At 38.6% G+C, this 144179-nt stretch overlaps 4 protein-coding genes and 7 long non-coding RNA genes across 30 annotated transcripts in view; 5 read left to right on the top strand and 6 right to left on the bottom strand.

Moving 5' to 3' along the window:
- Positions 1 to 8906: 8906 nt before the first annotated feature.
- LOC127524695 (uncharacterized) lies at positions 8907 to 37826 on the bottom strand. 2 transcript variants are annotated; one of them, XR_007933146.1, is made up of 4 exons: positions 37073 to 37826; positions 30443 to 30560; positions 17163 to 17279; positions 8907 to 10547 (listed from the first exon to the last, which is right to left on the bottom strand). It is a non-coding gene; the product is annotated as an uncharacterized LOC127524695 (long non-coding RNA). The 2 variants fall into 2 exon arrangements; XR_007933145.1 differs by lacking the exon at positions 17163 to 17279.
- On the top strand, positions 10554 to 93599 carry LOC127524688 (uncharacterized). Of its 8 annotated transcripts, none has more exons than XR_007933132.1 (18): positions 10554 to 11014; positions 23201 to 23325; positions 24447 to 24545; positions 25582 to 25615; positions 27373 to 27568; positions 27669 to 27789; positions 27867 to 27923; positions 28041 to 28097; positions 29067 to 29105; positions 29210 to 29248; positions 29347 to 29403; positions 29500 to 29538; positions 29644 to 29685; positions 29784 to 29849; positions 30421 to 30587; positions 31344 to 31407; positions 33612 to 33712; positions 92747 to 93599. XR_007933132.1 is itself a non-coding variant. In XM_051916459.1 (18 exons), exons 6-18 carry the CDS (start codon positions 27678 to 27680, stop codon positions 92851 to 92853), a joined length of 948 nt encoding a protein of 315 aa, XP_051772419.1. In that variant the 5' UTR covers positions 10554 to 11014; positions 23201 to 23325; positions 24447 to 24545; positions 25582 to 25615; positions 27373 to 27568; positions 27669 to 27677; the 3' UTR covers positions 92854 to 93599. The 8 variants fall into 8 exon arrangements, 5 of the variants coding, with proteins under 5 accessions (XP_051772419.1, XP_051772415.1, XP_051772416.1 ...); XR_007933131.1 differs by lacking the exon at positions 33612 to 33712 and adding an exon at positions 92377 to 92477; XR_007933130.1 differs by lacking the exon at positions 92747 to 93599 and adding an exon at positions 34009 to 34401.
- Positions 35618 to 37066, bottom strand: LOC127524696 (uncharacterized). Its single transcript, XR_007933147.1, has 2 exons — positions 36361 to 37066; positions 35618 to 36197 (listed from the first exon to the last, which is right to left on the bottom strand). It is a non-coding gene; the product is annotated as an uncharacterized LOC127524696 (long non-coding RNA).
- On the top strand, positions 37993 to 40174 carry LOC127524697 (uncharacterized). Its single transcript, XR_007933148.1, has 3 exons — positions 37993 to 38044; positions 39077 to 39823; positions 39911 to 40174. It is a non-coding gene; the product is annotated as an uncharacterized LOC127524697 (long non-coding RNA).
- LOC127524691 (uncharacterized) lies at positions 44567 to 48284 on the bottom strand. Its single transcript, XR_007933141.1, has 10 exons — positions 48190 to 48284; positions 47984 to 48046; positions 47705 to 47898; positions 47480 to 47576; positions 47102 to 47226; positions 46394 to 46556; positions 46209 to 46312; positions 45632 to 45718; positions 45447 to 45549; positions 44567 to 45183 (listed from the first exon to the last, which is right to left on the bottom strand). It is a non-coding gene; the product is annotated as an uncharacterized LOC127524691 (long non-coding RNA).
- Positions 62129 to 69998, bottom strand: LOC127524698 (uncharacterized). The gene is made up of 4 exons (XR_007933149.1): positions 64737 to 69998; positions 63599 to 64647; positions 63192 to 63229; positions 62129 to 62664 (listed from the first exon to the last, which is right to left on the bottom strand). It is a non-coding gene; the product is annotated as an uncharacterized LOC127524698 (long non-coding RNA).
- Positions 78672 to 81845, top strand: LOC127524694 (uncharacterized). Its single transcript, XR_007933144.1, has 5 exons — positions 78672 to 78783; positions 78941 to 79061; positions 79183 to 79252; positions 79317 to 81251; positions 81713 to 81845. It is a non-coding gene; the product is annotated as an uncharacterized LOC127524694 (long non-coding RNA).
- LOC127524692 (uncharacterized) lies at positions 84274 to 87140 on the top strand. The gene is made up of 4 exons (XR_007933142.1): positions 84274 to 84405; positions 86241 to 86340; positions 86440 to 86499; positions 86740 to 87140. It is a non-coding gene; the product is annotated as an uncharacterized LOC127524692 (long non-coding RNA).
- Positions 93600 to 99400: 5801 nt separating the features above from the next.
- Positions 99401 to 116501, top strand: LOC127524594 (gastrula zinc finger protein XlCGF8.2DB-like). Of its 2 annotated transcripts, XM_051916245.1 has the most exons (4): positions 99412 to 99493; positions 99642 to 99696; positions 100127 to 100278; positions 114827 to 116501. In XM_051916245.1, the coding sequence occupies exons 3-4, from the start codon at positions 100194 to 100196 to the stop codon at positions 115753 to 115755; spliced, it is 1014 nt and encodes a 337-aa protein (XP_051772205.1). In that variant the 5' UTR covers positions 99412 to 99493; positions 99642 to 99696; positions 100127 to 100193; the 3' UTR covers positions 115756 to 116501. The 2 variants fall into 2 exon arrangements, with proteins under 2 accessions (XP_051772203.1, XP_051772205.1); XM_051916243.1 differs by lacking the exon at positions 99642 to 99696 and having other exon boundaries at positions 99401 to 99493.
- A 3649-nt stretch (positions 116502 to 120150) lies between these two features.
- Positions 120151 to 138224, bottom strand: LOC127524590 (von Willebrand factor A domain-containing protein 5A-like). 5 transcript variants are annotated; one of them, XM_051916234.1, is made up of 21 exons: positions 138057 to 138221; positions 137768 to 137819; positions 137437 to 137639; positions 129951 to 130173; positions 129100 to 129260; positions 128572 to 128686; positions 127881 to 128056; positions 127711 to 127799; positions 127476 to 127620; positions 127311 to 127390; positions 127110 to 127224; positions 126873 to 127031; positions 126541 to 126644; positions 123282 to 123499; positions 122527 to 122577; positions 122267 to 122323; positions 122069 to 122107; positions 121886 to 121972; positions 120821 to 120957; positions 120624 to 120747; positions 120151 to 120530 (listed from the first exon to the last, which is right to left on the bottom strand). In XM_051916234.1, exons 2-21 carry the CDS (start codon positions 137808 to 137810, stop codon positions 120451 to 120453), a joined length of 2406 nt encoding a protein of 801 aa, XP_051772194.1. In that variant the 5' UTR covers positions 137811 to 137819; positions 138057 to 138221; the 3' UTR covers positions 120151 to 120450. The 5 variants fall into 5 exon arrangements, with proteins under 5 accessions (XP_051772194.1, XP_051772195.1, XP_051772196.1 ...); XM_051916235.1 differs by lacking the exon at positions 122267 to 122323; XM_051916236.1 differs by lacking the exons at positions 122267 to 122323; positions 122527 to 122577.
- A 1435-nt stretch (positions 138225 to 139659) lies between these two features.
- gtf2a1l (general transcription factor IIA, 1-like) overlaps positions 139660 to 144179 on the bottom strand; it is a 20876-nt gene continuing 16356 nt past the window's right edge. For 3 of the 7 annotated variants that reach the window (XR_007933102.1, XR_007933099.1, XR_007933103.1), the window contains 6 exons: positions 143186 to 143289; positions 142166 to 142425; positions 141957 to 142078; positions 140830 to 141104; positions 140602 to 140638; positions 139660 to 140377 (listed from right to left, as the gene is read on the bottom strand). Coding sequence is in view for 2 of the 7 variants with exons in the window: in XM_051916241.1 (XP_051772201.1) it covers positions 142331 to 142391; positions 143186 to 143289 (165 nt within the window). In the remaining 5 variants the exon portion in view is untranslated. Of the gene's footprint in view, positions 140378 to 140601; positions 140639 to 140829; positions 141105 to 141956; positions 142079 to 142165; positions 142426 to 142481; positions 143290 to 144179 lie in introns of those variants that run through there. The other 4 variants (XR_007933100.1, XR_007933101.1, XM_051916241.1 and 1 more) reach the window with 4 other exon arrangements.

The following is a 144179-nucleotide window of genomic DNA, read 5'->3' on the forward strand; positions in this document are numbered from 1 at the left end:
GTTTTGTCGGGGCTGTACGGTGGCGCATTGCTGCCACATACATATTATTTTTTCCACTCAATTATGTCGTTTAAACGACATCTTTTCTCATTCAAACGACATATTGTGTCCTTCAAACGACATCTTTTCTCGTAAAAACAACATATCTCATTAAAACCACATATTTTGTACATGACGTGTACGAAAAATACCTTTATCTGATCTGTAATACAGCTTCTATAGCCTAGATCAGTTTATTAGTTCAATTCACATTTATTGTATAGCGCTTTTCACTGCAGTTTTAAAGCAGCTTTATAGGAAATGCATGTCAACATTACAATTTGGAGTAATCTGTTATTGTGCAAGTTATGTAATTTCAGAAATGTAGCCTATAGCTACATATGTAGGCCTAGTTAACTAACATATTAATTTAAACAATGGTAGAAACAATGAGCGATGTCCAGAAAAATGAAGACTATATTAAACGCTGTAGCCTACTAATAAAGCATACTACACAGAAAAATTTGTTTGTGCAGAATTTGATCTTTTAATAGCCTATCACTTAGTAGGCTACATTAAGCGATGTTAAGCTTTTTATAATGGTTTTCTATAAGAGAAAAAACACTTAACGTAGGTCAATTAAACGAATTTGGTAAATGGTTTAAATGATTAATAGTTTATTAAATGGTTTATTAGCATGATGTTTACTAAGCTTGGTCTTTTATGTCACTGTCTTAAGCTATACATTACACAAGCATTAAGCTATAACTATGTAGCCTATAGGCTATTTCCACAGCAAATCCTTATGGTATTCAATACAAAACAAGACTGAAAAATGTTATAAAAAATATAAAATAATCATAAACAAATTATAGTGGCATTCATTACAAACAATATTTATTCAAAAGCCTAAACAAATTTATTTAAATCGAAACTGTTGGGCTCTCATTCGGCACAAATCCAATTGTTTCTATTAGCACTTGGACGTTAAAATATATTTACGCCTATTATGTTGTTAAACAATGCTTTCATGTCCCAAAACAGCATCCTTCACATGCGCAAAAACATGTTTGGAACAGGGTCGATTATTTCAATAGGGGGGCTCAGCCCCAAATGAGGGATTTAAAAAATATAGGCTATAGCCTGATAGGCCTTTTTAATAAATGTTTGTGCATGAACAATACATAGGCCTATATCAAGTCAATCCCTATTGAATTAATTTCTAATCATTCTAAATAACCTGCTAATATTCATGAATATTCTTTAAGAATATCGACAAACTTTAGGATATTTTAGGCTGTATTTGTCTAGATTGGCAATATGTGGCTAACATTTAGGCTACTTTTTAATATTTTTTCCAATAAATGTAATCTTTTAAACATTATTATTATTTTTTTTAACTCTGCATTTGTGCAGTAAAATTAACTTGAATGAATATTATAACAAAATGTAGCAATTTTAGGCTGTTTTTTTTTTTTTTTTTTTTTTTTGTCTTAAAATATAGGTTAGCTAATGAATGGCAATATAATTTATGTTTATTTTATAATTATATTTTGTATAGAACAATTTAAAGGATTTGTTGTGGAAATAGCCTATACATGGAAATAGCCTAAAATACATGTTTAGCATATTTTTTTGTAAAAACTTCGTTTTTACCGGCAGGCCCGGCTCCAGGTTGGCATAGGGGCATTTTAATCCCATGGGGGGCACCAACGTAGGCTATTTTAGTTCCCGTCGCACTACAAATCTTTTCAATTTAATGGTATTCAGAAAAACAGAACAAGAATGAAAAATATAATATATAAACGTCAAGCCAAAACGAATTAATTTAAAGCTAAACTGAAATAGAAACCCATTTGGCATAAATCCAAATGTTTTCATATGCAATATGTATTTGGATGCTAAATAGCCTATAGCAAATTTATTTTTTATAGCAATAGTTTATTATTTAAACGCTCTGATTATACGCAGACTATTTAAAATGAGCAGTGTAACTTTTTCTATATTTGGTTGACTGTATTTCACTTTGACAATAAACAGGCTGCGATGTCAAGTAGCCTAGCTAAAACTGAGCTTTGTGTGTGCGTGAGGCGCCGGAGCGTTCACTTGAATTTTCTTATAAAAGCGGAAACAACTTAAAATACTCAGACATTTATAGTCATAAGAGTAACACCATTCGAATCTGTGAAGGTATAACTATTATTTTTGTACACTCACAATAACATTGCTTGAAAAATAAAGACAAGCAATTCCTTTCCGTAAACTTGTTTCTCAAAAATGAGTCGAAACTCATCATAGTTGGTCTACTTGTCGCAGTTTTTTTTTTTTTTTTTCTTTCATTTTCTTAATATGTTAATTATTTAAATTTAAAATATTTCGTGTATGCCTAGCTATATAGGAATAAGCTATTAATTCCTTTTATCTTGTTTTTTCTCCGTTCACATAAGCGCTGCATGTGATACAATGAATTCTCATGTTTTGTTGTTTCTTGTGCATATAGCTTAAGGCTAAAACTGTAACGAAGCGAGACTTAGGCAGGGATCCATTTGCAAGCTTTATTATAAGAGGACGTGGTCGTACAGGCAGGGTCAAACGGGAACAAACAGGAACAGGAAGGGACAGGCAGAATCGTAGTCAGGATACAGGCAATGGTCAGGACAGGCAGATATCACTCACAAAACAGAATACCAGGCAAGGATCAAAGGAAGGCAGCAACAGGTCGATCACGGGTAACAGGCAGTAACGGGAACAGACAGGCAGACAGAATAATAAACGCTCAGAAATGCAACAACAGTTAACAAGACTTCGCAATGAGGTGGTGTGTGTGTAAGTCTTTTATAGTCCAGGTAATGATCTACAGGTGTGTGTGGCAATTGATGATTGGTGTGGAGTGTGCATGTGATTGGCAGGGAGGATTATGGGAAATGGAGTCCAGGAACTGACAGGAACAAACGGTGATCGTGACAAAAACTAAACCCCGGGGATTTTTTTTTTCTTCACTCTAATTTCGTTTAGCCTAATGCTAATTTAACATAATCTTGTCGGTTAATGAAAGGATTGCATCGGTTGAAGGTCAGGGGGAAAAAAAGGAAATTATATTGAAAATATCATTTTCAACTAATATTTATATTTTCTTATATTTCAAGCTTATTTCGATTAGCATAAATATTTTAATAGTTTTGTTTTTTTAGTTAACTATAGGCTAATAACCTTGCCTAGGCAAAACATCCACAGAACTGCAGTACAGTCATTTTTCCAGCTGTTTAAGCCACGAATATTTACAAATATTCACAAATTATTAATGCCATCTGAGACACAATCTCTGACCGGGAGTCTCAGACTCATCGAGGCCAATAAACCTACAGCTGCAAACATAATTTACATTAGGCTACTTTTAAGAATAATGACACAAATGTTGGAAAAGTAATGTAGACCTTTTATGAGGTATTGTCTCCACTTTCATTTATCAGTTTTATTTTGATAAATAAGTCTATGACAATATAGCATTATTGTTGTAGCCTATCCGTAGCGCCAGGCCTGTTTACCGCTAGTCTATTTTAGCTACATTATTTTTGAATGTAGGCCTATAATAAAATGCGACTGAAACACCAATGAAAATTAGGCCTATCTGAGATTTTTTTTTTTCCTCTCAAAAACTTAATTCTGACTTGGTGCATGTGACAATCAGTTGCGAGTTATTTTCCAGAAAATAAGGAATGCTAAATGACAAAATTGTGCTTTATTAGGCTATTAGAAACTGCATATACGCCAATAAAACAATAATATTGTGTTCATTACTCCATGGGCACTGCCACCGATGCAGGCATCGAAAAGTATTTTACACTATATTTGCTTCTGCTTTTCGAGTGCGGAAGTGTGATAAAGGCACTGATCTAGGCTATATAAATTCTCTATTATAGATCAGATAAAGGTATTTTTCGTACACGTCACGTACAAAATATGTGGTTTTAATGAGATAATATGTTGTTTTAACGACAAAAGATGTCGTTTTAACGACATAAATATGTCGTTTTTACAAGAAAAGATGTCGTTTTAACGACATAATTGAGTGGAAAAAATAATATGTAAGTGGCAACAATGCGCCACCTTATGTTTTTGTTTCATGGCTGGTAAAAAATAGTTTTGGCCGGTAAATTTTTAAGTCACCGGCCATTGACAGGCGTGGCAAAAAGTTAGCACACAAGAGTTTATTCTAAGATGCATAGCACATCTTCCACAAAGGCAGCTCTCTCTGTAGGCTAAAGATTTGCCAATCATCGTCAAAGAGCTGTTTGCACTAGCCACAGACTGCAGAGTTTATAAAATATATTTTGTATATTTATACTGTGCAGTATTATATAAACAAATGTGCTGCAACTGGCTTGGCGTACACTAACATGTGACAATATAAACTCAACTGTCCCTTTTTTCTTTATGAAGTCAGCTACTATTGCTTATTGTAATGTTATGCTGATGAAAAAAGGATTAGTTAAAAACACAAACTGCCACTATGCTTCTTCTATCTGAAATTTACCTCAGTTAAGGTCTCTTTGGATCTTGCACATTCCATCTGGCCGCCGCCATGCTCAAAGGCAAGATTAAATCAACGGATGCTGCAAGAATCTATTTCACTATCTGCTGCACTGTTATTCCTTACAGCTCCTGTTGAGAGAAAAAGGTGCAAAAAACATCTCCAACCTCCCGACTAATAAGCTCCTGAGTCCTGATTGAAAGTTCTTCTGTAATGTAGATCAATTAAGGGATAAACAGGTATATCAATGATTTAAATATCATTTTAAATTGATCAGAATCAGATCACATTATCCTTCAGAAATCATTCTAATATGCTGATTTGGTGCTCATGTAACATTTCTGATTATTATCAATGCTGAAAACGGTTGTGCTTAACATTTTTGTGGAGATACTTTTTTCAGGATTCTTTGATGAATAGAAAGTTCAATGAACAGCATTTATTTGCATTTATTAAATTAAGTTTATAAAAGCATTTACTAAAAATAAATCTTTTGTTATGTCTTCTTTTAGCGTTGACTGTCACTTTTGATCGATTTAAAGCATCCTTGATGAATAAAAGTATTAATTTCTCTCTTTTTTTAATCTTATCACAATTGTTTGAATGGTATAATTGTTTCCACAAAATTATAAAGCAGCACAACTGTTTTGAACATTGATAATAATCATAAATGTTTCTTGAGCAGCAAATCATCATATCAGAATGATTTCTGAAGGATCATGTGACACTGAAGACTGGAGTAATGATGCTGAAAATTCAGCTTTGATCACAGAAATAAATTACATTTTACTATAGAATGTAATAATATTTTACAATATTACTGTTTTTACTGTATTTTTGATTAAATACAGTCTTGGTGAGCAGAAAAGACTAGTATCATTAGTTGACATGAATTAAGAATGAACTGCACTTCTACATCATTAATCTTTTTTTAATGTTAATTTCAACATTTACAAATACATTATTAAAATCGAATGTTGTAATTGTTAACAGTAAAAATTAAAGCAGTTAAAATTCGTCAATTACATATCATTACAATCCTCTGGATCGTCTGCGTGTTAGCATGCCCTCTGCTGACATAAGAGTTAGCTAACATTACGATTCAATACCAATCTAATAATAAGCAATAACTCCAAACCTTAAGTACACAATATAATTAATTCATTAATAGAACAGTTTGACCACACTGTGTGACTTACCTTGTGAAGTTTTTGAGGTAGGATACAGAGTGTGGCTGCCTCCTCTAAACTTCAGAGGAAAAAAAAATCGTGCGCTCGTTTCCACGGATACGGAGGCTCTTCGTAACTATTATGTAAGCGATCTTTCACAATCTCATGAATAATGCTGCGTTCCAGGCAGGTTTTTGAGCCCGTAAGTCACAACTTCAAATCACGACTCACGACATTGTAGCGTTCCAGGCAAGTCAAGCCAAACTGCCTGAGTATAAACAAACCAGCATGGCGGACCGTACGGGGCTTATGCTCCAAGAGAAGCTGTTATACTTTTTATTTTACGTTATTTTACCGTACACTTGCATAAACACCGCATCCATAGGGGCTGCCATTGTTATTCCGCGGGCTATGTGACGTCAGAACCCGTAACTGGGAGTACATCGATCTAGTATGAGTTCACGGGTGGGAAGTCACGGGTGTGACTGCTGTTCCAGTGCACTTTCACGGGTAGAAGGTTGGAAAAACACGGGTTACGGGTTGCCTGGAACGCGGCATAAGTACAATAAAATGAAGGTGCGCATCACCACATTAATAGTCATGAGAAGGGTTACAAACAGTTAAGACAGGCAGTGTCAACGTGACACAACACCTTTGTTTTATTTGATTTATTCATGATATAGTGACCCAAGCACTACGCTGAACTTACCTCATCAGTCATCATAAGCCAAAGACATTGACGGAAGGGTACCGCACACGGAAGAGCCACTTCTGCAGGAAACCGAATAGATAGATTTGGAGTGTAGGCTAATTGTTACGGAACTCAGACTCAGAGACGGAATAATAAGGTGAACAACTCAACGATGTTTTTAGCCTACACACAGGAACGACATGAAGACACAATGGTGAACAGATGCTCGAGAAAATCGCTGGAGAGGGAATGCATAGGCCTACTTGAGTTGTTTCCTATACATGCATGCTTATTCTGTCTTCTACTGCCTGTTTATTTTGTTGTAAAAAAAAATTATAATATATTTTTTGTTTTATCAGTATCTTTTTTAATATATATATTGAAATACATCTACACACCACAAGTTGTCGTGTATGTTTATTACAATTTCAAACAGTAGAACTGTCACAAAAGGAACAGATCTATAAGAACCACTTCTTTTCTTGTTTATATAAATATATATATATATATATATATATATTACAGTCCTTGAAAATAAAATACAGTGCTATTTATTGTGATTACGTTTGAAAAAGGTGTCACGTGTCTTGAGTGTGTCTGATTATAAGGCAGAGCCTAATGAATGCACTGAACTTTGAAAAACACTGCAGCATGGGCGAGCTCAGCACCCCTAAAACTTGGAGTAAGAAATGTTGTTATTCTAACATTTTTACAAGGTTAAATTTTTTTTTTTTCTTTTACAAGGTTAAATAATGTCCAAAACATACTCCGTAGTTTGTGGTTTAAAATGTATGTGTTAAGGATGAAAATGAAAACATCCCCCTTAGCAAATGGTGTCATCCTCTTCTCTTCTTCTACTTCTCCTCTGTACCTGCACCGCTCAGCACGACCGTCATCCAGTGCAAAACACACGCAGAGTGAGAACCCGTTATGTAGTGTTGTGAATCAACTAAGTTGCTCCAAAGCTGTGTCTCACACTTCTTTCCTTTTACCTAAAGTTTGTCCGATTCCGAAACCATATCGGTGAGTACTGGCGTCAGTATCCTGAATCACCATGGTACACCTATAATAAGTGTTTATTTTCGGACTATTTTAGTCCAGCGGGTCGCCACCGCTGTGGAGTAGCACAGGACCTGGGTGACTCGTCCATAGTCATAAACGGAGAGAAGTAGCGCCGGTTACAATGTTCTTCCGCAAGACGCATGCAGTTCTGTTTATTAACTGCTAGAGCGTGAAACAAAAACAGCAACGCGACAAATAAACTGTGTACCTGTGTAGTGCGTACGTGTGTCTCTGTTGTTAAAGTTTATCGTTAATTTGATACTCATTTTAACAATCGGGAGTCATGTAAACATGAAGCCCTGCCGTTTGGACCAGAGTGAAAACAAACGACATATCACTGTATACCACCAGTATGTGTGAAAACACTCACTGTGGCTTTTTAAATGAATTTTTATTCATTCCTAGATTTATATCTGTTATTTTTCAGTTGTGGCTGACTATCAAACTAGACAATAAAAGAAAGTTTAATGTTTTTCTTTTGCTGTATTTATTCATTCCTCACACACAGAGGATTTAACCTGAACCATGCTTAACTCCTGAACTCCTAGCATTACTCTCTCTCTCTCTCTCTCTCTCTCTGTGTGTGTTTGTGTGTGTGTGTGTGTGTGTGTGTGTGTGTGTGTGGCCTGCCAGTGAGCAATGGACATAAGACGTTCTTTAAAAGAAAAAAGACAGATTCAGGTGAGAGACTAGGGACAGTCCATAATGACCTCTGTCTTGTTTTTGTTTTTTTGTTCTTCTGAAAAGTGTTAAGCAAGCTAAAGTAACAGATAATGCAAACCAGCTGTTGTTGTATCAAATTACTTATCTAGGCAATGGTCCCCTGCTTTTATTTATTTTTTATTTATTTATTTCAAACCCACAATGGAGAATACAGCTTCTCTTGTGAAAGGAATTTGTCATTTAAAAAAGTTTCTAAGCCCAATAATAATAATAATAAATACATTCAAAATGACATGCCTCTGTGTGCCTTTTGATCATATCCTTAGAATCTGTAAATGGTCTCCATAACATTTTTGTGACATGACAAACTGACCTCAACTCTCCTGCCTACAATATATTTGTGTATGATTGTCAGTGCCAAGGGAAAGAGAGGGAGATGGAGAAGGAGAAAGGGAAAGGGAGAGCATGCAGGAAGAACCAGGTGAGGAAACAACAACAATACATTGACATATAGTGAATAGTGGCAAGGAAAACAATAACTACTCATACACCTATACTAACTTATTGGCATTAAGTAGCCTATATTACACTTACTTTTTGTAACATATTTTTTGTTTTTGTGTGAAAAGAGGGTGGGTGGTGGCAGTGGGGCTCATTGGGTGCTCAGCACCCCTAAAGCTCTGACCCTAGAATCGCCCCTGCACTGCAGAATAATACACAAAGCTATCTCAGATTGATAGTGCTTAAGGGTGATGTAAGGATAACAAATATTAGTGCATAGGGGTTGAGTTATAAAAACAGAATATTGATTTACTTTTTAATGTCAGTAAACAATTTAGGTTTTAGAAATATGCTACAGTGTAAGTGTACATGTAAATATTGTTTTATTTAATTATTTCACACAATTAATTATCCTTACACAATTTCTATTGTGATTGTGAAAATGGCCATGGCTTTCAGGGGTTGAACAGTTATAGTTAACCTCTAAATAAATAATCCCATTAAATATGGAAGGCCAAAAGGGCCAATAACACGTGAATTTTAACATGTCAACAACACGTTAAATGCGTCTATTTCACGCGTATTTCACACGTTAAATACGCGTGAAAAATCACGCTGTTTGTTCTGCTGTTTGCGCAAGCAAAAAAAAAAGAAAAAAAAAGATGAATGTGTTTGTATTGTTTGTCACAGACACTTGTCAATTTTATTTTTATTTAATCCCAATTTAACATTCAAATCTTATCAGTTAACGGTTAATGGTCGGTTAACGTGTGTCGGTCATGAAAATGAACCGAAATGAGCATTCAGCCATTAAAAAATGAAACCACGTTTTCTTTATGTTTAAATAGGCCTATTATAATGTTATTTTTTAATATTTGATTGTGAAAAATGAACTGCATGACTAAGATAAGATGCGCAATAGGCCTATCGGGAGACATGGAGTGGGTCAGACATGATTTTGACCACTTTATTAAGTTTTGTTTTGTAGAAAGCCTTTCTTTACAGTGAATTTCGTTTAGTAAAAATTGTATCTTAATTTTAATCAATGTTTCATCAACCAATTGCCTGGATTTAATAAATAAGAAGAAAATATAGCAGACAAAATCCTGACATGGAAGCACCGGCGCGTCTTATACAGGTGCTGGTCATATAATTAGAATATCATCAAAAAGTTTATTTATTTCACTAATTCCATTCAAAAAGTGAAACTTGTATATTATATTCATTCATTACACACAGACTGATATATTTTAAATGTTTATTTCTTTGAATTTTGATGATTATAACTGACAACTAAGGAAAATCCCAAATTCAGTATCTCAGAAAATTAGAATATTACTTAAGACCAATACAAAGAAAGGATTTTTAGAAATCTTGGCCAACTGAAAAGTATGAACATGAAAAGTATGAGCATGTACAGCACTCAATACTTAGTTGGGGCTCCTTTTGCCTGAATTACTGCAGCAATGCGGCGTGGCATGGATTCGATCAGTCTGTGGCACTGCTCAGGTGTTATAAGAGCCCAGGTTGCTCTGATAGTGGCCTTCAGCTCTTCTGCATTGTTGGGTCTGGCATATCGCATCTTCCTCTTCACAATACCCCATAGATTTTCTATGGGGTTAAGGTCAGGCGAGTTTGCTGGCCAATTAAGAACAGGGATACCATGGTCCTTAAACCATGTACTGGTAGCTTTGGCACTGTGTGCAGGTGCCAAGTCCTGTTGGAAAATGAAATCTGCATCTCCATAAAGTTGGTCAGCAGCAGGAAGCATGAAGTGCTCTAAAACTTCCTGGTATACGGCTGCGTTGACCTTGGACCTCAGAAAACATAGTGGACCAACACCAGCAGATGACATGGCACCCCAAACCATCACTGACTGTGGAAACTTTACACTGGACCTCAAGCAACGTGGATTGTGTGCCTCTCCTCTCTTCCTCCAGACTCTGGGACCCTGATTTCCAAAGGAAATGCAAAATTTACTTTCATCAGAGAACATAACTTTGGACCACTCAACAGCAGTCCAGTCCTTTTGGTCTTTAGCCCAGGCGAGACGCTTCTGAAGCTGTCTGACAGCTGAAACCCATGTCTTGCATACGTCTGTGCGTAGTGGTTCTTGAAGCACTGACTCTAGCTGCAGTCCACTCTTTGTGAATCTCCCCCACATTTTTGAATGGGTTTTGTTTCACAATCCTCTCCAGAATCCCCCTTAAAAAAAAGGCCACCCTTCGGAAATTGACTCTACCAAACTCCCCCACCTCTGTTCGTGACTTGGACTGTTCCAAACTTTCCGGGGAGTTGGAAAACAAGATGTTATGGAGAGAGGCTGCGTAGATGTGCTTGTTTATTGTAAATAAGTTAAATTTGTCAGAAGTATTGCAATCCAAAGATTGAGGATTATGTGTGTGCGTGCAACTAATTGTAAGTACATTTGCATATTTATAATACGTTGATGAGAGAGATTAAAGATCGCTATCGCGGCATTCCGCCTAAATGTTTACATTGTTAAATATGTTTGCACTTTATATTGTCGTGTAAATTTCACATGATCCTCCCGTGTTATTTATCTGGACAGTATTTAATGTTAGATCTGTATTAGATAGTGTAGGATTAAAACGTGTTTCAGTGAACATGTACAGGCATGTTTATCTAGTGAGTTAGACGCATGCGCTGTTGGCACTACATGCGCTGGGCACGCAGTACAGTATTATAATCATTTGTAGAGAGTTTGTATTTGTGTATATATATATAATTCACTTTGTCTAGTTTTCTAATGCCCTTTACCATGCTGATTATATTTATAACCAGCATTCAAGTACTGATTTATAGATCTAGTACTGTTTATAGATCTGAGATTGTACAATTGTTTATTTATATTTTGTATATTGTTTGTTTACAGAACCACACACACAACTACGTGAAATTTGCACAATAAATCATCTACAAGTACCCCTGGTGTGAGACGTAATGTTCTAACCGGACATCCTGTGGCCGTTCAATTACTCTGAACCAAAAAAGAGTGAACAGTAGTTTTTTCACTTTTTAAATAAAAACATCTAGAATCTCAGTATTAATCGGGTGACTATCTGTTTTAAACAGTTTATTGAACAGTTTGATCGCCTGATACGATGTTACACACACTGACACACTTGCGCACACACATACGAGGCGAGCTGAGCAGAGCCTCTTAAAGCAGCCGTGAGTTGAGCACCTCTTTTAAGCCTTTTTAAATAAAAACATATGGAATCTCAGTCTTGATCGGGTGACTATCTGTTTTAAACAGTTTATTGAACAGTTTGATCGGCTGATACGATGTTACACCAACGTGATCTCATGAGAAAACGTATGTATTTTTACGTAAATTGTGGTTCTACCACACGTACATTTACTTACGTTTTCATACACACAAAAACGTACAACATTGACGTATTTATAGCACTAAAACGTAAAAATACTTACGTATTAACAGCAAAAAAACGTAAATCATGTAACGTAAAGTGTGAATGTAAATGAATTCCCATGTATTAATATTAAAATCGTGGCTTTAATGATTTAACGATGTTTTTAGTCGAATTTATTGAAAGCAGTTTACTCATCTACCTAATATGAAATAACATTTCTGTTCGTGACTTGTGCTGCTCGTTTCGGAGGATTACATAATGTTAAACAAGACTACAGTTTGAAACTTTATGAATAAAATGTCTGTAATTGTTTAACCATTTTGTAATATTTATTTTGTTTGCTGTGAGACACAGAAGGCGTTTTCGCCTATGCAGCGACTGACAATACAACCATAAGATACACCAAAACACAACATAAATTCACAAATCACATCCATTTTATTTGTTCGATGTAGTCCATATCTTTAGAATCCACATGTTTGTAAGGAACAGATCCAAATTCAGCCCTTTATCCATCAATCTTCATCTTCATTCTCAGCAACAGCGACCGTCACAGTCAAAGCTCGCGCTTGTTATGATTCAAATTTGAAAGTAGCGCCACCCTCGAGAAGCGTTACGACATGGTTTACGGCACTGATATCGAACGCTCATTGGTTCTCACCTGCTTCGTCACAGATTGCGACATGCCGTGTTTCAGTGGATTGACATTTGAAATGAGTGTGCGCCTTCACGGAGAGTAGCCGGATTTATCATATTTTCGTGGATTAATAAATTAAATTATGCTCTGTACCTTATAAAAAAACTATTACTGCCAGAGAGGACTGTGACTGGACTCATCATCATTTGAACTACTTTTGGTACCACTTTTGACATTTTCGCAAAAAATAAATTCTTGTGATTACGCTTGTTTGTCTGTCATTCTTTTATTTATAACAGTAGGTAGTTTAAAGAAATGGTTATGGGTAAGTTTAGGGGTAGGTGTAGGATTAGTGGCTCAAAATATCGTTTAATTTTATATTTTTACTAAAATTGTCATTTTCCTACACATTTCTGTTCTTTATGTTTTATTTTTTTAACATTCTGTATAAAATGGTTAGGTTTAGGTTCGGGATGGGGATTAGGGATCTTACATTTATCTACAAAACGATAAAATGGAAATTATACATATATCTTTATGACATGAAAGATTCGTAAATATTTTACGTTTTTTCGCTGTAAAAACGTAAGTATTTTTACGTTTTAGTGCCATAATTACGTCAATATTGTACGTTTTAGCACCTTTCTAAACGTACAAAAATGTACGTTTTGTGTCTTTGAAAGTTACATATTAATACCTACGTATTAACAATGAGACCAGGCTGGTGTATTTAACTATTCAGGCGCAAGGAGAGAGAGAGTGAGAGCGCTTCTGTCGTGTGCCGTTCAGCGTGATTCCACCTGTCCCCCCTTCACTAACAGCAAGTTAATCGATAAAGAATTGTGATTGAATTGTAATTTTATGATACGATGAGCTTGGCTACCTTTCATTTGGCTGCAGGCTGAAATTATATTCAATCCGCCAAATTGGCTAGGGGGAGTGGCTGTCTTACCCGCCACAACTGAAATCTACCCGCATTTGGCGGGTGTTAATGTCAAGCCCTGATTGTTGCACAATCTCGCATTTATAGTCTAAAATGTAGATGAGTAGAGCTACTGAATGCTTTAGGGACAGAAGAAAACCTATAGTTTTTTTATATATAAATAAAAAACTTCTAGAATCTCAGTATTAATCGGGTGCCTATCTGTTTTAAACAGTTTATTGAACAGTTTGATCGCCTGATACGATGTTACACACACTGACACACTTGCGCACACACATACGAGGCGAGCTGAGCAGAGCCTCTTAAAGCAGCCGTGAGTTGAGCACCTCTTTTAAGCATTTTTAAATAAAAAACTTCTAGAATCTCAGTATTAATCGGGTGCCTATCTGTTTTAAACAGTTTATTGAACAGTTTGATCGCCTGATACGATGTTACACACACTGACACACTTGCGCACACACATACGAGGCGAGGCGAGGCGAGCCTCTTAAAGCAGCCGTGAGTTGAGCACCTCTTTTAAGCATTTTTAAATAAAAAACTTCTAGAATCTCAGTATTAATCGGGTGCCTATCTGTTTTAAACAGTTTATTGAACAGTTTGATGGCCTGATACGATGTAACACACACTGACACACTTGCGCACACACATACGAGGCGAGCTGAGCAGAGCCTCTTAAAGCAGCCGTGAGTTGAGCACCTCTTTTAAGCATTTTTAAATAAAAAACTTCTAGAATCTCAGTATTAATCGGGTGCCTATCTGTTTTAAACAGTTTATTGAACAGTTTGATGGCCTGATACGATGTAACACACACTGACACACTTGCGCACACACATACGAGGCGAGGCGAGGCGAGCCTCTTAAAGCAGCCGTGAGTTGAGCACCTCTTTTAAGCATTTTTAAATAAAAAACTTCTAGAATCTCAGTATTAATCGGGTGCCTATCTGTTTTAAACAGTTTATTGAACAGTTTGATGGCCTGATACGATGTAACACACACTGACACACTTGCGCACACACATACGAGGCGAGGCGAGGCGAGCCTCTTAAAGCAGCCGTGAGTTGAGCACCTCTTTTAAGCCTTTTTAACTAAAAACATGTAGAATCTCAGTATTAATCGGGTGACTATCTGTCTTAAACAGTTTATTGAACAGGTTGATCGTCTGAACCCAGATAGCACACATACATGTGGCCGATGTCGGCCGCAGAGCGGAACGTCGGGCTCATATCTATAACATCTAATAAGGATCGGCCAGGCATAGGCGCGTGTCTTCAGTCAGTGCTCTATTTCCAGCTCGTCGGCTTTGGGTCGGATCACGACTGCAGGCCGATGCCGCGCTTATCTGTTTGCGCGTGACCATTCATCTCTGCAACCGACGAGAGAAATGGCGACTCCGGCGACATCTGTGGTTTTCAGGTAAGTTTTCACTTTAAGTGAATTAGAAAAATCTTTTGTTAGTTCTGTGACACTTAAAAGTTACTAAGGCACTCGCTTTACTACAGGCAGTTTGTAATCACAATTTCTCGGAGCCGAAGGGCCAGATGAGCAGCGGAATGCTAGGTCAGCCCAGCTTGTTTAGCTCAGAAACGTTTTTGTAAGCAGCCAAATTATCTGAACATATCTCGTCCTCCGCAAAATAAACGGATCAGGTCATAAACCGGTAATGGTAGATGTTTATTTGTGTAAATGCTGCGTGACTTTGACGTGTTTTAATGGGTGCGCGCGTTTTGAACATTCAAACACTGGAGAAGTTACCATGGTAACGGGCGGCACAGCAGTAACGGACAAGCTGCAAAATCTCCGTCTGTCGCTGTTGTTTTCTCTGCTTTCGGGTGAGTTTAGTCCTCAAAATCACATAAATAATATAAAACTGTTCTGGATACGTTTCTTACCTGTAATTGACACGCTTCTGTCGAATGTTTACTTTACTGAAATAGTTTATTTTCTTCGAAAAAGTCCGTTAGCATAACCGTTTTCGGAACTGTTTGGCTAATGTACTGAGCTCTTATGAAAGTTTGCGTTTTTAATCACTTCTTTATGTTCAGAAGAGAGGCTTTGATAGTTTTGTTAAGGTTTTGTTGGTAATTTGTCAATGGGTAATTGGAAGTGAGCTAATTTATTTAAACTGCTGTACTGACATCCCTTACAGGAAGCGCGAAAGTCAAATGAAACGCAATGAAATGATCTTTCATGGTATTATAGATATTTTAGTTGAAATCCGATGGCTCCGTGAGGCCTTCATAGGGAGCAATGACATTTCCTCTCTCAAGATCTATAAAGGTACTAAAAACATATTTAAATCAGTTCATGTGAGTACAGTGGTTCAATATTAATATTATAAAGCGACAAGAATATTTTTGGTGCGCCAAAAAAATTTTAAAAAAATAATGACTTATTTAGCGATGGCCAATTTCAAAACACTGCTTCATGAAGCATTGGAGCACAGTGTATCGAATCTGCTGTTCGGAGCGTTATTTCAGCCGTTGGCAGTTTGACACGCGATCTGAATCATGATTCGATACGCTGATTCATAACGCTCCGATGCTTCATGAAGCAGTGTTTTGAAATGTGATTTTGAGGACTAAACTCACCCGAAAGCAGAGAAAACAACAGCGAGAGACGGAGATTTTGCAGCTTGTCCGTTACTGCTGTGCCGCCCGTTACCATGGTAACTACTCCAGCGTTTGAATGTTCAAAACGCGCGCGCCCATTAAAACACGTCAAAGTCACGCAGCATTTACATAAATAAATATCTACCATTACCGGTTTATGACCTGATCCGTTTATTTATCCGTTACTGCTCAGGAAATGTCATTGCTGGCTATCGGATTTCAACAAAAATATCTCAATTTGTGTTCCGAAGGTTAAGGAAGGTCTTACAGGTGTGGAACGGCATGAGGGTGAGTAATAAATGACATAATTCTCATTTTTGGGTGAACTAACCCTTTAACCCCTGGTTATTTCAGTCAGAGTGTCTGTGAAAAGCCTTTAGGGTAAAATAATCAGCGAAATGAGATTAGGTGACAAATGTTATATTGTTTGTATTTATGATAAACTATTATGATAACAGGATGTTATGGTCATTAATATATTTTCTCTAGGTCCTTTTTGAGTTATTTATGTATATGTATTTTTTACTGATACATTCTTAAATACGTTTTACTAAATATTTGGTAACACTTTACAAGAAGTTTCATTAGTTAAACATTAGTTAATTATTAACTAACATGAACTAACTATGAGCAATACATTTGTTGCTGTATTTACTAATCTTCGTTAATGTTAGTTAATGAAAATACAGTTGTTCATTGTTTGTTCAAGTTAGTTCACAGTGCATTAACTAATGTTAACAAAATTTTAATAATGTATTAGTATCTAAGTTTAACTAATGGACCTTATTGTAAAGTGTTACCAAATACTTAAATACTTTAAATGCTGACTGGTTCAGGGGGTCAAGAACTTTAGGCATTTAAGTTATTTTTCACATAAATCTGGTCAGCTTACACACTGCTCATACTCTTAGCCTCTAAAATGTATGAATTGAATCACCAATACATTATCAGGTGGTAAGGATGTCATTAGAGTTCTTACAATTATGGCTGTGCTCTTGTTACCAGATGAGATGTGATCCCCGGCGTTTGGCGCTGAGATTCTTCAGGACAAAGGCCTTGATGCCATGAAGATGGTGAGTTTCCCCAATAGCTGCCACTACCCAGATCAAGAGACTGTATTAGTCTATCTGTATTAGTCTATTTTGATAGGTATGTATGTTATGAGTCTTTTCTTTTTCATTACAGCTCATAACTGACAGGCTTTCCTGTGTAAACCATCATATTTATCCAAATGAGGTTTGTAAATGCATGAATTCTTAATATTTTATATTAATCATTAATTTTGAATAAAAATTACTTATAGAAGAAAATGTGACAAGGCCTCTCACAAAATGCCATATTAAAGGAATATTCAGAGTGCAAGTCAAAACTGTTTTGGGCAATATTATGCTACAAATATCGTCTATTGAGCTAAAGTTAAATTGAACCTGGAATGTTGATTTATGTTACCATGCGATACTTTGTAATGAGCATGTACAATGGATTTTGAACTCTACTATTTTTATTGCAGGGTCTCTGGGATCCCCAGCTGAAGGCATGAAGACATCAGATCTTGGCCTGGACAGATGTACCAACAGTACACCACACCGACCTCTGCTTTTGCATGGATGGCTGATTACTACCATGTTCTGAGAGGGTATTACTATAGCAAAACTGAGCACCTGTGACACTGGGATTTCTAGTTGTAAAGAATAATCACACAGTGTTTTTTAGAAGTTGCAAACTTTTCTCTCTCTTTCTCTCTTACAAACAACACAACAGTTAAACCTTTTCAAATTCTTTTCTGGTGGTGCACAAATCCTATTCTTCGAAACAGAAATTAAGATATTCATATGCTCACATTTAAGCTGCAGACACATTACTTTGAGCATGCAAAATTTCTTCAGACACTGTAACTGGCGTGATATGACGTCTGCGGAGTATTTTTAAAAACATGAATTCAACATTTAACAAATAGTATATTCAAAATATAAAAATATACAGTCTACTCGACTTTACTACATATTTTTTTTTTTTTTTTTTTATTTAGTCAAGAGGTCACACCTTCATGTAGCGATTTTGTACTCTTTACACATAGTCGTGTGATGTGAATTCACAGGTCAGAGTTCCAAACCAAACTTTTTGCATGAGCTTGCATTTCTAGTCTCCTGCATTTGTGTGCATATGAATGGAGGTCAATGGAATGAAAAGCGTAGTGTGACTGCACCTTTATTCTACAGTTGCAGCACACCTGTATCAAAAGTGTGAAGTCATGGACAGATTTTATTTGTGAACTGATATGCGAGATCTCACATATGACACATCAGTATGTGACAGCCCACTCAAACACGTGCTCTATCCAGTGATAAACATGTTCTTGTCGTTATTAATCAATCAGTAATCAACACAGCACCACCCCGAAATTGCCTTGCACTGTAGAATTATGGTTTTGGCAAGAGATGAAAAATAGCCAATTTATTATAAATGCTACTATTTTACAATTAATATTTAAGACTGTTAGAGAGGGATAGAAGCCATTTTTATGGATGATAGAATTTTTTCATTACAGGTCATTTATTTGAATGATCAGCAAAAATTTGAGCCTATGAGTTTAATAATTTGAATTCGTAGAATAAGATTAGTACAAATTTAACTGTTGTGTTTGTGAGAGAGAAAAGAAAACTACAATCCTAATACATTTTCTCAGTGACTACTGAAATATTCTGTACAAATTCCACTGTCACAGGTGCTCAGTTTTGCTACAATAATACTATATATTATACAAGCACATGCATAATTTGAGACAATATTCTGATTCTCATTTTACCAATGACAAACCACATCTATCTTATTAACAACTATTCATTTTGTGTATAATCAATATCTAAACAAGTGATATTTAGTTGTTAACGAGGGATTGGCTGGACTCTGCTGACCCAATCAGTATTTCTCGTCCAATGGTCATACTTTAATTTTCCGGTTTCTCTATTATTGCATCCTTCTCATGGGCATTTCATGACTTTTCAGTGTGGGTTAAACCTATTTTTTGGCCCATAATATGTTTTTTTTTTTTTTTTTTTAAGTAATTAAAAATAGTTTTGTCTATGCTATTGAAATTGTGGGTTACATCTTTGTCACCTTTTCACCCAAGGAGTTTACATTCCTGATAATACAAGAGCGAGGAACTTACATTTTAATTACAAAGGAAAACCAATTCATCTGCTATATTCTTCTGTTCTCCATTTTCAAGGGTAAGATTTCTTTATAAATCATCTACTCACCCATATGTCTTTATTTTTGTGGAACACAAAAGGAGAGAGTCACTTAGTCTCCGTCACCTTTAGAAAAGAAACTGATAGGGAATTGTGACTGAGGCTGTCAGTCTCTTGATGTTCTGTCTTACATCTCCTTTAGTGCTCCAATAAAAATAACATGTTTGGTACAAAAGAACATGACCAGTTTTGTTCATGAGTAAATATTGCTTTTAATTTTTTAACTTGAGACTGTTCAGCCTGTAATTTTCTGTATACCTCTGCGTGTATCTGAATGTAAATGCCTTCTCTATTAGTCATATTGACGGGTTGTATATAGGAGGATGTATGCCTTAAACATGCAGGCTATCTGTAACTGTATTTTGTAAATATTAAAACAATGTTAACTGAATGTGATGTGTGATTATTACATAAACATGCTCATTTATCTATTAGTATTAAGTATTTGAGATTTTCAAAAACGAAAATGTGTTAACCTGTGTAAAACTTCAGCCCAACTGAAATCAACATCGTTTCACTCAACTGAAATCAACATCGTTTCAGCAAAGTAAGCAAACGATCCGCGTTGATTTCCCGTTAGTTTTGAATGGCTTGTCTGACGTTGGTCTTTGATGTCGTGAGAAACATCGATTCTAGGTTGATTCTGTGCTATCTGGGTGTAGCCTGAAAGGTTCAGCCTAAATAAATAAAGGCCCTAGAAAGCCCCTGCACAGCGGCCAGTATTTACAGATTTGGATCGTCCACACATCGGCCGGACAGCGTTCGCGATCAGAGGCCGACGTCTCGGCGACATTTTCCCGATGAGCAAACGCTCCGTGAGCTACATCCCGGCGATGAAACTTTGTCCATCGAGACAACATCGGCCCGACGTATGTGTGTTATCTGGGAAACGATGTCTCACACACACACACACACAGAGATACGAGGCGAGGCGAGCCTCTTAAAGCAGCCGTGAGTTGAGCACCTCTTTTAAGCCTTTTTAAATGAAAAAACATCTAGAATCTCAGTATTAATCGGGTGACTATCTGTTTTAAACAGTTTATTGAACAGACTGATCGCCTGATACGATGTCAAACACACAAACACACACACGACCCACTGAGCAAGCGACGTCTGTGGACATCCAAAACAAGTTGATATCCCGTCTGCCGTCCAGGCCATGATCTGAACGTCCATTTACAGCCAGAATTAGTCGATTAATGACACTGAGAAATTATGTCCAATCTGGCCACAATATAAACGTCCACTGACAGCCAGAATATGTCGAGAATAGACGTTCATACTGGCTATAATCTGGACGTCTGTTGACATCCAGAATTAGTCAATAAATGACATAAAATATATTAAAGGCCATAATCAAAACATCAACCGGCATCCCCCAACAAATCAAGAAAAGTCGTTCACGATGGCTATACAACCAGAAATGACAGAAAAAAACAAAAACAAAGAAAATGGCAGTGGTGAAGAAACAGTATGGCTAAAGGCATATGTTTCTGCGTCAAATCGATGACATACTCCCGCAGACCCTGCGAACCCCCTCCAAGCCCCGCCGTAGATCGATGTGCGCACCTCCAAAAATGTGTAACTTCGCGTTAAAGTGACGCAGGCCGACCTGCATCGGTGTTAAGCAGCATGAGTAGCGTCACTTTGCAAATAAACTCAGATAACGTTATTCGTTTATATGTCAGTAACATTTTTAAATTAGCACTTCGCCAGCAAGCAGTGGCCAGTTTTTAAAGTTTGCTTGCTAAAATAAACTGGCTGGCAGACACCTTGCAAATCAGACTGTCACAACTCCGTAGGAGCGACGCTGCGTGGAGTTGACAGGTCCATGTATGCATCTTGGCTATTTTTTGTGTCAGTATCACAAGTGTATTGCATTCAACCTTCTCTACATAATTTAATTATTTTGGTCACCTTGCTCTTTTAAACTTTCACTTTAGGCAGTCAGCTGGGGAAAGCTTGAGGATTTTTATGAGCTCTGAATAGAGGACGCAGGCAGGTTGGCACAAATAGACAGATGACAGAATTCCTCAAACTCAAGGAGAGGAATAAACCAAACTGTCAATAAATAGATTTTGGCTATGTGAAACTGCAAGGCAGACGGTGACACTCATATTGGACTACATTTATTCTAAAGTTTTATATTTTTTTATTCGTCATTGTCTTTGTTTGAGGGTGATGGGTAACTATTTCCACTCATATATTGGCCTTAAGTGCGCTCTGAAGGCCTGGGGTTCCAAAGGCGTAGTACAAAATTCTGGGCCCTGTAGAAAGGCATTCTCTACGGGCCCCTCCCCACATCCACAGCTATTAATTGCATCTGTTGTGTTGTTTATTTTGATTCTCAGCTCCAGTGGGCTACACATGTGGATTATATTTGCTCAAAAATCAGTCAGCGCCTACACTTTTTACGAAGGCTGAGGATCCACGGTGTGGACAAAAACATAATGCTCATCTTTTATAGAGCCAGTATTGAATCTCTCCTCAGATATGGACTCACCTGGTTTGGTAATTTATCAATTAAACTTAAATCACAGATTCTGAACCTGATAAAAAGGGCGGGCAAAATAATGGGTGTGCTTCCTCCTTGCTCTCTACTGGACATTTTTGAAGAGACAGCACTTAAACTGGGTCGAAAGATTGCTAATGACTCGACCCACTTTCTCTTTGATCAGTGTGAGGTTATGCCCTCAGGCAGAAGGTACAGGGTTGCAAACTGTAGGCTGAATAGATACAAACATTCTCTGATTCCTTTGTCAATTGCACTTCTGAACCGTAATAAATCAATGTGACTGTTTAGATGAGCAGGCTATAGGGAGAGGGGCAATACTTTTTAGCACATTTTTAGGGGTTTTGTGCAATATATTTGAATCGTAATTAATGTGATTAACTTGACTTGTGTACTGTTGTGGATGTATTTGCTGTTTTGCGACTGGAATGTTGATGTTGTTGATGAATTGATTGACAATGGTGGTCCATGATTGTCCAAGACAAATTTCTTCACCTGAAGACAATAAAGGCTTATCTTAATCTTAATCTTTCTGGGCCCTCCTCACATGAGTGCCCTGGGTACTCAGTCCCCTTTCTACCCCCAGTCCGACACCCCTGCACTGTAAAATAAATTATTTAAATTAAATTAAACATTTGAGTTAATACAATGAAGGAAATTGGTTTAATAAATAGAAACTCAATATATTATTATATCTGAACCACATACATTTAAAAAATGTTGTGATAAATCATAAAAATAGCACAATGTGGCATGTTTCATAACAAATAAAACACACAATTACGCAATATGTTTACAAAATCTTTTAATTATATTTGAATAAAGGGTGATGTCGATTCTCAAAAATGTTCATTTAACTCATTTAATGAACTTAAAATTTTAAGGCAACCAGTTACCTTACTTTTTAAATATGTTTTTACAGTCTGGCAATAGATGGGACCAAGCCCAAATATGTGTGAAATCATTTCACATTTCACTGAAGTGTTTAAAATCAATTTCACCCTCCTCCAAATATCAGCCTTTTTGAATTTTTTTTTTTTTTTTTTTTGTGGAAAAGGCGGTTGGGTACTCTTTCCGGTTACAGCAAGTTGATTGTGATATCCCTCCCCTGTGAAAAACAGTTCTACCTTAATGGTGATAATAAAAAAATCGGGACTGTGTCAAGTAGACATTGTTTTGAATAAATTTTAAAACTTTTATAACATGGTACTGAGTTTTTTTTATTTTATTGATCAAACATGCTCGGAATACAAGTTTCTCCAGTTCTGTGGCGGACGGATATGTGACTGCAGTCCGCAGCAAGCTCCGCAGTCCGCACCTGGAACTTAGGCTGTTTCGCACTTTCCTGTGTTGCACTTGCCGTCCCCATCAAGGAGTTTGTAAGTATTTTTGTAATATTGGTAATACTAATAGTGAGTGATTCCCGAAATTTTATCATAAAGTATTTTTCGTTAGTCCCAGTTGGTCCATCTAAGCAAAGTCCCTTTAAGACAAGTCATTTCACTCGGCGGCCATCTTTGAAACGCCTCTCGGGCATCCTGGGCATCATGCAGCTCCTATCTCTTTGAATGGGGAAACATCAAATTCTCCAAAGCTGTTTGCCAAGCTTTCGATTAAATTTCATATTTGAAATCACCAATGAAATCTGACAACAACTGTCTCATAAATTTTTTTTCCAAATGCTCAAATCATGACAAAAACAAACAAACAAACAAACAAAAAAAAACAGTATTTAGGCTGGATCAAGCTAATGCACATGCGCAGACCTAAATGTGCGTCTCTCGTGCCTCATCTGACTGTTTCTATAGAAACCGGTGCTTCTATCGGCCGCTGCAGTGACGCGATGACTTTACAGGTCGGCGATTGGCTCTTATTTTGAAGGCGGGACTTATTCCGCCATATTGAGCGTTACACTTTCTCCCATTCAAAACGATACGAGTGACATGTCTTGTGTTATTCTATAGTCTTTGATCTAAGTCATCATTCAAATGTTTTTTCCTCCAAGTTGACATGTTTGCTAGCAAGGTAAAATGTTAACGTTAGCTAGCGAAGGACGGAAATGAGGCACATGTGTAAATACTAACGGCAATATCCTAGACCTAAAATAAAGCTAAAGCAAGCTAAAAAAATAATAATAATCACACAAATCAAGCTGGATGCGCAAAGAAGGTGAGAGTGTCCGACTTAGGATAATAGTACCTTAGCGCCAAAAGCTTGGGCGATGGCGCTCATTTTACGGCCATAGTAAAAAAAAATTCGGAAATTAATGATTTAAACTTCATATGTTTAGAAACGTAAGAAGTTACACTTTTATTTGATACCAGTTACCCCCCCCCCCATCTGAGTGCTGTCCCCCCCAAAAAATATAATTAATAACCACGCTAAGTATTGTAAATAAATTATATAAACTTAAAATAATTATGTAAGTAGTAAAGCAATACAAACGCAGACGGGAGTTTTATGTTTAGAAACATTGAGTCACCCCTCCCTTGCCTCACAGTGGACTGGTCCACCGCGCACGTGTGTGTAGATTCTGCAGAAGTCCGGCGGCGCCGGCGGGAGAGAGCAGCTCTGCAGACAGATGCTGAGAGGAGCTGCAGTAAGTCGGCTGTCAAGGCTGTTTTATTCAAAAACATCGGATGAAGTGATTATTTTCTCTTTAATGCTGACGGTGCTGAGTAATTAGTCATAACAACAACAAAAGATGATAACTGATGATTTTTTTCTGTGAGTCCGCTATTTTAGCGATTATGTTACCTAGCGTGTTTGCTAGCTTGTTTACCATAGCTTGTTGGATACTCAGTCACCCACAACAACAACAACTAACATTGTGATAAGAATATGTGAACTGTAATAAGGCTAATAGATTTACTGTTGTGTGTTGGGTTATGCTCAGTGTGTATTCATCGTATTTTGGTGACTTGGTTGTAAACAACTTAAAAAAAAAATAAAAAAAATTTTTTTTTATATATATATAAATTATAATTATATAATATAAATATATATATATATATATATATATATATATAAATTATAATTATATAATATATATATATATATATATATATAAATTATAATTATATAATATATATATATATATATATATATATATATATATATATATATAAGATTTTGAAGAAGAATATTTTGGCCAATTTAGTCAGTTTTTTTATTGAACCAAAGAGAAACAATGAGCATAATGGCAGTCTCCATGCTACACTAATAATAGTAGGTTTTCTTCTGTGTAATATAACATATATCCTTTTATAAGTAAAATTTTGGCTGTATTATTTGCGTCCCCTTCAAAAATTGCTCTTAAGAAATTTTATGTTTATTGTCCCCCCCTACTGTCAGATGAAATTTATGCCCCTGGTTAGATGTCTGAACACCAGAGACAAACGGTTTTATCACCCGTTAAAGACAAAAAAGTCATCGAATTTTAGCTAAAAGTGTCAGACTCACGTTAGCTGCTTGTATAGCATCCACGCTAACATGGTTCAAAGACCAAGATACTTGGTTCAAAGACCAAAATCAGGCTATGTTGTCGTATAAAATTAAATGAAGTAACTGAAATGTGACCTATGCTAATTAATTCCTCCCCTCCTTTCTCTCTTCTCTCTTTTATCTTTTATCAGAATCCCTCATTCATCAGAGCAGCTACCAAGAGAAGTGAGTATCCGTCCTCTGCCTCCTTTGTCTCAATGTTATTTCAACACAAAGTCTCCAAAGTACTTACATACATATGCAACTGATCTCAGCTGGTATTCTGTCTATAATGGAGTGGAAATTTCTAAGTGACCCCAGACTTTTGACTGGGACCTTGAATTTCACCTTGGGGATCAATAAAGTATCTATCATGTGATTGCAATAGACATACAATATATATATTAAAAAAAAAAAAAATTGATTTTTTGAATTCTATGAATCGATTTTGAATCTGTAGAGCTTAAATCTTGCGAGAGTGGAGTACAAGACACCAAATTACTAATAGGTCCCTAAATGAATTATTGCAAATGCTAAGGGATCATGGACGTGTACTCCCCAAAGATTCACGCACATTACTAGCCACTCCTCGAGTCATTGACAGCCATTCAAAATGCAATGGACAGTATGTATACAATGACTTGGAGGGGGGCATTTCCCGTATACTGTGTCAAAATGATGCTTTCAGGCGACAACACAGTACGGTCAGTTTGGATGTCAACATTGATGGACTACCAATCTTTAAAAGTAGCAAAATCCAGTTCTGGCCAATACTGGTGAAATTTAACAATTTCAATCCATTTATTGTGGCATTATACTGTGGGGAAAGCAAGCCTGAGCCCCTTGATGAGTATCTCCATGACTTTTTGGAGGAGTTCAATAATCTCCAACAGAATGGCCTGGTGATTCGTGACAAAAAGTATGCAGTAAATATTCATACCTTTGTTTGTGATGCACCAGCAAGAGCATATTTAAAATGCATTAAAGGTCATACTGCATATGACAGTTGTGAGAGGTGCCAAGTGAAAGGCCAGTATGTTGAAAGAAGAGTCGTCTTCAATCAGCTGACATCCACCTTGCGCACAGATGAAGCATTTAGTCAGATAGAGTATTCCCGCCATCAAAATGGGTCTAGCCCTTTAATAGGGACCCATAGTACTCAAAAATACTGTCTCCTCACAGCTGTATGCTCATTTTGTGACATTGACCGTGGCAGTATCCATCATGCTGGACTCAGATGACGGGACAAGAGCTGCCTATTTGGATTTTTCTTCTGAACTGATGAGGCACTTTGTGTCTAGCTGCCCTGCACTCTATGGAAAAACATTTTCTGTGTACAATGTGCATGCCCTGTTACACATCCATGAAGATGTCTCTCGTTTCAGATGCTCTTTAAATGACATATGTTGCTTTCCATATGAGAATTATTTGCAGCAGATCAAAAGATTGGTCAGGACTGGCCAAAATCCATTAGCGCAGGTGTCCAAACGACTGGTCGAAATCGAACATGCCCAGGGGAATTCCAGTGCACAGTGTAAGGCGAAGCCCAAAATGTACATTTCAACAAAAAGGAGAGACGGCTGCTTCCTTTTGAAAGATGAGAGGTTTGCTTTTGTTCAAGAGAGGAGGGGAGATGGGACGGTTGTTTGCGATGTGATAAAACAGAGACACACTGTCGACCTGTTTGACAAACCATGTCTGTCAAAGCTCTTGAACATTGCTTACATAGGGAATAGCCGTAGATTCAAAAGAAAAGAACTCAAGGAAGAAGACCACAGTCGAAAAGTAGCCTGTCTACCTTACAACAATGGCTCTGTCATGATTCCTCTGCGGCATGGCATTGAACATTCATGTTGAAGATTGGCAAGTCAAAAAGTATGTTGGAAATATACTGGTGTGTGTATAAAAACATTCATTTTTTAATATATTCATTTTTGTTGCAGGTTATGCTTTTTGTCAGAGCCGTTTGGAATGAAAATGGGAAGGAAATGGAGGGGACCATCCCTGATGCCTGGGTTAAAGTAGCTGAGAAAACCCTTCGGTGGCCAAAGACAAGGGCAAAATATTGTTTTGAAAACCATGTGGCCCCTAAGGACGACTGGGATACGTTCCCATTGTTGAAAGTGAAATTTACCGCAGGTAACCTCTTATATTTTGATACAACGGTAAAACAAATGTGAGAAGTTATGTGGACAAGACATTGATATAAGCTTTGATGACATGCATGCTGTCTTTGCAGAAAGTCTCCATGAGTGTGAGGAATATGATCAAACCAGCCATGCTGAACAAAGATGAAGACGAAGAGGTTATAGTGAGAAAGAGGATGAAAAAAACTAAAACTTTTGAAGATTATGTTGAAGGTATGTCCCTATCATTGGCTGAATAGTGAAAACATGCATACTCGCGTTACAATTGGAACGTGTTTTAATATTCAAAGGATCTGACCTGTCTGAGGCGACTGCTGAGGGGGAGGATAAAGAAGAGAGGAAAGGAGGTACAGAAATGTTTCTTGTGGCATTAATTGAATGTGTATTGAAACGTTGCCTGCGCTCAGTACAAAATTAAGTAAACTGTATATTAATTTTTTTAATACCCCTTATTTACTGATCAGATGCCAGTCCCGAAATTCCAGTCTTTCCCACCCCACCAATCAAAATGTCAAAGAATTGTGAGTTGTTGCTAAGTTGACCATGCACATTTTAACCAGATTTAAATTTTAAGTTAAGTATTTGTAATTTTATTAAACTTTGTCTGTCTTTGTTGTCATTGGGTTGCGTCAGATCAAATAGTGGCGAGTAGAGCTGTCAATCTTCCAATTTAATACCATTCAAATTTCATTTTTCTTTTAATATTCGAATATTTAATGCTCAAATGCAGCCCGTACTTTACTATTGTGCATTGTCAACCTTGTACTGAAACATTATCTAACAAGTGTATTGAAGCGCCTCTCTTGTAAAGGCTAACGGTGCTCGGTTAGCACAATTACAGCATGTTCGAAACGATTTCATAAACTAACAAAACCGATGGCTGCTGTGGAAAAAATTCAACGATCACTAAATAAGAGACAAACCTTTTCCAGTTGTCTTTATAAAGATTTATTTTCTTGCAAGAAAAGAGTCAACAGTCAAACAGTGAGTGGCTGCAGACTGGGCCGCCAACCATAACAATCCTTTGGTTTTTATACCTACCTCTTACTCGAGGCTAACGCCACTCTTCTCCTGTAATCACTACTGTGATCACACGATATTAGTAAAATATCTAATTGAAATTACTTTGACTGACATTGCAGTTGTGATATGATATTGGAGGGAATGATCATTTTTGTATCATTATTCTCATCGTAAAATATTTAAAAAAAGATTGAAGTGTTTTTTTTTTTTTTTTTTTTGGGCGAGAATCTGTACCAAACAAAAGATTTTCTCTTTAGTCTTGATTTGTAGGCTGGGATGTCTCTGCAGCACCACAATACTTTATTTTAGAATGGTATGACATTTTGCCTTTAACAAAAATTGCACCCCCGCTGCGATTTGGATATTGCACTAGTTCATATTGCGATTTGGATAAAATTGTGATTAATTGCGCAGCCCTACCTACTACTGATCATGACTGACTGACATTTCCGATTTGGTTTGTTTAGGTTCACCCAGGTCTGTGGGCCAGGACAAGTCAACTAGTCGTGAGTATATTCTTTCATTGCTGAATATTGCAGGCAGGTCACTAGGACTATTGTTCATGACTGACTGATGTTTGTGACTGATGTTTCTGCTCTCCATGGCTTAGGTACATCCAGGACTGTGGACCGCGACAGTTCAACTAGTGGTGAGTTTAACTTTTCATTTTTAGAATATCAAATCAGCATGCAGATCAGTAGCACTATTGATCATGAAAAACTGATGTTTCAGTATTGGGTTGCACAGGTTCATCAAGGTCCAGGTCCAGGTCCAGGTCCGTGGGCCGGGACAGTTCAAGTAGTTGTAAGTATAGCCAGTCGCAGTTGGCTTGTCTTATTGCATATCAAATCAGCATAGGTCATCAGCACTATTGATAATGGCTAAATCTGGGCTGCACAGGTTCCTCCAGGTCCGTGGGCCGGGACAGTTCAAGTAGTCGTGAGTATTGCCAGTTACATTTGGCTTCTCTTATTGAATGTCAAATTAGCATGAAAAATACTATTGCTACTGGACTGACTAATGTTGGTGGTTTGGGTTTATCAGGTGTACCCAGGTCTCAGGCTGTGGAGAGCAGGTCCATAGATGGTGAATGCCATTGGTTGTATCACTCAATGAGGCACATTGTACATATGTTCTAAATATATTGATCGCTTCACACACTTTTTTTTTTCTTTCCTGCTTAGGTCTTTCACATGCAAGGTCCATTTCCAATAGGGATGTGCCAACCACATTCCCGCTGTCAGAAGCAAGTAAGTTCAATAATATTTTCATGTGACACCCAGACTAATAACTTGTGTATTATAACATTGCATTCCCTTTGTAACTGTTTGGTAAATCAGACTTCAGGTTTTCATCTTGTTGCTTTGGCATTTATGACACTTAGTTTAGAACCATCTCTTAATAAATTTTTTTTTTTAATGAAAAACGGTTAAGGTTTCCCTGTTGAATAAAGTGTTAACTAATTAATTGAATAGTTATTAATTTTTCTGGGATTGCTAGAGAGCGAGTCAAGTCACCTTTATTTATATAGCGCTTTTTACAATGCAGATTGTTACAAAGCAGCTTCACAGTGTTAAACAGGACAATAATGCAACAGAATTTGATCAGGCTGTACAGCTGCTCTGGAGAAAACAGTGATGCCATCAGCTCAATTATCATACAGTGACAATGCGGACAGATCAGTAATATAGTTGAAAATTAAGTGCCCCCGACTGAGCAAGCCAAGCACTCTTTCACTGAAAGGCTGAAATGCTTGCTTTTATCAGAGAACCATGATTATAGTGAGTAATTAATTTTTTCTTAATTTCTCATTATTGCCAGAGTTCCAGAAAATCGTACTTACAAAGCTGGTGACTCTCACTGATGAAGTCAGAAAACTGCAGAGGAGCGGACCTCAATCTGGAATTGAAATAAAGAAGATGGACACCTTGGAAGAGTTCCAGAGGGCGGAGGCTTCTCTTCTGAAACCACGCAAATTTGAAACCTTGGTAAGATGTTTTCAACCTCTAATGCCAAATGGGGTTATGTGGAACGCTGAGTGTTTGAACCGGAAAACAGGTCTAATCATTTCCGCTTTTCACTTCAGTACACATCTGCAGCGGTAGGTGATCTCTTAGGTAACTGATAAGTTTAGCTTATTATAATAAAATTCTTATTTCTGATCAAACTTTAGTCTATTTCTTTTAATTAAAATGTTGGATTGTTAAAATATCAGGAACGGTAACATCCGAGCAGCAGTTTTTGTTGTGTGCCGAGCTGCGAGTATTTTTAAAACACTAAGAAGGCTGGAAACAACATGAAACTTTGCTCCAATTATCACCAGGGGCTCTACACATGAACTCCAGCATTGAGAACACTGTTTGTGTACACAGTTTACTAAAAGGTTTTAAACAACTCCCTTTAGCAATTAGAATAATCATGTATTTTATTAATACTGTATTAATAGTGACAAACTAATAACTGATTTTCCAACATTTTCTTTTTCATTTTGGTTTGTCTTAAGGGATAAGGCGATCTTTTGGGCAAATCTGCATTTTTATATTTTACCTACTGATACAATTTGTTGGAAAATATGTGATATTAAACAAAGCTTTCAATTTTCTCAAGACTAGACCAGATGCATATAATTGTTAAAATTGACAGTTTTTCAGGGCAGCAAACAACTTTGTTTTTTTCTATCCATACAATGTTATCACCTTTTTACCCTTAATATTTTTGCATGTTTTTTTTTTTTTTAATTATAGGTTTGTCAGCTGGCAAGAGTGGGGGGAGAGATGTTAAGGACTGCACGCACAAAGTGATGGACAGGTATTTATTTACACATTTACTTAACAGACAGGTCTTTAGACATTTGACCAGAACAATTGATCATGTTAGTTCAGCTCTGCTTTGGTTTTCTTGTGTCCCCAATTTGTTTTCATTTGGTGGTTGACAGAGTTTAGTTGATGGTTTAAGTAAGGAGCAGGACTACGCTTGGCGATATGGATAAAAAAATCATATCTTGGTGTTTTTTGGCTCAATGGTGATAAAAGATAAAACTGTCTATCGTTTTTTTTATTATGAAAATGGATAAATATGTAGTTGTAAGTCAAAGCCACGTGTGAGATATCATACTGTTATGTCCAAGGACGTATGTTTTGTTTTTTGTTTTTCCCTTTCTCTCTGTTTTTTTTCTCTCTCACTACTTCCATAAGCAGGAAGTGATGGCTGCCACCTGACTCCAATAATTGGTGTTCTGACTTGATTGGAGGAGGGGAGAAAGCTGTGGAGATTTAAGCAGCACCATTGCACAGAGCAGGGTGTGTGTGTGTGGAGGCTGCGTTGTGAGGCTTCTTTTCCCAACCCAGAAAGACTTATTTGTTATTTTGACTTATACCTTGTTGATTAATTTCTTTATTGTGTTGACACTTTTGTTGTACTTGGTGCTACCAGAAAACCCTTTTGTTTTTGTAAGTTATCATCTCTTTTGTACATACTTTTGTTATTGTTTCTTTCTTTACCAAGTTTATATTAAATATTTGGGGAAGGGTTAGTAGAGAGGTGGGTGCCATTTTCTTTATATCTTGTTTTCTCTTGTTTAAGCTAGTTAGGGAGTTAGTTTATTATTGTACTTTGTTTTCTTTTCTTTTGTAGTTTAGTTAGTTTCTTTCTAACAGTTAGAGGGTTTATGTTTGTTATTTTGGCCTTGCCCCCTCTTGAAGCCTTGAAACCCTCCCACATTAGTAAATAAAAGAACTTGTTTTTTTGATATTGAGTTGTTTTTGGTCTTTGTTACAGCTCTGGGGTTGGGAATTGCACCTTTGCTGCCTCCACACATCTCACCATTTTTATTCTGTTACCTGTTCCTTACCCTAGACTAGCTGGGGACGTAACACATACGCACTATGAAATCCCGATATGGATTTTTTTGAGCCGATGCCGATTTAAAGGGACTCGATTAATCGGCCGATGTTTACTTTTTTATTCATAAAGAAGTGTGTAAATGTTGTTCATATGCAGGATGCACAATTAATGCATAAAAGGGCTGTACTCTGTTTTTAAACCATAATAATAGCCATTTATTTTGTACAGGTTGACAACAAGGCGCTGGCCTTTAGGTTTACATTCCCCTCGCTATTTTCTTGATATCAAGTCAACCCCAAAACACTTTAAACTTTAAAACAAAACTTATTTATTTCAAAATACAAGTAAATACTACATAAGCAATAGATCAAAACACCATTCTTGTACGTTGGTAATTGTGAAAAAGCTAGTCTCCTCGTGTGGTGTAGAGATTAATGACAATAAAGTTGTTAGCAAAGTGTGCTAAATTATCAAAGAGTCCTAACTTTAGTTCTTACAGACATCTAGAAATCTACTAGGCACAATTACACGCATTTATAGGATTGAAGAAGGAAACGTAATGTTTAACAGTTTATTTCTCATTCACTGTATAACTTGCCATCAACCAAACCTAAATCATCTGCGTAGCAAGTTAGCAACAGAGCATCACCGTGTTCTCACTGACAGATCTCTGCCAGATAGTCAGATCAGTCGTTTTCAGGCGATTTGATGAAGGTAAAAATAGCATGGCTGTGCATAATGCAGGGTTTTTTTTTTTTTTTTTTTGTCATTGATTTTGAAGAGACAATTCAACTTATTGGAGAAATGCAATCTGCGGTCACCATGCATGGACAATCATGTTACGTGTGTGTGTGTGTGTGTGTGTGTGTGTGTGTGTGTGTGTGTGTATAGGTGTGCGTGTTTTTGTGACATCAGGACACAAATGTGTATTATGACATTGGTATTACAAAAAGAGGGTGACTTATGAGGACATTACTCCATGTCCCCACTTTTCAAAAGGCTTATATGGGTAGGTTTAGGGGTAGGGGTAGTGTAGGGGATAGAAAATACAGTTTGTACAGTATAAAAACCATTACGCCTATGAAATGTCCCCACAATTCACAAAAACGAACGTGTGTGTGTGTGTGTGTGTAATAATTACATATTATTTTTGTCTTGGATTGGATTAGGCTCTTCACCAATCAACTAATGACCCGATTCAACATGAAGGGGAAGAGCAAAAAAGACAAAATACGATTTGAAGACGAGACATTGTTTTCAGCAATAAAAGGTTAGCTTCATATTATGGTCATTAAAAAAAAAAATATATATATATATATATATTATATATATTGTATATATGTGTGTATATGTGTGTATATGTATATATGTGTGTATATGTGTGTGGAATGCTTAATATCAGGCTTGATGTAGTTTTACTTGATTTGTGATTTAATAACCATTTCATTTAATTGATTCGAGTACTTGATTTTCAACTATGTATACCATCTCTGCTGCAAGCTAAACCACAACAGTGGCGTTTGTATTTATTTATTTTACATGTGGATTTTTTTGCTTTGATTGTAGCTGCTGTCATGAAATGGGACGCCGCTGCAACAGAGACCCAAATAAAGTCTGCTGCAGCCGATCACCTGAAACATGCCCCTGGGAGACTCGGGGGTGGTGGCTATTAATCTTGACTTTAGGAGCCACATTTTGTTAATTGTTATGTTATACTGTTTTAACAACATTTTATAGATTCTTTAACTGTGTTAATTTATAATTTACTGTTCTGGCTGTGAAGTTTTGGTCCAGCAGAACAAAATGGTAATAAAAATGTAGTTTGAGAATTTTAATAGTTGATTTCTTGGAGTGGTCAGTTTACAGGAAAATGGTAAGCAGTTTATTGCCATTATATTGATAAGATATAAAAATGCAGTATATACAGTACACAGTTATTCAATTAAATATTCAATATTATCAGTATTCTTTAAAATCTTCTTTAGGTCTATGGTCTGAAGTTTCATGACACGACAACCATTAACAATGATTAACTGGGTTTTTCTCAGTGAGAACTGCCACTGTTTTGAAGTAAACATTTTTTACAGTTGGATCCATGCAAATATGCACAGTTGGGAGTTCAATGGGTCTTTAACAGTCGTTGACATTTCTACTACAGAAAACGCGTCTAATACAACTTTTAGTCTGGCTGCCTTTAGATGTCAATTACGTCTTTAATTGACGGCTATACAATGTCCCGAAAAGACGTAAAAAAAACTGAGGACGTCTTCTGGAGGTCTAACAATTATGTCTTTTAGACGTGTTCTAGACGACTTTTTGCTCGCTGGGGAGGCGAGGCGAGCCTCTTAAAGCAGCCGTGAGTTGAGCACCTCTTTTAAGCCTTTTTAAATAAAAACATCTGGAATCTCAGTATTAATCTGTTTTAAAAATATGAAGAAGATGGGGTGTTCCGGAAAGGAAGGAAGTGAGCGAGACGAGCGCGAGGGGGAAAAAAAGTTAGTTTTCTCGTGACTTCTTTGATATATGTGTACAGTTTTAGACAAGCGTTGAGGTGAGCGGACGAGAAGCTGGACCGAGCTTGTGCTGTCGTGAGTTTTGACCGAGCCTGATCGCCGAGAAACTGAACTGCATGTCTGTGATATACCAGGAGGGGCATTGCTCATCGTGCTAGCGGAGATGGTGTGTTGGCACGGGTGTTCATCTTCTACTGAAGGGAGCTGAGATACTGTGAGTTTTTCTTCACTGTTGTTTAACCACAGTTTCTATTCTGAAGAAACACACGGACGTTATTTGTTGTTCTTGAAGCAAAGCAGCTTGGATCGAGTGATTTTGCTACTGTTGTTCGAGCCGAAATCCTCGTGCGTCGTTTTTCATACAATAGTGTCGCCGTGTGGACACAAACGGCATTGCGAACTCATTGACGCTCTTCTTTTGACAATATTTTTCCTTCTATTTTTCAGTTTATTTTTGGACATTTTGCACTGTTTTCACTTGGAGACTTTGAAACCCTTTTTGGATGGACAATTGCATAGACTTGAGAACTGATAACTAAGTTTGCACGAATGAATGGATCCGAATTACGCTGTTTTTGATTTTCTTTGAAGGGACTGTCCACCAGAATCTTTGTGAAGATTTTTTTTTTTTTTTTTTTAAACATTATTTTTTTTCTTGAGCATTATTTTTCCTGTCGTTGAAGAAACGGAAGGGACTTTCTGTTTTTGAACAGGTGGCTATTTGTTTGATTTAATTACCCTGCCATATCTGGACACTCCAACACCAGCCCAGTTCTACTGTGAGGTAAAACTTTAACTTTGGGGTTGTGAATCTCACTCAGGTATGTGAACTGGAAATATCTGATATGGAATGAAACATCTGTAATGTACTTTTGAGTGAACTGAGTACCATCTGAGCATTCTATCAGAACTGTTGTTGTTTTTCTGATTTTGAGTATTACTGTTGAAAGAGAAGAAACTGAACAAAAGTTTGAATCTGAACAAAACTTTCTTATGATTTTTCAAGAAATATATAAAAAATAGAGTGAAACAAAGAATTTATTTCAGGACTGTTGTTTTCTTTCTTTTGTTTAATTCTGCTAAACATTTAAGAAATAAGTGTAAAACTTTGATATCTTGGAGTAGGGGCATTCCTACTGTCTTGTGGTCTGAAGAGGGGAAGAGGGGTTAATCAACACTGTTATACTCTGGGGAGCTACCGTGTATGTTAAGTTCCAGAGCCTCAATCCTCATCAGTCGCTGCTACAAAAGACAAAAGCAACATTAGCAAGGCAGACAACAACATACTTATATATATATATATATATATATATAAGTACGGGAATTAATCGTACTAGGGGGTGAGGACCTAGATCTTGTCAATGCCTAGTCATCCAAGATATATTGCAGCTGAAGTTAAACTCACCCCTACATTGTAGTGAAATTCCTCGCTACACCTCTTTTAAGCCTTTTTAAATAAAAACATCTAGAATCTCAGTATTAATCGGGTGACTATCGTCACTCAAAGCCTTTGATGGCATCAGTCCTTCATCAGCCTCTCTCCACCGGATAAACACACGTGATCATCTGTCCCTGTAACATCAGACAAGATTCAAGTTTCTCTGAGATTGATGTGCTCAACACTACATTCACATGATGATGATGATGATCTGTTAACTCTCTTTTTATCAACACAAATGTTCCTTCATTTATCAACAGTACTAACAGACAAATAAAACAGATTAAACTTTTGTTTATTTTATGTAGATTTATTTATTTACGTTATTTTCATTCATGTAAAGTAAACAGTTTTGACAACTGTGAATTCTACATAATAGCACACACACATCACTCATACATAATCCATCACTCATAAGCCACAATACTTACAGAAGATGTTCCTGTCAGATGTTAAATAAACATTTAATAAGCATCTTTAAGATGTGGTTTACAACATGTAAATCCACTTCAGAGAATTAAGTTATGTGTGTTTACTAGAGCCTGTTATCATAATCGTGTTTTTACTGTAAAATCAACTGTAGTGTCTAGCATCTTTACACATTCAGCGGTTTACTCTACAGTAGTTCAGCAAATGCTATTTTAACACAAGAACCGTGTTTTTGGTGTTCAATACTCACATTTGAAAGCATCCGCGCTGCTTTTCTCCTCCGTGTCGATCATGACGTATCCTCTCCCGTGGCCTCCTGGGATAGAAGAGTGTCCATCGAGGAGCACTTCAGAATCTGGGCGGGAGCAGTAGGCCATCCGGGAACTTCTCGACTACTCTTTTATTACTGAGGTTTCTGACATACTTATTCGCTCGCCTACTGCTTTTCCCCTACTATATAGTAGAGAAGTAGGCGGTTTCGGACGCAGCCTTGGGTTCTAAGCTCTTTTATTTTATTCAGCTGCTGTTACTGCGAATAGCTGATTTACTTCTACGAAACCGTTTTTGGTCTCTTCTGCGAGAGAGCGCCCTCTAGCTTCCAGTATGAATGAAACACATTACACGAGAGTGAGCGCTCCATAATGTTTAGATCGCCTCATTTTATTTAAGAATAAAACGATAAGTCATGCATAGACTATCTTGTCTCTTTGAATTTAAATCAATATTTATTCACATTGGCCTCTATGCACACTTGCCCAAAAAAAAAAAAAAAAATGCGGGGGATGAATTTACATTTTATTAAAAGTGCGGGGGACACACGTATTCTGCGCCCATGGGCTCGGGTATAGGCCTTACCAAAGGCACTGGAAGGCAAGCCTGCAACCTTTAGCCAAAAAAGCGTAACGGCTAATGCTAACGCTCTGCCCCCAGCAGTACGCAGGGAAGGAGACCAGAGAAAATTTTATAGCTTGATAAAAATGTATTTTTTTAAGAGAAGGCAGACTAGGGAATGTTGCGTCTGATGTCACTGCCATTACACGATAGGCTGAGAGGAGATCACGTGATTAAGTTAGCCGTTACCAGAGCCTTTGAAAAACAGAGTTGCGACACTCCCATAGACCTCCATAGGAACTTTGGAATGCGGAAGTAACGCGTGTCGTGGAGCCGATAGTTCTAGCACTGAACCCCATTCATTTTCAGTGACTCTGAAGTTCGCTCGCTGGTAAGTTGATGAAATTACTGCATTTTTGACATTTGAACGCATTACCTGACCTCGTGAATCTAGTCAATAGCTGTATTTTATGTAACCAGCTTTAGTTCATGTTTATTGGAAGATAATAACGTTAGTTAGACTCTAATTGCAGCTAGCTTAAGTGACCAACACTTCACTAACTTTAGCTATCATAACCTGACGTCAGTTGGGCTACATTCCTACGTACCTTTACAAGTTCGTTGTCAAACAACGTTTATCTTCGGTTATTAGATTTGTTGTTAATGTTAGCAACACTTAGTTGCCAGTTCGTTAAAGTACCAGAGAATAACACAGTAAGGAGGTTGAATACAGTATATTAGGAACACCTTTACAATCTAATGTAATTCAATACAACAGCTCTGCCAGGAATTCTACTTTAATGTTTATAATCAGCCAGAAATGTGTAAATTCAATACTGAGGTCATAGTTAAAGGTGATGTTGCTCTACATTGTGTTCAGATGGGTTTCTTATTTACATACATGAGGTGGCCAGAATATTAAACACATCTGGATATGAAGCAACAAGTGCAAAAACACCCCCACAAACTATGACCTCAATGCTAAATCACCATTAAATTTACACCTCTATGACAGCATAAAAAAAATTTATCTTTTCCCTTATTTGCATAACTTCTTGGATTAGCTAAATAATCACCCAGCTTCTTCCATAATGTTATTGTGTGGAAGAATAAATTTAATAACAATAGTGGCTTGTGTATATATATATATATATATATATATATATATATATATATATATATATATATATATATATATAATTTATTTATTTATTTTCTCATTTAATTTCAAAATCTGTACTGGAGTACAGAGCCAAAATAACAGACATCATGACAAATGTCCAAATAGTTCTGGACCTGTCTGTAGGTGTGTGCTCTCACTTCTGTAATGTCAACCTCATGAAAATGTTTGGGAAAAGTGTATTTAATCTGTCCTTCAATGTATTAACCTCAACACTGTTTCCTCTTTCTTCACAACTCCCAGTTCTGTCCAGCAGCAGGCTTGACTCGACTCCAGACCCGGTCTCCTCTGGGCTCTGACACAGGCTGTTTCCACCTGGAGTTAAGATGCATTTTGGTCGATCAGATCATAAGTGGACGACGGAGACACATACGCGTTTACAACTGGTGTTTTAATCCATCTGATTTGTCCTCTTTCAACCACTTCTGTCCTGATTTCTTTGAGGGGGTGGGTAAATGTATGGGTTTTTACAGATCTTTCAATCTAATGGACAAAATAAGCTTGAGCAGTTTACATATGAACGCACCCAGAGATGACAGGAAAACATATTGAGAGCATCAGTGTTCGCTTCTGCTCTGACAGCCGTGAGACCAGCCGAATGCTGTGAGTGTGTGTTAGAAATCAGGAATGGTGAGAGAACATTGTGCTTGGTACGTTTTTCATCTTTGAACCAAACTTTGGTCTTCAGCCAACAAAGTTTAAATCCTGTCTGGCTCGAGGGCTTCCCATAATGTTTACACATTAGGTCAGTAGATGGAGAGTAGAGTAAACATGAGCGTTTACACTACGAAAGCAGTCCGGTCGAATGCATTTGCGTCTACTTCTGGAAGTGGTCGAAAGTGGACAAACTTAAACCGTTTTAGATCTGTTTACACCTGTATTTAATGTTGTCCACTTGTGATCCGATCAGCCAAAACGCATCTTAATACCAGGTGGAAACAGGCCCACAGTCTGCTTCTGGCAGTGGAATGCTCTCACCCAAAAATTCAAGTAACTATAGCATTACTATAGCGTGGAGTTTGAATGCTTTTGTTATCAATGTATGGATAAGCATTTGACTGATTCTTGATTCACCAGCAGGTCTCCAGATCATCCTACGGCTGCGCTGGAAGCATGTAATGGCTACTGTGAACACTTATATTCCTTCTCTGGCCTGCTTTCTGCCATCTTTCTCTCCCTGTAGGAAGTCGAATGAGTTTCTTTGAAGACAGAACATTCAAGGAAAACTTACCTACCCTCTCCCTGGATATAATATATAATTAAATGTTTTGTTGAATGCAATTGTTTGCCTTGTATATTTTTCACTGTTGACCAAACTTCTTTCTTGACTTAAACTGAGCAGCTTCATTCATTGATATTCACTTGTTGTGCATGTTTATGTGAATGTATCTTAACACAACATTAGGATGTTAGTAATTCTGACCTTAGAAGCACGAGAAAAATATATACAGTACATGCAGTAAATGTATACCTTATGGGAGCAGCCCCCCTTCCCTCTAAAATTAAACAAAAAATTAATTCAATTCAAAGGGCTTTATTTGCATGAGATATAAAACATACATACAAATGGTTTAGCCTGTAGGGAAGGTCAGGATGAAGGGGTACATTAGCCATACTAAAATGAATCCAGTTAACAGCAATGTTAATGTTATGGATCGTATTTAGGAACATTGTTAATTCACTCAGTAACCATCTCTCCAGTTACCTGTACATTTTAACAGACCACACTGTTAACGATAATGCCGTCTCTCTATCACTCTCCAGATACAATACGCTACTGTAAGTGTACACAATGTAGTAATCAATTTTATTCAATATTTAATCAATATTATGCGTTAATATTTACCGAAAAAAATGCTACAAATACAAGTAGTTGCTGTATTTTACGTTATGGGAGCAGCCCCTCTTCCCTTCAAAATTAAACACAAAAACTGATTAATGCTGTGTTTCCGCCACTCCCCAGGGAAAAATGCTATTATCTGTATGTAATGTAAGTGTCAACGTAATAATCAATGTATATTATGCGTCAATATTTACCGATAATTGCTGCAAATATAGCTACAGCTGTCTGTCCCGCTTAAAACCCTTCAAACTGGTTGACAGCGCGGATTTGTTTGGAACTATTGAGAGCTACACGAACCACGTGACAGCGTGGCGGCGAGATCAAAGAGTGTCGCAACTCTCATATTTAACGGCTCTGGCCGTTACGCTTTCTCCAATGGTAAGAGATACAGACCCTCATCTCCCTATAATACACAATCTCTGGCCTTCATTTTCCGCGTCCCGCTCCATCTCGTGCGCAGTTGAGCACGCGAGCCTTTCAAAGTAGCCTATACTCCTTAAGAGCCTTAAGAGCGGAAAGAGTTTGTGCGCACTATCTAGTGGACAGCTGCATTCTCAAAGCTCAAAAGAAAACATGTAAGCTTAATCTGTTTAAAAGCTTTATATATTATGCATGTATTATCTTTATTTTAATTTAAAAGCAAAGTTTAATATTGTCAATTAATATAATAGGCCTAATTATATCAATAAATATGAATTATTCATAGTTTTAAATTATTTAATATAAATATAATTAGCAGCAAAAGATGAGCAATTTGGTCTCTAAAAGGTTTTCACTATGAACTGAATTAATCTGGAGCGAGAGATACAGGGGGAGTGGCTTTATTGCATCAGATACACTTTACTCACAGCTGATTGGTCCAGTTTGAGTTTGCGATCTGGTTTGGTTGGATTGAAACTAACTGCATTGCTCTGTTAGTGCGGTTCATAGGCGCCGATCCCGTGGCTGCTCGGATTCTGGAGCACCCACGGAAAAATACCAGATATTCTCCATTGATTTTAACCAATAAAAATATCGATTGGAGGACTAAAAGGCACTAAAAGTCATTAAAAGGCACTAAAAGTCATTAAATTTTATTCCTACAGGCCTTGATTTTTTCTAGATAGTTTTTAAGAAAAATAATACTACCAGTTTATTTTGAATATAGCCTTCATAATTAATAACTTTGATTTGCTGTCGCAAAATATGACCATTGGTGTGATACACACACGGAACCAGTTTGGTAATTGCCTCCGGCCGGTGCAAAATAACCGTAACGCCGGTTTGGACAGCGGTGGCCTGGGGCCTGGAGACGGAAGGCTGCATCAGTGTTGCCAACTTACCAGCTCTTCAGACCCCTTTAGCGACCTTTTTCCAAGAAAGCACGTTGTGACGAATATACTTGTTAACCTGATCTAGCTAACGAGACCCCCCGGTACTGCCGCACGAGCGCGGGATCTTGCTTTCACCTCTCTCTCTGCGTCTGCTGTTCAGTGAGTGGCTGAGAGGAGCAGCGCATTCAGTTGAGGCTGTGCGAGTGTGCGCTCTGTCACAGAACAAATAAAACAGATACTATTGTTTCTAACCTGAGTGATCATTTTACGTGTACATATAGCCAAAATCACTGCAAAAGTCTTTATACTATGTGTATGGTGATTTTGTCAGACAACGTCTCTATTATAAATCAGGATTTTAGCACTGGTTTAACATGTCAGGGCTCGACACTAACGCTTGTCAAATAGTCCGGGATAAGTGGATTTTTTGAAGGGGCAAGTGAAGGACCTGATTAAAACGTCAATACCAAAAAAAAACAAAAGAACGCATTTTATTATATTTAGTGTTAGTGGCGATCGATAGTGGATAATAATAGGCTGCATAATGTAGTGGCGATAAGGTTGAGCTGTTGAGGCTCGCGCAGCATCTCGAGGAGAAATGGAAACATGAGTGAAGCACACTGTCAAGACTATTTTTTTATGTGCACAATCGACCCTTCGCTAAGCCACGCCCGAAAACCGCCACAGGCCAGTCGCGGTTTAGCAACCGTAACTAGGCGCGGGAGGTCTGTCAAGCTTTCGAGCGAGGGAAACATGCCGAAGCGTTGTGTGTAGGGATTGTGTAAATTTGATACCCGGTATCCTAAAAGTTTGGACGGGGTGGTGGATTTTTTTTCCCTTCCCGAAACCTAAAACCCAAGGGGAGAAATGCCGGTGTTCTGACAATTTGTGCTAGCCGGTCAGATTTTGCTACCTCCCATTGAAACAGTGGGTAGCAAAATCTGACAGCGAAAAATGCTAACGTTACTTATCAGATTGTGCTTCCAGAGTGATATTAATGTGGTTTATGGCTTTATTAACATCTACACATACCCCAACACTAAACCTACTCTTATAATAATGCAAATACAGTAATTTTGTGTTATTTATCACGACAACAATGATGTAATGTTGATGTGCGCACGTGCAGTAAGCCCGGGTAGGACAATCTGACGGGTTAGCTAGCTAGCTAACTCAGCACATCATTGCTTGGAAATAATGACAGTTCTTTGTTCATAATGCATATATCTGAACGTAAAATAATATGATTAAAGGCAAGACGGAGTAGCCTAGCGCGCTAAAAATATAAGCGGGAGAATGTTATCATTGCAAAGTGGTCAGGCTAATGTCTTGTGTTTATCCATAAGTCTTGTGGAATAAGCTGTTTGATTTATAATTATTAGGTTATTTTCACAAATTTCACTTAACCTGCTGTGGATGAACAAAGCTGTTCCCTCAATTTGTGTGTTTCCCATTTGAATGGTCAGCGTATGAGGCGGCTGCTATAGGCTTTAGCTTCAATTTTGATCAAATTATTTTCTAATCGGTTGCATATTATGTCGTGGATATATCCCTCGAATGCATACTGCAGTCCCTTTTTCTTGCTCTCTGATATTTCACCTGTTCGCCAAAAATGACTAATTAACTCCTTGGAAATGTCTGACACCGGTGCATACATACTGTAAATGACTTGCCAGGGGCGAAAGCTTGACAGGCGTAGCAACAGTAACTAAGGAGGGCGGGGCTTAGCGAAGGGTCCATTTCCCCGCTTGAAAGGGAGGGTAACATCATCAACGGAGGCCTTAACTGGATTCCACTCTTCTTTTTTATTGAAAAGCATCAAATAAGCCAACAGAAGAAAGGTGAAAAACCTTTAACTGAAACAAAAAATACAGAAAATATAAATGAATTGTAAATAAAGCTTATTAAAAGAGTTCTTTGTCTATTTTTTAACATGAAGCACTCTCAAATGATGATATTAACAAGCTTAATAACTTAATTAGTATAATCTGCACTCTACACAATCTAGATAATTAACCTAAACTTATGATTACAATATGCACATGTAAAATCAGATTCATTTATTCATTCATTATTTTAGTGATCTGTTTTAATTCAGATAATTCAGATTAGAACTACATTTAGCTTTAAACAGTCCCGTATTGAACAGTTAAAGTAGGTCACGGAACTGCGTCATCAACTGGATCTGCCGCTACACTCTGCTTCATTTACAGATGCAAAGTGAATTATTAAAGTGCTCACCGGCTTCCACTCCTGAATGTTTTTTTTCTCGTGTTCTGCAGTACGGACCATCTCGTCTTAGTTACTCTGTCACCACACTGCTGTTCATGTAATAAGTGTATTCCTAACTGTTTACCTGCTATACCTTCAGGACATCGAAGAGCCAGATCTAGACTGGGACGCAGCAGCTACTTACGATGCCTGTGAAGATTTGAATGTCCTTTGAGTTCAGATGGGTTGAGGGCTCTTGAACATCTGCTGAATTCAACTGGTCCTAATATCCCTGTCGAAGAACTGCACTTGCTTTGTCTGGAGTTTGTTTTAACAAATATGAATAAAAAACACAAGCATAAAAACTGAACAGCATAATGAATTTATTCTGCTTTGAAGCTTACTGTGCATTGATGTACATTTTTTCACGTCTGAATTGAGTTTGGAACAATTTGGCAGCAATCTTGTCTGCTTCTGTTGTAATACATGTCAATGATAAAAATAAAAAAATAAAATAAACTACAGTCAAATATCCAAAAGCTACTGCACCCCTGTTCTTTTAACATATTATTAACGACGTAACAGAGGGTACACAGTATAGTGATTAAACTATAGTAAGAATCAATTCATTAACGACCAAATTCTCTGCTATTGCTCACAGCCTGCCTCATAATGCCAGTGAACTCTGTGTTTGTCTCTAGGTGAGTGTAGGAAAGGTCACAGCACAGGAACATGCATTTACTAGAGAGACGCATAAACTGTGCTGACCATATCGAAGCTGACAGTCATGATCAAATTCAACATGTATTTTAAGTGTTTCTCTTTGTGCAGAAGTAATGTGGACGTGCCCCTGACCAGTAATCCACTGCATGACCTGCTGGCGGTGATCTTGTCTTGTTCTGCATCTCTTTTAGTGCAGTTTGTTTTATCCTCCTGTTCGTTGTCATCTTCAACCCTGTTCTCCTTACTGCTGCTCCCTTCTTCTGCAAAAAACACACATATCTCTGTCTGCACCCTTACTTTAACAATACCTGACATTTTTAAAGTGCCCCTAATATACTATTTTAAAATTGTTTTGGAGGTCTCCTACAATAAGTTTATATTCAAAAGTGTGAAGCGATCCAAATCTTCAGTCTTGCTAAATCACACCTTTCCGCAAGCCCTCTCTGCTCTGACTGGTCACATGGCCCAGTCGGTTGTTGAACTGATGCAATTTTAGTATTAAGAGTAAGAGTGATGACGTTACCTTCATCTTCAAGGCTTTGAATGAAGTCCTGCAAGTAGTTCACAATTCTTGATTCCCTCTGCCACTTCACTTAAAATGGGTGTCAGGGCCATCATGAGAAAATCTGCATCAGGATAAAAGAAACCTTTTATTATACACAGCTCAAAAGCCATCACGACAAAACAAATGCAAGCAACAACACTTACTTTTGTAAAGTGACCAGGAACAAATAACGGCTGATTTTGTTTCACCGTTTCATGGAGGCCACAGAGTTCCAGTCCTCTGCTCATCTGCTGCAGGATTCACACAGACGAATGCAGAACATAAAATAATAAATCCAGGAAAAAACTAATTATATTAAAAAACTTAAACTAACTTATGTTAATAAAGTTTAATAGAAGTGCTTGTTTGAAATAAAAGGCTAAGTATAGAACATTAATCTCTGTCAGACTGAAAAAGCATTTGTAAATTATTTTACAGACATCATAGGTGTTTAAATACTATAAAACAGCTCAACTAGAAAAAAAAAAAAAAACCATCACACTGACTATAGAAACGTTTTTTTTTTTTTTTTTTTTTTTTCAGGTCTGGATACTACACTGAAAATTCATCAAATATTCTATTTTTTCTCATGACAATGGAAAACCTGTAAAAAGCTGGAGATGAGAGTCTACGAATGAGTATAATGTAACAAAAAAAATCTAACCCTAATGGGTGGATTCAAGAGAAAGAAGGAGAGTCAGATTCAAAGTACAAAACATCACAGAATCACATATACTACACCTGACAATGTCTTACTTTCGATCACATGTTAGGGGTCCTGTGTACCCACATGCTACGATTCTTTCAGAAAGGTCAAGCAAGGCTGTAGTGTCTGCGGTCTCAATCTAAAGAAATGAAAACGATGAGTAACACAGACATACAGTACACATATGTATACAAATCTTAATTGAGTTGAATTAGAAAACCTTGTCAATTAGATCTAGCAGGTCTGCATCTGTTATGTCAGCCTTTGTCAGCTGATCTTTATTAATCTCCCCAGAAGAAACTAAATTGTATATCCACTCCATGAAAGAGTTGGGTGGAGGGCCATCCTGAGTAATGCTCACTGCCATTATTTCACCAACTATCCTACAGTACAACAGGGCAGTTCAAGTGACAAAGAAAGGCATTAACTGACAAACTGTTACAGGATTTGAATTAGGGCTGGGTATTGACACAAATATTTATATTATATTATATTATATTATATTATATTATATGTATGTGGTACATAGCAAACATTTTTAAGGAAAAAAATATCTCTATTGCTGTAAGGAGTTAGGTTTTGTAGTTACATTATTATAATATTGAAGGTTCAAATAAACTGATTTATATACAAATTCTAAACAAGGAGCATTTCATAATATTAAAGTTACAATACTATTTTTACAAAATTATTTAAACATACATTAAATATTGATTAACATTACAATGAATGTAATATGGTACATATATTTAGCAAAATGCTCCTCTCCAGAGTTAATTGTTCTAGCTGACTGAGTTCATGGTCTCTGAATATGGATTTTATGAGAGAAACATGATATCTTGTTGTTTGTGACGTCTTTGAAGTATGGCTGAAGCACTGATTGAGCGATCACATGAGACAGGATTAATGTCAGTATCTGTTTACATACCTTTTGGCATTCATTCATGTTTATTTCGCGCTGCAGCCCGTAACTGGTATTAAAAATAGAGGAAGACATGATCTTTCAGTGCGCTGCATGCTGCCGCTTCACTTGACCTGAGGTGTGATCGGTCTCTGCATTAAACAGCGCCAAAACCATATTTATTGTTTGAATTTCATAATAAGATTGACAGAATTCAAAATCTGAGACTTTGTTTCTTATCAAAAGTAACAAAGCACAAAGCCTACTGGATGAGAGGTGCGCTATAATGTTCTGTTCATTTATCAGCTGTAAAGAGATTCTTGGGATATACGAAAAATGAGATCGGTTCGATTAAAATTGAGACATCAATATTTATTTACCCAGCTGTAATGCTAATAAACCTACCTGAAATTGTCATTCTGAAAGTCCGTAACTGAATACTTAAGATTTTTCCCAGTGCTCCCTCCCTCAAAGATTTTTTCCTCAATTCCGGCCATCATTTCTGTGAAAAAAGCAAATTGCCAGTACTAATAAACAAATGCACTGAGGTCAGTTAAGAAGATGATGACTACATTTTATAAAACTGCATAATTTATGCAATGGTGCTGCTGCATGAGGACAAAAACATACCAGTCAGGAATTCACCACTGTCTATCCCAGACTCTCCAATGAAAGTGACTCTGAGGGGATTCTTCGGAGAGGACTTCTTCTGCCACTTCCACTGTGTTAGGCCTCGGGAGAACATGTCCTCTCGTGTGACACAGACGCTGAAAACAGTTGAAGGGTCTATTGCCTCTGTAAGTGTGTTGATTGCGTCTGTAAGGCTTGAGAAAAAGAAAACAGGAGATGCATTCTTTTTTAGCTTTTGGCCTATGTAAAAAAGGCACTATAAATTAAACTTAATTGCACCTCTTTTGCTTGTCTTGCTTTTGTCTCGTTATGTCCAAATCTTGGTTTGGTCTATCGTCAGCTCTGAAAGAAATTCAATTTATCTAAATAAAAATTACTACCACACACACAAACAACTAATGGTAAGGATTGTAGGTTAAACCAATAATTTCATGAAAACACAAAGCATCAAATAAAAATAATAATGTTTCCCCACAGGTACTTACATGTACTTCAATAAAGTCTTCTGAATACATGGCAGAACACACAGGACAAGATACAAACAAACAAATGCAGGAAAACACTTAAAACACAGAAAAACCTAAAACAAAATGATACTAGGGTGATCACAATCACAGATGTCACAATTACCTAACTACGTAAAAAAGGCGCAATTATAGTAATAATATATGGTATATATATATATATATATATATATATATATATATATATATATATATATATATATATATATATATATGGTAACACTTTAAAATAAGGTTCATTAGTTAACTGTATTAGTTATTATGAACTAAGCATGAACAATTGAACAATACTAGTGCAGCATTTATTAATTTTAGTTAATGTTAATTTCAGCATTTACTTATACATTAAAACAAATGTATTAACAAATGTATTGCTCATTGTTAGTTTATGTCAGTTAATACATTAACTAATATGAACAAATGACACCTTACTGTAACGTGTTACCAAATATATATGCAGTTGCAGTTGCTTTAAACAACGATATAAAGCTATTCAAAACATCATTCAATGTAAATTTTAAAAATCAAACAATCTCAATTACAATTTCAAAGGAATAATCATCAATTATGATTTGGCATAATAGTATATTATACCATTAACAAGAAAAAGAATTACATTTAGTAAGTAATTAATCTGAAAATGAATCTGTATGAATAAAAAAAATGCTATATTTTTAAAAATTATAACATTTCCTTCTATAAAAATATACTAAGTAGTCCTGCATTGGTCTTACCTTGGCATCCATAACTGCTGAAGGTGAATCCAACTCATTCCCTAACTGTGGTTAAAAACAAATATAAAACATGATCAAATTTGAGAAATCTCTTCATAGTTTCCATACATAATTATCCATTATTCAAATGACTACTTACATTGCCACTACACCGATTCATTTCTGTGGAAGTAGAGGCCACTTCTTCATCTGTAGGGTCTCCAGGATCCTTTTACGTAAAAAACAGTTGTCAGTCGTGGTTGTCACAGACACGCCAGGCTCCACCGCTCACCAATCACAACGCACTGACTCTCCAGAGTACTGATCACCCGCACCTGCACCTCATTATCACCGCAATCACCACCAGCATAAAGAGCACTCACACACACAGCCACATTGTCCGGTCTCGTTTGCATTACGTCTTACCTGAATGCTTACCTCAAGGACTCCTACCGAACTACTTACCTGTCTCCAGCGTCTCCTCGTGTGATTCCCATCTGTGTGTGAGTGTTCCTGGTCTCCAGTGTCACGTTTCTCCAGCGTCTTCCGAATCGACCCCTGTCTACAATCAACAAGGACAGTATCACTTCTCTGCACTCTCTACTTCATCCATTACATCACTTATTATTCACCTGCACTACTGTTTGTCTCGTGCTGGTATCAATAAACATCTCTACCTGTTATATCTGCCTCGGTCCCTTCTGTATTGTAACAGAAGACCGGACCATAACAGCTAGATACCAGCATGAGCCACCCGGACCCGTTTCAAGAGCTTGTGGACGCCCTGCGCCGAACACTCACCTCCAGTTCACCGTCACCCGCTCCAGCGATCACGTCCGCAAACACCGTCTCCACTCCTTCACCGCCGGTTCACGCCAGTCCCATGGCCAAACCAGCGCCCTACTCTGGCTCGGCGGAGGACTGCAGCGGATTCCTCCTGCAGTGCGCACTGGTCCTGGAGATGCAACCGCACCTCTACCCCACCGATACCTCCAAGGTAGCGTTTATAATTTCTCACCTGCAAGGCAAAGCGCTGCAGTGGGCCGACTCCAGGTCTTCGGAAAACCCACGTCTGACTCTTCGATCGGTGAGAAATTATATAACTTGAAACAAGGCTCCATGACTGTGAATGAGTATGCTTTGCAGTTTAGAACGCTAGCTGCCTCCAGTGGTTGGAATGAACAGGCGTTGATTACCACCTTTCGACAAGGGTTGGATCCTCGCATGCGGTTGCATCTCGCTGCATACGAGGATTCCATCGGCCTCGAGCGCTTCATCCAGCTTTCCATCCGCTTCGCCACCCGTATGCAGTCGTGTATTGAAGAACACCAGGGCCAGTCGCTGTTCAACACTCTCCTCCGTCGACCAGAGTCCGTCAGCCCTCCAGAACCAGCCAACGAGCCTATGCAAGTGGAAAACTCTCACTTATCGTCTGCAGAGAGACAACGGCGGCTGACCCTGAATCTTTGTTTGTACTGTGGTTTACCTGGGCATGTACTCTCCTCATGCCCAACCCGTCCTCCGTGTCCCATGGTGAGTGCAATCCTTCCCTCCATGAATAAATTGAAGCCACTCACCACTACTGTAAACCTTACTGCCGCTGATGTGTCTCTTCCAGTGGTGGCGCTCCTTGACTCAGGGTCAGCCGGCAACTTCATCTCCGGCGCACTCTGCAGACAACTCAAGCTCAAGACCACGCCTTCTCCGACTATCTACCAGATCCACTCTGTAACGGGAAAACTTCTCACTAAGAAGCGTGTGAGTCGCTGTGCTGGCCCTCTCCAGCTGCGGATCGGCGTGTTGCACCAAGAAACCATCTATCTGCTGGTTCTGGAGGATTCCACCTCTGACGTGATCCTAGGGCGCCCCTGGTTGGAACAACATAACCCTGTCATCTCCTGGGGCAGCGGCGAGATCCTGATGTGGGGCGAAACCTGTTTCTCCTCCTGTATCTCCAGAGTTCCCGTTCCATCGCCTCCTCGCTCCGAAGAAATCTCCCTCTGCGCCACATCCATCGAGAGCCCAGTGGAGAAACGCTCTGTTGAGATACCATCCTGTTACGCCCCCTTCAGCGACTTCTTCTGCCCACAGCGAGCCTCCAAGCTGCCTCCTCATCGGCCATGGGACTGTGCTATTGATCTGCTTCCGGGTGAGCCAGTGCCCAGGGGAAGGATCTACCCCCTGTCCATCCCGGAGGAGAAGGCCATGGAAGAATACATCAAGGAAGCTCTAGACCAGGGATACATCCGTCCGTCTACTTCCCCTGCTGCTTCGAGCTTCTTTTTCGTGGCAAAGAAGGACGGAGGCTTGCGGCCCTGCATTGACTACCGCTCACTCAACAAGATCACAGTTAAGTTCCGTTATCCCCTTCCTCTCGTCCCAGCGGCCCTGGAACATCTCCGTGGTGCCACTGTGTTCACGAAGCTGGACCTCCGCAGCGCGTACAACCTCATCCGGATACGTGAGGGGGGCGAGTGGAAGACCGCCTTCGTGACACCTACTGGCCACTACGAATATCTCGTTATGCCGTATGGCCTGGTCAACGCCCCCTCCGTATTCCAGGATTTCATCCACGAGGTGCTCCGGGAGTTCCTCCATCGATTTGTCCTGGTCTACATCGACGACATCCTGATATACTCCCGGAGCTTGGCCGAACATCGCCACCACGTTGCGGAGGTCCTCCAACAGCTCAGGAAATTCCACCTCTTCCTCAAAGCCGAGAAGTGCTCATTCCATCAGCCCTCCGTGCACTTCTTAGGCTACATCATTGACCACAGTGGCATCCGGATGGACGAGGGGAAGGTGGAAGTCATCAAGACCTGGCCCACTCCATCCACAGTAAAAGAACTCCAATGTTTCCTCGGATTTGCAAACTTCTATCGTCGGTTTATCAAAGATCACAGCTCCATCGCCCATCCACTCACCAACCTCCTCAGGAATAGGCCCAAGTCTCTGTCCTGGACTCCAGCTGCCACAAACGCCTTCGAAGCTCTAAAGGAAGCCTTCACCACCGCTCCCCTCCTCGTCCACCCTAATCCAGACCTGCCCTTCATGGTAGAGGTGGACGCTTCCACCACCGGAGTGGGGGTGGTACTCTCCCAGCAGCAGGGGAATCCAAGTAGACTTCACCCATGCGCCTTCTTCTCCCGCAAGCTCAACCCGGCGGAGGCCAATTACGACATCGGAAACCGCGAGCTGCTGCCCGTGAAGTTGGCTCTTGAAGAGTGGAGGCATTGGTTGGAGGGAGCCAAACACCCCTTCCTGGTTCTCACCGACCACAAGAACTTGGAATATCTCAAGGCTGCTAAGAGATTGAACCCACGACAAGCCCGCTGGGCTTTATTCTTCACCCGCTTTGACTTTTCTATCTCCTACCGACCAGGTTCCAAAAATGCCAAAGCGGATGCCCTCTCTCGACTCCATGCTCCTGACGAACCTCCAGAGGAACCAGAAACCATCCTCCCAAAATCCATCCTCGTAAGCCCCATCACCTGGTCGGAGGAGACTTTACCCTCCTCCAATGCCCCCACCAACGCTCCGTCGGGTTGTCCACCAGGCTTGCGCTACACCACCAGGGCACAACGCACTCCACTTATTCACTCTGCCCACACGTCACTTGGCACTGGCCACCCGGGGGTCAATGAAACCCTCTCGTTGCTCAAAGAACGCTTCTGGTGGCCCAACATGGCATCGGACGTCAGAAGGTACGTGCAGGGCTGTAGGGAGTGCGCCATCTCCAAGAGCCCACGCCACCTTCCATCCGGCAAGCTCCATCCTCTGCCCGTTCCCAATCGACCCTGGTCACACCTAGGAGTGGATTTTATCACCAACCTGTCAGTATCCGATGGTTTCACCTGCGTCCTCGTCATCGTAGATCGTTTCTCCAAATCATGTCGTTTGATTCCCCTGAGGGGTTTACCCACTGCTATGGAGACAGCTGAACTGATGTTCAATCACGTGTTCAGATACTTCGGGGGGTACTGTCACAGACACGCCAGGCTCCACCGCTCACCAATCACAACGCACTGACTCTCCAGAGTACTGATCACCCGCACCTGCACCTCATTATCACCGCAATCACCACCAGCATAAAGAGCACTCACACACACAGCCACATTGTCCGGTCTCGTTTGCATTACGTCTTACCTGAATGCTTACCTCAAGGACTCCTACCGAACTACTTACCTGTCTCCAGCGTCTCCTGTTCTCCTCGTGTGATTCGCATCTGTGTGTGAGTGTTCCTGGTCTCCAGTGTCACGTTTCTCCAGCGTCTTCCGAATTGACCCGTGTCTACAATCAACAAGGACAGTATCACTTCTCTGCACTCTCTCCTTCATCCATTACATCACTTATTATTCACCTGCACTACTGTTTGTCTCGTGCTGGTATCAATAAACATCTCTACCTGTTATACCTGCCTTGGTCCCTTCTGTATTGTAACAGTGGTGTTTTAGTAAGGGTAACACAAAATAATTGTCTTCAACCAATTAAAATATTAGTAGACTTACAGTCACTGATGTGTTGATGAAGTTAAATCAATAATTAAAGGGGAAGTATATTTTTTTTTTTTCAGATGTTAAACTGGGATATGCATGATGACACTGAACAACCTACATTGGCATTATCCTCATCCACTTTTGTAGAAATGGAAGGCACTTCTGTATCACATGACAGAAAGAAATCTCTAGGCTCCTGTGACAAATTAAAGGCTGATTGTAAATTCTGACAATTGTAAATTTTACTTATTATGAACACAATGAAACTATTAAAAACAAAAAAAATAATTAAATAGACTTTACTGATTCACTATCGCTGCTGTTGATCCATATGTCTGTCTCACACTTCTGGACGTGCTCAGCCAACAGTTGAACAGCCATGTCTGTGTGACATTTGACACATCGAGCTTTTGGCATTTTTTCAAACTCTTTGGATGAGTAAGGTAAAGGGGAGATGTCCGGTGTGTTCTGAATGGGCATTATGTATAAACAGCCCTTTCCTCCAACCGTTTCAATGAGGCAGGAACCTGTGTATCCTTCAGCTTCCGGAGCAACAACATTCAGCTTTCACTGACCACCTGAAAAACATCAAAAAAGTGAAAAAGATCAGAAGCCATTATCAGTTGTTTAAAAAGACAAATCTTTGACAAATGAATGTCAAAAATGTTTTAGAAATTAATATTATATTCCATTCTAACATTGAATAGCCAAGGTAAACCAACTAAGACAGGTTCAAAAGTAGAAAATTAAAAACAGTTTTGAAGCAGAGATGTACTCAAAGGAACAATCCAGTGTACTGATGTGTAAAGTTGAAGTCACAATGAAACTCAATCAAATATCAATCAGCTTTATATAGCATCCAGGCTCTCTCCAATCATTCAGTTTTTGAATATGTCTCCAACAATAGTTCAGATATCTGGAGGCATTAAACACCCCAAACTTTATTAAGACAAGACTTGCTTGATAAGAAAAATCACACGATTAAATATAGTGAGACAAATTATATATAGTGAGCCTAATTAAGCTGAATGAATAAAGTATTTAAGGCCTAATTTCACAGACAGGGCTGAGCTAAAGCCACGACTAGGCCTTACTTAAATTAGGGTATTTAAGCAGGTTTTATAAAAATGCCTTAGAAAGCTACATTAATGCTGTGCATCTTGAGACAAAACGATGACACCGACATATTTTAAGATATGTCAGTGCAACTGTGCAAGTTATTTTAGTTAAGACAGCTCAAACATGCATTAGTCTGGGACTAGCCTTAAGCCTTGTCTGTGAAACCAGGGGTAAATATCTCAGCTATGCCAGCTTTTAGGTAAATGAAAAGTAATTTCAAAAGAGTCACTTTATATGTAAAACTTGAAATGCAAGACCTCAGAGTGATCAGCAACAGTCCTCCGTCCTAGTCCAGCCTGTAGAAGAATCAACTCAGAGGCTTTTGGGTCCATTCAACACTTTTATTTAGCAGGAAAAACTGGATTGGCGTTGACCTGGCAGGCCTTTTTTTAGGAGCTGGGATAAAGCCTTTTCGTGCCTTGAAAAGACCAGGGAATGCTCCGAGAGGAAAAAAGAATCTGATGTGTTAATCATGCATTAAATCTATTACAGAAAGTTGTAATTTCTCAATGTTTAGGACATTATGATGAAATGTAGGCCTATATGTGTTATTCTACTTGAGGATTGCTACTATATGCATGTTATTGCTACTATATGCAGGATATAGGATTGCTACTATATGCATGTTATGCTTCCTACCAGTAAAAAAAAAAAAAAAAAAAAAAAAATTGAACTGTACCATTCTCCACTTACGGTTCGGCACGCACTTGCACCGAGGTTCATCTCGAATGATGATGCATCTATAGGCTAATATGGTTTGTTGCAAACAGACAGACAGAGTTCAGATAATGTATGTTTCAGTCGATGAATCGCATTCTGGCTTCCCAAAACGTTACAGCAGCGATAATCAAAAAGCGTGGACACAACAGTCACTCTTTGCGAAGTTTGTTCACTGCGAGTGCAGTATGCTTGAACATTTACACTGTCATCACCGGGTGTTGATGTGAGCGCAGGTGAGATCTGAACAGCACACGCTGCTATCTGTGCTTAAACTAAACTCATTTAAGCCTTGCTGATTTAAACATTCAAGAGCAAGACGTGAACGAGTCTTCTCTTTCAAGTCTTGCATTCAGCGGACAAATTCATACAAAAATGATGTCAACATGCCCGTCTTGGTGAGTATCCTAGCAAACATAGTCGGTTATGTCTTCAGTGAACGTATAATAGTCGAGAAAGACAACGCATCGCATGTGTAACAGTATATGTACTGGATCGTGCGTGTGTTAAAGGAAAAAAAAAAAAACTATTCCTGTGTTTTTAATGTTAAATCAAATGACAAAGAAATCACTCACTGCTCTTGACTGAATAGCTTCTGTAACTTCAATAATGATTAATATTTATTTTATACAGTGAATATGCAGTTATTTTATATTTGATTGCTTTATCCATTTTCTGTACCTGAAAACTACTGTTAGATACATGAAACGCCTGAAAAGCACTGTTTATTTTACATGAATATTTGCTGTATTGTATTGATTTGTGCTGTTGCTTGTAGTTTGATTATTTGTTCTCATTTTCTTTATTTTTAGACAATAGTCCTATTTTCCCGGAACATAGCACATACCGAACCGTACCGAAACCGTGACCCTAAAACCGCGATACGTACTGAACCGTGAGCAATTTGAACCGTTGCACCCCTAGTTTGCACATACTTCAAATGTCGGCGAGAAGAAGAATTTTAAGAGTTGAATTTCTTATGTATACTATAAAATTGGCTTATCTGAGAGATCCAAACCTGGCCATACTCTGGTCCACTGAATTTCCTGATGCGGTCTCCCTGCAGACTGCACCCTGTTCCCAGGGGTTTCCTGACCCTGCAGCTGTGTTGCCTCCTGCCCGCTGTGACCTGCTCTCTCTGAACCTGCCCTTCATCTGTTGAAATGATTCAAAACTGTATACAAAACCTAAGCCTACTCAAAGCAATATTATTATGACCAATGATAATTATTACATTTCAATGTGAATCAGGTATGCAGTGTTTAATTCAATAAAATGCTGCACAACACAATTAACTTACCCATCCGTGACGGTGAGCATGACTCACTTGTTAGAGCACTGCGTAAAGGGACACAACATGCCTGGCAGCGTTCTGCAACTCGGCCTAATGTATATGAAAAGAGCATTTAATTCGGTATCACACGCCACACTGTTATCAGTGCGCAAAGACACACATGCAAGGCTCGCGCACGCGCACACACACACACACACACACACACACACACACACACACACACACACACACACACACAGAGAGAGAGAGAGAGGAGCCTTTCAGATCGCTCACGAACTCCAAATTGATTTTCGCGTCCAACTTGACTTTCGCGTCCTCGATGCACTTGGATGGACATATACACGCATTATGTCAGTCAAAATACCCCTCTTTTCTTGTAAACACACTCGATTATGTCTTAATTGAACGAGGTGAGAATTCGGATGTGTATCTATCGGATGTATGAGTGCATGGGGTCTTACTCTTAAAGTGACAGCAACCTATAAATACCTGCTGTTGTCTGTCATGTAAGTCAAACAACAAAACAGCTTTAACAAAGATTACTCTATATTAAAGTTATACAGTGAACAGTGTCATTTTATATTTAATTATTACATTTCTGTACATGAAAATGAATATTACAGTTAGACCTTATACTTTATTTGTAAGGTTATGTTGTGTTTAACTATACTTGTAATTGGTGTACAGTATTTGTTCTTTTTACAGTCTGTTCACTTGCCTTTAATAATGTATTAGTTATTAAACTAATTTTTTTTTTTTTTTTTTTTGTGCTGATTCGAAAATGATCCGATCCGTGACTTAACAGTGATATGATCCGAGTTTATGATCTGAGTTTTGTGATCCGTTGAACCACTAGTGGATATCGCAAAAATCAGCTCGCAAAAAAAATATAAAAAAAATATCACAGTGTTTTTTTTTTGTTTTGTTTCTTTATTCACCTTATTCCGACGCCCCATGACGCTTTGCGCGAATTATGGGAGTAACTTCCGTTAAGCTGTAAACAGTCAGTGAAAGACTCGCTCTATGAACGTGTTTTTTTCAAAACTGGGTACAATGAGATGACGTTATTCTACTCACCCTTCAACCAACGAACATTAAAAGGACATTTAAAAGTGTAAAAGCATCAACAAGGTAGTTTCAACAGGCCATGAAAAAGCGGGATTCTTTCCACAGAAATAACGGACGGGTTAAATATAACTATAGTGATCTGTATTATATAATATACGTTTCCTTAATAAAAAATGTTCATGAACTTCAGCATTGCGTGATACTATTTAAAAGTGATTTCCATCATTTTTACAGATAATAAAATGTATTTACCTGTGAAAACAAACCTGGAAAGAGACGTGAGGCTTTGAAGAGAAAAACGAGAGATTCTTTGTGCATTCCAGTGAATTATTAATGGGATATATCGTAAATTAAATCGGAGACCAGACCACAAATGTGCAGTATATGTTGTCCTTTTTCATACTATTACAGCAGTATGCAAAGGTACAAAAGAAAATAATCACGAGGATAGAAAGCAGCGACTGAAAAGAGCTCTTGCCATAGATATTCTTGTTATAACATGTTACGTTAAAATACCAATCGTTACGTTATTCTCATGATGTCTGAAAATAAACATGAAAGAAAAATTGACAGCTCATTCAGTCAAACTGACGAATAAGCTTTATTTGTAGGGCAACCTTATGATTTGAAATGATTCGTTTCAGTCTTTTTAAATAGAAGTTCCCCAAACCGGAAGTGCCGCCCATAATTCGAAACGCATTAGGCTAGTCAGGAATAAGGTGGATAGCAAATAGCGGACCACGAACCAGCGATCAATGCAGAACAAGCAGGCTATCAACCGCTACCACATGATATGTTGCACAACGGCGTATTTTGCGGCGCAAATACTGTTTAAAACACTGTGTTTGACTGTAAACGTGATTAATCTATAGCGTAATTCTGAGCCTTTTGGCTTCATAGAATAACAGCCTGAGGCCTGAAGTGGGCGGAGTAACAGTCTCACGTCGAATGTGGGCGGAGTTAGCGTCAAAAAAACAACCATGGCGTCATTTCACATGTTCACATGATCCACATGTTGTGTATTTAGTCGATCGTTAACACTTAACATGACTCAAATATTTTGTAAATGGGCTTCAAAGTCACTATCGCATCTTTTGATATTTTACAAATTGTCTCACATTGCTTGCGCCCAGGTGAAAAAATACTATAGTAATTTATAGTAAATACTATAGTGTTTTTTTTAACTATACTATAATTAAGTAATAAATTAATTTATTGTGGTAATTCTATAGTTGCTGTAATAATATAACAACTATAGTAATATTAACAAATTACTTTACCCAATATTGTACTAAGTTTTCTACAATTTTAGGGTATATTATACTACAATATACACAGCTTACTGTAGTAAAACAAAGTATACTACAGTATTTATAACAGTTTATCAGTTCACTATAGTTAATACTACAGTATTATGTAGCATTCATTAACAAAGTGTTGTACATACTATAATATATACAGTATACTACAATTTACTATAGTATGGTTCAAAAACACTAGTATTTACTATAGTATTTTATAATACTATAATAATATAATGGAAATATATCATATTGGAGAGTTTAACCGTGCTGACAGTCGTTACCGAACACGCTGTTTTAAGTGCTGAACAGAGAATGATTGACAGCTGCAGCGGAGGGAAGACGAGTTTCCTTGAACCTAAATTTAATGATGTACATATTCTTCTGTCCCTCACATGAAGCTATGGAATATGGGTGCACGAAAACTTAATTGGTACTAGTCTATTTCTTTTGCTCTATGACTCCCATTTTTGCCATGTAAAAGAGCGCTTATTATTATTATTATCATTATCAATAACAATATTATCTCTGAGTCTTCTCCTATAATGCCTGATGAGTTTGGAGAACACCTGACAGGATATCAGAGATCATTCCTTCATGCAGAACCTCTCCAGATCCTTCAGATTCCAGCTCCATGTTGGTGGTGCTTCTCTTCAGTTCACTCATTTTCTTTAGGGTTCAGGTCAGGGGACTGGGACGGCCATGGCAGAAGCTTCATTTTGTGAAGATGAGTTTGGTGCACACAGGGGTAAAAAGTACCCCATGTGTACAATGAAATATACTGCTGCATCTTTAATGTTGTGGGCCTATTTTTCTGCCGGAGGTCCTGGACATCTTGTTCAGATACATGGCATCATGGATTCTATCAAATACAACAGATAAAAAATCAAAACCTGACTGTCCCTGCTAGAACTCATATAATGGGCCGTGGCTGGATCTTCCAACAGGACAGTGATACAAAAACAAACATCAAAACCAACACAGAAATGTGTCACTGAGCACAAAATGAAGCTTCTGCCATGGCCGTCCCAGTCCCCTGACCTGAACCCTAAAGAAAATGAGTGGAGTGAACTGAAGAGAAGAAGCACCAACATGGAGCTGGAATCTGAAGGATCTGGAGAGGTTCTGCATGAAGGAATGGTCTCTGATATCCTGTCAGGTGTTCTCCAAACTGATCAGGCATTATAGGAGAAGACTCAGAGCTGTTATCTTGGCAAAAGGAGGCTGCAAAAAGTATTGAATAAAAGGGTATGATTAATTGTGAGCAGTGTGTATGAGAAAAAAACATTTATTTCATAATGAGATTTTCCCCCCATTTAAAATTCTTATTCTCCAGTGAACAGTTGGATTTTTGTACATTTTTAAAATAAAAGATCACAATGATTAACAATGCAGATTTATTTTCACAGCCTTCTTTGGTCATATTTACTAAGGGTATGAATAATTTTGAGCACAACTGTATATAGTAGAATGTGTAGGACTGTGTGCAAAAATATGCTGTTTCAAATGTATACTTGCATTTGATGGTATATCATGAATCCCACAAGCTTTGTGGCCGAAAATTACTTAACACTATTTTGGTTACACTCATTGCTGGTGTGAATCAGGGCTATAGTCAAGCCGTAAGAATTAGACTACAGATTGCATCGATTTCGCCGGGTGGACTAAAAGCAGACTGCACATAACCTACCCAATTCAGAGCTAAATCGTGACTACAGATAGACCATGTCATGAAATGACACTAACATCTTGTAGATATCATGACATTGCGAACATGATGGGATATCAACCATCTCATGCACTTCCTGTCCAAAAACTACAATAAATCAGGATTGACTATATGTGGGCTACAAATAGCCGGTCTGACTACGAGCTAAATCGTGGCTACGCACAGACTACGCAATATAACATGTCAAAGATATGAAACCAAACACCTGTAATCACAATATAATAGATCTCGCAAGTTATTTTGGCAAAAGCTACATGTAACCAAATTAAAGATAATTTTGGCTAAAAGTGGGTTCGCCGGACTATATCGGGTCTATAGCTAACCGAGACGGTGAAATGAGGCTATTGCTTGCTGGGAAGCTGCTTACTTATACAGGAGGTGTGTTGATATCTGCTTATCACAGTGTTAGTTGTTGTTGGTGTGGGTGACTTACTATACAACAAGCTATAATCGTTAACAAGCTAGGTAACATTATAATCTCTAATTTTTTTATGACTAATTACTCAGCATCGTCAGTATTAAAGAGAAAATAATCACTTCATCCGATGTTTTTGAATAAAATAGCTTTGACAGCTTACTTACTGGATCTCCTCTCAACCACTGTCTGAAGAACTGCTCTCTCCCGCCGGCGCCGCCGGACCTCTGCACACACGCGCGGTGGACCAAACCACTGTGAGGCAAGGCAGGGGGGACTCAAAATGTTTCTAAACTTACAACGCCCGTTTGCGTTTGTATTGCTTTACTACCTACACAATTATTTATTTACAATACTTAGCGTGGTTTTTAATCATATTTCTTGGGGGGACAGCACTCAGATAGGGGGGGTCCTGACCCCCCCGTCCCCCCCGCGATCATCATTTACCTGAGGTTAACAATTACTTCTGAGTATTCATACGCAGCGTTTCACACTGTACATTACTAAGCCCTGGGTTAACGTCCTTATTTGCATATTTGCAGTGTCAGTGTCACTGATTGGATGAACAAAGCACACAATATGTTTACATAAATGCTCAGGCGTTGCACATCCTCATTACATATAGTCAACTTCACTATCAAGTTTATCCTGAATGGACATTTCAGACTATAAAAGAATTAAACAGTATTTTCTGCACTGCAATTGTTGCATTTTCTGTCAGCATTTGTTGTTTTTTTCTGTCCAATGCTGAATTTTCTATTTATATACAATGCACAGTGTTTCTGTGACTGTCAATAGCGTGTAAATATACAAGCAATATGTGGAGCGTTACTTTACCCACGGTTAAAAGAGGTGTTTAGGACGAAGATAACCTGCACTCTTAACCCGAATTAGTTGACTTTACTAGAAAATTGCGTGGAAACCCGTTGCACTAATCCATTTTACTTTTTACACAAGATGAAACTAAACAGGTTAAGTTGTATGAACATAAAATCTTAAGTTGTGCAGTAGACAAATCAAGTTTATATTAGTCTTTACTGAAATTTATTAGTTCACGGACACAAGGACTATCAAACACAAGGACTATCAGTTAATAAAAGGATTATGTTGTCAATGTCCTTTGAGAAAATGAGTTACTTACAAAGCATGCTTTGAAGAAGTTCGTGGGGTTGTCACCAAGGACAATCGGGAGCCCTCTGAGCACCAGTGACGTAATATCAGTTGGCTCTCGAGTCTATTGGGTAGTAAAATAAAAAAGTTACATAGCTAGAATAACAAGAAATGATCTACAAGAAAGCTGAACCAAAGAAGCACAATTTTGATTGTATTGGACAACCAATATAGCATCACTTATTGTGACATGTTTTCATTACTGTAAAAAAAAAAATAAAAAAAGAACAATGCAACAATGCAAGTGTATAATGGAGTCGGACTAATCCTGGTTTGTTGTGAAAGCGGTGTCAACAGCTGTCCAACATTCCCTCTCTTAGATCGAAAGATATCAATCAGATGAAGACTGTCGATCAATGCTTTCATAGAATTCCTGCTTGAGGTTCCCACAATCCTGTTGAACTTCATAAACACCTGCAAAAATAGAAAGAATAAAAAAGAAATAAGTTATACTGTGGTTGAAGGTACCCATGTTGTGTGTGAGAAAAGATAAAAGGGATGCTTCACCCAAACATGAAAATTTGCTCATTTACACACCTTTATGCTGTCCCAGGTGTATTTGAATGTCTGTCTGTCTTTGGATGAACACAAAGAAAGATTTTCATAAATCATTTCTGTGAGCTTAGCTTATATATAATGCAAGTGTACGGGACGGTAGTTGATGCTTCAAAAACCACACAAAGTGAACACAACGGTAATTCATAAAAACCCACAAGACATTGATTCATCAACTGTGGTGGTGTGGATTATCATGTTCACTTAATGTGGTTTTTAAAGCATCAACTTTAGGGGTCCTGAATACTTGCATTATATTTTCTAAAAAATATTTGTGTGTTCATCTAAAGAAATAAAGTCATATACATCTGGGAAAGCATGAGGGTGTGAAAAAAACATCAAATAATAATAGAAAGATAGATAAGTAATAACACTCTTGAACATACCTGATCTTCTGTAAAAAGAGCAGGACAGGCTTATGGACCTTAAAAAATCAAATTTTTGAACTGTTACCATAATAATACACCAAAGAGACATGCTAAAGTTAGCCACAAGCGTGCACATACATTCACACATGCTGATATGAACAGACAGAAAGAAAACAACGAATGCAAAATGCAAACGTTATAGCTAAACTGTGAACATACAGAAACACACTGGCTAACGTTATAAACTGTGACCTGACAGAAACAGCTAATTTAAATGTTAACTTTAGCTAATCTGTGAACCGACAGAAGAAAAACAAACAACAACTTCGACCGGCACATTAACACTACAGTTTTAGCGTTCAACTAACATCGGCCCGGTTTTGGGGTAATCACTTTTGTCAGAAAGATCAGATTTATACACTCACTGTATAAAGTTTCTTTCATAAATCCATGTTTAGCGAGCAGACTCCTCAAACAGCGCGCTCTGCTCACCGTCAGTCACCTGCTTCAACAGGCCCCTCCCTCCCTCACAAAAGCGTGACATTCCGAGTTATCACAGCTAACATGATCAGTGCTTCCAATCTGATTAGTGCAAACAACTAATTTGATTTATTAATGACAATGCTTTTTCAAAAACAACAAAGAATAAGTAATGACCACTTTGTTTCATTAACACAAAATCCGGGTTTAGAGTGTGGGGTTAAGTGCAGCATGAAAAGCCATGTGAATTGCTTGCCTTTTTTTTTTTTTTTTTTTTTTTTAAATTAAAACTGAACATAATTGATTAATTTCATTAGTGATAGGGTATGATTTATATAAACATGAGAAAAACAGAATGTCAAAACTTTATTATACATGCTGTGCTGCATCCTGACTACAACACAAAGTATTTAAATACACTTCCAACATTTCATCCCATTAGTTTGTACCCTTCTCTCATGAAGGAGCCACGGATCACAGAAGACCTCTGTGCTGCACAACAACCAAAAGTCTTCAAGCGTTTAGTGGAAGAGCCGTGCTTTCTGATATTGAAAGAGGAAGACCAGGGAAAAGCCGTCAATTTTTATAGATTAAACCATCTGTACTGTACTTGGCGCACTCAGTCGGATGCATTCCAATAACTTTCAAGTCTGGTACGAACGGGAGCCGAAAACACAAAGACATCCCAGATATCATTTAATTTAGTGGCCGCCAAATAATGGGTCTGCGGACACTGTATTTATGCAATTTGTATTACAGCCAAAAAAGACATGACAGTAGGAACTTTTCAAACATTTATTAACACATTGAACAAAGAACAACAGAACACCAGAATGGAACAGGGTGGGACACAAATTTAAAAGAACTTGGTCTGCTTCCGTTGCCGTTCCTGGCCGGGTTCGGCAGCTTTAGCGACTTTAGTGGGGGCAGCTGGACCAAGGGAACCGCTTCTTGTGCAGATCCTCCGCCGCTGCTTCGCTGGTCTAAGTCCCTCCTTGCAAAGAACAAGAAAGGCAAAGAGTCAGCGAACACGCCTACTCGTCGCACAAACTGTTAAACGGACACACGGGAGGACGGACTTACCGAAGCGGTCCCTCGCCCCTGGCTCCTCTTCCGTCTTCGTAGGGGTGGCGGGGTGCGACGACGTGCTGGCAGAGGTCGGCCTGGCTGGTCGCTTGTGGCTGGAGGGGGCACCCTGCGACCTCCTCTTCATCAGGAGACAGCGGCGAGTCACCTGTGCCAGCGCCTCGCTCAGCGTATCGACCTGCTTTCGGAGGATTGACTGTATTCACGGAGGCAAAGCGGGCAATCAGCTAATCCCATTTTCGCAGAAATCACAAAATCGGACAAAAGAGAGCAAAACAAAAGTGCGGAACGTGTCAAGAACCGTGGTGCAAATGAATGGGTGAGGGTGTGAGGTGATGTGTGGGTGCAGATGAACACAGGTACAGAAAGATGTAAATGAATGACAAAGATTGTTGGAGCAGGGGTCATTTATAGCCTTTTGGGTCCAACTTCAGGTCAAAGGGATGGGAAATTGGAACGAGAATTTCATCCCACTTCCCATTTATTTAGTGGCTGCCAAATAACGGGTCTGCGGATACAGTGTTTCTATTTCACATTTAATATCAATTGATATATGTAACCGAGTGGATAATTAGGATGGTGTACGGGGTGGGGCATATGTGTTTATTTTGCCCTATAAATGGCGCAAAGGTCGGCAGGCGGCGTAACTTCCTGACGTTTGATTCTTTTCCGTCTTCTTCCGGTGTTGTGACCCTGAAGCGCCATAGCGAGGTATGAGCGTGGTATTTTAGGTGTTGTAAGAGCTTGTATAAGGATGTTTTGCTTTTTTTTAATATGGTGTATTTTATATTGTAGAGAGAACCCCTCCTGATGTCAGACTGAGCGCATGGGTGGTGATAGACGCTGTGTTCGCAACCAGCTGTATCACGCAGTGGTTCTAGTCCACTCTTGGATTACGGCAGAGGTATGTTTGCATTAGATGGTTAGGTGTGTTATAGTTATAATATTTGTGTAATTATTGAGTGATTTAGAGGATTGTGTTTTGAGTGGTCACGACACTGTCAGATTTGCGCCGTGACAGGTGTTTTATTTGTGTTGATTTTATATTGTTTATTTAGTTTGTTAAAGATTGATAAAAGTGCTTTTATTTTTGTTTTTCTGTTTGACAGATCTTTCTTTGTGGAGTTCTATGCATATGGACCTTTGTCTAGGCCCTGCTGTTTTGCTTAAGATTTATTTATTTGTTTCACATAAGTTTTAAGCTGATTGTTATATATTGATTGTTTTTGAAATTATTTTCTTTTGAATTACTGATTTTAAGTGAGCCCTGTTTGTACCAACCGCTAAGGGTCTATATGTGTGCATAAAATGGGAGTGTTTAATCCATCTTTCTATCTTCTAGGAGCCAGCCTGCTTTCTTCTGGGGTCATCTGGGTCTTTCCTCCATGTGGCGTGAGGTTCCAGCACTGCATGGGTATTGAGAGTGTAGAGTTATTTGCAGTATTCACTACACCCTTTATTAAATGTGTTGGTTTGTGTACATCTGTGCACGTGTGGTGTGTGCTCTTGAGGCTGTGGGTCTTTGGCCTAGTGACTTCTTCTTCTCTCTTCTTCCCGCAGGCTTGGTTGAACCTGTGTGAAGTTGGCCCCAACGCAAAACGTCGGCAAAACGGTCTCAATCATTTGTGCTGGTAAAAGTTTTGTTTGTGCTGCTTTCGATTTTAAAATATTAGACTTTGAATTATAGGCGATGACGTCACTCAGCTCCCCTCAGCTCCAAATTTACCCTAAATAGTCTCGTTTGTTTGTGCCGGTAAAATTGTTTGTGCTGCTTCGGTTTTTAAAATATTAAAAGAATTGGCTATTCATTCTGATCTCTCTCAGCCCCCCACATGCTCCAAATTCACCACAAACAGTCGCAATCGTTTGTGCCGATAAAAGTTTCATTTGTGCTGCCTCGGTTTATAAATATTAGACACTGATTGCAGTGAACTGAATGACACTGAACGGCTGCAAATGCAAATCGCATACGAGCATATTATAGTAGGCTATACCAAAGCTATACATTTAACAGAAATAGTAGGAGCAATATGATTTCAAATTGAGTCTGTTTGCTTTCCTCATTTTCAGTGTCAGTCCGTGTAATTCCTTCATTAATTAGCCAATGTCGAGAAAAAAACGACTTATTTCAGTGTCTAACTAAACCAAATCGAAAAAACAAAGGCATTCGTTTAATTTGATTTTACTTAAAATTATTTGTCTGTTTATTTATTTTTTCTTATATATGGGTAAAACTTAAATTAGTTTATGCTTTAAAATGTTTTGAATGTGTGGGCGTCTCCTAAAATACTCATTTTAGATTTATGTGGTCTAAAACAACATTGAGAATTTATTTGTGTTTTATTCTTAAAAGGCCTAAGAAAAACCTAGTAATCCAACATGTTTCACTCGTTATTACAAGAAGATTTTTTTTAATTTATTTTTATAAATAATAACATAATTTGTGTTTCATTGGGAAAAACCCAAAATATCAGGAAACAGTGGAAGGGATCGCGCCGGCGCCTCCGCGGACAAGAGAAGTAGCTACAGTGGCAAGAAATATATGAAACGACCAATTAAAAAAAAAAAAATGTAACTAATATGCAGAGCAGTAGCCTACATCAGATGAACTGCATGATGGGACATGCAAGACATGAGTTGAACGGCGTTTCAGGGCGCCACTCATGCGAAACATATATTTAAGAATAATCATTTCTTTACCCATTAATGTAATTACGAAAAATATAGCTTGATTTTTAATTTTCCGTTTCTTACACAACGAAAAAACAAACTCTTTATTTCTTTTTAGGTAAAAAATCAAATCAGCCTACCAGGTACACGGACCCCAATTAAACATCCAATATTGTTATTTCATTTTCTTTACAAAACCAAAACGAAAAAACAAATATAGAATTATCATCAATTATGTAATCATGATCAGTTATCCTTCAGGAAACACACAATATTATATAAACCTTTCAACAGTACCGGGAGTAGCTATAGGCCCGTTTTCTATGATGATTCCGTATTTCTTTCAAATATGAAACTTATTCATAATTTTTTTTTTTTTTTTTTTGTGTGTGTGTGTGTTTACATATTATGAGAGAAAAGAGTCCGATGTTTTTTATTCAGTCTTTTTTTGTTTTTGGCTAAATATTTTACAAACAAATGTAAAGTTAGTAGGCTAAAAGTAAACATTTCTTTAACCTTTTACTTGAAGACTTAAAATGGCCTATAGGCTATTTCTGATTCTTCGTTCAGGCTGGTGAGGTCATTGCCTATAATTCAATGTCTTATTTTAAAAACCAAAGCAGCACAAACGAACATTTTTACGACACAAACGATTGAGACTATTTTGCCGACGTTTTGCGTTGGGTGGGGGCCAACTTCACGCAGGTCTTGGTTGACCTCACATTCAAGAATTGGGGGTTCTGACTTTAATATTTTACTTAAAGTCTAGACATCTTAAAATTGTGATCCTCCCTTTTTAGATGGTTATAAACGTGCTGCTTATTCAGAGATTTCAGTACTGATTGTTAATAAAAGTGTTGTACTTGAAGGTCACGTCTGTTATTTATTCACTTGTGTTGCTGTTTTATGTTCGTGGGTATCAAAGCCCCGGTGGCGTAGTCGGACCAAGTCTGATTATTTAACTTTAGTGTTTTTTGTTTTTGTAATGGAAAAATATCAGTTTTTCAATGGTTACATTATGATGAGACCCCACTTAGAAAATGGACAAAATTCATCCTCAAATCAACATTTTTGAAAAACTTGTAACGATCAGCCCTATCGGTCGATTTTACATGGATTAAGATTGTGGTCAGATTATACTGTGTGAGATGTTATGAGTGTTTAAAAAGATGAGACAGACAACAGAAATAAATAAGGTGTATTTACAATATTCACAAGGAACTTAAAACACGATAAAACTAATAATAGGCTGTTTAAAAGTGTGGAGTCCATTCGCACCATACCCTAAAACAGTCCATAAGAGTCCTAGCGTGATGTAAGTCCCAATGTGAAAGTGTCCACGGAAGTGTTAATCCAATGAAAAGTGGTTTGCTGGAAAGGTAAGTCCATAAAATTAAACTCCACAGTCCAGCTATAGCAGGTGATCACGTTTGTAATGAGGGATTGATTGTTTGCCATGCTGCCTCCTTTATGCTGGCTTACTTCCTGGTTCCTGTCATGTGATCAGTCACATGACAGGCAGACCCAGACTCATTTAAAGACATACATTAAAATAAGTAAGAGGAATAAAATGGACTAAAAACATGTAAACCAATTAAAACTCTATTATACATAAAATAATTGTAATAAATAGAGCGGTAAAACACATATTTTATGTGACAGTGTCACAAACTTATTTTTTTCATTACAAAAAAAAATACTAAACTTTGACAAAAAGTAGCTTTATTGTTATAATTGTGATTTCATAATATTCAGATATGAATCCAACTGAAAAATACTTGTGAAAAGAAGTCTTTCAGTCAGTCAGATAGCACATAGTGGAGCTCTGCAGCATCTACTGGTAAAAGTGATCATTTTTTACTTTTAAAACTGCATTTTCCAAAAGATGGGCAAAAATCTTACACTAAACCATGTCAAATTATTCATGTTATCCCCATGAGTGAAAGTTAGAAATGTGGGTCTTTTATAAAGTGAATTTTACACAAAAAGCTGTTTTTGTATAAAAACCTACTCAATATTTGTTAATATAAATTTAAAAGATATGATAAATCCTCCAAAAACTGCACAAATATGAAGTAAAAACATTAATAAATCGAGTAAAATTATATTTGTATTTTTAAAAAACAATTATTTTGTTACAAAATTACATTTGAGTGTGACTACTTTTTTCTACACTAACATAAAAACAAGACATCACTCCAATTTTTTTTATTTATTATTATTTCTTTTTATTTCTAGATCTAGAAAGTGTTAACAACTGTACAAAGTTTCATGTAATTTGGACAAAGAGAACTTTTTTTTTTTTTTTTTTTTTTTTTAATTTTAAATTTTAGCAAGCATCGTTTGGGGTCTAAAAAGACCTCAGAGACCCTATAAGGGTTGATCTCTGCACACCTGAAGTCTGTACCTCCTTTGTTCGTTTCTCTTTTCAGTTTTCTGGTTAATAATAATTGTAAAGCTACGATGTCCAAGACCAAATTTGTATAGATCAGATCTGTTTTGCATGTTGAAATATTTTATGGTTTGATTTGAGTTAATTTCTTTTATTCTTCCCTCTTTCTGAAAATATCTCAGTGACATGGCGGCCATCGACTGAGCAACAAACGTGTTGATGGACAGTGAAATACGCACTCATCCCAGATGATGTCCCGCTGGCAGAGGCCTCACCAGGTCTCTGATGTGGAGCCCATCCAGCTCCAGCAGGGTCTCCTGCTCAAAAATGTTTTGTTCTGAAAATGTTCTGTTGTTTTTCTGATGTTAAACCTACGTTCTGTTATAAATAGCTGTAAAATGTACAGTAAAAGTAAAATTATTGTAAAGAAGAATGTTTCATGTAAAGATTTATAAGTTGCATAAAAAACAATGAACAGAACAATTACATCTCTGAAAATCTTAGCTTCCACCAACTGAAGACAGAAAAGAAGGGTGACTCCATCTTTTATTACATTTATTACATTATGGACATTTGAGTATCGTCACTAATTACGGCCATGAGCTTGTTTGCCACACACCATGAGCCAAATGCATGTCAAATCAATGACGTAGCAGCATTCAACCATTTAGACATATGTGTTATTTCTCTGAGGTCTGTCTAATGTCATGAAATATTTTATTATTCAGTAGAGACTCCACTGAATACTGAAAGAGAAGTGTTTAACTTAGGCTCAATCAATTGTCATAATTATTTTAAATAGAAATAATACTTATTGATTATCTAATAGTGAACGACCACATTCGACAAAGCACTATTACTTATTAATTTGTAAATTAATTAGTTTCTTGTTAGTTAATAGTAGTTATTAGCATGTCAATAGTGTGTTACTCATTTGTGTAGTTATTCAACAGCAATATATGTGTCATCCTAACGTCTTCCTCTCTTGATTTTTACCCAGAGTGCACTCATCCAAGTTATTCAGTCGTTAACTATCCCCAGTAGAACAAAACCAAACGTACAGTAGATGATGAAATTGTGGAGACAGTTGAACTCCTGAAGAAGGATCTCATCAACTTCGAAGATAATGTCACACATAAAGAGGCTTCTGGGGACAAGTGTGCAGTGCACTAAAACAATCGCTACAGACTGAAAACTATATTTCATAAGGTGAAAGGATTCCTGACTACAAACTATAAAAATGGACATACAAATATATATATATATATATATATATATATATATATATATATATATAAACACGTCTTGCTGATGATAGCCAATGAAGGTTGTTATATTGTGTTTCTTAAAGAATGATGCAGCCATGTCATATCTAAGTACAGTATATATTTTTCAATATCATAGATTATAGACATAGTCAAAGCCAGGCCTATACATCCCCATATTTATACTTTTTGAAATGTTTACATTTTGAAATTAATTTGAAACATCATGATTATTTGCCAGAATATTCCCCGTCTGGTCTTCCATCTGTGGCAGTGAGTGCTGCTGAAGACGAGGGACACACGTCTCAGAGCAGGTTAGTCTTCAGTGTAGTGATTAGTTTGAGTCAGTGTTGGTGTCTGTAGGTCTTGTCTTGTAATTGAAGGGTTCTGGACCCCATCACCTGATGTGTGTCACAGTGTCCTTGAGTAAGACAGCGGTTACACAAGGGGTTATAACTGTAATACTTTCATATAATAAGTCCAATGGTAATAACAACAGTATTAATACTACTACTACTAATAGGTTGTTTTATTTGAAAAAAATAATACATTTATTTTCACATTATTCCTTGTTATTTTTGATGTTAGAATTACAATGTGGGAAAAAGAAGTATTTGTCCGTGTCCAGGTTTGACTGTACTACTAATGCAGAAACAAATGTTTTAGAATTACACGTTCCACACATGTTTTGTAAGGAATATAGTTTGAGAGCATAAATTGTCTTCCAAATACCAAATAAATAAAAAAAGGTTAAGCAAGAGAGAAATAAATTGTTGCAGTATTGTCACAATTCACCTGTCACCTCTGCACTACACTTCCCAGAATCCTCCTGTTTCCTCCTGCACACTCTTCACAATCACACACATGTCCCATCATTCACCCTCATCATCTCCACACACTTATCCTGGTCAGGCCTAAGACTAGAACCCTCGGATCAACTGGATGATTAATTACCTGAGCTACTTACTGTCACGGTCACCAGCACTAGCACTTCATTTCCCAGCATCCCTCCTGCTCCTCACCTGCGCACATTCATTTGTTACTTTGGACACTTATTACCTTCACAGCTGCACGTCATTAGTTAATCTTCCTTTGTGTATAGAAGTTCCTGTTTGTTTTCAGTTCATTGTCCGTTCACCGTCTTGTAATGTTGTGTTGTTTCCTGCTTGCCTGCTTTTTGGATTAAACTTGGATTTTTGATATTTACCTGTTCTCCTACGTCTTCCTTCAAATACACAGCCTGACAGATGAACGGACCGCCTGAAATGGACGAGAGGGCAATAATGCTCATCCGGGCTCAGGAGAGCCCAGACCTTTTTTCTTTTGTTAGAGACTTTATTTGTTTGGCCGTCACCAGTTCCCTGGATGACGAGACCCTCAAGACCTTGTTCCGGATCGGGGCTACTTTCCACCAACGCCTCGACCTCCCAGACACCACCAGACTGAACTGGAGAGAAACTGTTATTCGGTGTCTGGAGAGTGTCGCGCCCCAATCTGGAGCACAGCCAGACCAGAGCCCGTAGCAACACCCTTGACCGCGGAGAACTCGTGTGTGCACCCGCCACGACGCGTCAGCCAGAGCCCGAGGAAGAGAGGACAGAGCAGACCCTCGTCCCGGACGTGCAGCTCGACTGCAAGTCTGACCAGAGGTGTGAGCCAGCGACATCAGCGGACGAGGGAATCGCTACTACGGAGGATGAGGACTGGCTGATCGACTTCAGTGAGGAAGTTCCATCTCCCACCCTTTCCCACCCAGCATCATCTTCATCATCGTTTCTGAACGGTACTAATGACTGTAAAGACTGTATATTATTCACCGTTACGCCGTCGATATCTACACCTCCTCCTTCACCCCAGAGCTCAACCAGTCCTCCAACCATGCCGCTGCTGGAGGTCCACAGCCCTGCGTCGTCTCCGTGGGAGCCCCGCTCTGACGTCGAGCCGCAGGTCGTGTGTCCACCTGCAGCGCCATCACCTGAGGATCCTGCGGCTCCGCCTCCGGCCTCTGGGATCCTCGTTCCATCTCGGCCTGTCGACCTGTCGGCTTCATCGGGGTTCCTCCCACATACGGCTTCACCAGAGACCCTCGGATTTCCGGTTCCTCCGGGTTCCCTCGTCCTGCCGGCTCCCCCTTGGTCCCTCGTCGCACCTCTTCCGTCATGGAATTGCGGTCCGTACGCTGCACTCCGTCCCTCCACCCCTACGACGTCAGCGGGCTCCTCCTTCCCCTCTGTGTCGCCCTCTGTCCTCGGTCACACCGGATCCACCTCAGCCCTCGGGTACTCTGCCTACGCCTTCGACGGTCGTCGCCGCGACATCACCTGGGTCTCCAGTACCGGCGACGTCGCTCGTCTGCATCGCCTCTCCGTCTGCGCCGGCAGATCCATCGGCCACGCCTCCGTCGGTCGTCCCCCAGTTGTCGTCAGCCAAGTCACCATCTGGGCTTCTCCCTCCTTCATCTTCGCCGCGGGCTGTCGACACTGGGGAGCTCTGGGTCTGTGCCAGAGGTTCATCATCTCCATCACCGCAAAGGGATCGTCGTCCAAGCACTACCTTCACGTCTCCTCAGCCTTCCACCTGTCCTTCGGCACCATCAGTTTGCCCGCCTCCAGAACCCCCTCCGGCCCTCCCCGTGGATGTTCCGTTACAGCGCAAGGACGCGCCTCGCCGGAGGGGGATGTACTGTCACGGTCACCAGCACTAGCACTCCATTTCCCAGCATCCCTCCTGCTCCTCACCTGCGCACATTCATTTGTTACTTTGGACACTTATTACCTTCACAGCTGCACGTCATTAGTTAATCTTCCTTTGTGTATATAAGTTCTTTGTTTTCAGTTCATTGTCCGTTCACCGTCTTGTAATGTTGTGTTGTTTCCTGCTTGCCTGCTTTTTGGATTAAACTTGGATTTTTGATATTTACCTGTTCTCCTACGTCTTCCTTCAAATACACAGCCTGACACTTACCTCTGTGATCGTTACCTGGACTACTGTATTTTGATGATTAACGAGAAATAAAGCTTCAACTTCTGACGTTTTCAAACAGTACAGCAGTAATGACTTTATGAACTTCTTTACTTGCAAGATTGATGATATCAGAGAGAAAATTATAACCATGCAACCGTCTACTACAGTATCGCGTCAGTGTAGTGACCCTGAGGAAAAATGCCATTCATTCACTGCTATAGGAGAGGAAGAATTGTCTAAACTCATTAAATCATGAAAATCAACAACATGTATGTTAGACGCGATGGTGTGTGTGGCTTTGAACAGTTCTTCATCATCTTCTCAGTTGGTGTTTGCTGAAATATTTCTGTTATTAAAGGTTTTGTTTGTGGAGTCAGTTTCTCTGAAGGATAGACAGAAAAGAAGCTTTAAATGACTCCAGTGGACCAGCGTAATTTCTACAGGACTGAGGACCATACACCTGTACTGTCCCAATGCTTTTAAAAGGCATAACATGATCTTTCTCAATGACACAGAAAATTTAAGCAGTTTTTTTTCATATCTTAAAACTGCTTTCTTACATTTTATATAGATTTGCTTTATTTGTTATGTATGGTTACAGTACAAACAAGACAGAATAAAAGCATGTTTGACAACAAAAAATGCATTATTCATTATTATCTTAAACTGAAAAAGATATTTTGTGATTAAGTCATTTTCATTAATAGAAATGAGTACATTTTACTTGATTTATTTGTGAGACAACATAAATTAAAAAGCACATAAGTGTACAGTTGTGATATGAACAGCACTGAGCGCGTCGTCTCTTGGCTCGACGCCAGCAGCGCGAAAGCGCGTTTGAATTGATCAGTGACGCGCTGAACGCTCTAATCGCGCCGCTGTGATCGCACGCGTCAAAGGGTTAAAATCGATCTCGTTTCGGGGTGAGCTTGTGAATGACTCTGTGCTGCAGGTAAAGACCATTTATATCCATCTTTATCATAAAAAGAGTAAAAATATGATTGGAGATCTGTGCTCCAGTACTGATAAAAGGCTAAATGATGCCAGAATTGTGATTTGTGGTGAACTATCTCTTTAAGGATCCAGTTATTGAGGTAACGCATGTTTAAGCTCAACGTTGAGAGGCTTAGAGATCCGCCATTTTGAGAGAAGCGAAGTGAAAACTTAACGCTGATTTTAAGACTGTTCGTGAGTGTTCAGGGAGTGTTTTTGTTCGAAATTAATGTGTTATAAGATGTTAATTGATGCTAAATTGATTAATTTGCCACCATTAGCTACACACACAAGAACGTGTGTATATTTCTATAATATGTTCATGTGTAACTTTATATCCTTATGGAAACACTTTGAAGATGTTGTATTTGTGTTTAATCCTAATGATTGATTAAGAGTGACTGTATTACTTTATTTCACAATTAACGGATGTTTATAATGTGATCGCCACGGATCTGGAGTCTGAACCAGTAAAGGATTTCCCTTTTTCCTCATTTCTTTATTGATAAGCACTGAGTCTCTGACAGAAAATTCATTCTCAAAGTTTCATAAGCAACTACAGAAGTTGTTTTTCCTCGTCTGTCTGTCTACAGATGCAAAGCTACACAGAGTTTTACAGTAAATCTCACACACTCGTTGTTGTTTTCTCTTTGTAGTTCACCATATGGATCTTCTGAGCAGTTCAGAAGAATGAATAGTTTATTTTCTCATCATCTTCTCACTTCAGGTAAGTCTAGATCCTCCTCATGTTTCCTCGTTCTCAACAAAGTGTTTGAATGTATTTAATTATTGAGTGATTGAGTTTTGCTGTGGCTGTTAATGATGATGACCTCATTTCCTTGAGCATGTTGAGCTTTGAGGACTTCATCCTCCATCTGATGACATCACAGCGGGTGTACTGGACCCTAGTCAGGAACCATAGTTATTTTTACTGATTTATTTTTATTATATGTTGTTTGTGCATGAACACAAGTCAGAGAGGGATGGAGACAGAGCCAGTGAAAGTGTGTCACACCGATCAAGCGTCTCTCCTCGTCTCTTCAGGGCTTTGACCGTCTCCATCAGAGACACTGTTTACATCAGAGCTGCTCACACCATGGACACTTCTGTGAAGGTGAAAGAAACTGATCCTGTGATTTCAGCTTCATTCTGCCGCACAGGCAAGTCATGAAGAACAGGTTAAATATATTTATAAAAGCGTCATCAAGTGTAATTCATTCAAGTCATCAAGACACGGGAATCAGTAACCCTGTAGCACAACATTGTAAACAGTATTCACATTCTGTTTGTGAGGTTTTTTTTATTTTATTTTGGCATCAAACAAGTTTATTCAGTTGGTCAGGGAAGAGACAGTGATGTAAAGCGTAAATCCAGATAAACTTTTTGGATTTTTACTTCAAACACATTGTTTCCAGTGTAATAGTTTAACAGTTAGTGGATCTGCACACTTGTTGCCGGTTGTGAGAGTGTACAAAGCAGTACGTGAGATTGTTGCGCCTCCGGACCGAGGGAGACAGACTTCACTCAAACGAACCACTGCCTGCTGCTGCTTCTGATTGAAAAGAGTTAGGCCACGTTCACACAGCAGCAGAATACGGTTGTCAGTCCTGTATTTGAGTCCTTAATACGGTTGCGTTCACACGCAGTACGGTTATTTACGGGAGTGACAACCGCATTCTATAACCGAACTCTTACTCGTACATTTTCAGGACTCACAACCGCATTCTCTGAATATTCGCGCTGTGTGAACGGAACAGGGCCGGACAACTAGTTGTTTGTCACGTCATACAGTGTGAGAGAGCCGCTCTGCTAAGGTGTTTTGTGTGTGGTTTCACTTTCAGTAACTTACTGCGACAGAGATGTGAGCTGTGCGTCATCTGAAGGTGTCAGATCCACTCACTCTTCTCCACCAGAGCGGCTCATGTCAGTTTTGTTTCTTTTCCAAATTCAAATGCCGTGTCATGTGCGAGACGTCTCAAAGGACGTGACGCGCGTGTGCAGTGGTTATAGACTCCAGCTAGCGTGTGTTTACATGCTGCTGTTGGTTAATGAAGTTTTGATGGATGAACTCACGGTTCAGTTAGTCTCTTGTCATGTCAAAAGTGATGAGACTTTTCAGTTTTATGGACGTCGCCATCTTTAATATTACGTTGATCACTGTCGTTATGGTTACTAGTAAGAGAATACGGGCTTGACTCTGGCTGCACGTTCACACAGACAGTGTTCCAGACGCTACTGTAAGCTGCTGTGTGAACGAGACATTTCGAGACTCACACCTGTAAGTAAATGCGGTTGTCAATCCCAAAAAATGACTGTGTGAACGTGGCCTTAGTAAACGATCCAGTGCGCATCTGTGTTTGCGCTCTGGAGAGTGCCAAATCATTTCATTTCCAAAGTGTTTTTGCTTCGATGAGCAACGTAGCCAATCACTGACATGTTGAACGCAGCGGTTTAAGTTAGAAGCCAGTCACCGCTCGAGTTTTTGTCCAGTTCTGAGTTCTGCACGCTTGAAAATCCTCTCTAACAAAGTGTAGATGTTATATAAAAAAATATTTATTGTGTAGTTAGCTTCACTGATTAATGTAACAGAACTTTGTGGGAGCGCGTTCATTGAATGAGTGGCAGCTTTTTAGTGATTATAAAGGCGATATATAGGCTAATAATGAATATAATATATTCAGAATTTGTTTTCCATGCTCTATAAGTGGCCACATACATGCTTTAATACATCGGCATATAAATGCGGGATTCACTCTCGAGATTGCGATGACTGACACAGTGATCACTAATACTCAAACTCACTAATTTCTGAAGCTGCCTCTGAGATTTGATTCTGGAACCGGGCCCAGTCCAAAGGCAGGATTTTGCTGCATTAAGTAAGGCAGTTGTTCTTTATTATTTGTATCGGCTGCCATGCCAAATCACACACATGCTTGTTTTCATGTTAAATTAACAGTGGTTTGTGAACGTAGACGCTTTAATAAATCATTTATCTGGAGCGTTAATGCTGGGATGTGTAAGTTGTTGCAAGTGATCCAACTGGTGTCAGCTGGAAAACCAAAGCCTGCAAAAAACTCTTATGCCCCTTGTCGCTGTTTCTGCAGATATCACCCCACAAGACCAACCAGGCCTTCGGCGCCACCAAGCTGTCTTTGGACAAAGCGGAGAATGGGTGGCTGGAGGACTTTTATCCATGAGGTCTTCCTTGTTGAGCAGGAAGGAGGCCCACTACTTCTTTTTTACTTCTATTCCCAGCTCCTGTAAAAATTTAATCTGGAATGGGCACCTTCACTGATTTAGGACATTCCTGTGCATGTTTCTGCTGTGTACGTTTCCGATGTGTGTGTTTGTTTTGTGTTTGTAACTCTTTGCCTATGCTTTTCCCACTCCGAACAGGTGAAGAACACCTACAGACCGATACAAAGTGGCACAATTCACATGCCATGACACCTCCACAGCTGGCAGGTTCTATGTGTTGAACCTCAACGCAAAGCAATAATAATAATTCCTTACATTTATATAGCGCTTTTCTGGGCACTCAAAGCACTTTACATATAGAAGGGGGAATCTCCTCAACCACCACCTATGTGCAGCACCACCTGGATGATGTGACAGCAGCCATATTGCGCCAGAACGCCCACCACACACACTATACTGGGGTGTTAGGACCCACACAGACCACAGGGTGAGCGCCCTCTGTTGGCCTCACTAACGCCTCTTCCAGCAGCTACCTAGTTTTCCCAGGAGGTCTCCCATCCAGGTACTAACCAGGCTCAGCCCTGCTTAGCTTCAGTGGGCAACCAGTCTTGGGCTACAGGGTGATATGGCTGCTGACGGCAGAACGTCGTCTCATGGATTGATTTAACTGTTTTTGACAAGTACAGGCATTAAGTCTTTTCCTTTCTCATTCTTCCCAGGAGGGACCAAGAGGAGGCTCTTCAGTGCGAAAAGGAAGACACCAGCCAGGGTAAAACTCATGCCAGTGGTGCAGCTCTCCCGCTGAAATCACCCCAAAAATATCAGCTGTACCAAAAGATGGTGGGGCTTGCAAAGGGGCCACACAAAAGCCCCTTTATAAATAGTTCAGTGTTTCGCTTGATTTAATGTTTTGTGATGTTTATATTTTGTTCTGTTTGTGGTTCTAAATGGTTACGAACAGATGTACAGGAGACACAGAGGTGAACGTAGATGGGAGTTTATTTACAAACAGCAGGGAAACAGTGATGCAGGTAAGTGAACTGGTGATATTTGAGGAGAGGTGACTGGATATTGATACTGTCCTTTGTCTTACAGGAATGGAGATTGTGGATGGATGGACGAACGTCAACGGAGTGCACACATGTAGGAGGTAGGTAGACACACACAGACGAAGAAGCACGGAGACTGAGGAAACATGCTGGAGTGAAACAGGGAAGTAGATCGGCAGGCTTGGAGATAAACATGAAGAAGTCCTTTACATAGGAACGCATAAACCAGACCGGACAACTGAGTGAGGTGAGTGATGTGCTTAAATAGTCTGGTGATGGTGTGCTGATGAGAAGCAGGTGTGTGTGATTGTCAGATCAGGAGCGGTGATGAGGAAGTGTGTGCAGGTGTGGGCCAGGGAGGATGATGGGAAATGGAGTCTTTGGAAGCCAAGACAGACTCTCAATGAGTAGGTACTTAATTTCAATAAGTACTTACTTAACGAGCGCTAAAAGAGTAGGTACTTAATAGCCAAATCTCGTTAAGTATGAATGCGATCCGGACGTAATCCGCCATGTTGACATTATCATGTGACCTACGACGTAATCACAGGTGCAACAACTTTAAAGATATGAGTGACAGGTTTAATTCATCTATCTGTAAATATCTTGATATTGATTAAACATGCTTATTTTGTGGTCTTGTTGAAGAAACAGCTGCCAGTAATTTTGTGATTGTACTACAACTAATATATTTTGGGTTAATTTAAAGTTCTTATATTTTTAAATACTAATGTGACCCTCAGTTTATTTTTTGTTACGAAAACCCAAATTCGCATGAATATGTTGTTAATTTCTTTATTTTATATGCAAAAATGTTCATCCACAAGCAAAATTGGCATAAATCTCCTTTTTTCCCTCTTTTTCTTGTTGAATTTGCTCTAGTTTCATCCCTCAGGCTTATAAATAACAAATACTTTTTATGCATTATGATGTATTCAAAATATTTAACCTCGTCATCATGCTTAATCTCAAACTATGATGTACACAAACCCATTTGTTTTGTTTGTCATTATTATTGTTCATTGTTAAAGACACCACCATGGTATTTACCCTGATCTTGTATGTAATTATAGGTCCTGCAGTAAAAGTAAAGACATGAGTGACAGGTGCACTAACACCTCACAGCACCAGTAACTCCACAACACTACCTAGTGCGGTTTTCCTCAGTGTTTGCAATGTCTGCACAGAGAAGACGTCGGGCAGCTGCTCGAAGATCTCGCCTTTGAAGAAGTATAAACTACTTAAAAATTAAGATTACCCCAGAATTCACTGCTTTGCTAGCCCACCCCAACACTTATACACAATATTGATAAATGCTGACCAAAACTTAATTATATTACTTTTCGTTTTACTTCTTTAATAAAACAAGCAAAATGTAAAGTTTTGTCAAATGACATAGGTATGCATGAACACAAATCCAGCTGATGTGAATACATCTGAATTCACAGTCAAGCAATGAATTAATGCATGAATTAATAAAATATATAAATTTACTGATAATAATAGCATAATTAATAAAAAAAAAAGTAAAAGAATTAATGAAAGTAACAATGACAATAAATAAATGCATGTACAAGTCAACAGCACATGAAACAAAGCTTTATTCAAATTTATTGTTCTAACAATCACGTATTTGCGGACGGTGATCCACACATCCTGCTGCCATCTCAACACAGCTGTGCCCATTCTGCAGCTGACCACCGTGAACACCTTCACCTGCCTTTGTCATCCAGACAGATTAAAACATTTTACAATTCACATCAGCATTCTGTTTCTTGTCATATTTCCTTTCATATTTTTACAATTACAGGCTAATTTCTGTTGTAGCTTCATTACTTTTGTGGTGTAGTGGGTTAAACCGCTGAGCTGGTCAGCAGAAGGTTTCTGGTTCGATCTCTGCAGCGTCTCCACCAGTGTGTCCTTGATCAAGACACTTCACTCCAGGTTACTCCAGCGGGATCATCCCTGTAATAAGAGCACTGTAAGTCACTTTGGATAACAGCATCTGCCAAATGGTCAAATGTAAATGTGATTTTTGTAAATCCTTTTTTGTTAGTGTCTGGGGCACAAACACTAATTAAAGCTGCTTATTTCTTAAAGTTTGCTTTTTCAAGGTACTATAATATAAATGCATACGTACATTTCATACAGTTTCTGTTTGGGGGCATAAAGGGTTAGTTCACCCAAACATATGAATTCAGTCATTATTTACTCGCCTTCACGCTGTTCAATCCCATTTTTTTTCTTCTTCTGAACACAAAAGGTGATTTTGGTCCAGTTTGTCCTGTTAGTTTCTGTTCACACAGTATCAGTCAGTGGAGCCTGACTTCCAGAAGCTTCATGACATTATTTGATGATGCTTTTGAACCTTCATTGTATGAACAGAAACCAGCAGAACAAACTGGACCAAAATCACATCAATGTCCTTTGGTCTTTGTCTAGATGCTCTCGCTGGTTCTGGACTCACTGAGGATGAAGAAATCACAGCAACATCCGGTCCAGATGAGGCAGTAAGGGCAGGAGGAGTGATGGAGGGTCTCATCCATGGCTCTACACCATTCCCAGGATCTGCTGTGGCTCTCAGTGCTCACACCAGTCTGAGGACATTTCACATCCTACAAAAATGCACAATCATCATACAAAAGCAGTCATCTTAACAGCACAATGTCATCTGATTTCTGTATTAGAAGTAACAAAATGATCTTACTTTATATTTTTGCTTCAGGTTTTCCCTTTTTTTCCCCACAAATGCCTCCGTCACCTTGTCTTGCAGGTCCTGCTCCACAAAAGCTCTGCAGCAAACATACAGACATCAAGAATCAGAAAAGTGCTGTAATAACTGTTTAAATTAAAATAATTAAAATAAACTACAGCTTAAGATTTAAGTAGATTTGTATTGATTTCTGTAGTATCGTCACTCAAAGCCTTTGATGGCATCAGTCCTTCATCAGCCTCTCTCCACCGGATAAACACACGTGATCATCTGTCCCTGTAACATCAGACAAGATTCAAGTTTCTCTGAGATTGATGTGCTCAACACTACATTCACATGATGATGATGATCTGTTAACTCTCTTTTTATCAACACAAATGTTCCTTCATTTATCAACAGTACTAACAGACAAAACAGATTAAACTTATGTTTATTTTATGTAGATTTATTTATTTACGTTATTTTCATTCATGTAAAGTAAACAGTTTTGACAACAGTGAATTCTACATAATAGCACACACACATCACTCATACATAATCCATCACTCATAAGCCACAATACTTACAGAAGATGTTCCTGTCAGATGTTAAATAAACATTTAGTAAGCATCTTTAAGATGTGGTTTAGAATATGTAAATCCACTTCAGAGAATTAAGTTATGTGTGTTTACTAGAGCCTGTTATCATAATCGTGTTTTTACTGTAAAATCAACTACAGTGTCTAGCATCTTTACACATTCAGCGGTTTACTCTACAGTAGTTCAGCAAATGCTATTTTAACACAAGAACTGTGTTTTTGGTGTTCAATACTCACATTTGAAAGCATCGCGCCGCTTTTCTCCTCCGTGTCGATCATGACGTATCCTCTCCCGTGGCCTCCTGGGATAGAAGAGTGTCCATCGAGGAGCACTTCAGAATCTGGGCGGGAGCAGTAGGCCATCCGGGAACTTCTCGACTACTCTTTTATTACTGAGGTTTCTGACATACTCGCTCGCCTACTGCTTTTCCCCTACTAAATAGTAGAGAAGTAGGCGGTTTCGGACGCAGCCACCGTAGCAGAAGTTCGGTTGAGCGCGTCACCGGACGGAGAGCGGTGTTGGAGACTGGCCGAGAGCACGAGAGAGAGTTTCATCAAGAACACTGTTGTTGTTGTTTTTTGCATCATTCGACTAGGCATTTTGAGAGTTCTGCTGTTTTTTTTCTCCGAGTCACCCATGAACTGTCTTACAGAGCGAGAGACATCTATTTCTTCCTGCGAGTTACTTAAGTGCACTTGTTAGTGCGTGAGGAAGTGTTTCTGAACTGAACTATAGTTTTTCTACGGAGTGATTTATTTTTTTCCTTTTTATTTTTTTTGTATTTTTGCACTTTTGGAGACTGAAATCGTTACGATCAAGTTTTACTTCTGAAAACCCCAAGAAGCACTGTAAGCCAGACGCTGTTTCGTGAGTCGCGTGCGCCCCGTGGCTGAGCGCCATTTTGTTCCAGACAGTTCCCGAGTTTTTTTGGGCCGTGCAGAAACTTTTCTTGTTTTCTTTATTACCCTGCCATCCTTACGACATCTCCCTGTTCTGTCTCACTTGTCTCATTGTTGCAAGTTATCTCAAGTCATCGCATTAAAGCCATTGTCGCTACAGACTGGTACAAGAGTTCGTTACACACACACACACACACACACACACACTTTACTGATATTGATTGAGCCGAACTGAGTATTTAAATGAACTGAGAGTATCAATTTGAACCATGTCTGTGAGAACTGAAGAGTCATAAGAGTCGTTTGAAGGAAGTCACAAGTGTTTTCTATTTGATATGAGTTAAGTGAAATGAGTTATTTGAGTTATTTGAAGTGCGTCATCAAGTTAAACTATAAGAGTTTGTGACCTGTCCAGTGTTTGAGAATCAGTTTGGAAACTGATATTGAAAATAATTTTGTGAAACTTATATTCGAAGTGTTTTACAGAAACCATTTGAAACTGTTAACCTTTTGGAAGGGTTACCAAGATTGAAAAGAAATTCCAGGAAACTTGTTTAATTTTTTATTTTCATTTTATTATTTCATTCTATTGAAACAAAACACAAAGACAAAAATTCAGTTTCCTAAGGAAAGGAAGAATAAATTAATTATTGTTAAAAGTAATACAGTTGAAGGTTATTTTTTTTTACTTACCTTGGAGTTGTCACAGACACGCCAGGCTCCACCATCACCCAATCACAGCGCACTCCCTCACTAGAGTACTGATCACACCTGCACTCAATCAGCACCCCATCAGTCACCGCATAAAAGACACTCACTCGCTCCAGTCAGCGTCTGGTCTCGTTTGTACATAGACTTACCTCTGTGCTTACCTTAAGGACTCCAGTATACTTACCATCTCAGCTCCAGCGTGTTCCAAGTCTCCTCCAGTGTTCCTGTCTTTGTGTGAGTTCCCAAGTGTCTCCTCTGTTCTGCTACGAACACCATTCATCTGCCATCCACTGGGTTGACACCTACTGACCTGAAGCCCACACTATCTACTCCTGTAGTGTATATATTACAATAGTGTAAGATAAAACATATTCACATTGTGCATAATTGAGACTCAAAGCACCAGAGTGGGGACCAAAATCCTTTCACTCTTAAGTCATCCAGGGTAACGTTTTTATTTCCCCTATGGAGCTCGCTTGTGTGAGTGTGTGTAACATCGTATCAGGCGATTAGCCTGTTCAATAAACTGTTTAAAACAGATAGTCACCCGATTAATACTGAGATTCCAGATGTTTTTATTTAAAAAGGCTAAAAAGTATGGAGGGCCGGAAGGTCCAAAAATATGCCTACCGTCGCGGGAAGCCTGTTAAACAGCTGTGGTGGAAATGTCCTCTATTCAGTATGGATGGTCTTTTCTAACCACGGTGTCCCCCCAACACTGGTGTTTTTCTGAGTGTGCCACACACTGGGAGTTCAACAGTGGAAGACTCAGGGTTTGAGCATGGATGTCATTACAAGTCCAAAGGACAGTGTCCTTGCATACCTTGAGTTTGTCTGTGTTACACACACATGTACACAGATCTTTACCTTTTTTTTCACAAAATTACTTTAGTTTCTTAGAATTGTTTTTACTTTTGCTTTACTTAAATAGATTAGGGTAATCAACCTATTTCCTTGCAGTTAGAGGTTATGTAGTGCTGTGGCTAGGAAGAAGAGAATAATCAGTTTCCTTGCCCTAGAGGTCTGCGCGGGTCTCCCACTCCCGCAATGGTTTTATTCCGCACGCACCCGCTCCCTCCTAAAATTCACTCTGTGTTCACCCGCTATCCGCATATAGTGATTTTCTTCCTGACCCGACGGGTCGCGCTAAAGATCGTTTCCAGAATAATAGGCTAAATATCACAGAGAAAAATAGGCTAAATTAAATAGCCTACAACATGTCCCTCAAAACTATAGGCTATGCCAAAATTACATAAACGAAAACTGTTGGCTTACTAGCTATACTGCAAAATGGAATCTTTTTTAACATCCACACAAGAACAGAATGACGCTGACTGAAGACCGTTTCAGAACGTCTCTCCTCCAAAATCCGATCACAAAGGTTGAATGATCTCTGAAGGTGCACTTGCGCAGACCTCTAATGCAAAGAACATATCTTGCCAGGTTTCTCAGGACAGGGAACTGGTGACTGTGTGAACGCCACCACTGCAGAAAGTTTTGTATCTGTATTGTAGAAAATTGTCTCATTCTTCTGCCTACCTACAGCACTCGCTACAGGGCTATAGGTTGATTTACCCTGGACCTGGAGTTTAACTTTTAGTGTTAAGCAAAGCCTTTGATTGGCAGAGATCCCTGTTGCCTTTTTTTTTTTTTTTTTTTTTTTTTAACAGATAATAGAAGTTAAGCAGGGTAAATCTAAATTTGGCTTTGGACACAGGTTCAAAAACTAGATGTGTTTTTTAAATGCCAGATGAAGGTTTACTTCATTATTTAGAGGAATTGTCTTTGCCATCATCACAAGAGTTCCAAGTAGAAGCATATCTTTCTCTTGTGTGTGATGAGTGACGCCCACACAGTTAGCCAAGCTTAACATAAGTCACAGGAACTGAATAGATATGCGTCGCCATTATATCTCAAAAGTAACTTCTTTCCCTCTTTTCATCTCTCCTGAAGGATTTGTAGAAAAGGGTTTTTTTTTTTTTTTTTTTTTTAATTCATGATATAATTTGTGTGTGTAAAGGTGTTTTATTTATTTCATGTTTTGAATTTTTTATTTTTTTTTCCCACAGTTCATAAGTTCAGTTCAACTGGCTAAGATCTCAAAGCTGCTTATGGCTATGGAGAAGGGAAGTGTGAAGGATATTCAAGGAAAATCTTTGGATGAAATTGGTAGTATGAATCATTTACATGTTGTTAAATCTACTTGGTGTATGTGTATATGGTTGGTGTAATAAGATTTGATAACATTTTTACAATGTCATTTAATAGATGACATAGACGATATGGATACCGGATCACAGCAACTCCCTAATGTTTCCACATTGCAAGGTACTGTTAAAATTGGCTCCCAAGGCTACTGAAATTGTTGTATTCTGTGTTGCAGATTTTGCAATTGTATTGGTGAAATATTTAAAATAGGCTTTTTTTTTTTTTTTTTTTTTTATACATTTAGATAACAGCCTACTGTTATTTCAAACATGTATGAACTTTTTATTGCCTACCCTCTTTGCTGTGTAGTCAATACCATTGTTTTTTTTTTTTTTTTTTTTTTTTTTTGGGACAATGAAGAAATGTTGGCTTCTGTGACTTTTGGATCGCCTCACCTCTCTGAGTCTGCAGCTCAAGGTATGATCTCAATGATGGACCCGAAGTTTGCCCAACATATCTCATGTAATGAGCTGGGATCTGTGGGTTCATTAGAGTGTATTAAAAATGTTTTAGTCAGGAATTTTCCAGTAGTACGATGGTTAGAAACTTTGTTAGAAGCTTAACTTTGTGTCATCTCTCTTCATTGTGACTAGGGATGGAACGGTATGAAAATTTCATATCACGATTATAGTGACCCAAATTATCACGGTTATCAATATTATTATGGTTTTGTTAAAATGAGATGAAAGTGTTCAAAAAGAACAGATGCACACACTGAAAACATTTCAACAACTTTTATATTTCAAAATAAACAAACGACAAATAAATCAAGCAGCTCTATGCACTTTAAGCAAGATTCTATTCTGTGGCATTTCCTTCCTTATGATGAGCGTCGTCAATAACGCAATAATGCAATAATGCATTATAACAGCGCACATCCACGTATCACAACGGACACGCTCTCTCGTTTCATTAATGCCACTCTGTTTTTGATTGTATTGAAAATGAAATCAGACTTTACTATTAATACTACAGTTGTCCTAAAACTTTCTTCTTAGGACAACTTAGTTCTTAGGACAAATTTGATTAAATTTTTTGATTTACTTCAAATGTTGACTACTATACTATAATTATTACTATAACTTGTTGTGATCATCTTGTCTGGACGATTGTTTGTACACTGTACAAAATGGATTTATAAGCAGGTTAGATTTAAAACATTAATCTCAATTCAGTATGTCCCTGTAATTATTTATGTGGTAAAGAAAATCTGTGTAATAAGTGCACAATGAATATACATTATTATCCCTTAAATGTCACCCTAGTCTTGTCTGAACCTGTTAGTTCGTCTTTGGCTCAAAGCCATTTACTGCGAACTTTTCTTCGTGGAAGCTTCACATTATTTCCCAGATGTAGTTTTAGTATTGAGGTCAAAGTCCACTCGCCCTGTGTTTGCAGATTTGAAGTGTTTACCATTATAGCAGCGACTTTCTTCTTGCATGTTCTGCAGACAGGATGATCATACTCTATTAAGTTTCCCTCAGGACTTTTGTAAAAACCAAAATATGACCACACCTCAGATTTGGTCCTTTTAGAAGGCTGAAATCTCCCGGCGCTGTCACTGCCTTCTGCCATTTCTTCTCATTTGAAAAACGTTGCGCGCTGCATCTGCACCAGACTGATGCTGGCTGGATAGGATTTACTGCAAGTTTTAAAAATCATGATAATCAAACACAGTTTTAATGATAATTAAATTTTAAACGATATTACTAACCTTCAGTAACTTCTACCGTGGTTTATCGTGAAACCGGTAATCGTTCCATCCCTAATTGTGACGCATATGCTTTGTGGCTAGTATTTTGATGTGTTCAGTAGTTTGCATGATCATTTTAAAACAAGAAGGAAGACTTGGCCTGTGTAAAATCTACATCATTTCCTAGTAAAATTATCACTCAAGGTATTGTTGCACATATTCACGCTCTCCTGACTTAATCCGGTTCAACAACTGTGCCATGAGTATAGTTATTATAATAGAATTGGCTGTCTGCAGTTTTACATGTATCCCCTCCATGCCCAAAGTGTTTGATTGGTAGGCAGACAGGCTCTTTAAGCCCATACATTTATACTGTGCAATATTTTTTTTAGATGACCAGGGGAACGCTGCCTGTGTAACTTCTGGTTCACCTCATCTCCCTGACTCAGTTACTCAAGGTATCATTTAAATACGGTGCCATGTCCATCACTAGGCACACTTGCTAATGTGCAGTCAACACTTACATTATGTTTGGTTAGACATAAAGCATATAAAGCTGGATGTATTTTGTTTTTAACAAGCAGTGTAATGAAATGTCATGTTAATGAAAACAATCAAACTTGATTTTTAGCAGATCTAAAGTCAGTTTATTTTCACACACATTTTGTCTACACAAGTTCCGGCTTGTTTGGCAATTTTGAACAGCAACATCCCTACCTGCAAGTACAAACCCGATTCCAAAAAAGTTGGGACACTGTACAAATTGTGAATAAAAAAAGGAATTCAATGATGTGGAAGTTTCAAATTTCAATATTTTATTCAGAATACATCATAGATGACATATCAAATGTTTAAACTGAGAAAATGTATCATTTTAGGGGAAAAATAAGTTGATTTTAAATTTCATGGCATCAACACATCTCAAAAAAGCTGGGACAAGGCCATGTTTACCACTGTGTGGCATCCCCTCTTCTTTTTATAACAGTCTGCAAACGTCTGGGGACTGAGGAGACAAGTTGCTCAAGTTTAGGAATAGGAATGTTGTCCCATTCTTGTCTAATACAGGCTTCTAGTTGCTCGACTGTCTTAGGTCTTCTTTGTCGCATCTTCCTCTTTATGATGCGCCAAATGTTTTCTATGGGTGAAAGATCTGGACTGCAGGCTGGCCATTTCCGTACCCGGATCCTCCTTCTACGCAGCCATGATGTTGTAATTGATGCAGTATGTGGTCTGGCATTGTCATGTTGGAAAATGCAAGGTCTTCCCTGAAAGAGACGACGTCTGGATGGGAGCATATGTTGTTCTAGAACTTGGATGTACCTTTCAGCATTGATGGTGCCTTTCCAGATGTGTAAGCTGCCCATGCCACACGCACTCATGCAACCCCATACCATCAGAGATGCAGGCGTCTGAACTGAGCGCTGATAACAACTCGGGTTGTCCTTGTCCTCTTTAGTCCGGATGACATGGCGTCCCAGTTTTCCAAAAAGAACTTCAAATTTTGATTCGTCTGACCACAGAACCGTTTTCCACTTTGCCACAGTCCATTTTAAATGAGTCTTGGCCCAGAGAAAACGCCTGCGCTTCTGGATCATGTTTAGATATGACTTCTTTTTTGACCCATAGAGTTTTAGCCGGCAACGGCAAATGGCACGGTGGATTGTGTTCACCGACAATGTTTTCTGGAAGTATTCCTGAGCCCATGTTGTGATTTCCATTACAGTAGCATTCCTGTATGTGATGCAGTGCCGTCTAAGGGCCCGAAGATCACGGGCATCCAGTATGGTTTTCCGGCCTTGACCCTTACGCACAGAGATTGTTCCAGATTCTCTGAATCTTTGGATGATATTATGCACTGTAGATGATGATAACTTCAAACTCTTTGCAATTTTTCTCTGAGAAACTCCTTTCTGATATTGCTCCACTATTTTTCGCCGCAGCATTGGGGGAATTGGTGATCCTCTGCCCATCTTGACTTCTGAGAGACACTGCCACTCTGAGAGGCTCTTTTTATACTCAATCATGTTGCCAGTTGACCTAATAAGTTGCAAATTGGTCCTCCAGCTGTTCCTTATATGTACATTTAACTTTTCCGGCCTCTTATTGCTACCTGTCTCAACTTTTTTTGGAATGTGTAGCTCTCATGAAATCCAAAATGAGCCAATATTTGGCATGACATTTCAAAATGTCTCACTTTCAACATTTGATATGTTATCTATATTCTATTGTGAATAAAATATAAGCTATGAGATTTGTAAATTATTGCATTCCTTTTTTATTCATAATTTGTATAGTGTCCCAACTTTTTTGGAATCGGGTTTGTAAAAGGTTTTAAACAACTCCCTTTAGCAATTAGAATAATCATGTATTTTATTAATACTGTATTAATAGTGACAATAACTGATTTTTCCAACATTTTCTTTTTCATTTTGGTTTGTCTTAAGGGATCAGGTGATCTTTTGGGCAAATCTGCATTTTTATATTTTACCTACTGATACAATTTGTTGGAAAATATGTGATATTAAACAAAGCTTTCAATTTTCTCAAGACTGATTTGCAGGGCAGCAAACAACTGGACCCCACTGGTTGAACTTTGTTTTTTTTTCTATCCATACAATGTTATCACCTTTTTACCCTTAATATTTTTGCATGTTTTTTTTTTTTTTTTTTTTTAATTATAGGTTTGTCAGCTGGCAAGAGTGGGGGGGAGAGATGTTAAGGACTGTACGCACAAAGTGATGGACAGGTATTTATTTACACATTTACTTAACAGACATAGGTCTTTAGACATTTGACCAGAACAATTGATCATGTTAGTTCAGCTCTGCTTTGGTTTTCTTGTGTCCCCAATTTGTTTTCATTTGGTGGTTGACAGAGTTTAGTTGATGGTTTAAGTAAGGAGCAGGACTACGCTTGGCGATATGGATAAAAAAAATCATATCTTGGTGTTTTTTGGCTCAATGGTGATAAAAGATAAAACTGTATATCGTTTTTTTTATTATGAAAATGGATAAATATGTAGTTGTAAGTCAAAGCCACGTGTGAGATATCATACGCACTATGAAATCCCGATATGTATTTTTTTGAGCCGATGCCGATTTAAAGGGACTCAGAAATGCCGATTACCGATTAATCGGCCGATGTTTACTTTTTTATTCATAAAGAAGTGTGTAAATGTTGTTCATATGCAGGATGCACAATTAATGCATAAAAGGGCTGTACTCTGTTTTTAAACCATAATAATAGCCATTTATTTTGTACAGGTTGACAACAAGGCGCTGGCCTTTAGGTTTACATTCCCCTCGCTATTTTCTTGATATCAAGTCAACCCCAAAACACTTTAAACTTTAAAACAAAACTTATTTATTTCAAAATACAAGTAAATACTACATAAGCAATAGATCAAAACACCATTCTTGTACGTTGGTAATTGTGAAAAAGCTAGTCTCCTCGTGTGGTGTAGAGATTAATGACAATAAAGTTGTTAGCAAAGTGTGCTAAATTATCAAAGAGTCCTAACTTTAGTTCTTACAGACATCTAGAAATCTACTAGGCACAATTACACGCATTTATAGGATTGAAGAAGGAAACGTAATGTTTAACAGTTTATTTCTCATTCACTGTATAACTTGCCATCAACCAAACCTAAATCATCTGCGTAGCAAGTTAGCAACAGAGCATCACCGTGTTCTCACTGACAGATCTCTGCCAGATAGTCAGATCAGTCGTTTTCAGGCGATTTGATGAAGGTAAAAATAGCATGGCTGTGCATAATGCAGGGTTTTTTTTTTTTGTTTTTTGTCATTGATTTTGAAGAGACAATTCAACTTATTGGAGAAATGCAATCTGCGGTCACCATGCATGGACAATCATGTTATGTGTGTGTGTGTGTGGGTGTGTGGGTGTGGGTGGGTGTGTGTGGGTGTGTGGGTGTGTGTGTGTGGGTGGGTGTGTGTGTGTGTGTATAGGTGTGTGTGTTTTTGTGACATCAGGACACAAATGTGTATTATGACATGGGTATGACATTGGTATTACAAAAAGAGGGTGACTTATGAGGACATTACTCCATGTCCCCACTTTTCAAAAGGCTTATAAATCACAGAATGAGTTTTTGTGAGAAAGTAAAAATGTGCACAGTTTCCTGTGATGGGTAGGTTTAGGGGTAGGGGTAGTGTAGGGGGATAGAAAATACAGTTTGTACAGTATAAAAACCATTACGCCTATGGAATGTCCCCACAAAAACGAACGTGTGTGTGTGTGTGTGTGTAATAATTACATATTATTTTTGTCTTGGATTGGATTAGGCTCTTCACCAATCAACTAATGACCCGATTCAACATGAAGGGGAAGAGCAAAAAAGACAAAATACGATTTGAAGACAAGACATTGTTTTCAGCAATAAAAGGTTAGCTTCATATTATGGTCATTTAAAAAAAATATATATATATATTGTATATATGTGTGTATATGTATGTGTGCGTGTATATGTGTGTGGAATGCTTAATATCAGGCTTGATGTAGTTTTACTTGATTTGTGATTTAATAACCATTTCATTTAATTGATTCGAGTACTTGATTTTCAACTATGTATACCATCTCTGCTGCAAGCTAAACCACAACAGTGGCGTTTGTATTTATTTATTTTACATGTGGATTTTTTTGCTTTGATTGTAGCTGCTGTCATGAAATGGGACGCCGCTGCAACAGAGACCCAAATAAAGTCTGCTGCAGCCGATCACCTGAAACATGCCCCTGGGAGACTCGGGGGTGGTGGCTATTAATCTTGACTTTAGGAGCCACATTTTGTTAATTGTTATGTTATACTGTTTTAACAACATTTTATAGATTCTTTAATTGTGTTAATTTATAATTTACTGTTCTGGCTTTTAAGATTTATTGTGTTATTGTGTTAATTTATAATTTACTGTTCTGGCTATGAAGTTTTGGTCCAGCAGAACAAAATGGTAATAAAAATGTAGTTTGAGAATTTTAATAGTTGATTTCTTGGAGTGGTCAGTTTACAGAAAAATGGTGAGCAGTTTATTGCCATTATATTGATAAGATATAAAAATGCAGTATATACAGTACACAGTTATTCAATTAAATATTCAATATTATCAGTATTCTTTAAAATCTTCTTTAGGTCTATGGTCTGAAGTTTCATGACACGACAACCATTAACAATGATTAACTGGGTTTTTCTCAGTGAGAACTGCCACTGTTTTGAAGTAAACATTTTTTACAGTTGGATCCATGCAAATATGCACAGTTGGGAGTTCAATGGGTCTTTAACAGTCGTTGACATTTCTACTACAGAAAACGCGTCTAATACAACTTTTAGTCTGGCTGCCTTTAGATGTCAATTACGTCTTTAATTGACGTCTATACAATGTCCTGAAAAGACGTATAATAAACAGTCATTCTGGCTCCTGTGAGGACGTCTTCTGGAGGTCTAACAATTATGTCTTTTAGACGTGTTCTAGACGACCTTTTGCTCGCTGGGGAGGCGAGGAGAGCCTCTTAAAGCAGCTGTGAGTTGAGCACCTCTTTTAAGCCTTTTTAAATAAAAACATCTGGAATCTCAGTCTTGATCGGGTCACTATTATTGAATAGTTTGTCAAATTGCTTCCTCATGTACCACCTTTGTCAGTCCATACACAGTTAAAGACCACACTAACAACAGAATAGATTTAATGAACTTTACTGAAATATTAATAATAATTCTTCTCATCATCATTTCTTGACTCTCTGTCAATGCCTCTTTGAATAAGACGCGCACCGAAGGAGAAGCATTTCCATTGGCTCCAGTCTGCCGGTATTGGCCAATCACAAAAGTCGATATTGCACAGCCAATATCACTGAATATCCCACTATGTTTTATTATTATAATTTTATATGGTTATTATATTGTAGACTATTGAGTGGATAAAATATAAAAACCCGAACCCCCCCCTGCCTACGGGCATGTCATGTTCAGTTAACTTGAATGAATTAAGTAAAGGTTATGTTAACTGATAGACTGCAATTTAAGCTTGTGTAATACATAAACCTTACTCTTTTCAAATAACTTATTCTTACTTGCTTTATACAAGTGCCTTACATTTCTTTATTTATATTAAATAAATGGCCAAACACGTGTTACATTTATAAACATTTATTGTCACAATTGTTCCAGGAATAATAAGAAACATCCAATCTGACAAAAAAAAAAAAAAAAAAAAAGAACATAATGCAGTATTTCACAAATTAAGGCAACTGTTTACTGCAGTTGTGTGCCTTCTCCCAAACTAACACAATGGTTATGGCTGTGTGCCAACAAGTTTATAGATCAACAAGGAACCAAATTTCAACATCAAACATTATTTTCACATATTCAAGGTAATATTGGGATCTCACTGCATAGTATGGTAATCAGTTTGTGCTTTCACTTATCTAAAACTTGATACAGATCTGTAAATGGTTACATTCCTTGTAAACATTTGTTCAAACAATCAGGACACTTGGGGAAAAAAAGAAAAGCAATCTGAAGGATTATATTTTACTTTACATATGACAGGTTTTCTGTTGTCCGTCACGTTTCAGCATTTAGGCATTCAGTAGCCCAAGTGTCCTACTCACAAGTTAACTTCCTGGACAAGGAATAGCACAAGGGCTAACATCTCTGTTAAAGGGTTTATTTGCCCAAAAATGAAATTTCTGTCATTAATTATTCACCCTCATGTCGCTCCAAACCCCACGTCTGTCTCCATGTGAACTTGAGCGCGCCACTATAAGCCTAAACGAACCGAAACTGAACATATATTTGCCCCACAAACATAAGAAATATAGCCTATCTACTGAAAGCTCGAATTTTCTAATCTTAAAGATCCAATTCAAATCGAAAACAGATACTCCCTGATTATGTAGTTCTTATGAAAGTTGCATTTCTCTCCAAAGGCGTGTCCTGCAGACATGAGAGCTTCGTCAACTCAAAATTATGCAGAAAATAGGCAGTAGGCTATATCACGACCTTATGTCCGCTTTTAAGCATTCTCTGTGACGACATGAATGGCTGTGTGCATTGCCCTTTTTGCCAAGTTAAAACAAGGCTGATACAGTAAGAAGTGTTCAAAATGTGGCTTTCGTTAGGGCAGTGCGTCATATTTACGGACTTATGTCCATTTTAAAGAATTTAACTCTGTGGCGGCCAAGAAATCGCGCTGGGAAATGGGCTCAGTGTGCATTGTCATAATACCACGTTTAATGGTTCAAGAAAAAAAAAAAATAATCATTGGCAGTGGCACAGTAAAAATGTTTTTATATTGCCCTAAAAATACTGGAACTGTAAAATGTAGGTTAAACTACTAAAAGTCTGTATATTTTTATTTCTGCAAAGGTCGGGGCTCCGTTGTACATCGTTACTATAGTGGAACAATTAAACACAATCAGTGGATTAGAACATTTAATAATTATTGCACAGACCACAACTGGCCAACAGATAAGTCTAAAAATAAACGATGCTCGATCCGACTCGACTCATAATCCGCTCTTGCTCACGACATGACATTTCTGCTGTATACGTGTTGGTAGCGATTAAAAAATGAAACCAAATACGTTTTCTTTGTTTAAATAGGCCTATTATAATGTTATTTTTTAATTTCATCTATTTGATTATGAAAAGTGAACTGCATGACTAAGATCAAAACATCATAAAATGCGCAATACATCTGGAGACATGCAGCGGGTCAGACATGAGTTTGACCACTTCATTAAGTTTTGTTTTGTAGAAAGCCTTTCTTTAAAGTGAATTTCGTTTTGTAAAAATTGTATATTAATTTTAATCAATGTTTCATCAACCAATTGCCTGGATTTAATAAATAAGAAGCAAATATATCTGACAATGTAATCCTGACATGGAGGCGCGGGCGCGATCAGTGGCGCGTGAACTGGAGCGAGTCTTATAGGCTAAATGAACCGAAACTCAGGCTGCTTGCCTCACATACATGATAAATATATATATAGAAAGCGTGAAATGTCTTTTAAACGAAATAATTCAAAACGAAAAGAAATAGACTACTCTCTGATTATGTAGGCCTAATCCGAATGAAATGTGCATCTCTACGGAGATGATGAGAGTCAGCAATGTCAATCTTTGCAGCCGACACTGATTCAGAAAACATTAGTTTATAAATAAACAATTAAAATGTCTCCTTGCTGTTTTTTTTGCCACTTTCATAATCATTACTTTTGCTGGTTCTTTATGGCAAGCTTTATGCGTGCGCTTGAGTGCTATATAGATATTGCGTAAACGCGCATTATTATGGTTTATTCTCTCCAGTATTTAAGAAATTAAATGAATTTAAATGTGATTAGTCAACTATTGGCTTAAATGAACTACAACTAGTCGACTAGAAATAAGTTATTTCACATATTTTCGATCCAGTATGTCACAAGGGTTTGATCTTGCGCTCCGCTCCCATGTTCTGACACAAACACAGAGAGAGTATCGTACATTATTATCAGTTTAAAATTGTATTTGTGTATGACTAACCTGCACTATTTCTTTAGAACAAAACTGTGCAGGTCTATCATCTCAAGTCACACACCAGTCTTCTTCAGCTAGCCTATGTGTCCCACCCCAACACACACCAGAGAAAAAACTTTGGAGGTCATATGAGAGAGAGAGCATACTCGATTCAGTGAGCTTATAATGCCGCATTTTATTGTCAAAATAATAAATAAAAAAATAATAAAAAAATAAAAAAAGCATAAGTGGAAAAATTAAATCTATTTTTTCATAAAACGGCAATTTAAATATATTATTTCTATAGGTTATACAAAAAAGACAAAATAAAAGGGTTGAATAAGCTGATCTAGCATGTTAAATGGTGGCATCCTAGTAAATGAATGGTACACCCCCTTAAGCTCACAGAAATGGTTTGACCCAAGTTTTCAGCAGCCAATGACACTGACCCGTTCAAACAGACTTTTAACACGTATTTAACGCGTGAAATACACGAATTTAACGTGTTGTTGACGTGTTAAAATTTACGTGTTTTGGCCCTTTTGGCCTTCCATAGCCTGGAAAACGCACCGCATGCGCGTCGCTTCCATTATGAGCGCGGCTGCCGCGTGCCTACATTTGAAATAACGAATTTGAGCGCGCAAAAGACGTGATATGTGAACGGCCCTTGAGTCCTGTATCGACAACCTGCCATACAAGTGGCTTATATGTGTACATTTCAGAAAACCCCTTGCTCACATATTACATGCAAAAAATATTGCATTATCATGCCACGGCGGGCCAGACTAAACACCTACAGCTTACCTTGTGTGGCTCTTGTCTGTTCTAAACAAGTCAGAGTCGGCTGGGTTTTGAACTGAAGATGTTGATATCGTCATAAACTAATTAGCCTATCTGTTAGTTCTCGTTCAAACGATAAAAGTTGTAACGGCGTCCTGTCATCTTTGTCAAGACGTTTTTCTTTATTAAATGCATCATAGATAGCGGGTTAGCCATTTTTTTAACATAAAAAGGGCGCTGCTGGTTGAAATCCGGATATTTGCGCGAAGAACATAATAGCTGCTACTGGCGTGTGACAAACAGACGAATTAGCATATTCTTATTAAGAGCTTTAATTAATGGAAAAACAAATCAAATTTTAAAAAGTTTTAAACGTTAGAAAATTGTTTTATTAAAAAAAATAATGTGTTTCCCTGGCTCTGACTGGGTGGGCCCAGGCCCCCGCCCCTGGCGCCCGAACAATTTAATGAAATTCAATACTTTAAATTTAATCGGGGCAGCCACCGTTACAACATATAGTGGACATTCTGATTTGCTTTTCTATTCTGGAGTGACATTGAGATGGAATAAGATGGATATAGACACCATGATACTTAATAAATTATGGCCAATAATAGATTTCTTTTTGATCACTGTTAGATTGTGCTGAAATATCGGATGGATCTCCACATCAGATTCAACCCCGCTGAACCTTGTCGGATGTATCCGTTTTGCCTAACGTCTAAAACCAGTAAAACCTGTAAACGTCTGTATTAGGAGTATACACACTGTATAGGAGACAATAATAAAAGAGCAGGGTTTATTGAATAATCTTAGTACAGACTTAGTCAGGCTTCGTCTATAGATGTTACACCACTCAATGCTCACACTTCGTCTGCTCAAACTTCATCTGACTAGTACAATTCCAACAAGTGTTAATATATCGAGGGAAAAACAATCTTCACAACATCGTCCTGTGACGTTAAAAACCTTGAAATGGAGACATCTGCTACTCTTTGTAATGATGGGTTGGCAGAGCGGGGATCCATTTGCAGCTTTATTAAGAATAGTAGATACACAGGCAGACAGGGGCAAAGGCAAGAACATAAACAGGGACAGGCAAGGGTCGAGGCAGGCGGCAGACCAACAGTATCGGGTCACAGGCAGAGATCAGGGCAGGCGGCAAACAAACACAGTCCAGTACACAGGCAAGGTTCAGGGCAGGCAGCAGAGAATCACAAAGAATAAACAATCCAACGGAAACCAGGAAAACAGTCCACAAGAAAACGCTTAGTAATGATCACCAGGGCAAATCAAGACTTCGCAATCAGGTGGTGTGTGTGTGAGTCTTTTATAGTCCAGGTAGTGTGCTAAACTGTATGTGGCAACAGGTGATTGGTGTGGAGTGTGCATGTGATTGGCAGGGAGGATTATGGGAAATGGAGTCCAGGAACTGACAGGAACAGACGGTGATCGTGACACTCTTGAAGACAAACATCCCTTAACAACACACAACATTAGGATTAAACAACAATAGCTAGCTTTGCAAGAGCAAGGAAAAGAAGTCAAATAAATAATATAAAAACATCAAATTACATGAATAATAATAATAATAATAAAACAAATAAAATATGAATAAATGATTAAAAGGATAAACGTCCAAATGAATGTATAAATGAATAAACTGTATAAATCAAATAACTATAAATGACAAATAATTATAAATGATTATAAAATTAAACTAAAAATATAAAAATTAAGAAAAAAAAAACAAATATTGAAGATCCTTTGATCCTTCATCACAAATTTAATTCTGATATAGGCCTACACATTTTTAATTAATTTAAAATATTGAAGTTTATATTTAAATATTTTTCAAATATTGTCTTTAAATGTTTAAGTATTTCGTTCTTTTAAATATTTTATAATATGAGACCTTGACTTTATGCCAGAAGCGTTTAAAAAAAAATCTCAGTGGTATTGATAGATTTGGAAATCAGTGATTTATCCTTTAAATCAACCCTTTATCTGATCGTTGAATCTGTTTTTTGTATGTGAATTTCTATCGTTTTTACAGCGTGAACTGGACTTTTATTTTGGTGTGGCGACATGATGTCATAAGGCTGCGCCGCGCTCCTGCATCTGTGATGCTCTGAAAGGTTTGTGTTTTTAATCATTGAAAGTGTTTAAACCAATACAACCCGTTCATACAGTTTTATAGAGAAGTGGAATGAGTTAATGATTAATGAATGTAACACTTTAATGTTTCTAATAACAGTAATGAGCTTCTTTTTTTTTTATTATCAGTGAAATGCATAAACAACAAGGAACAGTTTTAGTGAGTAAAAATGAGTAACAGAAGGTGCGTCTCATTTCGCTCCCTATAAGCAGTTCATCATAAACACACTGTTTGTTCACTGGCTAGTAATGATAGGGAAACTCAACTGAAGCAAGAACAAACACAAACATCTTTAACAGTGACTTTAAAAACAGCTGCAAATGTTTTAATAGGAGCGCAGTCCATTCAATTTATTCTGAGTTATTAGTTATTAATACTATAAATCATCACACAATATTAAGATACTGTATAATTTGCATTCTTTTACTAATTTGTAGTGCTAGTTTTGAGTGTTTTTGTCTAATAATAAGCTCATTTAAGTCCATTAACTCTCTGACTGACTCCCTTAGCAGTGCGCTGACTACAGAACTAGGGATCTGATTGTGACGCACCCAGAGATTTAGTTTGCATTTATTTTTCTTTCTGTTAATTATTCTCATCTTAATCATGACAGAGTGTCCAAACACACAGAAAAACTCCTGGTGAAGCGACTGAGATCCCCGTGACACACTATTATAAAGATGGCGTTTATTAAAGAGGAGAGTGAAGACGTGAAGATTGAAGAAACATTCAGAGTCAAACATGAAGATAATGAGCAACAAACAGGTTGGTTTCATTCTCAAAGTCTTTCTTCACCATTCTGTGTCATGCTTCTCTGTTATTTGTCTCGTGACAAAATGAACATCACAAATTAAATTAGGAACAACATTAAAGAAATAGCCAAAACAAAACAACTGTTTTGTGTAACATTAAACCTAATATAAATATTTAAAACTCTTCACAAAACCTGTTCTGCAGAACTGAACACAGTTGAGAGGACAGTATTTTTTCTAATATGTTCTGATGAATGGCAGGTTTGAGATCTGTCAGTAATGAACCAGTTCTCCTGGGTCAGACTGTGGGTTACAGTCCTGCACAGGACTGTTTTCTGAATCCCGCTCGCACTGAATTTCTGACCATTTCCCGTTCCTGCAGTGTGTGTTTCAGTAAGCAGCGGCTCCTGGCTGTTAATTTAGGCAGGAAAGATTCTGGGTTTTAGCACTAGTTTATGATAAACATTTTGTAATCTTTATATTCTACACACAACAGATGCGTAGAATGCCGACTTAGAAATGTCTTGATGTAGAATTGTTGTTTTAGAATTTTGCAAGTTGTGTAGAAATTCCAGTGAGGAAAATTATGTTTATTCTCAGAACAAACATAAAACAAACACAACAGAACTACTGTATATGAAGGCTAATCACATTAGCATGTTTAAATTTAAGGATTTATACTTTCATTAATTTGATACGCTACTCGACACAGGAAGAACAGACATGTCAACTAGTTACTGACCTGATGCAGACACGTTTACGTAAGGTAATGTGAAAGTAAGCAGGGCAGCCAGAAAATTGTGCCCCAGTGGCTCACAATTAGAGTGCGCTGCAGTTTACATTGGGGAATCGCTAGTGTGTTGAGAGCATACCCGTCTCACTAATGGTTATAACTCATAACTATATCACAATTAGGTATGCACCGATACCATTTTTTAAGGACAGAGTACAAGTACCAATACTTATTTCTAGTACTCGCTGATACCGATGCCTGTACATTTATTAATTTCTCTCTCTCTCTCTCTTTTTTTTTTTTTTGGTGATGTTGCAGTTTTCCAAGCACAACACAGACTAATGAATGTAGGACAGCTTCTTTATTATTACTCTGATGAAAAAAGTAATAATTTTTATGTGCTTGTCACAAACTTAAAGAACAAAAATTTCACAGTGTCCAATAACCTTCAAAGGGCATAATTACCAGTATATATAATTGTTGTTATATAAAAAGAAATTTACAAACAATTTACAAACAATACAACAAATACTATAGAGATACAAATTAAATAAACTTGTTTTTCAGATACAGTAGGTTTATTTAGCATGTATACATTTATTTAACATCTTTTGTTGTTTTATTAACATTAATGTCAAATATAGGCTACGGACCCTTTAAGACCGAATCCATGGAGACTGACACACATCCTGTTTTCACCCAAATGTTTACGTCCACTTAAGCCATAACCGACTGTATTTACGTGAGATACTCCACACGATGGACATTTTGACAACTATGTGTGCATTTGACCATTCAGGCGCGAGGAGAACTGATCGCGCGCGCGCGCGAGAGAGAGAGAGAGAGAGAGAGAGCGCGCTTCTGGTCTGTGTCATTCAGCGCGATTCCGCCTATCCCGCCTTCACTAATCGATAACGAGTTGTGACTGAAAGTATGCAGTTCGCAATGTGTGTGTTGTCATCATTAATTTTGAAGTATTTCCACACCCCTGAGGCTGACATTGTTTCTGCTGCTGCCGCCGGTGTCTCTCTGCGCGGAAAATTCTGTCAGTTACGTCGCGTGAGGTATCGGTCTTTGGTATCGGGGCTATTTTTACGAGTACGAGTACATGAGCTTGGTATCGGTATCGGTGCATCCCTAATCACAATAAAACTCACTTTAAAGGGTTAGTTCACCCAAAAATTATTTTTCACACTCTTAAGACCTTTGTTCATCTTCGAAACACAAATTAAGATATTTTTGATGAAATCCAAGAGCTTCTGAATCACACATAGGCCATTGCACCTTACACCTTTCTTGCCATTGCAACCAAAACATCGTTAAAATAGTCAACATGACTGCAGTGGTTCAACCTTAATGTTATGAAGTGACGAGAATACTTTTTGTGCACAAAAACAGAACAAAAGTAACGACTTTATTCATCAATTTGAACTATTGTCATACGCAGTTGGTGTAGTGAACTCAATGCAGGCTTCCGTGTTTATGTCTGAATGCTGGCTCATTTTACTGGCCGGCTCCTCAGCATCACACCCTTGCGTCATGGTGCTCACGTGTTCAGCTTCGGCCAATACTGAGTTGGCATTCAGACGTAAACGGGTCAATGACGTGACGGGTCATATTTTTGTCCAAATGCAATTAATAATAATAAAAAAAACTTAAAAGCTTAAAAGATATGGCATCCAAAGTATGTAAGGTAGTACAGGTAGATCTGTTTTATTGAATCCAAAAGGTTTTAATTATATTTTGCTACATATAAAGGTATTTTAAAGATTTTGAAGTGTCAAAAGGTCATTCGGTTTAACCGTCCAAAGGCCAATACAGCCATTTCATTTGTGATTAAAATATCTTAAATGTAATAAATGTATATATTTTTTATTCTGGCGTGATTTTATAACATCATATATCAACATAGTGCAAAATGGTATTAAAATTATGTGTAGAAGTTGTTGTTTTATTGTGAGAAAGAATGTTCGGAAAAATGAATTTAATTGATGTAATTTGGAGTAACCAATATAAAGGGACCATTTTGGATAAAGTCATGCGGTCAATATCATGTGACAGGATGTGACATCATTCAGACACCTGCACAGGACCACATGGTCATGAAGCAAAGTAACTAACTCTCTCTTAACTATTTGATAAATTAATGTTTTCAATTGTTCATACGCATGTCCCGAAACATCAGGTCATTTGGTACAACCGCTATAAAACATGGAAAATGTTGTAATATTTTAAAAACTTGTACTAAATATAAAATGTTTGATTGTCCTTTTGCTAGCTAGCCAGCAAGCTAACTTTGTAACTAAATAACAGCATTGTTTGAAAATATCGTCATTCGGTATAACCTAAAGTGCCATTTGGTAAAACTGAAATATTGGTTAAACCAAATGACTTTTTTGGTGACACATTTTGTCCATCTTGTAAAAAATGACAAAAGCAGTGTTAATTGATTATAAAACCACATAATCTCATTAACACTTAATAAAACTTCAAAAAATAATTAAAGCTGCAAGCAGCGATGAAATGGCCCTCGCACCTGGGCTCACCGCCACCTATTGGCCTTAGGAAAACAGTGAAAAGTGGGCAACATGCATGTAAGTGAGTAAATACAGGAGAATTATGGTAAAATCATTTAAAAGTGCCACACTTCCTACTGCCAACAGGTGGCGCTTTGACCATAACTGAATATTGCAATGTAGATGTCTTCAGGCCAGGACTAATATCAAACATGAAGTTTGGAGCAGATCGGACATTGTATGCCTGAGTTACAACAACTTCCTGTTTCGTGGCGTTAATTGCATACATTAGCACTTAGCTAAGTGTTGCGTGATTAAACGTGTTTCTAGTGTGTTTGGTACTTCGTGGCATATTGAAATGTGTTCCTGGGATTGAATTACAGTATGAAGCATGCCACTTCCTGTTGCCAGCAGGTGGCGCTATGACTAACTGAATATTGTCATATAGATGTCTTCAGGCCAGGACTCTTATCACACATGTGAAGTTTGAGGCACATCAGACATAGTATGCCTGAGTTACAACAGCTTCCTGTTTCATGGTGAAACATCAGACTTTGTCAGGCCGCCACGGACACGCCCTCCAACGAAAACTCAAGATCTTTGATATTTATCATCACTAAGGTCTTAAGATTAGACTGACAACATATGATGTTGATCTGGTTAAATCTCTATGAGGAGTTAATCACAGTGTAAAACATGTCATTTCCTGTTGCCCACAGGTGGCGCTATGACTGTAACTGTATATTGTCATGAAGATGTCTTCAGGTCACTACTCTAATAAAACGTGAAGTTTGGGGCAGATCCGACATTGTATACCCGAATTACATCAACTTCCTATTTCATGGCAAAACATCAAACTTTGTCAGGCCACCGTGGACAGGCCCTTCAGTGAAAAATCTAGATCTTCGCAATTTAATGTTTCAAAGGCCTTTAGATTAGACTGACCAAATATGACATTGATCTGATTAAAGCTCTAGGAGGAGTTTGTTAAAGTACAATGTCTGGAAATGGCAAAAAATGGCAAGTTAATTCAAAATATCTGACTTCCTGTTCAGTTTCAGATTTTGCTCCAAGAGGTATTGGGCTGTTAAACGTGTGTACCGAATTTCAAAATCTATGTGAAATGTAGCGTGAGGGGCACTTCATTAGGTGGCGCTATCGAGCCATTTTGCCCCACCCAACTCTGAAACCCATAACAGACGTAAATTTTCACCACTTCTGATGCGTGTGCAAAGTTTCATGTGTTTTCAAGCACGTTCAGGCCCTAAAAATGCGATTCACTTTGGAGAAGAATAATAAATATAGCTGCAAGCAGCGATGGCGGGCCCAAGCCCGGTGGCACCGCCACTCTGGTGGCTTCACAGCAACTGTGCACGGCGGGCAATAGGCATTTAAAACGGTTAAACATAAAAGGACTATTTCAAATTCATTTGAATACACCACATTTGTTGCAGCAGTTGGTGCCCATATGATCACACACACACACATACACACACAGAGAGAGAGAGAGAGAGAGAAAGAGTGGGACAGAGGGGGGAGGGGGGTAGGACAGAGAGAGAGTGTGAAAAATCCACATTCAAACCAAAATATCTGACTTCCTGTTGGTCGGAGCTAATGACTGTAAATTAGAAAGTTGTCCGGCTTAATGAGAACAATATGTGTCCCGAGTTTGGTGACTGTACGTAAAAATAACCCCCCCATTTTTGTCAAAAGGTGACGCTACTGAGCCCCTCCACCACGCCCATTTCTAAGGCTTTGCCCATGTCTACTGGTCTACAATATTGATGGGTGTGTCGAGTTTCATGCAATTTGAGGCATGTTAAGAGCCTCAAAAACACTAAATAATATTATTAAAGTTTGACATGTTGCCATGGCAACAATATTTAAGATATCACAAATACATTCACAGGTCTACGTCTGCCAGGTTTTGACATTATTCTGATGAAGTTTGAAGCTAATTGGGTGAAAGTAAGAGGGTGATCTCAAAGCATTTTGAAAGTGACACAGTTCCTGCTGCCGGTTGGTGGCGCTGTAACTTTGACTCACAATAGTCACATCCATGTGATCAGACTCGTACATCGAACACACAGCTGAAGTTTCATAGAAATCAATCAATGTATGCAGACGTTATAACACATTTCGTGTTTCCCTTTTCTCGCCATAAATTTGTTGCCTCGCCACGGCCAAACCGTTTGAGATATCAAAAATCCGCTGGCAATTTTTCATCATCAGTGTCTTGACTTCATGCTGACTGAGTTTGGTGATCGGATTAATCGCCTAGGAGGAGTATATCAAATTCCAGAGCATGCGTTTTTCAATCAACCCATAATAACTGACTTCCTGTTGAGCTGGCGTATAACTTAGAGCACGAAAGTTGTTAGGCCCGATGAGGTCTTTATGTGTAACTGAGTTTCATACTAATACATGCAAGCGTGTTTGATATATGGCAAAGTTTTTGGATCCCATTCAAGGGGGCGCTGTCGAGCCCCTGTGCCACACCCCAGTCCCAGCCTCTGCGGCGTCCTAATGGCCGCAGATTCCAATGTGTGTGCCAATTTTCAAGAGTTTTTGAGCACGTTAAGACCCCCAAAAAGCCCTGGAAGGTTGAAGAAAAAAATAAAATAAAATAAAATAATTATAATAATAATAATCCTTAGGAAAACAATAGGCCCCTGCGCCTTAGTGGCTTGGGCCCTAATAAACGGAGCAATTCCAATAGGGTCCTCACACCATCGGTGCTCGGGCCCTATTTATATATCCATTTATGTTTTTTTTACACTTTTAAAAACCTTATTCGTCAATGACCCAAACACGGACATGAGGGTGAGTACTTAATGTGAACTAACTCTTTAATAATGCAATTACCATGTTAAGCTCTATGATTTCCTAAATGTGGAAAACACGGATGAAATCATGGAATCCAGTCACAAATGGAACTGAATTTGGCAATTTTTGGGTGAATAAATCAAAACTAGGGCTGTACAATGAATCGAATATTGATATGGACTAGTTTCTGTGAATATCAAGGCTCAAAAAGACTGCTCTTGAAATCTGAAGTCTAGTTCTCTGCGTCTGTGTGAACGAGCGCCACAGTTTCATCTGCTACACGCGTCCTGAAGCACGCCTGACGCTTGTGGTGTTTTCAGCCTCTGCGTCTCACTGCATTAGGACACACAAGAACTTAATTTACAGAGCTGATACGAGAGTCGCTTCATGAGCATTTCATTTGATAAAATCATTATAGGAGTGGGCAACATGACCAAAATCTTATATCACAATATGAGTGATTTTATTTCATGATAACAATATATTTTGCTTGAAATAATTTGTGATGTTAACATTTTTGATACCATAGAAATTTCATAATTCTTGTCAATATCACACAAAACTAACACTAGCCAAGAAAACCTCAAGCTCCCTAAGAAGATGATGATATACAAAATACTACAGTAGAACAAATAAAGAAGAAATGCTACTTGCGTTGTATAATCAAATGTATAAAAACACTGCATAATCTTCACTGTGTAAATTAAACATATTTCTTATTAAAGTTACAAAAGTGATTTAGACAGAGCAGTGAGAGCTAACACATGCTCTAGGTCTTTCTGTGTGTTTCTTTATGTGTTTAGAGATTGAATTCAAACCAAATAAGTTTGGTACTGCACACACAAAAAAATCTTACATAAATTATTTTTTTGATATTATTTTCCGATATTTAACTTTGATTAACTTAAAGTTTTAGAGTTGAACATATCTTGAAAAATATGTATTTTATATAAAATATAAAAAAGATCTCAAACTTATGTCTGTCCTCTGACATTTTTCAAGATTTGTATCAGTAAGTTGGAAAAGTCATTTTCATGACTATGCTCAAAAAGTGGGGCAGACAGTTAAACTTTAAAAACAAAAAGTTTGTTAAACTCAGCAAGACACTGGCACTTGGCACTGGCACAGAACTACATAAAAAAAAAATCCCCGTAAAATTTACGGTAAAAAACGGCAGCTGTGGTTGCCGGAATTTTACTGTAAAAAAATCAGTTAAAATTCCATTAAATTTACGGTTAAAAAATGTATTTCATTAACTGATATAATGTGATTTACCAACCTATTGAAGAACTAATATCTGTTTCGTACCTTTGTAATACACTGACCACCAAACACAGTGGTGATGAGTCACATGATGAATCAAAGCTCATCACAAACAGCTTTTCCACAAGCTGAGAAGAACAATACTAATATATAGAAGGTGCACACAGTGTCTTTCACACAAACACTGAACACCATCATGGTAACACACGTGAAATTTAAAAAATGCAATAAACATGAATTTAACTACATTAGATGTAACATAAAACCCTAATGTATATAACTGAATAGAAAAAAACTAAGAAAAACTAAGAAGAAACAGTTATTTCAACGAAAATACATCAAATGTGAAGTGTCATGCAGGGAATTGTGGGAATGTCAATTTATGGTTTTTCACTATAAATTATACATGACTTATTTTACATGACTAATCAGTCATTTTTAACAGTGTACATACATACAAAGAAATCATTTTTATATTATATATTGGGTCTGTACAGTTGCTCTGTATAGTTGCCCATATGGACCAAACTGACCCATAAACAGCAAATTTGTATAAAACTTCTGCACACACATTTCACAAAACATCAGCGTGTTGAAACTTTTCATGCATGTTCATGATACTAAATGAGAAAAGGACAAAACCCACAACAGTACATGAGAATCAAAACATTAACCTTGACAAAAAAAGTCCAAAAAAGTCTAAAAAAAAAAAAAAAAAAAAAAAATCCTGACCATAAAATAAGAGACAATAAAAATTAAAAACTTAAAATAACAAAGAAAATAAAAATAAATATACACATGAAACCAAAATTTTTGGTCACACCGCCCAGCACTACATTCAATGGACCTTTATCGCAGCGGAATTGAGTACCAGAAGTGCTCGTTGAAGCAGTGTATCGATTATTCTGGTTATGTATATCTTCAATATGCTGTAATCACCTAGTTGACTAAATGCCTCTTAAAATGAGTATCCACAGGATGATTACAAAATCTGTATATTTTCAGAGACAGAAGAGATATTCTGATGATTACTGTGTACAGAATTTTCCAAACTCCACAGAACTTGAAGTTTGAATCCAACATAAGCTGATCTGATAAAGCAGTGGCTGGTAAACAAACGTGTCTGTTTCACCACATAGTGACCGCGTCGCTGCAGTGTGTGTGAGACCTGATGAATAAGATCAGAATGAACATTTGTTTCTCTGTATGAAATATGTTAGACACTATTCTGTCTTTTTTCATTGAGAAACATTTCACTGTATGTAATTCACACATTTATGCCTAAATTCTAAATTAATATTCAAAGTATCACACTGTCAACACATTACTGTTTAAAATAAATGTTTAACATCGTACATTATTTTTTTTTCAAGGCAGTTTAACTATTTCAATGGTTTAACTATTTCAAACACTGGAATAACACATAACACTGGAAACACGGGTATGCTGGGTGCTGCCTCATGTAAAAAAAGTGTGTCTGATGCAGTTACGATGAATGGGTTCATAGCTAATAAGCGAGACGCTCGTGTTTACTCAGTTGTTTACTCATGACACATAGCAACACAGCAAAAAGTATTTCTAATGTGTTGGACCTTTTATTAAAAGTAGCCTTTTGTGATGTTTGAGTCGACGGAGGCATGACATGCAGTAGGACTATTTATAAGTTTTCATAAAAAATAAATTTCCCTATGGAGAAAAATAAATACTATGAAAATAGTTTTACTTATGATTTTTTCCTTATTTGATTTAGGTTAGTTCTGTATTAAATACAATGTGATTTTCGGTAGGGCTGCACGATTTATCGGACGATTAGGAAAAAAAACATTGAAATCGCGCTTAAATGATTTGGCTTAGTGTGATTATGAAATCGCAAAGCTGCGATTATTTATTTATTTATTTATTTATTTATTTATTTTAATGCGCAGCTTGTCAATGAATTATGGCTCCAAATGCTAATCCATCTAAAAGCACTGTGAGTTTGAATCGCTTATAATGTGCATTTGAAAAAGCAACAGGCGTCAAACATCTTTCCAGACGTGAAGCATTTATTAACATCTTGTCCAACAAAGACAACATTTAATAACATGTTTTTACTCCAAACTCACTTCATAATGACACAGAATAAGGCAGTCATGTGTTTTAGTCATGTTTAATCAAAGCGTTTCAATCTTCTGTTTATTCAGCTACAGCGATAGTATGGGATTTCCTGGAATGAAGCATGTTCTACTCCGGCAGCAGGGCATATTTGCAGTTCCCTCTGGCTTTCAGATGGAGAAGCATTTACTACTGATCACAGAGCCGTACAGCTCTGACAAGCTGCTCATAAAATAATTGCAGCCTTTGCCAAATCGCGTGCAATAAAATTGCGATAAATCGTGCAGCCCTAATTTTCGGTGATTGAGATCTGGCAGCAGCAGCACCATATTTTTCCTTTTGGGTGAGCGATCCGCTCACAACTTATCCTACCCATGAAATCCCCCATAGGCCAGCAAACTAATGAGAACGCGGGACAGTGATGATGTTGCATAGCAAAAGAGCGAAGGCGCAAAAGCAGCTGTAGATCAACTTACTCGGAAGTCTCCGTAACTGGCAGATTTAAAGAAAACTACCATTGTTTGGCAAATAAATGAATTACGGACAGTTACATTCGTATTACCAACATTTTATCATGTAAGCTTTATAGTACACCTCAAACAAGGGATTTAATATTGTTTATAGTGTTAATTTTAATTGCTGAGTCCACGAATAGCTTGGGTACGCAGAACATTCACAGCTTATATGGACCGCACACCACTGGAATACAGTAAGTGCACCAATGCACACAAGCAATACTGATTATGAAAATTAACCGTGGTTTTACTACAAATAAAACCAAAAAACATTATTGTAGGTAAACCAGGTTGACCACAAATTAACTGTGGTTTTGCTACACAAACCATAGTTTAACCATGGTATTTGTAGTAAGACTGTGGTATACAAACAGAAATAAATTCATGGAAAAAAAAAACATGATTACTGATTTTTTTTTTTTTTTTTTGGCTGTAGTGAAGCCATGGTTCATTTTTGTGAGGGTGTTTATCAGTCAAATTCATTTGAAAATGTAAATTCAACAGGTATGAAATATGATCAGTAAGAGAAACACTGTTAATGAGAAGATTAATGAGCACTTGACTGCAGCGGAATAGCTGAGAAATAAATGTATTTATTATTAGTATGCACATTTGGAAGGAAAATATATTTACAGAAACATTTCAGCAGGTCAAAGATAGGAGATGTAAACGTCCTCAGTTTTGAAACACATAGGCTACACACAAATGTACTCCTCCATATTAATTTACAAGAAGGACCTTTTATCGCTCTGTACCAGTCTCACCCATGCTTTCCTTCTTCTTTTTGTGTTGGGAAATCATGAAAACTGAGGTAAGGGTGTAGTTATTTAGAATTAGAGCAGCCGGGAATGCTGCAGAGACACCAGTGAGAGGATTTAGCCATTACACACAGCGATACACCACTTCACTTACCCGATATAGGAAGTGAGATAAAGGACCGTGAGATAAATGTGTTAAAGCTAAAGTAAGTAAAGTAAACCACCACACATGACAAATAATGTGCAATAAACAAAACATCAAACTGTTGGCTGCAGCTGAACCTACAAAAACATTATACTAAAATGTATGTGCAATAACACATACTCATAATTGATAAATAACAATATCACAAATGCTATGATTAGGCATGTGATGGTATAAAATTTTCATGTTGCAATTAATTGCTGAAGCTTTTACCACGGTATATGGTATTATCACGATATTGAAATAAGTTGCAAAAAAAAAGTGTTGTCATAGTATAACAGGTTTAAGAACTCTTTTTGTAATAACAAAAAGAACTCAATGTTATACAATAATACAATACACAAAAAATATATAAAGTAAAATTTTCAAACAGATTAAAGTGCAAAAGAATTAGGCTATAAAGAAGAACAGGTAACACTTTACAATAAGGTCTCATTATTTAATGCATTAACTAAGCAATAGCTACATTTGTTACAGAAAGTATTATTTTTTGTTAATGTTAGTTAAGAAATACAACTGATCATTGTTAGTTTGATCTCAGGTCCATTAAATAAGTTATTTTGATTTTAGTAATGTTATTAAACAGTAAGAAATTAATTAAGAATAATTGCTTTATAAATTATAAGCATTTTTCATTGTCAGTTTGGTAATAATGAATTAACATGTTAACTAATGAAGCCGTATGTCTCAAAGTTTTACTGAACAATAACAAATAATCAGAACATTTCTAATCATTAGGGCATGTTGTAGTCCAGATTAAAATATAAAAATGTTTAAGTTTGAAAATAAATAGCCTATTAAGTCTTTAAGCATAAAGTATTTGGTGCTGTGATGAACAACATTGAGATTACAAAAAAATGAATGGCTGTTTGAAGCATTTTAAAAACTTCACTAGCGCAGTTGCTTTGTTTGCGGGGTTTCCGGGGTAACCGCTGCATTCTGCTGTTCCATCAGCGCCCTCTGCTGTCAGAGAGTGAACGTGCACTTTCATTCAGCGCGTCTCCTTCACTCGTTCCGCCATGTGCTTCTCATGCACGTTGAGCTTGTTTACATCTGAGCGCGTGTCCCTTTGACGCAGAATACAGCGGTGTTGTGCATTTAATACGGTTGATGGGTAAAGTATTCTTAAATGCATTATACAAATTTTAATTGGTAATAAATTATTATTTACTGTATTTTGAAGTGCCCAGTTTTATTTGAATGAAAGCTTACTTTGACCTGGGAGAATGGATCAGAGATCTTAAATCTTTTCTGAACTTCATTTGTTCATCAGTGCTCTCACTCTGGGCCTCGGCGCTCTCGGTGCTCTCGGTGGTGATGCTCTCACTCAGGGCTCTCAGCAGTGATGCTCTCATTCTGGGCTGTGGCGCTCTCTGGTTTCTCGGCAGTGATGCTCTCACTCTGGGCCTCAGCACACTCGCTGCTGATGCTCTCGCTCTGGGTCTCAGGGCTTTCGGTGTTGATGCTCTCACTCTGGGCCTCGGCACTCTCGCTGCTGATGCTCTCGCTCTGGGCCTCGGGGCTCTCGCTCTGGGCCTCGGGGCTCTCAGCAGTGATGCTCTCGCTCTGGGCCGTGGCACTCTCTGGCTTCTCGGCAGTGATGCTCTCGCTCTGGGTCTCAGGGCTTTCGGTGTTGATGCTTTCACTCTGGGCCTCTGCGCTCTCTGGATTCTCAGCGGTGATGCTCTCTCTCTGGGCCTCGTGCTCTCAGCGGTGATGCTCTCGCTCTGGGCCTCTTGTTCTCAGCGGTGATGATCTCGCTCTGGGCCTCGTGTTCTCAGCGGTGATGATCTCGCTCTGGGCCACGGGGCTCTCAGCGGTGATGCTCTCGCTCTGGGCCTCGTGTTCTCAGCGGTGATGATCTCGCTCTGGGCCTCTTGTTCTCAGCGGTGATGCTCTCGCTCTGGGCCTCTTGTTCTTAGCGGTGATGATCTCGCTCTGGGCCTCGTGTTCTCAGCGGTGATGCTCTCGCTCTGGGTCTTGTGTTCTCAGCGGTGATGATCTCGCTCTGGGCCTCTTGTTCTCAGCGGTGATGCTCTCGCTCTGGGCCTCGTGTTCTCAGCGGTGATGATCTCGCTCTGGGCCTCTTGTTCTCAGCGGTGATGCTCTCGCTCTGGGCCTCGTGTTCTCAGCGGTGATGCTCTCGCTCTGGGCCTCTTGTTCTCAGCGGTGATGCTCTCGCTCTGGGCCTCGTGTTCTCAGCGGTGATGCTCTCGCTCTGGGCCTCTTGTTCTCAGCGGTGATGCTCTCGCTCTGGGCCTCGTGTTCTCAGCGGTGATGATCTCGCTCTGGGCCTCGTGTTCTCAGCGGTGATGATCTCGCTCTGGGCCTCTTGTTCTCAGCGGTGATGATCTCGCTCTGGGCCTCTTGTTCTCAGCGGTGATGATCTCGCTCTGGGCCTCGTGTTCTTAGCGGTGATGATCTCGCTCTGGGTCTTGTGTTCTCAGCGGTGATGATCTCGCTCTGGTTCTTGTGTTCTCAGCGGTGATGCTCTCGCTCTGGGCCTGGGCGCTCTCTGGCTTCTCGCTGGCCACGCTCTTGCCCTGGGCCTCTGTGTTCTCGGCAGTGATGTTCTCGCTCTGGGCCTTGATGCTCCCAGGCTTCTTGCTGCTGTGTCCTCAGTACACTCAGACTCTTCTGTAACCCCCCCCCCCCCCCCCAAAAAAAAAAAAAAAATTAAGGGACAATCATAGTTTGGTTTGAGAGGACAAATGCTGGGGGAGGAATAGATTCAGACACATTATAATCCTCTGCCTCTTCCACTGTGAACATTGATCCACACAAAAACAAAAAATTTGTTTTTGTGTACAGGGAGATACTTCTGAAGTCATGAGTTTGGAGAGCTCACCATTCAATTCAATATGAAAACACCTTTTTATTTTGATTTCATCCCAGGGTACATAATCAGTTCAATTAAAAAAAGTCTGTGACATTGTCCTCAATTAGCCTTCCCTCCTGACATAAACTTAAGAGCTGATCTGTTATTAAAATAATGAATTATTCTGTAACAGTGTTCAAAATAAAGTAAGGATAATGGACCTAGTTGCAGTAAGACATATTTATTAGTTCCAAACATAATCCATGGCCATGAAATGACATAGTCCTTTACCGCCACAGCTACATACACCAACAATAATCCACAAAGGACAACACAAAACACAAAGTTAAATGCCTAACTGAAACAATACCAAATAAGAAACATCTGGAAACAACTAAAGTGTAATAACAGCAACAAAAACTACAAAAACCAAAAACAGAACTACAAAATAACAAAATCATGAATACCATATTTCAAAATAAAAGACAGCACAAAACAGACATCTGCAAGAAGTGATCTCTTGCGTTTTTATTCTGCTGAAAGAATTTAAAATACTCCAGCATTTTAAATGAACTAAATGAATGACTACTAGTTGACTAGAAAAATCTTTCATCTGGGGCAGCCCTAGTAGTATTTGGGATTTGTCCTAAAGAAACCAAAGAGTTAAGAATATTGACAAGAGTTTCTGAGATTACAGGTTACAAATTTTATCTGTTTAGTGGGTTTAAATCTAGTATAAATGTTTTTGGATTTGATGTTGTACATGTCTAAATGTTTCATGTCTTTCTGCCATTAAACTGGTGCTAACTTGTTTTTGTTTCTGTTCACCCTAGACCTGATGGTGCTGAAAGAGGAGAGTCAAGAACTGAATAAAGTGGAAGAGAAAAATCAGGAAAAATGTCATGACTTCATCACTGGGGAAGAATCTTTTAGTTACTCACAGACTCATAAAAAAGAACCTAGAAACCTTGAAGTCCAAACTGAAGAAAGCCCTTTCATCTGCCAACAGTGTGGAGAAAGTTTTAGTCAAAAAAAAAGTCTTAATGGCCACATGAGGATTCACACAGGAGAGGGCCCTTTCACCTGCCAACAGTGTGGAAAGCGTTTCAATCGAAATAACAACCTTAAAGTCCACATGATTATCCACACAGGAGAGAAGCCTCATGCCTGCACACTGTGTGGGAAGAGTTTCTCACTAAACAGACATCTTAAGACTCACATGAGAATTCACACTGGAGAGAAGCCTTTTGCCTGTCAACAGTGTGGAAAAAATTTCAGTCGACAAGACAAACTTAACGTCCACTTGAATATCCACACAGGAGAGAAGCCTCACACCTGCACACTGTGTGGGAAGAGTTTTTCACTAAAAGAAAGTCTTAAGGCTCACATAAGACTTCACACCGGAGAGAAGCCTTTTGCCTGTCAACAGTGTGGAAAAAGTTTCAGTCGAAAAGACAAACTTAACGTCCACTTGAAAATCCACACAGGAGAGAAACCTCACACCTGCACACTGTGTGGGAAGAGTTTCACATTAAAAGGATATCTTATGACGCACATGAGAATTCACAGTGGAGAGAAGCCATTCATATGCTCTCAGTGTGGAAGGGGTTTTAACCAGAAAAAGGACCTTAATGCCCACATGAGAAATCACACTGGAGTGAAGCCATTTGTTTGTAATCTGTGTGGAAAGAGTTTCGGATATAAAGAAAGCCTTAATCATCACATGAGGATTCACTCATCAGGATTCATGTCATCTGTGTGAAATGAGATTCACAGACGGGAATCACCTTGAGAATCATGTAAAAATTCACATCGAAGAGAAGCCTTACATGTGCCATCACTGTGGAAAGAGTTTCAAACACAACAAATCTTGAGAATCACATGAGAACCTGCCCTCAGTGTGGAAAGAGCTTCATAACGAAAGGAAACCTTAATATTTACATGAGCGTTCACACTGGAGAGAAGCCTTACAATCGTCTTCAGCGTGAACAGAGTTTCACATACCACACAGACCTGAAACAGCATTTGCAAACTCAATCTGGAAAGAAATTCCCATTTTAAAAAAATCTGAGCAATTTAAGTAATAATCTGTGCATTCACTTTGGCGAAAGACAATTCACTTGTGATTATTGTAATAAAACATGACTTTAACATATGAAAAGTCATGTAAATGTTGAGACCCTGTTGTGTTCTTTGTTATATAAGTTTATTTATAAGTGAGCTATTAGTATACTTCTTTTAAGCTAAAACTAAGAAAGTAAACTGTAGCAAGCTGTGGACGAGGCAGAGAGCCTTGAAAACGGGGCAAGGCCGGTGGCGTGATTGATGAGCATCGGCTGCTCGCCGCACCGGTCTTGAGTTTCTCACGGAGGAGCTCTGGGAACATAAAAATTGGGAGTGATGACAGTGAAGGACGAGAGAGCACCAGGCCTGGACTATTTTATGTTATGTTTTGTTCATTTGTTTTGTGTTTGTTTATTTTATGTAATTAAAGTTGTGTTTAACGTTCGTCAGCTCCCGCTTCCTCCTTCCCTGAACAATGTACTGCGTTACTTAAAATTTTCTTTTCTTTTATGTACTAAAAGATATATACTTAAAATTACTCATGTATTTGATTTATACTGACACAAAAGTTTAGGTATATTTGGTCTATACTTGTATTCAATCTTTTGAGCAAGATATACTGAAATGTATAATGTAGTATGCTTGGCTTGTAGATGTGTTTTCTCTTTTGATTGAGATTCAGATTCACGCTCCCCAAGTCTGTCTTTGAAGACTCTTCTTCTGAGTCTGGAGTAGGCTCCACTGCACAGTTCAGGCGATAGTTGACCTCAGAGTCAATGTCAGCTTTTGAGAAAAGAAGGCTGCCGAGGTAGAGGAAGTGATCCACAAGAGTGGTGTAGTCCACTTTTATTGTGGGCTGAGTAGCTGGCTGGTAGAGTGAACCGTGATATAGGACCTGGGGCTTCTTGATATTTAAGGTCCAGGGTTCTGTATGCCTTGACAAAGGTGTTTGGGATTCCCTGGAGGTCTTCAGCACAGTGACAATAGGAAAATTATTATCGAGCTAAAGTTGGTTTTTGATTGAATCACTTCTATTGTAAAAATTGTCAATTATTACTTTAGGGGCTGCTTAAATTGACACCTTTCCTACTGAAAAAGAAAAAAAGGATACCTTTAATGCATTTTTGCCATTCATTTACATGTGTAGTCTATAGGTTTGCGTGTTTGAGAGTATTGGTGTGTTCAAGTCATGTCGGAAAGATCGTATTTACAAGCTGAACGCACATGAACGACACCACAATGTCGTAAATACGACTGGGGAGCTCGGGATTTTATTTAAGCCCCGATCTGAACGAGTTGGGGCCGTGTCATTCAGAAACATGGCGAAATACCATAATACTTATAGGTATTAAGCAGTGACATCGTCAGGCTTTTCTATTTACAGAAAGAAGGTGATTCCCAGCAAAAAATACAATAGCATCATAATATAACAATATAACGATAAAGTTTACAATGGCTTCATAAATGAATTAAAAACATAAAAAAGCAACATACAACCAATGCACATTCTTTGCTCTGCATTTTCTAGAAGTAGAAGTGTTATTTTGTGTAATTAATTTAGAGAAGGCACACCGCCATCTTACTCCGACGAAAGTGACTTGAATGTACCTACCGTCGTAAACACGACTTCCCACCTCATAAATGCGAACTTCCCACCTCGTAAATGCGAACTTCCCAGGAGGTCTTGAACGCACCATATGTGCGCAGAAACTTTTTATTTTTTTATTTTTTATTTTTTAAAAGTGATATTTGCCAAATTACTTGTCTGGTCCGCATAATACAGAAAAATTAGTTGTGTCTGTGGATCTATGCGAACTGGAATAATTTTGATAATAATGTTTTATCTATTCATAGAAAGAAAAGGGAAATTGGCCTTTGCAGGGGATAGATTGAAACGTCAGGGCTGTGTTATCATCATGTCTAGATTCAGGTCCTTCATCTCATCTGGACACGGCCTGGATCTGGCAGGCTGCGGCAAACCTCGGGATAAACAGAGAGTCTAATATTAGCATACACGCCATTCTTCTTATGAAGTAGCGAGTACATCAGGTGTTATGGGAAGTGTTCCTGGTTCCTGCTGACCTAATCTATGCAGCCTAACAATTTACATGATTGTTATGTGTGTTATGTGTATGCCAGGTTAAACAGATGCGTTTCTGGTCTAGATTTAAACTGATAGAGTGTGTCTGCTTCCCGAACAATGCTAGGACGATTGTTCCAGAGTTTAGGTGCCAAATAGAAGGATCTACCGCCTGCAGTTGATTTTGATATTCTAGGTATTATCAGCTGGCCTGAATTCTGAGATCGCAATAGACGTGAAGGACTATAATGAATTAGGAGCTCGCTCAGGTACTGGGGAGCTAAACCATTTAGTGCTTTGTAAGTAATTAGCAAGATTTTAAAATCTATACGATGTTTAACAGGAAGCCAATGCAGTGTTGACAGAACTGGGCTAATATGGTCATACTTCCTGGTTCTAGTAAGAACTCTAGCTGCTGCATTTTGGACCAGAGGTCCCTGGCTCAAATTTTTAATTTTTTTTATTTATTTATTTTTTTTCTGTAGAAAGACAAACATAAAAAGTGATGAAAGCCACTGAGTAATCCACTGTTTTGTAGAGGGGGTCAAAATGACCATTTTCACCTGAGATTTGGAGTTAATTTACAGGAGTGTAAAAATGACTTTATAAAGATGGCAGCATCATTATTTTATTTTTACACAGAGATTGGTAGATCTATTGGTGAAATCTGTTGACTTTAACAATCTTTATTTCACTATATGCCAACAGTGACAGTTCAAAAATGGGAATAAGCACTTGTGTTTTTTGCCTCAAGTTTGCATGCCTGTGACTTAAGAAGTATTAAAGATATCTTAATATCCTTTTAGATTTTGTGCGTTAATCCAAGTCCACGCCCAGAAAAGGTGTCTTTTGCAGGTTTACGTGTAATCCTAGGCTCCTCAATCAAGTGCCAAGTCTCAATGAGCTACCGCCAAATCCTCTGATTGAGCAAGTATCAGCCAATCGTTCAGGTAGTTCAAAATCTGGACACTCTAGAGCCACAACGGGGCCAGAGCCGCGTCCATTCACTTGGTGAAAGTTCGAGGAGCATTTAAACAGGTGGGCACCGTAGAAGCTGGATGGTATAACCATACAACAGACTGATCCTCCCGCATGAGGCCCTGAGACACCTGAGTAGAGGGAAACACCTCTGAAATGAGAAACTGTCAGATCACTTGATTGGCAAACCAGCACCAACCGCAGAAGTGGGAGTTTGGACACCGACACAGAGCCTGCACACATGGCCTTAGGGCTATCTTCTCGGACTCCGACAGCTAAGGCATGGAGAACGGTCAAAATTAGTCCGAAATGCAATAAGTGGCACGAACAGGAGTTTTCCCCATAAGCGTCAACTAAAAACTGACGCAATACGAGTGAAACATATCGAAAGGGAACACGAATGTCTCTGTCAGCATTGTTTCATCTGGTTTAAATCACAAACGCATGAAAGATCCAGTTAGAAGGCTTTTCAATCTACAAAACACCATAATTTAAAATGGATTTACTGTAGTAACACTAACTGGCCAGTTCACGTTGTACAGCGACCCACCGCTGAACTGCACCATGGTATTGTGGCTAAAATTTGATATGAATATACCACATTTCTGATTATTAATGTAGACATGAATTAGAGTAATGGAATATAATTACAGTATTTTTTGTTATGAAGCTATTGCATTTGTATTTATACTAAAAATTTATTTATGCTACTGTTTTACATAAATACAGTAGAAACTATATAGTTACATTTTACCATGGTGAAGGTGCAATATGTGTGTTTTACCTGTGGTTAATACCATGATCTAAATGTATTATGCTATGGATGAACATTTAACTGAATATTTAAATTTTATGAAGTTTTCAATTTTTACAGATGTTACTGCATCCCAACTCAAGCTACTTTCAAATACTTTCATTTCTAAGAGAAAAAAACACTTGTGTTGGGTCGAGTCCACCGAGTCCGCAGTCTGAGTCGAGTACGAGTCATTCTTAAGTATAATGCATTAAATGCAATTCTAAATATCAGACAGATAATTACAGCTAGTGAAGAAAGACTTTATTAAAATAGTTGGGTAAAGACACACTGACACAATCAGCTCACTGAAACACAGCGAAATAATGGATTTATGATCACACACAAATCATGATAGTGAGTTCAGAGCACAAAGCGCCATAAGATGATAATAATGTAAGATGATATTTTTAGAATCATATTTAGAGCGATAACATGAATTTAGGACAGGCCCTAAAGCTCACATACAGAAAAACACACCAGTGTTTGTGATACAGAGTGAGCGTTATTTGGTCTTCTGACAGCACAAGATTCTTCAGTCTTCAGATTCCCAGCACGTCTTTAGTCACATGACACCCCAACAGGATGTTCCCGTCACACACACACTGAGACAGGCCGTCCGCTGAAACACACACACCTCCAAACTCAATCACCACTGCACGAGAACACGTACGGCATTAACGCACACTGAATGCTGAGTGAATGAATGTCTCACGTTTCTGAGAGTGGATCCACGACGCCGCCTTCATGGCCACAAACTGCCACTCCACCTGGTCATCTGATCTACATGCGTTTAACCAGATCAGGGCCAGAACGGTGGCCCACACTGACCCGTCCACCTGGAACACACAGCCTCACGTCACACACACACATACTGAACCAATCATGACGTATATGAGGACATGACATCACCTGTGCTGGTCTGTGTTTGGTCACCTCGTCCTCCGTCTTTCCAAACACATCAGCCAGTGCGGCGTTCAGTTCCCAGCATCCCGAGGCCTTCTGAAGAGAGACCAGCTGGAGCAAAGGGTCCGCCTGGGGCTCGGGTTCTGCTGACACACACCAAGAGTTTAGACATGAAGTACAAAAACATGAAGTACAAAAAGCAGCATTATTTCTGATATGATGATTAGAGATGATAAACAAAATCCTACAATGAAGCGCAGCATAACTGCACGTAACGTGTGTGTAATATCTCTATTTCAATGCTCCGTCACAGAAGGTTTCTGAAGGTTTAACATCAGAACCTGCAGCAGACAGACCAGCTAGGATGACGTCATCACTTACATTCAAATGACAAAATTCAACTGGACAAGACAATCTAACTAACCCTAATATAACCTGACTCACTGCAGAAATGTGTATGATGATAAAACATGACGTTATGAATACAGGCTACTTTACGAGCACTGTACGTAATAATGTGCTTCTCTTTTCATCTGTCACTTGAATTAAGTGAAGAAAACAATTGTACATTTATAATCTTATGTCATGCTGATTAATTCTAGAACAATCTACATGCAATGATTTTTCACTATTTAAAGTGTTTAAAGCAAAAGCACATAAATGCTTAAAAAATATATATTCCATGTCCAGAAGCAGATAAATAAACGCTGAAGCATGTCCTTCATTTGTTTGTCTTACAATTAACAACATCAACATGTAATATCAGAGATATTTAAACATTCAAGAGATTCGACCCCAAGGCTTTGAGTGCAACACCAGGAAACTACATTTACCCATAAGAAATGTTTTGTCAGTAATTACTATTAACTATTTATTGTTAAGGGCAATTTATAGAAGAAATGTACACATTACAGACAGGGAATGGGAAGCATGACTGATGTAGCCAAATCAGATGGGATTAAAATGCAAAAGCAGTTCTGTAATTGTCGCATCATAATGACGTCCCCATCTGAGCGAATCCTGTCTGATTAGAGAAATATTTCTGAATCTGAGCCTGATGTGTTGATTTACCCTGATCTGATGCAGAATCACATTCAATCATGCTGCAGTCAGCAGACTGGAAGATGGCACGATTAGACATCGAATCAAAGGCATGTGCTAAAAAACAATCATTCAAAGAGTGACTTTCAGAAACAGACCATTCAATTTATATAAACGAAAAAGAAAAGCTCAGTGAAATATATCTTGTCTTACACATTGGAGATTGAAATGCCATTAGAGGAGCCGCCATTGCTAAGAAAACAGAGAGAAACAGATACAAGCGTATGCTGAAACAATCATTCAAACAGTGACATTCAGATATGAGGAAAAAGACAGTAAGATGAAAATACACATTCAGAAAAGAACAACAGGAGTTTAGTGAAGTGTCTGTTGGCCGTCTATTTCACTTACTGCCAGAACGTGACGACATGGGAGCCGCCATTGCGGTCGTTGCTCTTTGGGAAGAAGCTGTAAAAAATGTCTCCACCAGCGACATTCAACCCCAAAATGAGGGATTGAGATTTGCACGACCAATACATAGAGGTCATCACAAAAAAAAGAAAAAAAGAAAAAGAAATAAAGAAAAGAAAAATCAAAAATCCACTGGAGCACTTGAAATGGACTGACCCACGTAAGAGTTTAAAAGGAAAGAACAGTATATTATTCCTTACCGCACATTCTCATAGGGGCACACTGCATTGTAGACCTTTGTAGAAACATACCTAATAAAGAATTTAATTTCACATGTTGATGATGAGAATACATCAGTGTTACACTATTATGTGACAGGAAAACTGATCCTGAAATCCTGCTTCTAAACAGTCCTGATCCTGGAGGCCAGTGTCCTGCACAGTTTAGTTCCAACACACTTACCTGGAAGTTTCTAGATAAGTTACTTTAAGACAAACCTGCAACGCTACGGTACACAGGGCAGAAGACCAGAGGCTGTTTTTTTAATGGATGTCAAAAGAGGAGACGCTCCACTACGTTGAATAAACTGCTTTTTTGCGAAAATGGCTTATCATTTAATGAATCGACAGCCCATGGCTAATCTTCAACATATTTGCTCTTAAACATTCATTTTGGATTGATCTATTTTTAGAGTTTACACCCCCAAAAAATGCTGTTTTTATAAAAGAAGTCACAGATAGATATGATTCAGTTTACAGCACTTCCTTTCATTTCTATAGTATCCGCAAACGGTGACTGAGTGTCACACAACTGTTAAGGCACGTGATCGAAGTTATCTGTTAGGCTTTCTCCAACGGTAGAGCCATGGACCCTCGTATCTCCCAATAATAAGACCATCTCTGTTTCTAGTGATCCTGTAGATTTGATCTGGTCCAGGTGTGTTTGATTGTGACTGGAGGACAGTGTTTCTCTGGGATCAGCCCTGCTCTAAACACACAGAAATCAGTGAACTTACCCTGTACTGGCACTCTCCTCTGCTGCAGCGGCCCTTTGACGGTCTGTTTGCTGTCTTTATTGACGCCGATGAAGGCTGTGTGAACGCTGCTCACTCCTGCCTGAACACTGAGCTCCACGATCCTGCTCCTGACGGCCTCCGTGTCTGCTCCTCCGGCCCGCTCCTGCAGCTCCAGAGAGCGGATCACAGACCGGGCCGCCAGCCGGTGGATCGTCAGTCTGCAATGAAAACAAACCTGTAAAGACAGTCTTGACCATCAGAGACGCAGCGCAGTGCCTAGTGAACGTGATCTGATATTGTGGCACTAATGTGAACTGAGCTCATTTCATCCCACTCTTCTTTGTATTGTTTCACGACACATCCATAATTGTCCTATTACAGCCAACACAAGCAACAAAATGAACAATAATAAAACTGTATTCAGGAGTACAAATAATCAGATAGTATAAAAAGTAAGCATATTTGGCGTGCTGTATGAGGGAAGCGCTCCAAGCTCAGAATTTTTGCCCAAACCCAGAATACTCCCCCAAAGAACGCAAATCGAACAACGGACAGCAGTGGCGATTGGATGGGTAAGCCCTGCCGGCCAGCCAATGAGGATGGAGTTTAGAAACTTTGACTGGGAGGGTTCTTGTGACATGCGACAGGAGTTGAACACTCACAGCATCGGACGGGTAAGGCTCACAAGCTGACGAACGATGATGGAGTTTAACCGTTTTGGCCTAGAAGGCTCTCGCGGCATTCGACAGGAGATCAATACTCACTGCTATCAGATGGGTAAGCTTTAGCCAGGAGATGGGAGAAAAATTGGTTTCAACTGGGGAGGGCTCTCACGGCATCCGACGGGTGAACGATGATGGAGTTTAACCATTTTCTGGAACCGTTTTGACCGGGAAGGCTCTCGCGGTGTCCGACGGGAGTTCAATAAATCGGACGGGTAAAAGCCCCTGATGGCAGTAAGGCAAAATGTTTGGCTATTTTCAACTGGGAGGGCTCTCACAGCGTCCGACAGGAGTTCAATACTCAAAATACTCACGGCAATCGGACAGGTAAGCCCCGCCGGCAGTCAAGCAGGTATAGAACTAGGCCATTTCAACTGGGAAGGCTTTTAACAGCATCTGACGGGAGTTCAATACTCACGGTGATCGGACAGGCAAGCCTCCTGTGGCAACGAAGCGGGAAGTGGGAGAAGCAACTGTTATCTGGGACTGCGTTGCCTCGCACTAGGAGCTGCAGGTCACGGACGATGGGGAGGGTTAGAGTTGGCGGGATGAAATGGTTGCGACGGATGAGCTTTCTCCGCTAGTGGAGGCAACCTCACGCTAGAGGGAAGGCATTCGTTGAGAGGGGTGGGTACTGTTGTGCGGTGTGAAGCGCCGGGAAGAGCCACAGTGTGTGGCTGAGGAGGGAGGAGGAGAGAGAGGCCTGGAAGCGGCGGAATCTGGGCTTGCTGAAGGCCTGCTGCTGTGGTCCGACGCTCGTCTTCTAGCGCATGAGAGAGGAGATGTGAGATGAAAGGGCGGCCTTGCAGGACTATCCGTATTGTTAAGTTTAAGAGGCCAAGCAAAGAAAGCAGTTCGCATTTAGAACAGTTTGGACTGTCTAGGAAGGTTGATGAGACCAGAAGTATCCAGTTGATTTTCCTTTGAGGCCTGGAAATGAACTGTTTCCAAGTTAATGCCCAAAATGTAATGGATGTCGCTTTACTCATTGTTTTATCCTGGGCGACTGGAATCCTGAGCTCAGTGGAAACCGTGCAGGGCTGAGAGATGGATGTTTTTGTAAATTATCTTATTTTCTTTCTCTTTTTTTATTGGTTTTCTTGAAGTGATAACATGATGAGAAGAAGCCTAAAACACTTTATAACCTGTGTATATTCACATCAGTTTGATACTGTAATCATTGTTTGATGTTGGATGATCATAAAACAGCAAAGTACAGTCTGATTTAGATGATCATTTGCCCTTATCTGTGGTTGGTTTGAGTGGCACACACGCATTCATTTAGTGAAATTCAAAAGGAACTTGCTTATGGTAAAAGACAAAGAGCTTTGCATAATAAAAATGTGCACCTTGAATTTATTTAATTGTGCTCGACAATCACTAAAGTATCACTAAACTTCTGCCATGAAAATACACTGCTTGTATGTGTCACGGGAGGTTGCAGGAAGGCAGACACAGAAGAAGATAATAAATCCAAAAGGCAGGTTTTAATGATAATTAAAACCCTCAAAATAACAGTTTATTTTCATGAGTTATCTGTCTATGGGTCTTTACATTACTTACCGATTTCTGTTCGTTCTAAATCAGATACAGATGAAGTGGAACGGTAAGATTACATTTATTTGAATGCATTAGTGAGAACGATTGTGTATATGAATTTGTCCTACCAGTCTGTGCGGCTCCTCTTTAACAATAGTGCAGCTATGGGTTTAAGTTACTTCAAAACAGAAACACCTATATGCTATAACTGCAGGACAGCACTGACAGCAAGTTATTAATAATTCTGTGCGTGCGATCTGTACGTGATGTGTGAACTACTGTTTGTATCTGTATGTTTAGCTGCAAGGAAGCAGTGTGTTAGTTTAGAATGGCAAATCACAGTTTAAAACATGTATTCCCCCGATCAAAATTAAATATCCAAATGGCAAAACTGTGCTCGTGGTTTAGTGTCTGAAAGCGAAGCCAAATTCAACCAGGGATAGAAAACGAGGATTTGAGCGTTGCTCTTACGGGTTTGAGCCGACAGGGATGGACAGTGGGAGCTGGCCGGGACTGAATCTGCGGCACTGCTTGCTGAGGGCCTGCTGCGGCTGCCTGACGCTGGAGTTAGGCCCGTTCCTTCGCGGGAAGAGGGCGGCAATGCCCGAGACACGAGCTTTGTGTTCGACAGTCCTTATTGTCCATTTCTCTATGGCAGGAAGGAATGATTAGGCCGGAGTAGGGAAAGATGCGGAAGGAGATTGTGGATGTTTCGCCCACAGTGGCGAGGATAGAGGTAACGAATTTAGCAACAAAAAAAAACTAATCTGAGTGTGTGTGTGTGTGTGTGTGTGTTTGCGTGTGTGTGTATATATCTGAGTGTGTGTGTGTGTGTGTGTGTTTGCGTGTGTGTGTATATATATGAGTGTGTGTGTGTGTGTGTGTGTTTGCGTGTGTGTGTATATATATGAGTGTGTGTGTGTGTGTGTGGATGATTGTGTGTATGTGTGTGTGTGGATGATTGTGTGTGTGTGTGTGTGTGTGTGTGTGTGTGTTACCCTGTGTCTTCCTTAGGTTTCAGAGTAAACTGGAGCTGGTTAGTCACTGGTTGATCTTTCAGCTTGTATTTCAGAGTTACTGCTCCTTCTGTCGTTCCTGAACTCTATGATGAGGGAGAAACAGAAAGAAAAATGAGCATTTGATGATTTTACATGGCTCTTCAACTACTTTCTTACAAGGGCCAGTGTCGTGTCACATCTGGGTTAGGACAGGACCACATAAATGATTGACATGTCGTATTTTGCCCGCGGCCTACTACTTGAGGAGCCCTTGGGTTAAACAGTGTGGCACTGGAAAAGCCCTTCAGATTAAAGCATTAAAAAGCTTTGACCTGTCCTTTCAGCTGAGCGTAGATGAGCGCCCTCTGACCCTGGAACAGGGTGTTGATGGGTTGGGACAGCATGTCCACCGTAACACCCTCGGGAACGGTCCAGTCCACAGAGATACTGTCCACGGCTGGCTGGAGAGCAAACCTGAGCGACTGCATCACCTGACAGAGAAGGACAAGAGAGGTGGTGAGTAAAAACCCTGAACATCTTGTTCTGATTCTGTCCACAGCAGATCTTACTTTGGGCTGCATGCGGTCAGTGCCTGTGATGAACTGAGCATGACCAGAACCTTCTCTGGCCATTCCTGTGATGAGAGCCGTACTCGCACCCTCACCGATCCCGAAGGAGAAACACCTGAAGACAAGAGAACACCAATCACCCAACATGAGCTAAAGGCTGTGATATCAGTAAATGAGGAGGAGTGAGACGAGCGCGCCCACCTGTGAGAGTAGACGTGACTCTTCACCAGATCCAGCACCTCTTTAGTGTTCCACACCTCTCCATCCGTGAAGATGAACAGCTGAGAGAGAATCAGTGTCAGGCTCAGAAAAACATCTCACCGATGTTCAGAAAGAGTGTTCAGTGATTAATATGTTTGGCTGTACCTGTCGGGGGTGATCTGGGTAACAGGGCTGACTGTAGATGTGTTTCAGAGGCTGGAGGATCTCTGTGCCGCCCATGTCTGCCCTCATGTTCTTCACTCTCTTTAGAGCCTCTTTCATCGTGTCCTCGCTGTACACAACACTCTGACTGCAACGACACACACCACAGTCTCTCACAAAAACACCACTAAACGGCATGATATCATTCCTGGAGAACAACTAACATCTGGATACTGACGGGAAGAAGGACTCAAAGTGAGAGCCGAATCCATAGATGTTGAAGTAGCATCCCATGGGCAGACTCTTCAGCAGCAACAACAGCGTGTCCTAGAGAGACACATGCACAGATGAGTACAGTGACTCAATACATCTCAATAAACGTGTCATATTATAAATCCTAAATCTTACTCTTGCACTTTCAATGCGCATCTGTGCGTCTTTCCCATGATGCATCACGCAGTCCATACTACCAGATCTGTCAACCACAAAAACAAACTCGCCTTGAGATGCCAACGATGACATTATGTCTGCAGGGAACTCTGGGTACAAACTGATCATGAGCACCGGGTCACCCATCAGAGAGCCTGAAAAACAGAGACAGTGTAAACAGGGTAAGAGGGTGTGAATGGACTGAATTCAGTATGACCCGTGTTACACCGTATGACAGTCTCCGTCCCGCAGAGCGAATCAAACTACCTGAACATCTAATCAAGCCCTGTGTCCAAACACACACACACACACACACCTGAACCTGTTTTCTCTAATACAGTAGGAAGAATTGTTAATAGTGCAAATGAAATGAAATGTGGAGTATATAGAGGAGAGTGTAAACTGTGGCAGGATGACAAAATCAAAATCTTTAATCACTTAGAGAGACACACACACACCAATGGCCAAATAAATGCCTTCATAAAGAAATTCTGGCAATGTCGGATATTTCTCATTGCAGTCGTGAGTGTGAAGCTCATGAGGCATCAAAAAAATGACTGTCTTCTTGCCTACGATGGCTTAATTTTCATTTTAGGGTGAAATAACCCTTTAACTCACACAGAAGTATATTTACAGCATACTGAATTCACGTACAAACAAAAACATGTACCTGGCTGAGCCGTGGCTGCTCCGGCCTCCATGACAGCAGTGGGCTGATGGGTATTCTCATAGTACAGAAGCAGCTCAACATCCTTATCGAACCGGTGACCAGCACTCAGATTCACCTACACACACCATTACAGGCTTCCTGAAACTGTGGCTTTAAATGCATAAATACTGTATACAATTACATATACACACACACACGTTCGTTTTTGTGAATTGTGGGGACATTCCATAGGTGTAATGGTTTTTACACTGTACAGACTGTATTTTCTATCCCCCTACACTACCCCTAAACCTACCCATCACAGGAAACTGTGCACATTTTTACTTTCTCAAAAAAACTCATTCTGTATGATTTATAAGCCTTTTGAAAAATGGGCACATGGGGTAATGTCCTCATAAGTCACCCTCTCCTTGTAATACCTATGTCATACCCATGTCATTATACACATTTGTGTCCTGATATGTCACAAAAACGCACACATACACACACACTCACTCATACACACTCACTCATACACAGTAACTGTACCGTGGCGTGAGTGTGGTCAGAGTCGAGGAACACCAGAGGATCCAGAGGGCAGCTGGACTCCAGTCTGGAGATGCGGTCTGAAGATCTCACATCGACACTCAGAGACAGTGTGTAGGGAATAACACATGCTGAGGAAACTTCTGGAACACCAGCGGCTGAAGCTGAGAGAATCACACGGACAAACAGAGATACTGTATAACACCAGCACCAATATACAGCTAAACCGCCTGACCAGAACTGACCTGAGCACCTGATGGGTTTAGGACACAGCCGATTCGACCGCTGAACACTAAAGCACTGCACTACATCTGATTACCATCAATGAAAACATATCAGTGATAATAATCATAAATGTTTCTTGAGCATCAAATCATCATATTAGAATGATTTCTGAAGGATCATGTGACATTGAAGACTGAAGTAATGATGCTGAAAATTCAGCTTTGATCACAGGAATAAATTACACTTTACTATATATTCACATAGAAAACAGCTGATTTACATTGGAATAATATTTCACTGTTTTACTGTATTTTATCAAATAAATGCAGCTTTGGTGAACAGAAGAGACTCTTTCAAAAGCTTTTGACTGCTAGTGTAGTTGACAGGGGAAGTAAGAGGTTTGACCACATCATTCACTTTGCTTTCTGGGAAGAATAGTTTCATAAAAAAAGATGTGATGTTTTGTACCTTTGTTTTGGTTTTGCTTTCAAAACATTGCTGCTTTAAATCAAACATAAATCAAGTAGAAAGACACAAATGGATAAGCACGTGTGTAATTAAGCCACAGACGATACGGCCCGTATATGATCATGATCTCAGTGTGTGTGTTGAAGTCATGTGATCTGCACCTGCGGGTGTGTATCTGGGGTTGAGTACGGCCGGCAGACAGAAGCGCAGCGCGTGGTCGGCCTGAACGCTGAGCTCCATCACATAGACGATGGTGATGACGGCGTTCTGACCCGGAGACAAACACCCGACACTCAGTTTGAACACATCCGAACTCTCATCGCTCTCTTCCAGCAGAAACGCCTGCTGACCCGAACTCACAGCGTCGTCATACTGATCCCGCGCCTGCAAGAGACAAACACACCCATAACCACAAACACCAGAACAACCTGGTCATCTCTGTCTGATCTTAACAGTCTGAACACTTTTTTATTATCGGTCACGGTTCTCAAACTTCTCAGGACAAGTACTGTGTTTGTTTAGTGTATGCCTATGCCATAATTTCATTAATTTTGCTGTATTTCAGGTGAATCCTGATGCTGCAAGAGCCTCATTAGACCTTTGACTGGCCCTTTTTGGATCGGTGTAAAACATTCAGTATTTTCTAATGGTGTAAATTTCAGGGGTCACCTGAGGGCCTCCTCAACTACATCAGACACAACAGCTGATAAACCGGTGAGATGTATTACTGCTTTCACAGTCACAGAGAGAAGGCCATTCATATCAGAGGTACTTTACATACAGAAGCCTTAAAAGGCACATCAGTAAAAAAAGACACATTTTATTCAAAGGCTCAGAGACACTGTGGAAAGTGGTCAAAAACAATATCATGCTCTGTATTTTTACAATCTCCCCAGAATCAAATGGGTTACTGAGGACAGATAAGAAAAACTTCTGTTGTGTAATGTGTGATCTGAACAAAGTTTACATGCACACAAATACGCTGATAACTACCAAAAATCAGTTTAATTAATTAATTTGAGCGCCCCTGAGTCCTGTACCGACAACCTGCCATACAAGTGGCTTATATCAGTGGCGTAACATAGTAATGACGGGCCCCAGTGCAGCTATTATGACGGGCCCCCTGGGCTGCACAGTTATGAAGCACACACGCGCTTGTCTAGAAGGGAACCTTACGCAAATTTGTGTCTAACTTACTTAATTTAGACCAACTAAAATATATTGTTAGACCAACAATATCTTATCAATTAATTAAGTAGCCTAATATAGACATGTATTTAAGAAATTGAATAAAAACAGAATATTGCTTCAGTCTTATTCAAAGGCCGCGGAAACATGGGTTCGTTTGTTACGCGCTTCAATCCATTCCACACCCGACGTTCTTGGTGTTCTTACTATTTCTTAAATATAGGCAATTGGTTGATGAAACATTGATTGAAATTAAGATACAATTTCTACAAAACGAAATTCACTTTAAAGAAAGGCTTACCATAAAACAAAACTTAATGAAGTGGTCAAACTCATGTCTGACCCGCTGCATGTCTCCCGACATTGCATGCGCATCCGTCATGCTATTCACTTTCATAATCAACCAACGTGATCTCATGAGAAAACGTTTGTATTTTTACATAAATTGTGGTTCTACCACACGTACATTTACTTACGTTTTCATACACACAAAAACGTACAACATTGACGCATTTATAGCACTAACAGCAAAAAAATGTAAATCATGTAACGTAAAGTGTGAATGTACATGAATTCCCATGTATTAATATTAAAATCGTGGCTTTAATGATTTAATGTTTTTAGTCGAATTTATGTAAAGCAGTTTACTCATCTACTTAATATGAAATAACATTTCTGTTCATGACTTGTGCTGCTCGTTTCGGAGGATTACATAATGTTAAACAAGACTACAATTTGAAACCTTATGAATAAATTTCTGTAATTGTTTAACCATTTTGTAATATTTAGTTTGTTTGCTGTGAGACACAGAAGGCGTTTTCTCCTATGCAGCGACTGACAATACAACCATAAGATACACCGAAGCACAACATAAATTCACAAATCACATCCATTTTATTTGTTCGCTGTACTCCCAATCTTTAGGATCCATATGTTTGTAAGGAACAGATCCAAATTCAGCCCTTCATCCATCAATCTTCATCTTCATTCTCAGCAACAGCGACCGTCACAGTCAAAGCTCGCGCTCGTTATGATTCAAATTTGAAAGTAGCGCCACCCTCGAGAAGCGTTACGACATGGTTTACGGCACTGATATCAAACGCTCATTGGTTCTCACCTTCGTCACAGATTGCGACATGCCGTGTTTCAGTGGATTGACATTTGAAATGAGTGTCGCGCCTTCACGGAGAGAAGCCGGATTTATCATATTTTCATGGATTAATAAGTTAAATTCTGCTCTGTACCCTATAAAAAACTATTACCGCCAGAGAGGACTGTGACTGGAACTCATCATCATTTGAACTACTTTTGACATTTTCACAAAAAATAAATTATTGTGATTACGCTTGTTTGTCTGTCACTCTTTTATTTATAACAGTAGGTAGTTTAAAGAAATGGTTATGGGTAGGTTTAGGGGTAGGTGTAGGATTAGTGGCTCAAAATATGGTTTTAATATTATATTTTTACTAAAATTGTAAATTTCCTACACATTTCTGTTCTTTATGTTTTATTCTTTTAACATTCTGTATAAAATGGGTATGTTTAAATTCGGGATGGGGATTAGGGATCTTACATTTATCTACAAAACGATAAAATGGAAATTATACATATATCTTTATGACATGAAAGATTCGTAAATATTTTACATTTTTTCGCTGTAAAAACGTAAGTATTTTTACGTTTTAGTGCCATAATTGCGTAAATATTGTACGTTTTAGCACCTTTCTAAACGTACAAAAATGTACGTTTTGTGTCTTTGAAATTTACGTATTAATACCTACGTATTAACAATGAGACCAGGCTGAATCAACATAGGTAAAATTTAAAAAATAATATTAGGCTCTATAGCCTAATATTTAAATATAAATATGAAACTAAATTGGCTATTTTTATCCCTCTGGCCGACGAATGCGCCGGCGCGTTCTGATGGATTTTTTCCTCATGACAGAAACAACTTACAATATGCCTTTCGTCATTTTTGGATAGCCTACAGATTGGTGCAAGACTACAAATGGTCTACTTTTATTCGTGTATGCTCACAATAACAACAAAACCTTGTACTTTTGTAAAATAAAATAAATAAATAACAGGGTGCGCTTTCAGCTGTTTTTCTGCGAGAATCTTTCTGAAACGTCTCAAAAATGAACTCAAACACAGCGAATAATTGTACCTAAAAGAAAGAAACATCTCCATTCGATAAGAAATTCGTAGGTCTGTGTTAAATAAGAGGCGATCTATCCGCTGGAATGTGTTGTTTTTGAAATCATGGCCAGTGCTCGTTCTTGGCGCTCGTGCACATGCGCAGTCATCACACAGACAATCGAGCGTTTCATTCTAGTAAAAGCACAAAACAAAATGCACACAACGTGTCCTTGCTCTTGATGTACAATCACTGATGAACACCTATAGTTTTAATAACTTCGTCGCCAGGGGCCGCTTGCGATGTGGCAGGGCCCACGTGCGTTGCGGGCCTCCCCGCCTCACGGGCCCCAGTGCGGCTGCACTGTCTGTAGTTACGCTACTGACTTATATGTGTACTTTTCAGAAAACCCCTTGCTCACAAATATTACATGCAAAAAATATTGCATTATCATGCCACGGCGGGCCAGACTAAACACCTACAGCTTACCTTGTGTGGCTCTTGTCTGTTCTAAACAAGTCAGAGTCGGCTGGGTTTTGAACTGAAGATGTTGATATCGTCATAAACTAATTAGCCTATCTGTTAGTTCTCGTTCAAACGATAAAAGTTGTAACGGCGTCCTGTCATCTTTGTCAAGACGTTTTTCTTTATTAAATGCATCATAGATAGCGGGTTAGCCATTTGTTTTAACATAAAAAGGGCGCTGCTGGTTGAAATCCGGATATTTGCGCGAAGAACATAATAGCTGCTACTGGCGTGTGACGTAACTGAAGAAGAGACGAATTAGCATATTCTTATTAAGAGTTTTAATGCATGAAAAACAAAAAAAAACAAATCAAATTTTAAAAAGTTATTGAAGAATTGTTAAACGTTAGAAAATTGTTTTATTAAATATATATATATATATATATATATATACACACACTCGCACGCTGTTCTGTGTGCACACAGAACAGCGTGCGAGTACCGAATTAAATTCTCTTTTGCCTCTTCTAGCGCTGGAATGGTTTAAAATATATTGAATGTGTGAACTAGCAAGACAAAACACATGCGAATTATAAACTTTCACTCTGTGGTGGCTAAACTTGCAGTATCACATGGGTACAGAACTATGGGGCCCGGTCCGTACGGATCAACAACGATCTGTTTAACCCCATATTATAACCTGATATAGTAGCTTCCACTACCCAGTGGGTCAGGTGCTGCGCTTCGCTGTCGAAAGAGCCAATAATAATGATATTCCTGTCAATCCATGTTATGCCACCGCATGTGTTGTCTGATTTGATCTTTCCTTAGGAACTGCACAAAATCTTTCAATGCCAGAAACACTGTTATCAGTTCTAGGAAGTTTATGTGTGCGTTCTGCAGCAAGACAGGCCATTTCCCTTTCACTATGCTGCAGCGCCATCTAGCAGTGGAGCTGGGGGTTGCGGCTCTGAATTGAATATTTTTGTATGTTTTTTTTTTTGTTTTTATTTTCACACACTTCTGTGCCCTTGTCCCAGTGCCTGGATGCACAGAGAACATTTTTTGCTGCAGCACCTCTTTCGATTAAAAAACAGACCAATGGTTAGGTCACCCAACTCCACCGGCATTGACTGCTGAGGTGGAGGTGGAGGTTGGGGGGTTGGGGGCCACTCCTTATGAGGATCTGCTGAGGATAGCTTCCAAATAGGATCTTCACAGGGACGAGAATGAAGTGGCGACCGTTAGCAGCGATGTATTAGGGAGACGGGACTCCCGTATCACTGTTGTGATTGGTCTGTCAACTGACAGACATGGTGTTTTGGTGCTTCCAGGATTGGTCACGCCCGAGGCATTTCCATAAAGTGAGATACCAAGTGAATGTTTGAAAAAGAGCTGGGGCTGCAACTAATGATTATCTTGATAATCGATTAATCTGTTGAACATTTTTCTGAATAATCGGATGAAAAATCTAAAAATGATTATACATTAAAAATTTATTTTAATTTAATTTAAAACAATGTTATTCCACATCCTGCTCAATGCTGTCCTCCAAACAATGTGTAATATGAACTAACAAATATAGTCAATGTATCAATATAGGCTATGCTGTACATAAACAAAAAAGGGTTAAAATATAAACATGACATTCTAAACCTGAAAAACTCATCGCTTACTATTTTAAAGCAGAAATTAAAAAAGACTAAATTCAAAATTATAATAAACAAAAACATAAGCACAAAATGTTAACCTGTACGAGGAACACACGTTCACTCATCTGAACACAGATAGAATAAAAAGTATGTGTATTCGGCGTGCTGTCCGAGGGGAAGGGATCGAGCTGGGAATGTGGCCTGAACCCAGAGTACTTCCCTGTATCGCTGGTTAGAGGAGACGGGGTGGAGGACGGATGCAGAAAACTGTTGAGGAACGTAGGTGGGTCAGCTCTATATATATATATATATAGGCATCCTCTTGTACTGATTGGATAGGCAATTTAAACGTGTTCCTCCCGAACTTTGTTAATAAAACATCATTAATTATGGGCTATTCCAACAATAGTGTTTTTACAGTTATTGCTCTCATAAATATGATTGCTTGTGTTACATGTAGAATTGTAAACCTACACTTAATTTTTAACAAAAAATATTTTAGCAAAATGTGTATTTTTGTTCACTGAATCTGTGACGTTTAACAAGACTTGCTTGTTGTCAGAATATGTTAAATGGAAATGCTGGCAGGACTTTCTAACATTTAGAGATAAGGATATAACCACGAAATGTAAATAATGCGCTGAGGAAAACACCTGTCAGAGGCATTAAACAGACAGGCGTCTGTCGAAACACGACAGGGCAGGATGTGGTAATGCTTATGCTTTTGTTTGAAGTTCTATAAATATACAGCGTTCTCATGTTTCGGAAAACTTGGATGATGTATCTTTCCTGCAGAAGCTCACTCCGCTATTTTCCATATGCGTTTTGTCCATAGAAATAGGTTATTCACTACCAGTGTAACGCATTAACTTGATTACATGTACATTACATGTAACTTGAGTAATGTAATCAGATTACTTTTTCAAGTAACTAGTAAAGTCACACATTACTTTTTCAATTTACAACAAAAATGTAAGACAAGTTACTTTTTCACATGTATTGACTGACAGCTCTCCCGTCCCAGAGGTGTTGTGTGTGAACATGATGTTATTGTAGTTCTAGACTAACTGTGAACATTTACTCATGAAAATCTAAACCTGTAATAATTAACTAAATTAAATTACAAATATATTTTACATATTTAATCTCACTTTATTAATCAGTGTCTTAGCTGCTGACCTTCAATGACCTAATTCAACCTCACTAATAAGCAAAAATTACTTTAGATTAGATTTAGAAATAAGAGCGTTGAACTTCCTTCTCCTGTATTTATTCTTCTTTAATCCAGAATGGCAGCACAGCTGAAAGGTTTGTTTGAGCTGCGCCCTCTACTGTACAGGAGTAAATATACAGTTCCTTCAGCCTGAGGCTTATTCACTTCACTTCTGGTGTGAAAGGGCCTTAACATTTGCCAAAAATAGAACTTTTTTGTTGTTATTAAAAAACAAACAAGCAAGCCCAGCCCATGTGAGAAAAAAGTAATGCAAAAGTAATGTAAGAGACTGTTCACATATCTTGTCTTTTGCACGCTCAAATTCGTTATTTCAAGTGACGCGGTCGCGACGCGCATGCGGTGCGTTTTCCAGGCGCATCGATATGAAAAATTCGGAACTTTTCAGAATGCCGCAAGTGCACCACGGGTCATGTGACAAGAACCAACCAATCAGCTTCAGCCTTTCCGTAACAACACATCAAAAGCTCAGCCGAACAGCTGATCATAGCTGTACAGGGTGGTTTTTATATCTCATCTCCATAAATATATCTAGTAGCAGAGCTAATGCAAGGGCTAGAAATCAATTAATCCTTTGCTGAAACTTCCTCGTCATCATGGAGCGCACAGTTCATGGATGCATAACAACGACAGATGCCACGGGAGTGCAAGTGCTTTGGAAAGGAGGAAGCAGAGCGGCCGCGCTTTCCACGCGTTTTCAGACTCGATATGTGAACAGCCCCTAATGCCTTACTGTTCATAAGGCTTTTTTATGGAGTAATGCAATATTGTAATGCATTACTTTAAAAAGTAACTTTCCCCCAACACTGGTTAAAGCGATGTGAGTGACTGGCTGATGGTTTCCGAGCACAGCTTTTTTAAGCCGTTTACATTTTACATTTATTTACTTAGAGTTTAGCTCCAGCATGATTGAGGTTGGGAATGAGCAGTGTCATAGATTAAAACACAACACCGCTGGTGTCTCGACTCACGCTCTGTTTGTCCTGCACCTCCGCCACAATCTCCTGCTCTCCGATCTTGGCACTGAAGTGGCAGACGGCGGCATCGGCGGGCAGCGGGAAGACGAACACGGCCTCCAGGGGGCGCTCCTCCTCATTGACATACTGCAGGCTGGAGCTGACGGAGACTACGTGATCCTTAACCTGCAGCTGCACTGAGATGCTCTTCAGAGGAACTGAGAGAAACACACAGACATCAGAAGATCTGCACCTACTGCTGTAATTAAGAAGAATTACACACCATAGAGAATATAAACAGTTGAAGCTGTAGGCTAATCATGAGGAGGAAGTGGAGAGTTCATACCTGGCTCATTTTTTTCAGACACGAGACCACAGCAGTTCACCATCCTGACGGTCTGTGAGAACAAACAAGCTTTACATTACATTTCATGTGTCTGTTTCGACATAACCTCGACTATATTCCGTAGGCTAATCTGCTGCAAGATAAAGACTCGCTGCGTAATAAAGTAAATACAGTACACGTTTAGAAGAAAAATACTAAGTCATTACAATTTTAAAGGTGCCTATAGGAGTTTTAAGACGATCTCCTCTGCCTTCTTACAAAGTGAAAGTAAACAGGAAACATGTCTTACTGTTGTTATTAATCCTCAGCGATCGACTCAGAGAATAAGATGAAAATGACTTTCTCTCTGACCGCGTCACGGTGTTTCAGGAAGAGTCGGATGACGTGCAGAAAATGAAGCTGAATCAACTGTTGTTTTGAAGCAAAGCTGCGGGCGAGAGGCGTGGCTCATGAATATTAAGTAGGTTACGTCACGGGCGGTCTAGGACGGTGTTGTGTAATATTCAGTTCTTGTGAAAAACTGTTCCAGTGGGCGGAGCATACGTGTATATCATGAATATTCGCTCCGCTGTGGGCGTGGCTTCATTGAAATAAGAGCAAACGAATGGAATGAAAGTTGTTGTTTTATCTTGTTTTATCATGTTTGTTAGATTATTTCGATAAGGTAAGACAGCTGAATGGACGCGTCCCGTTTACATGTTCAGCTGTTCATAATCTTTACATAATAGGCTAAAATGATCGGCTTTGCACGTGCTTTTATTAGAAAGCTTTTATCATGGTTTTGTGTCATCGTGTTTGCTGTGTAGCCTAACGTTAGGAATACAAAAAAATAATCAATTACATATTTCTGTTTTTCCTCATTACTTCTGAAGTTGTAAACTGTCCCTATAATTGTTTATTTTTCAGCATCGTGACTTTCACAAAAATTTAATAAAGATTTTTATATGTTCTCTGACGTTGTTTTGTGTTCACTCTTGGGTCATGCTGACACACACTTAGACTAATGCTTCAGCATTAGGCCATCTAAACGATTTAACTATTTTTTTAAATTATTTATGTATTTATTTATGTATTTATTGTGGACTGCACTGACACTGTTTGATGAGATCTGAACTAAGCTGCTGTTTTCTGCAGAGCTGCTATAGTCAAACTGAACTAATTTAACAACGGATCTGCATCATCACTGAACTGACCTCAGCTGAACAACTGTGCTTGGCATGTTGGGACGAATATCCTCACACAGGACTGTTAATCAGCAAACTGTTCTTTGAATTTTCACCTTATTTTAAACCATGTTGTAATGTCAGGGTCTCTTTCAGATTCAGTGTTTCTGCTGCAGTGGATGGTATCACTCTGAATGTGTTAACAGACCCAATATAAAAGAATATTTTGTTCATCATGGATGCCAAAGCCCTTAATATTTTAAAGCTTTTGTTGTTGATTTATGTCTTGCATGTCCATCTTCAGAGAACACACTCTGATAAAGCTTATAGTGTGAAATGCGTTACTGTTTTGGTTTATCAAATGAATAAAATGAGGGATTTAAAAAAAATGTAAATGTCTGTTTAAGGTATTCATACTATTTTCTGGTCTCTCTTGATTTGCATTTTAACACACAGGAAAATCCCTGTAAAGAAATTGTTCAGCTGCTCAGAACAATGGATTCAACTTTTGTAGTTCTTGTATTACTTTGTTAAATATGTTTCTTACTTTTACAGCACTACATAGAATGAATCCTGTCTTAACTATAAAAAATGATTTAATAAAACAATATTTACAAAATAAGTAAATATTAGTCAAATCATTTAGATAGCCTAATGCTCAAAGTAAGTGTGTGTCAGCATGACCCAAGCGGTTGAAAACTGACAAGAGTGAACACAAAACAACGCCAGAACATTTTAAAATCTTTATTAAAACTGAATTTTATTTCAGTAATTTTTGTGAAAGTCACGATGCTGAAAAATAAACAATTATAGGGACAGTTTACAACTTCAGAAGTAATGAGGAAAAACAGAAATATGTAATTGATTATTTTTTTGTATTCCTAACGTTAGGCTACACAGCAAACACGATGACACAAAACCATGATAAAAGCTTTCGAATAAAAGCACGTGCAAAGCCGATCATTTTAGCCTATTATGTAAGATTATGAACAGCTGAACATGTAAACGGGACGCATCCATTCAGCTGTCTTACCTTATCGAAATAATCTAACAAACATGATAAAACAAGATAAAACAACAACTTTCATTCCATTCGTTTGTTCTTATTTGAATATGCACATATGCTCCGCCCACTGGAACAGTTTTTCACAGGAACTGAATATTACACAACAGCAGTCCAAAGCCCTGCTTAACCTGATTGACGAGATTCACAAAACAACATTGAGAAGTTGTGGTTTTCTCCTTGCTATATAAAATCACAAAGGGTGTAATTTGGACAATTCAAAAATTGTTAAATGTTCCGCTCAATATATAAACACATAATGGTTACAACAATTATTACATTAGTTTAGGAACATTAGGGGTCAGGGGTCATGGTGGTGGTTATGGTACTGGAGCACCAAAGCACTCGGTCTCCTCACAGATAGTGGACTGATAATCCGACTGTCTGAAGCAATAAAAAAAAAAAAAAAAAAAATCAGATGTGAATCAGTATTTGGACTATAATTAACACAGTTGTTTAATGTCTGTTAAAAGCAACTAGTTTATATAGTTAACCTGGATGGACTGAATTTACAAATAACATGAAGACATTACACTTGGTAAAAATGTCAAAGATGTATTAAAGGGATAGTTCAGCCAAAAATGAAATTTCTGTCATCATTTACTCACCCTTAAGTTGTTCCAAACCTGTATCAGTTTCTTTGTTCTGCTGAACACAAATGAAGATATTTGCTTTAACGGGATGAGGTCAAAGTGCAACGGAGGGACACACGACAGATACTGGATGTTAAAGGGATTTCACAACAGTGTTATCATGAAGACCAGAACACTTTAAATGTCTCAACATGGCAGTCTTATCCTGCAGATATGATTACACTGATGAAATGTTTTTCTCACCACTAGCATTTGTGCTTCTGTGAGGATAACAGCAGTTTAGATCTGATGAGTCATGTGATCATCCGTCACGAGCAGCAGGAGAACAGCCAGTCTTCAATCTTTAACGCCTTTCATAGATGTCAAGTCCTTTTTGTGAGCAAAGAATGCATAAAGGCCCTCTAAGAATGAAGAAACAGAAGAATCTGTCGGAGGAGTGCATTGCTTCATCTCGTCTGCTGCGCGGGGAACGTTTGCTGTGGGTGTCCGAGGACACGCCCGACAGACGCAGTAAGCCACTGATACACACAGAGAAATCAGGCAGATTCATTTATTCAGATTACAATATTCACACTGGAAAAAAAAAAAAAAAATCAGTATTCATCATGAATCAAACATTTCACAACAATAAATCATTAAATAGCAAAATTAATCTCACAAGAACCGGAAAATGTTCATTCACTGCTCAATGTTCAGTTTATGCTTAAGTTCTGAAAATACATGTAATAATCGTCTTTACAGTCTGACAGAGCTTTAAAATCACTTAACCAAACACTAAAACTGAGGAAACTGAACAACTAAGCTTCTTCACTGTGTCAGCATTACAAACACGACGCAGACAAGTGTCTATCAGCAATAAACTGCAGGAATACTGCACGCAGTAGTTAATGAAGCCGGTTTCTCAGAGTGAAGTCATGTTCTGCTCCAGAGAGCCGGAGATATTCCTGTGGAGGAGAGAGACTTCACACTCTCATTCTTCATGTTTGTTTTGGCATGTCGTCTAATTTTTCTTACCATTCATGCTTAATAAAACAGACAGACCGGCTCAGAGCAGCCAAGCTGGTTCAACTGGTAACCGGTTTGAGTGACCAGTGAAGACGTCCAGCTCGTCATGGTCACACTGGACTACCTGCAGCCATAACCAGCTTAACTAGCTTGTGCCAGTAACAAACCAGCATTGCTCAAACAACTTCAACATGAGGGTGAATAAATGATGACAGGAGTTTTATATTTGGGCGCACTATCTTAGAATGAAGTTGGTCTAAACCGGTTTAACTGTTTATCTTGCTGGAGAAAGACAGACAGACAGAGAGAGAACAGATTATGCCATCAAACAGCAGCTCATATGGAGCGAAGCGTCAGTTCCTCACCTGAGAACCACCGTGAAGTGGTTTCCCTGCAGCTCTCCGAGTTTTAATGGATGTTTCTTGTAGCTGAAGTTTCCCAGCTTCAGGTTCATGAGGCATTTGTTGTCAATCCTTCAGCGCTGATCCTGTGAAGAAACATTCAGATTTTCAAAAAGCAACAAAAGAGCAGAATACAGGAGAGTTTGACGGATCTGGCGCTCTGCTTCACTCACTTCAGGACGGTGATCTCCTGCACTGTGACGGTCCTCTTGTGTTTGGTGTCCATGTTGGGCCTGACCCTGAAACACAAAGACTGAAGTCTGTGTGTGATGTTTCGTAACGACAGCCCGCAGAAGGAACTCTGAGAGGATGTGGTGGCCTCCATGGTGTCCTTCTTCTTATAGAGCACAAAATGGCAGAAACTCCCACAGTTCTCCGGCCACGAATGCTTTTGAGGGGCTTCGGTGGGAGACAAAGGAAGAGACGAAAGACACTAAATGAGAAAGAACAAAGTAATGAATCACAGATTGAAACAACATATAACTGAGCTTTCTTAATCGCTTTATTTTATTTTTTTGTAAAGAAAACATACATGATCAATAATACCACCAAAACAACAGCTTGCAAGATTAGAGTATTCATCAAAACTATCTATATAGCAGCATTATTCAGAACATTTATATACAATAACTGTAGAAAGTAAATATCTGTTGAGTTATCAGTATAATTCAATATAATCAATCAATATAATTCTGTTGAGTTCAGTATAATTCAACCACAGTTCTTGATGCAGACTTTAACATCTTTATAACAGTGTTTTATCACTGCCCAGTCAGCTGATCTGATTCTGAGCTGGAAAAAAGTCTCAGACAAAAGACGTATTTTTAGAAGATCAAGTTTCTTACCCAGTTTTGTGAGCACAGAAGCAAACTGATCCGAAAACAGCATTTTAATGTTTGTTTTAGAAGTCCACCGTTTCAAAAATAACAAAACAAAAAAAATCTTATATAATGAAAACTACATCTCCTGTTATCTTGTCAGATGGAAATGCATTACCAAAAAAAAGATTTATTCTGTCTGAACATTTCTTAATTCAATAAGCGTCATTAATTTCTTTATCATAGAATACAGTATCAAATGTCACAAACTCAAAGAAAAACAAACAATCTTCAAAATGTGTAAATTATAACTATTATGAAAGATAACGAAAAGACTTTGAAAGCTGTAATAAATGAGTAAATTCTGTCCATCACCACTCCGCCTCTCCCACAGCCTTCGAGAAAACATAGTCTTTCCCTCCGAAACACATCACTCCATCTTTCAAGTAAAACTTCCATCGGTTCTTACTACGGTGAATCTGTAAAACACAAACAAATATCATTTAATACATTAAAATATTAATACTATTATTGATACTACAGCAACTTTCAATGAAGTCTCATCAAACGGATCAATGGTCTTCTTTCTTTCCTCTTAAAAATGGTTTTGTCTGGAGATTTGTGCCAAAGGAGTGAAACTAAAACACAAATGAATTGAGATTTAGTACATTTACATGTGCTGGAGCTTCTTCATCCGTCTGTCCGACACAACGAGTGTCATCGCCAGAGCTTCATTCATATACATAATGAAAACAATACATTGGCATTTATAAATATTCTCAACCGTGTCAGATTCAGACGCAACATGAGATCTTCCACTCATTGTCTGAATCATACACTAGATTTTGGTTTGTTTTATGGCTTGACATTGAAAACATGTCAGTTTTGCCTGAGAACGGACCACATTTGTTTGTTTTTAGTGGCTGTTGGCAAAACCGCTCAAAGGTCCATACTGCCACCTACTGCCTGACACCTGCATACACACCTTTCACCTGTTTTCACATGCTCCAGTTCTCAGTATTCTCTGCAAAACTTTTTTTTGTTTTTGTTTTTTGCATTTATGACAAGTTTATCAATTTATCAAAAATCCTTGATTTATTAGCTGAAAGACTAAAAAAGGAAAAAAAAAGAAAAAAGTTGAATTCAGCCATGCTAAACGCGTCAAAGCTCCATCCCAGACACAAACGAAAGTCAAAAACTAAAAACACATAAGAGTATGAACCACAAACACAAGCTCATGTTTTATCATAAAAGATCATCCGTTCCACAGGGTTTTAAACAGGATCGTATTGGAATTAAGAGACTGCTATTGGAAAAATATGATACTTTTATTTAATAGCTATCGTCTTTATCCAGTGTATTTTAAAGC

Source organism: Ctenopharyngodon idella, chromosome 13, assembly GCF_019924925.1.
Source record: "Ctenopharyngodon idella isolate HZGC_01 chromosome 13, HZGC01, whole genome shotgun sequence".
NCBI lineage: Eukaryota > Metazoa > Chordata > Actinopteri > Cypriniformes > Xenocyprididae > Ctenopharyngodon > Ctenopharyngodon idella.

What these genes read in the sequence shown, in the direction of transcription:
- LOC127524688 (XM_051916455.1), top strand. Translation starts at nt 27,678, where the DNA reads ATGAGTGTGAGGAATATGATCAAACCAGCCATGCTGAACAAAGATGAA. An exon ending in TTTTGAAGATTATGTTGAAG is followed by an intron (nt 27,790 to 27,866) that starts GTATGTCCCTAT and finishes TAATATTCAAAG; the next exon opens with GATCTGACCTGTCTGAGGCG. An exon ending in CCGCGACAGTTCAACTAGTG is followed by an intron (nt 29,249 to 29,346) that starts GTGAGTTTAACT and finishes TGGGTTGCACAG; the next exon opens with GTTCATCAAGGTCCAGGTCC.
- LOC127524594 (XM_051916243.1), top strand. Translation starts at nt 100,194, where the DNA reads ATGGCGTTTATTAAAGAGGAGAGTGAAGACGTGAAGATTGAAGAAACA. An exon ending in AGATAATGAGCAACAAACAG is followed by an intron (nt 100,279 to 114,826) that starts GTTGGTTTCATT and finishes TGTTCACCCTAG; the next exon opens with ACCTGATGGTGCTGAAAGAG.
- LOC127524590 (XM_051916234.1), bottom strand. Translation starts at nt 137,810, where the DNA reads ATGGTGAACTGCTGTGGTCTCGTGTCTGAAAAAAATGAGCCAG. An exon ending in CACTTTGAGTCCTTCTTCCC is followed by an intron (nt 127,621 to 127,710) that starts GTCAGTATCCAG and finishes GTGTCGTTGCAG; the next exon opens with TCAGAGTGTTGTGTACAGCG. An exon ending in ACGCTCAGCTGAAAGGACAG is followed by an intron (nt 126,645 to 126,872) that starts GTCAAAGCTTTT and finishes CCCTCATCATAG; the next exon opens with AGTTCAGGAACGACAGAAGG.